Source organism: Rhinolophus sinicus, chromosome 18, assembly GCF_057876585.1.
Source record: "Rhinolophus sinicus isolate RSI-liver-muscle chromosome 18, RSI-T2T, whole genome shotgun sequence".
Taxonomy (NCBI): domain Eukaryota; kingdom Metazoa; phylum Chordata; class Mammalia; order Chiroptera; family Rhinolophidae; genus Rhinolophus; species Rhinolophus sinicus.
In genome coordinates this window covers 27973237-28117415 of record NC_142518.1, presented here as the reverse complement: position 1 = coordinate 28117415, position 144179 = coordinate 27973237, and the positions used below count along the sequence as shown (strand labels likewise).

At 38.7% G+C, this 144179-nt stretch overlaps 1 protein-coding gene and 1 pseudogene across 3 annotated transcripts; both read right to left on the bottom strand.

Moving 5' to 3' along the window:
• Positions 1-24732: 24732 nt before the first annotated feature.
• PRRG1 (proline rich and Gla domain 1) lies at positions 24733-140298 on the bottom strand. 3 transcript variants are annotated; one of them, XM_019718199.3, is made up of 4 exons: positions 140148-140298; positions 89168-89218; positions 58983-59143; positions 24733-28899 (listed from the first exon to the last, which is right to left on the bottom strand). In XM_019718199.3, the coding sequence occupies exons 2-4, from the start codon at positions 89175-89177 to the stop codon at positions 28414-28416; spliced, it is 657 nt and encodes a 218-aa protein (XP_019573758.1). In that variant the 5' UTR covers positions 89178-89218; positions 140148-140298; the 3' UTR covers positions 24733-28413. The 3 variants fall into 3 exon arrangements, with proteins under 3 accessions (XP_019573758.1, XP_019573759.1, XP_019573761.1); XM_019718200.3 differs by lacking the exon at positions 140148-140298 and adding an exon at positions 139955-140088; XM_019718202.3 differs by lacking the exon at positions 140148-140298 and adding an exon at positions 119808-119890.
• LOC141569650 (ferritin heavy chain pseudogene) lies at positions 39614-43135 on the bottom strand (annotated as a pseudogene).
• Positions 140299-144179: the final 3881 nt, after the last annotated feature.

Sequence of the window (144179 nt, the reverse complement as noted above, 5' to 3'; positions counted from 1 at the left end):
CTCTCTCTCTCTCTCTCTCTCTCCTACTAACTACGTTTGTAGTGCACACCCAGCAATAGGATATATGTAAATAATTGGTCATGGCTCAGCTCCAATAAAATTTCATCACAAAACATAGCGAAAATCACATCAAGTTCTTTTGTGGATATCAGCAAAATTATTCTAAAGTTGGTATGGAGAGGAAAAGACAACGAATAACCACCATAATATTAATGGAGAAGAATAAAGTTGGAGAAGAGACACTACCTGACTTCAAGACTGACTGCAAAGCCATAGTAGTGGAGACAGTGTGGTATTTGTGAACACATAGCCCAGTAGTCAATGGAACAAACTCTGAAAACTCAACAATAAGGAAACAAACAGCCTTGTTTTATAAATAGCCCAAAGACTGTAACAGACACTTCAGGAAAGTAGATGCAAATATGCCAAATAAGCACATGAAAAGATGCTCCATATCATATGTCATTGGGGAAATACAAACTAGAACAACAATGAGATACTGCTACATAGCTGTGAGAATGGCCAAAGTTCAGAGCACTGACCACACCTAATGCTGACCAGGATATGGAGCAAAACGATCTCTCATTCATTGCTGGTGGGAGTGCAAATTTGTACAACCAGTCTGGGAGACAATCTAGTGGTTTCTTACAAAAATTAACACACTCTTACCATCTGACCCAGCAGTCGTGTTCCCTGGTATTATCCAAAGCACTTGAAAACTTACGTCTATGAAAAGACCTATGCAGATGTTTATAGAAGCTTCATGCACAATGGACAAACTATGGGAGGAACCAAGATGTCTTTCAGTAGGTAGATGGATAAATCAGTTGTGGTATATCCAGACAATGGAATATTAATGAGCTCGGAAAAGAAAAGAGCTACCAAGTCATGAAAAGACATGGAGGCAACATAAATGTGTATTACTATGTGAAAGAAGCCAATCTGAAAAGGCTATACACACTGTATAAATCCAACCACATGACATTTTGGAAAAGACAAAAATATGGACGCAGTAATCAAAACAGTATGGCATTGGCATAAAAACAAACACATAGATCACTGGAACAGGACAGAGAGCCCAGAATTAATCCCACACATATATAGTCAATTAATTTATAACAAAGGAGCCATGATTATACAGTGGGAAAAGAACAGTTTCTTGAATAAATGATATTGGGAAAACTGGACAGCCACATGCAAAAGAATGAGAATGGACCACTATCTTACACAATATACAAAAATCAACTGAAAGTGGAGTAAAGGTTTAAATGTAGGAGTTGAAACCATAAAACTCCTGGAAGAAAACCTAAGCAGTAAGCTCCCTAACATGGGTCTTGGCAATGGTGTTTTGGATTTGACACCAAAAGCCAAGGAAATAAAAGAAAAATAAACAAGGGGAATACGTCAAACTAAAAAGATCTGCACAGCAAAGGAAACCGTCGACAAAATGAAAAGGTGACCTATTGAATGCGAGGAAATATTTGCAAATCATACAGCTCACAAAGGGTTACTATGCAAAATATATGAAGAACTCAGTTCAATAAGAAAAACAAACAATCCAATTGAAAAAACAGGGGAGGATCTGAATAGGCATTTTTCCAAAGAAGAGGAACAGACGGCCAACAGGAACATGACAAGGTATGCAACGTCAATAATCATCAGGGAAATGCAACTCAAAACCACCATAGGATATTCCCTCACACCTGTTGTCAAAAGGACAGGGAAGAACAAGTGTAGGCCAGGATGTGGAGAAAAGGGAACCCTTGTGTACTGTTGGGGGGAATGTAAATTGGAAAACAGAATGGAGGTTCCTAAAAAATGAAAAATAGAACTACCACAGGCAGTTCATCAAGAGCGAAACCTAACTTAAACTATGGCCTGTGGGTGATTATGATGTACCAATGTAGGTTCAGCAGTTGTAACAAATTGACCACATTGGTACTGGATGTTCACAGTGGCACAGAGTGTGCCTGTGGGTGCAGGAGTTATGAGGGAAATCTCTGTCACTTTCTCTCAGTGTCAGTCAGCACCTAAAACTGCTCTAAAAAATAAAGTGCAACAAAGTTTGAAAAAGCAAAACAACAGATGTGGGCCTGACTTGGCTTGCAAGCCACAGTTTGACAACCCATGTTATAAGACTAACTAGTTAATGATAAAACAAAATGAGAAAGAATCTCTTTGTGTGTGTGTGTGTGTGTGTGTGTGTGTGTGTGTGAGAGAGAGAGAGAGAGAGAGAGAGAGAGAGAGAGAGAGAGAGAGAGAGAGAAAGAGAGAGATTGTGTATTACATCAAATGAGTGATTTCCAAGTCGCTTTGGATACTTGCAAGTTTGATCATTGTTCTCTGAAATAAACGAAGAAAGAGAACAGAAATAGACACATAATATAGAGAACATTTGGATGGTTGCCAGATAGAGGGGTTGGGGGTATAGGTGAAGGGGTGGGGCGATTAGCAAGTACAAATTGGTAGTTACAAAATAGTAATGGGGATGTAAAGTATAGCATAAGGAATATAGTCAATAATTTGGTAACAACTATGTGTTGTGTCAGATGGGAACTAGATTTATTGGGGCGATCACTTTGTAAGTTATATAAATGTCTAATCGCTGTGTAGTTCACCCGAAACTATTATAATATTGTATGTCAAGTGCAATTGAAAAAAAACAATTATTTCAAAAATTGTACTTGTTGAAGTTAGAGTACGTTTTTATGATGTTTCGTTCAGTACTTACGGGGGGGTATGGCCCAGGTATTAAAATAGAGGCATGGGTGTTGTTTTCCAGCACCCCACGTGATTCCAAAGTGCAGCCCTGTTTAACAACCAGAGTGCTAAAGGGTGCTTCTCAAAACTCGCTGTGCATATTCATCACCGGGGGTCTTGTGAAATGTACATCCTGATTCAGTAGGTCTGGGGTGGGGCTTAAGACTATTGTGCTTGTAACCAGCTCTCAGGAGACGCTGAAGCCGCTGGTTCACACAACACTCTTCCAGAGACAGGTTTTATAGTCAGAGAAGCCTAGGTCCTGCCCCCGAGACTGATGTAATTGGCCCGGGTTGTGTCCATACCGAGAAGAGTTTTAAAAGGTCTGCAGCTGCTTCTAATGTACAGCGAAGCTTGAGAATCTCCATGCGAAGTACATAGTGATTTACGGATTGTAATGATTATTTTATCAGTGGCCGAATGCGGTCCCCTCCTCCCATTCCGCCGCACCCTGACTCCTCCCTCTCCTATTCAGGTCCCAACATGCAGATGATGGTGGGATCAGGATTAGCACTTAATCTGTTCACCCTTTCCCACCTCTGAGGAGTCGGATGTAGTTCCTGCTGGAAAGAGGAGGCTTAGGCATTTGGGTTTGGGAAGAAGAAACAAAAAGCGTTCTAGGGGGCGATTTCCAAAAAAAGCTGGTTGAAGCAGAATGGCGCGGGGATTACCAGGGAAACTTGTCACTGGAAAACTCGCCTCTAGTCTGGGGCCTGACTGTGCAGCAGTGGAAACAGTGATCTACACTCCTGGGTCCTGGCAGCACCTGACAACCAAGCAGATATGAAGGATTTCTCCTCCTCAATGGCAGGGTGACAACATGGGTGGAAATGCAAGAGAGACCTCTAGTGGTAAAGAATAGACATGAAATCATCTCCCTGAAGCATAAACCCCACACAGCAATCCGGAGTAGATGATTATGATGATGACATGATGACAATAGATGTCCGCTTAGAAATAATATATGTAGTGTATGTGCCGGGCACAGTTGTCAGCATTTTAAAAATATTAACTCATTTAAATCCTTGGCAACCAAATGGTATTAACAATTGTATTATCCGTATTTTATGTGTGAGGAAACTGAGGCACAGAGACGTTAAATAACATGCAGAAATTCACGCAATTTAGTGAGTGGCTGAACAGGCAATGTGAGGTTCAGCAAACACCACATGAAACTGCCTCTCCAATACAGGAAAAAAGAGGATTGTCAGTCAATTTACAGTTATAAACACATAGAGGTGCTCGCCCTGTGCTTCCTCATATCTGGAGAAGAACAATAATTTATATATCTCAGAGGAAGTCAGAGAGAGGAGTTGTTCTCACTGCAGAGAAAGAGAATGAAAAGGTCAAGTCTGACTAAGAGGACGAAAGGGGCAAGAGCATTTTCTGGAAACTAAGTTAAAGGGACATAACCCTCACTTAAAAGAAAGTATTAAAGTACAATAATGGCAAATGTGAAAAGTAATTACTACTGTGTAGCTAAGCTTGTCTATATATTAGTAAATGTTCAAATCAATATACAAACTTTACACAGACTTAAGCTAGCCATGTGTCGGAGGTAAGTCATGCAAATGTGTAACTTTTTTTTTAATTTTAATTTTTTTTTTTTTTTTTACAGAAGAGTTATTACAGATATGAGGAAGGTTGCCTGGGCAGTCTGCTGAAAACTACTGCAAACTACTTCCGCAAATCTGTAAGTTTTAACTTTTATGTTTGTAACTACACCGGGCAGAGAAGAAACCTGTTGTGACTTTTTTCCCAGGCAGGGACAATCTGGGGGTTTGTCGTGCGGGGCATCCGGCGGGGTCTCTGGTCCTACTCCCCACATAAGAGCGCAGGATGTGGCCAGGCCCAAAAGGAACACCCACAGAGCCACAAGTAGGGATGTCATACCATTATGATCTCACTGGAGGCTGGATTCACATGACGTGCGACCTGCTGCCTGCTTTTCTGTCAACCGACCGACGACTCTCCTCCACTCTCCTCGACTCTGCTCCTCGACTCTCCTCCGTAGCCGCAGCAGTTATATTAGTGGCCAATGGCTCAATAGTTACACCTGACGGCCAACCAGCCACAGCTGATGGCCATCTACCACCCGAGCCAGCACTCCTCCATATGAGGCCGAGAGCCTGGAAACTGCTCTTTGGGGCTCTGTCCCCACAGGGTTTACAGGGGTTCATGTTTCATCAGGTGAAACAGAGTGGACAGTGAGAGAGGCTGTTTTTAAAGGGGAAGAGGAAGAAACAACAAGCACATCTATCATTACCTTAAGAAATCTTTTCAGTTTTTTAACTGAGAAATTATTTCTTTTTTTTTTTTAATTTATTGGGGTGACAATTGTTAGTAAAATTACATAGATTTCAGGTGTACAATTCTGTATTACATCATCTATAAATCCCATTGTGTGTTCACCACCCAGAGTCAGTTCCCTTCCATCACCATATATTTGATCCCCCTTACTCTCATCTCCCACCCCCACCCCCCTCTTTCTACCCATAGCCATGAAGGGAAGGTAATAAGCTAACTCCTCTCCACATCCTGCAAGGAGAAACCAGAGGGCACACAGAGGTTAGGAACAGGCTGATTTCGAGATAAACTCTGAGCAGACACAGCTGGCCATGGTCTGGAATGAGGTCGGGGTCCAGGTGGGGCCAGGAGTCCCCAGGCTGTTCCAACACCTCAACCCATCCTCTAATGTTGGCTGCCCTGGCTTGGGGCTGGCTGGGCCATGCTCTCTCTCTCCACTCTTTCTGATGAGCTTATCCAGTCACGTGACCTCAACGCCCCCTATAGCTGATGTCTCCCATATGTGTATTTCTAAAGGTGACATCCCACTTGAGCTCCAGATTCATTTTTTTCTGGCTACCTGCATGACATTTCCACTTGGACGTCTAATGGGCACCTCAGATTTTACAGGACACACCTCCCCACCCCTCGTGTCCCCTGCATATGTCCCCAGATTAATAAATAGCAACCCCTTCAACCCAGGTGTTCAAGTCAAAACACCAGAACATGCATTACTTTCCTCAAGTTCCCCTACTCACCTCTGGTCCATCAGGAAATCTTGTAGATTCATCCCAACTTCTCTAGAATTTGTCGATGTCTCCTCATTTCTTCAGCCTCCACTCCAGTTCAACCCCCATTGTCTCTCACCTGGACCAGCTGTATTATCTTCTAACTGCTCTTTCAGCTTTCACACACCACTGTCTACATTTTTCAAAGCAGCCAGAATCACTGACTTAACATTCAGGGAGATTTATTCTACTTAATATTCAATATTCAATATCATAATTTTGACCTCCATCCATGATTTTGTATTTTCAGCCCTCTGGTGATAATTTCTCATATTTGTTTTTGTTATTTTTGTACCCTGTTGCTTTATAGCAAGAATTGGTACCGTTGAACTAGAAATCTCACCTACCCGTATTCTAATACACGCCCAGCATTGGTGCCCACAGAAGTCACCCCCACATCTATGGGAAAGCCGTCCCTATCCACAGGTATGTTATCACTGCAGCCCAGGGTGAGCTTGCCGAAGAGGTAGTCTGGCAAGCTGGCTTCCAATGCCTCCAATTTGCTACCTAGAGTTAACTGATAACATTTCAGATAAAGGGAATAACCCCGTTATTTTAATCCCTGCCCAATCCCATTCCCTGCACTCTTCCTCCACAGGCCACCACAGTCGTGATTTCAGACCATTTTTTAATCGATTTACTGTGCACACACTTACAGATACCAGGGCCCCAGACCACCCATCTCAGCCCAACCCCACACACCACCTTGTTTATAATGCAAAGCTTAACTGTGCTTATCTGGGACCCACGCAATATCTTCTCCCTCCATCCACGGAGATCCAGAGCTGCATGTGGATGGGGCATGCGTGGCTGGAGATGTTCCTGGATACTTGTTTTAAACCTGAGACAGTGACAGTTTTGCACACACCAATCACCCGGAGACCTTTATTTATTCAAGAACTGTTAACTTTATTGGAAAAAATGGCAAAACTTGAAGGTAAAGGTTAAATGTTTTGCAAGGGAAATACTGCAATGTGCCTGGTCGGCATGGTGACCAGGGGAAGTCACCCAGTGGCTATGGGGAAGGCAGTCCAAGGTCAGTTCTTGTCACTGTCACGCAGGGTGAGCTTAGCACACAGTTCCTCTGCCAGGCCGGATTCCACGGCTCCCATGTTGCGCAGGTTGGTGATGTGGTCCCCCAGCTCTTTGATGAACTTCATTTGCTGTAACAGGTAGTGACTCTTGAGGAAGTCGCACAGGTTGGCGTCCTTCTCGGTGGCCAGCTGATGCAGGTCGAATAGGCTCTGGTTCACGCTCATCTTCAGGTGAAATAGTTCCTGAAATAGTTGTGTTTGTTCATCAGGACCTTCTCTTTCACTTTTCCTATAACACTTATAACTTTGTGCATTCATATTTAGGATTGAAGGGGTCATTTGTTTCGCCTAGGTAATTAGCATGGATCTCGTCTATTGTGTAATGTCAGTTTTACTATTGGCTTCTCCTCTGAATTGGAGAGTAGTTCATGTCAATTAGAGAGTGGTAGTCTCTCTTTGTGGGTACTTGGCATGGAGCTTGCAGGTTAGCTAGGGACCCTTCCAAATGCTAAAACTTTGGCATTTTTCCGACATTCGAAGACTTCTGTGTATCTCCCTTTAGGTAGATATGTCCTTTTGTTTTGTTTCCCTTCTGTTTTCAGGTCTGCAGTTAACTCAAATCTGTTTTAATATGGGTTCCCTTCCTAAATCTTTGAATGACATAAGGCAAATATCCTTCCTATCACCTGCACCACCAATAGGCACTGGATCTTGGTAAGAACAAAAAAGAAAAATTTACTGTTAAGTCAGTAAGACTCAAATGGTTATTACAGCAGTTAGCCTACCCTGACTAATTACCCAGTCACATGATGTTCTGAGCGACTTCAGGTTATACCCACCAGGTCCCCAAGGCTAGAAAAGCAGATCCAAAATAAGAAAAGTATAGATAGCCAAGTCATCATGCTCCATTTCTTTGCTAAATTCATCAATAATACTTATCAGTCCCGCTCCCTTTCTCTCTCATAGAGAATGAAATGAAAAATCCCTCAAGGACATATGAAGAGCAAGGAATATGTGTTTTCATTTCCCTCGATTGTGGGAAAGAAAATCAGGCTGGTCCTTACGTGCCTGACCTTAAGCCAACAACAGAAGGCACGAGGGGTAGGGGTCATGACTGGCTAACCCCTGAGCCAGTCAGCTATGGTGAGGGAGATGTGGGATGTGTAAAAACAGGGGAGAACCCACAGAAAACACATAATTGGAGTTTGTGTTTGATGTGGGCCAGTTCCCCAGAAAAGTAAGATACTATTCCAGAATTGGTAGTGTGGCTAAGAAGACGGTAGAAGGGATAGTACCATTCGTCTTCCCTATTGGACTGTGAGGTAGACAGAGTGAGTCCCATATCTTTTTGTGCCTCCTACATTGTATAGCATGCTGGGCACTTAGCACTTCCTTCTCTGAGTAGTTCTTCACCTTTGGAAAAAAGTATATAGAGAAAGGAGCAACAAAAGTGGGCTCAGCAAACAAGGGAACAGCCTGTTTGAGACATGTGTGGGGAATGGAAAATGGCTTCAACTCCCAAATCCAGCTGCCAAACGTTCTCGGTCAGAGTTGCCTGGCAGTGTTCTCTGTGAATCTTGGCCACAGTGAGCACTGATTAATAAAGGTGGCCAGGGAGCCAGTCCCACATCTGTCACCAGAAAATAAATGACAGATTTGATGAGTCCTTACTAGGCTAGGTAATTTCCTGTATTATCACTAAGCCTCACAATTCTATGAGGTAGGAATTGTTTTTATCACCTCCCATATGTGGAAACAGAAGTCCAGAACATAAATTTCTTGCCCAAGATGATATGGAACCTAAATTGAAGTCAAACCTGGCTCTTAACTAGACCCCTAGTCACCTCAGTTACCTCTTTATTAAACTGGTGTACAAACAGAACACTGGGTCGTGTAATTTCTTGAGGCCTCCCCCAGCTTCAAGTCATATGAGAACAAGAGGCGCAGACACAGCAGCAAATAGCTGTTAGGATTGTATAGCAACACGGTAACCCCTTCACTCCCCCATCCAGCTTTCTTGGCATAGTCCTCAACTTTGGCAAGGCCAAGCTTATGCTACTCAACTACACAGAACGGTCTCTCCTTGCTCAGTTTCTATTAGGAAATGAATTTCAGTAAATTTTTAAAAATCGCAAAGGGCCACAGTTTGAGATCGAACAAAACTTTTCCTCAGCAGACTGCCAAATCTCTGAGCATGAATGGGATGAGCGAGTGTAGGTTTTGTGTCACTCCTGTGATGAGTTGCCTAAACCTCCAGTTGGGTTGTTCTTCATTTACATTTTGCTGTTCTGTGTTACAAGCTCTGCCCATGGGGCTGAGCCAAGAGTGCTGTCCTTGACTAGAGAGGTGCCCTAGGCTGGGTGGAATGCTGAGGCCCTACAGTGAGCTGCACTGGGTACAGTAGTAGCACTGCCATTGATGAAGAACACCAACTGCCCTTCCATCTCAGACAGTTGGTCCCAATGGGTCCCCAAGTAGCCAGAGTAGGAGGAAGCAGGGGCACCACTATCAATTCCATAAGGCTTTTGGGCCAGGGGTTGAGCATGGGGGAAGCTACATCTTCCTGTAATTTGGAAAGGCATTTGATGTCAAGTTTAAACCTCTCTTGAATGGACCCTTTCCATTTTACCAAGGAGGCATCAATGGCTATCAAAGTAACTCAGGACATTATAGGAACTTGTGTACAGAGTAGTACTGGCTGGGGGGGCAGTTAAGGCCTCAGCTTCTAAAAGATCCCAATAGGATCTCAAAAGCTGGCACTCAAGGGGAGTGTATTGGGCTGCCACTGGGAGTAGGGACTTAGTCCAAAACCCTGTAGGACGTCAGGTACTCGTGTTTGGTCCAGACTCCAGGAGGCATAGTTATGTGTGGCCAAGGACTAGACTCGGAATGTGGAGCCAGAGGGGACTAAAGGTAAGGATTGTTGGACTGCCTGCCGGGCAGCTTCCAAAGGGTGGCAGACTTAGAGTGATCGCATATATAGGGTGAAGAATTAGTGAGAAGTGAGTGGTGTGTTGCCTCCAAAATATTAAAAGACCTAGTACGTGTTGTGCCTGTCTGAGTGTAGTGGGTAGTTTAATGGTGAGCAACTGTTGGGGGAATTTCTCAGCATTTAGAAGACCAGATGATGCCCAGAAACTTGACAGATGAGGCTGGGTCTTGGATCTTGTGAAGGGCAATTGCTCAGCTCCTTGGTGTAAGTAGTCTTTGAAGGTTTGTAAATCTGCCCTTACTGCTTCTTCAGAGGGACCATTCAGCATCATGTCATGCATAAAATGTCAAAAATGGCACCTTTTCAATTGTAAAGTATTTAAATTCTGGCGGCAGAGGTCATGTGCAATTGCAAGATTGTTTAAATATCCCATAGGGAGCTCCATACATGTATACTGAGCTCCTTGCAAAGTGAAAACAAGTTGGGCCTGGGATTCTTCCGGGATGGGAACAGAATAGAACATATTAGCTAGGTCAGTGACTGTGAAGGACACTCCTTGGGCCCACAGTATCTCCTCAATCAGTCCTAATATTACGAATTGGAACCTTATTCAGGAGAACCTGAGTGGTGAGTTTTCAATAGTCAATGGTGAAGCATCATTCATTGCTGGCTGGCTTACATACCGGCCAAATGGGGTATGGAAAGGGGAGATAGTGGGCTTAATGACTCCCGTTTCAAGCATGTCTTTAATGACAGGTCAAAGGCCTTCAGTGCCCTGTTTAAGTCAGTACTGGGGAGTGTTTATCATCTTAACCAGGGGAGGAGAGTCACTGGCGTCCATGTGGTGAGTCCCACCAAGAAAGCCAAAAATTTGGGCTTCTTCCATGTGGCATAGCATCGTGTCAGTGCAACCCTGCCTATAATAAGGAAAGAAAGAGCCAGGGGTGCCACCACAAGAGAAAGCCATTTGAGGTGAAAGGTACCCATAGTTACATCTGAATGGGTTTGTATACCTTTGATTGTTTTACTGGCAATGCCCTTTAGGTAGAAGGGCTCCCATTTCAGGAATTTAGAGGGATTGCTTGGAATGACAATGATTTGGATACTGATGTCTGATGGGGTAAAAAAGGACTGTGCATTTTTATTGTCCCAATGAATGAGCAGAGTAGTGTAGGCATGATTGTCCCAGGAGGTGGGACAAGCCCCAGGTAACTGCCAGTTTCCTAGGGTAGGGGCTTAGTTGGTTGCCAGTCTTGGGGGTCAGGGAAAGGGGCAGAAGGAGTAGTGGGGACTAGCTCGGGCAGGAGGGGTGAGAGGGCAGCTGTGTGGAAAGAGGATGGACTGCAGAAGGGGGCTGTATCTGGGAGACGCTAGTTTCAGGGCCTAGAGTTAAGAGACTGCCTATCCAGAGATTAAGTGGCCAAGAACCCCGGTATTTCACAACTACCAGTAGAAGTTTGCTTGTGTATTCCCATATGGGGCAAAATTAGATTGGGGTTTATTGGGGAATGATTGGGGAACCTTTTCTTTGAGAGAAATGTGTTCAAGGGAGAGCTAGGGCAGCAGGAGTGCAAGGGCATGAGTCTGAAGTATCTGGGTGTTTGGGTGGGAATCTCCTCCATGTCTAGCAACCATGTCAATGCCTTCCCGTGCCTTTGGATGGCTTTGGCATTCCCAATACAATGTAGTAGCAATGCCCTGAAATTAGAGGGAGCATCCTATAAAAAGAATTCTCTGGACTCAAAGTCAAATGGGGCCTCTTCAGTGTTGGAAATAAAAAGGGGTCATTTGGGTCACTATGGTCACGGAAATGATAGACACATTGGACCAGGCCAATTTTGCACAGCATGAGATGGGCCTCATATTAATATTTTCCAATTACTGTGAGCCTCAGTGGTGATCACTCTGATGGAAGGATGAGCACAGTGCCAGGCAATAAATATCCACATGAGGAAGACCCTGGTGTGAGGATCAGTGGTTCCAGGGGCCTTTGCCATCCTTTCTCCCTCTTCCTCCTCACTAGGTGCCTCGATAGCCCCATCAGCTTTTTCCTTGCTGACAGGGATGCCTCGTGAGATGCACTTCTTGGTTCTGTCCCATTCAGGGGAAAGCTGAGGGGGCCCAGGATCTGTGGTATCTCAGAGGAAATGAGCTTATAGCTCGGATGGAATTTAAGGTCTTTAGAGATATTGGCCAAGTAGCACATTTTGGCAGTGGTGGGTACCAGTTCAGAGCCTGTCCCACAAACCCACAATAGCCATTTAGCTCCCCTCTCTCCTTCCTGGCACACAAAATCTTTAAGAAAGATTTGAATTTCAGTTAAGGTATAGTTTCTGATCTTTTCCATTTCCTGATTTTATCCCGTTACCTTAACCTTATGTGTTGTTACTGGAAAACTTTGTGGATGATGTCACCATGAGACTTTTTCGTAGGTGGCCGCTTTCCTTTCCAGGGAGTCCCAATCAACCTCTTTGGGATTGGGATCTGCATCCACTAGCATGATGCACACAAGGTCTTTGGGAAAAGCCCAACACCTGTGGAGCATAATACTGGTGTATTGGCATGTTGGGATGCTGGGGCACCAAGCAATGCACTGGAAGCTTCCATAGGCTTTTGCACTTATCAAGGAGCTGGAATAACTGCAGAATTCTTAGGAGGCACTGGCACCAGATGTTAAGGACATCAGTATTTTTAGCAACATTGCACCAGGGATTGGGCCCATGGTATCCCCTTGGGTCAGGGGACAAATAGTGACAGCAGCAAGTGAAGTGGTGACACAGACCATAGGCCTCTTCTGTGAAATGGCACCTTTTCATGGTGCTATTAGTTTTCTGTTGCAAGGCTATTTCTCTCATCTGGGTTAGGACGCTTAGTCTAGGCACAACCCACTGACTCAGTGGTCACAGGAGGAAATCTCTTGTCCTCTTTACCTACGGGAGTATCCTCACATCGTGCCTTTAACCCAGAGCCTCTCCTTGAGTGGTGACAATAGCCTTGAGATCCAGTCTACCCTCCTTAGCTTTTATTAGGCTCGAGGTGGGGAGGACCTTCACATACATTAATCATCAAGTGAGGCCTTACTTGATGTAAGCAGTCTAATCATTTTGTTAGACCATATGACCTTGATCATGCTGCTCGGGAAAGACTGTTGAATTACTATGGCAGCAGTGATATTTTGGGATGATAGCACAGGCAAAACACAACAGAGGCAATATGTGAAAGCACATAGCAGCGCGACAGACCTCCAGCAAGTGGTGTGCCCTTCCAACATGGGGTTAACCACCTGAGTTAGTCAGTTAATAAGTCAGTTGCAGCTAAAATGCATTCCCTTTGCTTAACTGCAAGGGCAATCATGCAATCCTGCCAACTATGCCAATTGTTTTGTATCAGTATCAGCCTATCGATAGTGATGCTATTGGCTAGAAATGCCTGGGGACACTCACCTGGCCTGAGGCAAGCCCTCACAGATATTTCCCGTTTCAGAGCCAGTGTTGTAGCTGGACCAGCCCTTGTGGTTCTTATGATTACAAGATGCACCTCAGCAACAACCATCAGGGGACTTTGGGAAAACAAACAAACAAATTCATTACTCACAAATCCTGGAGGATACATGGTATGCTGGACACACACAGACATACATACACACACACACACACACACACACACACTCACACACACACAAGGAGAAGGAGAAAAAGAGAGAAAGGGAGAGGGCAGACTGGGGTTCTGTCTTTTTTGGGGTCTCGGGTTTTTGCAAATTCACTCTTTATAGGTGAATTTAAAAGATAAGAGTGGGAATTAAAACTTGGAAAGGGTAAAATAAGTAGTCAAACAATCAGTTATCTAAGTTAACTGGACATCTCTAAAACAAAGGAAACTTGAGGGGTGGGACAGCCTGGCTCTTTACCTAGTCAGGTAGCTGGCAATGTATCTATTTAAGATAGCTTTCTTTGAAGTAGATGCTACATCTTACAAGCACTGACAATAAGGTTCACAAACTTGTTGCAACGATGTAGCTAACCTTTTTTGTTATCAGAGGGATTATTCATTATGAATTTGTACCAACTGGACAAACAATTAACCAAGTTTACTATTTGGAAGTGCTGAAAAGGCTGCATGAAAAAGTCAGACTACCTGAACTTTTTGCCAACAATTCATGGCTCTTGCATCACGACAATGTACCAGCTCATACAGCACTGTCTGTGAGGGAGTTTTCAGCCAGTAAACAAATAACTGTATTGGAACACCCTCCCTACTCACCTGATCTGGCCCCCAGTGACTTCTTTCTTTACCCAAAGATAAAGGAAATATTGAAAGGAAGACATTTTGATGACATTCAGGACATCAAGGGTAATACTATGACAGCTCTGATGGCCATTCCAGAAAAAGAGTTCCAAAATTGCTTTGAAGGGTGGACTAGGCACTGGCGTCGGTGCATAGCTTCCCAAAGGGAGTACTTCGAAGGTGACCATAGTGATATTCAGCTGTGAGGTATGTAGCGCTTTTTCTAGGACGCGTTCGCAAACTTAATTGTCGGACCTCAATATCCTGTAGGGCAGAGATTATCACAAAAATGGTTGAGGGAACAAATGGGGTCCTTCAAATGCCTAAGTGTCCTATATGATTTTTTTCCAGTTTTGTTGAGATAAAATTGACATATAGCACTGTATACATTTAGGGTATACAACATCATCAGTTGACTTACATATATTGTGAAATGATTACCGCAGTAAATTAGTTAAAAAAAAAAAAAAAGAGAAAGAAAAAAAATGTTTTTCCCTGTGATGAGAACTCTTAGAATTTATTTTCTTAACAACTTCACATATATCATAGAGCAGTAACTGTAGTCATCATATTGTACATTACATCCCTACTACTTTTTTATAACTGGAATTTTGTACCTTTTAATTACCTTCATCCAATTCCCCCTTCCCCTACATTCCTCCTCTGGTAACCACAAATGTGACCTCTTTTTCTGTAAGTTTTTTTAGATTCCATATATAAGAAAGATCATAATGTATTTTGTTTTTCTCTGTTTGATTTATTTCACTTAGTATAATGTTCTCTAGGACCACCCATGTTGTCACAAATTGCAGGATTTTCTCCATTTTATGGCTAAATAATATTCCATTGTATATATACATACCACAAATTCTTTATCCATTTGTCTATTGAGGGGAACTTAGGTTGTTTCTGTGACTTGACTATTGTAAATAATGTTGCTACGAACATGGGGGTGTGGATATCTTTATTATTTTCATTTCCTTCAGATATATTCCCAGAAGTAGAATTGCTAGATCATATAGTAGTTCTATTTTTAATTTTTAGAGGACCCTCCATACTGTTTTCCATACTGGCTGTACCAATTTACAACCCCACCAATAGTGCACAAAGATTCACTTTTCTCCACATCCTCGCCAATACTTGTTATCTCTTGTCTTTTTAATAATAGCCATTCTGACTGGTGTGAGGTGATATGGTAGTTTAGATTTACATTTCTCTAATAATTAGTGATGTCGAAAATCTTTTCATGTACTTGTTGGCCATTCATATGTCTTTTTTTGAAAAATGTTCAGGTCCTTTGTTAATTTTAAATTGGATTATTATTATTATTATTATTGCTATTGAGTTGTATGAATTCTTTATATATTTTGAATGTAAACCCCTTATCAGATACATGATTTGCAAATATTTTTCCTCATCCCATAGGTTGCCTTTTCATTTTGTTCATTGTTTCTATGGCTGTGAAGAAGCTTTTTAGTTTGATGTAATCCCACTTGTTTATTTTTTATTTTGTCGTTAGTTCTTTAGGTGTCATAACAACAAAAAAATCATTGCCAAGTCCCTTGGTAAGAAGCTTTTTCTTATGAAAAAATTGTTTTTTTTCTTTTAGTATTTTTATGGTTTGCAGGCTTTCATTTTAAGTCTTTTATCCATTTCCAATTAATTTTTGTGAGTGGTATAAGATAGGAGTCTAATTTCATTCTTTTGCATATCCAATTTTTCCAGCACAAATTACTGAAGGGACTATCTTTTCTCCACTGACTATTCTTGACTTCATGTCAAATATTAGCTGGTTATATATATTTGAATTTATTTCTGGGCTTTTGATTCTGTTCCATTGATCTATGTGTCTGTTTTTATGCCAGTACCATACTGTTTTGATTACTATAGCTTACAATATACTTTGAAATCAGAAAGTGTGATGCCTCCTGCTTTGTCCTTTCTCAGGACTGCTTTGGCTATTTGGGGTCTTTTGTGGTTCCACACAAATTTTAGGACTGTTTTCTTCTATTTCTGTAAAAAAAAAAAGCCATTGGAATCTTGATAGGGATTGCATTGAATCTATAGATGGCTTTGGGTAGCATGGACATTTTAACAATATTAATTTTTCCAATCCATAAACACATGAAACCTTTCCATTTATTTGTTTCTTCAATTTCTTTCATCAGTGTATTATAGTTTTCAGTTTAGAGATCTTTCACCTGCTTGGTTCAATTTATTCCTATTTTATTATTTTTATGCTATTGTAAATGAGATTATTTTCTTTATTTTATTTTCAGATAATTTCTTGTTAGTGTATAGAAATACCTCTGTATTTTTGTATGTTAATTTTATATCTTGCAAATTTACTGAAATATTTTATTAGATCGAACAGTTTTTTGGTGGAATCTTTAGGATTTTTCTGTATATCAAATCATGTCATCCACAAAGAGACAATTTTACTTCTTTTCTAATTCTGATGCCTCTTATTTCTTCTCCTCCTCCTCCTTTATTTTCTTTCTTTTTTTTTTTTTTTTTTTGGCCTGATTGCACTACTAGGACTTCCAGTATTCTCTTGCATAGGAGTAGTGAGAATGGTCATTCTGGTCTTGTTCCTGATCTTAGAGGAAAGCTTTCCACCTTTCACCATTGAGTATGATGTTAGCTGTGGGTTTGTCACATATAGCCTTTATTATAGAGGTAATTTTTTTCTATACCTAATTTAAGAGTTTGTTGATGTTTTTTAAATCATGAATAGATGTTGGTTTTGTCAAATGCTTTTTCTGTGTCTATTGAGATGCTCATATGATTGTTCTTTCATTCTATTAATATGATGTATCATATTGAGTGATTTGTATATGTTGAAACATCTTTGCATCCCAGGAATGAATCACACTTGATCATGGTGAATGATCTCTTTAATGTGCTGCTGAATACTATTTGCTAGTATTTTACTGAGAATTTTGCATATGAATTTATCACAGATATCGGCCTGTAATTTACTTTTCTGGTAGTGACCTTCTGGCTTTGGTATCAGGGTAATGCTGGCCTCGTTAAAATGAATTTGGGAGTGTTCCCTCCTCTTTGATTTTTTTGGAAAAGTTTGAGAAATACTGGTGATAATTCTTCCTTATATATTTGCTAAAGTTCAACTGTGAAGCCATATGATCCTGGGCTTTCCTTCTTTGGGAGATTCTTGTTCAATCTCCTTACTAGTAATTGGTCTGTTCAGATTTTTTCTTCCTGATTAAGTCATAGTAGGTTTTATATTTCCAAGAATATTTCCTTTTCTTATAGGTTGTCCAGTTTGTTAGTATAAAATTGTTCATAGTAGCCTCTTATGATCCTTTGTATTTTTGAGGTATCAGTAATAATGTTCCCTTTTTCATTTATAACTTTGTTGATTTGGGTCCATTCTGTTTTTACCTTGGTTAGTTTAGCTAAAGGTTTATAAATTTTGTTTTTCAAAGAAACAACTCTTATTTTGGTTAATCATTTGTATTATTTTCCTGTTATTCAATTTCACTTATTTCTCCAATAATCTTTATTATTTCCTTCCTTTTGCTAAGTTTGGGTGCAGTTTTTCTTCTTTTTCTAGTTCCTTAAGGTAGAGCAGGTTGTTTATTTTATTTCTTTTTTCTTATTTTATTACTGTTTTTTAAAATTTTTATTAAATTTATTGGAATGACATTGGTTAGTAAAATTATGTAGGTTTCAAGTGTACAATTCTATAATACATCATCTATATATTGCATTGTATATTCACCACTCAAAGTCAATTCTCCTATCACCATATATTTGACCCCCTTTATCCTCATCTACCACCCCCTTCCCCCCTTTCCCTCTGGTAACTACTAAACTGTTGTCTGTGTCTATGAGTTTTTGTTTGTCTTGTTAGTTTGCTGCTTTCAGTTTTGAGTGAAATCATATGGTTCTCGACTTTTTCTGACTTATTTTGCTTAGCATGATATTCTCAAGATCCATCCATGTTGTCGCAAATGGCAGTATTTCATCATTTTTTTATGGTCGAGTAATATTGCATTGTATATATATATCACATATTATTTATCCAATCATCTATCAAAGGAAACTTTGGTTGTTTCCATATCTTGACCATCATGAATAATGCTATAATGAACATAGGGGTACATACATCTTTACAGATAAATGTTTTTAGAATTTTTTGGTAGATACCCAGAAGAGGGATTGCTGGGTTGTATCATAATTTTATTCTTAATTTTTTTAGGAACCTCCATACTGTTTTCCATAGTGACTGTACCAATTTACATTCCCACCAGCAGTGTATGAGGGTCTCTTTTTTCTCCACAACCTCTCCAATGCTTGTTATGACTTGTCTCGTTGATGACAGCCATTCTAACAGGTGTGAGGTGATATCTCATTGTGGTTTTGATTTGCATTTCTCTAATAGCTAGTGAAGTTGAGCATCTTTTTACATATCTGTTGGCTGTTTGTATGTCTTCTTGGCAGAAGTGTCTGTTCAGGTCCTCTGCTCATTTTTCAATTGGATTATTGGTTTTCTTGTTGAATTGTATGACTTCTTTACATATTTTGGATATTAGCCCCTTATCAGAGGTGTTGTTTGCCAGTATCTTCTCCCATTCAGTTGGTTGCCTTTTTGTTTTGTTGATGGTTTCTTTTGCTGTGCAGAAGCTTTTTAGTTGGATATAGTCCCATTCATTTATTTTTGCTTTTACTTCCCTTGCCTTTGAGGTCAAATTCATAAAATCCTCTCTAAACCCAAGGTCCATAAGTTTAGTACCTATGCTTTCTTCTATGCAATTTATTGTTTCAGGTCTTATATTTAGGTCTTTGATTCATTTTAAGTTAATTTTGGTATATGGTGACAGCAGTGTAGTTTCATTCTTTTTCACATGGCTTTCCAATTTTCCCAGCACCACTTATTGAAGAGGCTTTCTTTTCTCCACTGTACGTTTTTGGCTCCTTTGTCAAAAATTGTCAACCCATATAGACGTGGCTTTATTTTTGGGTTCTCAATTATATTTCATTGGTCTCTGTGTCTGTTTTTCTGCCAATACCATGCTGTTTTGATTATTGTCTCTTTGTAGTATAATTTGAAGTTAGGGAGTGTGATACCTCCAGCTTTGTTCTTTTTCCTCAGGATTGCTTTGGCTATTTGGGGTCTTTTGTGATTCAATACAAATGTGATTATTTTTTCCCTATTTCTTTCAAAAATGCCATTGGAAGTTTGATGGGGATTGCATTAAATCTGTATATTGCTTTGTGTAATATAGCCATTTTAGCTATGTTGATTCTTGCAATTCATGAACACAGAATATCTTTCCGTTTCTTTGTGTCTTCTGCAGTTTATTATAATGGTGTCTTGTAGTTTTAATGTAGTTTTTAGTCCTTCACATCCTTTGTTAAGTTTATTCCTAGGTTTTTTTTCTTCTTCTTGCAATTGCAAAAGGAATTGTTCTTTTATTTCTTTTTCTGAAATTTCATTGTTAGTATATAGGAATGCAATGGATTTTTGTACATTGATTTTTGTATTCCATAACTTTATTGTATTTATTTATTTATGGAGTCTTTAGGGTTTTCTATATAAAAAATCATGTTATCTGCAAAGTGACAATTTGACTTCTTCATTCCCAATTTAGATGGCTTTTATTTCTTACTTCTTTTTTTAAATTAAAGTTTATTGGGGTGACAATGGTTTGTAAAGTTACATAGTTTTCAGGTGTGCAATTCTGTAATACATCATCTATATATCATATTGTGTGTTCACCACCCAGAATCAGTTCTCCTTCCATCACCATATATTTGATCTGGATGCCTTTTATTTCTTTCTCTTGCCTGACTGCTCTGGCTAAAACTTCCAATACAATGTTGAATAACAGTGATGAGAGGGGGAATTCTTGTCTTGTTCCTGACCTTAGAGAATAGCTTTCAATTTTTCACCATTGAGTATGATATTAGTTGAAGGTTCGTTACATATGGCCTTTATTTTGTTGAGGTACTTTTCTTCTATACACATTTCATTAAGTATTTTAACAATAAATGGATGTTGTATCTTGTTAAATGCTTTTCCTGCCTCTATTGATATGACCATATGATAGCTACCCATTATTTTATTTATGTGGTGTATCACATTGATCAATTTGCGTATGTTGAACCAGCCTTGCACCCCTGGAATGAATCCCATTTGATTGTGATGGATATTGTTTTTAAAGTATTATTGTATTCGATTTGCTAGTATTTTGTTTAGGATTTTTGCATCTGTATTCATCAGAGATATTGGTCTGCAGTTTTCTCTTTTTTTGTGTTGCCTTTACCAGGTTTTGGTATCACAGTAATGTTGGCCTTACAAAATGAGTTAGAGAGTATTGCCTCTTATTCAGTTTTTTGGACAAGTTTGAGAAGGACAGGATTTAAATCATCTTTGAATGTTTGGTAGAATTCACTAGTGAAGCCAAAAAAAAGTTTTCATCCCGCTTTCATTTCTGAAGGACAACTTTGATGGGTATAGATTTCTTGGCTGAATTTTTTCTTTCAATAGTTTGATATATCATCCCATTCTCTCCTGGCTTGAAACATTTCTGTTGAGAAACCTGCCCATGTTCTTATGGGGAATCCCTTGTATGTAATTTCTCTCTTTTCTCTTGCTGCTTTCAAAATTATTTCTTTATCTTTGACTTTTGACAATTTAATTATAACGTGTCTTGTTGTAGCCCGATTCAAATTCAACCTATTTGGGATTCTTTGGACCTCATGGATCTGGATATCTATCAATTTCTCTCCTCTAGTTTGGGAAGTTTTCAGCCATTAGTGCTTTAAATATACTTTCTGTCCCCTTGTCTTTCTCTTATCCTTTTGGAATTCCCATAATGCAGATACTGTTTCTTATGGTTGTGTCCCATATGTCCTGTAGGTTTTATTTACTGTTTTTCATTCTTTTTTCTTTTTTTGTCCTCTGACTGAGTAATTTCAAATGTCCTCTCTTCTAGGTCATTTATTTTTTCTTCTGCTTTTGAAGATCTCTTGAATTTTTCAGTTCAGTCACTGTATTTTTCAGCTCTATTTCTGTTTTTTAATTGTTTCTATTTCTTTGTTGAACTTCTCATTTTGTTCATGCATTGTTTTCCTAATTTCGTTGTCTGTGTGTCCTTATAATTCACTAATCATTTATAAAAGGATTTTCTGAATTATTTGTCTGACAGTTCATAAATCTCCATTTCTTTAGGATCAGTTATTGGAACTTTATTAGTGTCATTAGGTGGTGCCATATTTACCTGCTTTTTCATGATCCTTCATTCCTTATGTTAGTGTGTGTGCATTTGAGTAAGTGGTGTCCTCTTCCAGACTTTATTGGTTTTGCTTTGGCAGAGACAGTTCTTCACTAGTCAGCTCAGTTTGGGGTTCTGGATGTGTCTGCTGGTAATGTCCTTGGGCAGGTGGGGCTTGCTATCAGGGTCTATTTTTAGGTGAGTCCACTACCTGAGATCTGAAGTTGGGGTGTTTGTGCTGCTGGCTGTATACAGGTGAATAGGACTGCTTGCATGGTTCCTTGCTTCAGTGAAGGTTGTAGGATGGGCGATGTGGTTGTTTGGGTTCTCTGATCAAGCTTCCTATATGGTCAGGATTGGGAACTAAACAGTAGGTGTGGCTATTTATTAACATTATAGAATGGCAACTCTAGAAAACAGAGTTTCCTTTCTCGGGGTTTGTTTTTGCCACTTGTTCTGGTTGTTGTTTATTGTTTTTAACGCATTTTTGTAGTCTGTATTCTTTGTCATGTGTGGCCAATGAAGTAATGTTTCTGTTATTACAGTGGTCAGCTAGTGATTTGACAGAATTCTTTAAACTGACTGCACCACCCTCTATACCATCACCAAAACAGTGGTATCCTAGTTTTTGCTGATGGGCTTTGTGTGTTGGGGAAAACCTTTAACTTCCAACCAGAAAATATGCAACTCTACCATTATCTTTACTTCCTATTTACGGGGAACCTGAAAGTCAGAGAAAGCTGAGAGTTTAGAGACTTCTCAGAATTTTTTCGAGCATGAGGCCAGCTCTGGCTATGTGCTTGGCCTTCTCGATTCTTAAGACTTTGTGGGAGCTTTTCAAAGTCCTTATTCTCTTTATTTCCCGGCATTTCTTCCTAAGCTTTTCAATTTGTCTATTATTTACCCCAACTGTTATCCCTTGTCTAGCAGCTAATGCACTTAACTCTTAGTATTTTAGACCCCCTGTAGCTGCCTCCAACTTGGGAGAGTTCCAAGTAAGGCAAAAGAAAGGCAAGCCCTTTGAGCTGGTACTTCAGAAAACCGAAATACAGGGCTAAACAACCAACCTCAATTCTTTGAGAATGAGGTCCACTTTGATTCTTCTACAATACTATTAGAAACCTTTACCTGGAACGTGGGCTGTTGTCTTCCAAGATGCTACTGAGAAGTAAGCAGGGGATACAACCAGGGTAAGTTAAGGTTTTTTTTCTTGCCTGGTTGCTATAAACTTGAATTGCTTTCCAGAGTTCTGATAAAGTTGATTCTGATAGTTTTGCCAGTTTATTTGCTACTTTTGTGGAAGAACATGCCTTGGGAATTCCCTGCTCCACACTATTTTCATTGACATCACTCTATGCTTATTTTAATGTGGTTTATGAGTATATTAAAACCATGTCCTACAAATGCAAAAATATTTGAGCATTGAAAATATAGAAGTATGGTGATGGAGGACATGATATAAACAAAGAATCAGAACTATTAACATTCCATGGTTCTCTCTTCAAACATAATTTTAATAGATAGCATATGTTGGTGGCCAGTATGGTGTACATGTGAGTTAGGCATAATTGAACTAAAAAGAACATTTTCAACCCTAAGCATTCTGTTACTGGAAGATCCTGTAGAATATATATATATATTTTTTTTGGTGGAAAGATGAGGGACTATGAAATTGGACAATAGGAGATGTTATATTACAGTGGTTTTCCAATTATGTTCATCAAATTCTGTTTGCAGAGGTGACTTGGACTAAGAGGGATTGACTTGAAAGGTCACAGATGGTGAGGTTCCAAGCTTCCCACTTCTATAGTCAACAAAACTGTCTGATCTGCTTAATATATTAGAGATCTTTGAAAAATGTTTTGAAAGTAGGTTTCCATTGCTATAAACTTATAAAAACCACAACATAGATTGATATACATGACTGATTGTAAATACCATGGGACTTTGGACAAAAAGAGTCTCTGTGAGCTGGACTGGAATTAGGGTTACACTAAATTAGGTAAGGTTGTCCCAGTTTTAATCTGATTGCAAAATCCCCAGGGACAAGGGCTATAGGAACCAACCATTACTTTCAAATCCCCTTAGTATTGCACACAAGGTAAACACTTTGTAAATATCTATCATCTGAGCTTTGGAAGGAAATAAGGTTAGATAAGCCCACGGGACGAGATTATAGTGAGTTTTGAAGTCTAAAAAATCATACTTGATAAAGTGAATATAGTTATTGAGAACAAAATGTCATCATACCAAGTTTAAGGAAATAGCAAGTGGAAAGAATTGCAGCAGAAAGTCAAGCATTAAGGAAACCAGCCCAAAAGCCATTGATGTTTTGGTCAATTCAATCTTAAAAAAAAAGCTCTCACTTTTAGGCATTTGATATATTTGGGGAAAGGAGGTAAAAGGATTAAACACAATTCTTGCCCTCAAAGAGCTTTAGGAATGTACAAAAGGCTTAGAGAGAATGAAAAGGTGATTTCAAGGAGGGCCAAGAGATAGACGAGCAGCTCTAACCCTTCTAGCTTGAACTTTTCTGAAATACCTTAAGAATTTAGAAAGGAAAAGAGGCAAGTCTATATGGTTACAGCCAAGTATGAAATTTTAAAAATTTAGTTACAATATATGTGAGAATAGTGTTATCTTTAAGAAGTGGGTTATGAGGGAGCCTTCTTGAGGTGCTGGCAATGTCTTCATCTAGGTGATGGGTTTCATGGATGTGTTAATCAATCTGTAATTTACGTAAGTTTTAGAAATTGCTATATATTTTTAAAAGTGCCTTGTTATATTTTGGACAACTCTCTGGGTACTTATGCTTAAAAAGTGGATATTTAGACTTATAATTAATACTTAAAATTCCTCCTTGAATATAAGTAAATAATTTTAAATTTTTTATACCATAAATAAATATCAGGTCATATTTACATTTTCTTGGTTAATGGCATGTCTCATCAGCTTTCAGTTTTTGAGGTAACTACACTTAAGCTTCCCCGTGGCCACAAATGTTTCTATCTTGTGCTTTCCTTTCTCATCTTCTAAATGTCAAATGCAAGCTGTTCTTCTAAGGAGGAAAAAACCAGTTTCTTGGTAGCTGCAGACACTATCCCCAGTTCTTGACAGACTACATTACAGCAGGGAGCTCAGTCAGTCTATCCCTTTGGAGCAAGTGTTCCCATTTTGTATCATACCAGCATCATTCAAAAGTAGTACAGAAATTTCTTTCTTGCTGAGAGTACCCTGGCATTTGCAGCAGATAATTTCTGATTTCTTTATTGAGCAATAGTCTCTAAATTAATAAGAAAAAATATAATTTTACCTTGTTTAAAAAACCACATAATTAATACAAACTTATGCAGCATGCTTATCACCTAACCATAATATAATTAACACATGGTAGAAGAAATCTCGTGGGTTTAAAAATAGCTTTATTTAGCATACCCAAAACATGGAAACATAAGAAAAACCTTACCTAGTATAAACATAAAAATAGTTAAATACCATAATTTAATGTAAACCAAGTGTTTAAAAATGTGAAATATTAAAATACATGCTATTTACACAGAACCAAGTTAAAGCTATCTCCATAGTTATCATGTCAGATCGTCAATCTTGAAGTCATCTTTAACAATGAATTAAACACAGCATCTGTATTTGTACCGGTCAATAGGAAAGGAAGAAATCATTTAATTTACTTTAAACAGACATAATTCATCATGACATTCAAAGTAGGGAGGCAGAAAGTGCCAGTTCTAGGATTCCAGACACAACCACTGCAGGTGGAGGTTTGGAAACCATTCCACTGGAACACCATTAAGCCATTCTTTCATTTAAATGCAAACTGGTCGATTCAATTTAGTTATAGCTTAAAAAAGGTACTAAATATATCTGCAAAAATAAAGCTTTATTAAAAACGATCAAAGTGAATGTAATATCAATCAGGTAAGAAAGGCAAAAACATAAAAAATATATGTTATTCCAGACAAACCCCTTTAATTATAACAAATGTTAAGAAACTCAGTTTATAAAACTAGATGGGGTAGCAAAAGTTTTTAAAAATGTAAAACCCAAACCAGAATCCAACCACACCAAACCAACAAACCTAAGAGAATGCTTCTTGAAGAAAGTGGTATTTTGTTTATCCTGTCATCATGACACGGATGCTGCCAGGAGACCTGTGGCCGACGCCAGTTATCACTACGGGGTAGAGTGTTTTCTTTGACCAACACTCTAAAAAGCTGTAGTCGTTGATCAGTTTAAGCTTTTGGCTTTGTTTTATGGATCACTATTCATTCTTATACTGCAATTCAGGTGTCTCTAAGAGGCAGCAGTAATTCCAACATCAGGAGTTTAAAATATAAAGTTGCAAGAATATATACTTAGTAATAGCACATTCTACTCCTTTGTCTAATCCTGTAATTCTCAAGCTTTTGATCTTCAGACCCCTTTATACTCTTAAAATTTGTTGGGGATCTGGATGCCAAAGAGCTTTTGTTTATGGAGCTGACATCTGTCAGTATTTGCCAGATCAGAAAATAAAACTGAAAATTTAAAAAGTATTTATTCATTTAAAAATTAAGAAGACCATTATATGCTAACATAAATAACATTTTTAAGAAAATAGCTATATTTTCTAAAACAGAAAAGGATCTGTGGGAAGATGGCATTGTTTTACATTTTCAACTCCTTTTTGAGAGAGAGAATTACAGCGAAAAGACAATTCTTTGTAGTATTATGAAAATAGTTTTGATCTCACAGCAGGACTCCCAGGAGTTCATGGGCCACACTTTTGAAAACTGCTGGTTTAATTTAAGGCTTGATATTAATGACCTAAAAAACTCACACAAAAGAAGCCTTAATTTTCATTTAAAAATAAACCAAAATATCCACACATACACAAGTCATTGGATCAAACATTCCCGCTTTCAGTGTTAACTAGAAGCCAACGATCACCATGTACTCATGGCCAAATTCAGAACAATATTGTCATTTATGTTGTGGCCAGGGCCAAGATTTATTCATTTTTAGCCCACGAAAGCTACAAAAGCTATTAACTAAACACACACATCTTAGTTCCCTTTGTAACATCTGCTTAATCCTGTTTGTACTGAGCTGGCTGTTGTCTTTCAGTTGGCACAGCTTTGGTACAGACCAGAGAATGACATGATTTTACTAATAACCCACACACTCATGTTAGGAACATGTTAGCCATGTATGGAGCAGCCTACCCTATTTCTCACTATGTGAAAGCGCTGATAAATGTTAGGGAAACAGAAGGAGAAAATTCTCCCTTAAGTACAATAAGAACAATGGTATGACCTTCCCGTAGATAACTCTTCACATCTTACAAGTTACGTTAGTGCACACCATCTCATTAGATCCTTTGAAGCAGCTGGAGAAGGGCAGGACAAAGAATCTTATCGCTGTTTCAGAGTTGAGGAATTTGAGGGTCAGTTATGGGTCTTTCCCCAGGTACCATGGCAAGCATGTTGCAGAACGGGATTGGAGTTCACGACATCTGACTCCTGGTTCAGGATTCTCCCCAGTATTCCTCCTTCCTTGGGTTCAAGGGCAAGACTGAGGGAGGGATTGGAGGGGATGGAGATGAGGCAGTAGGGTATGACACTTCTGAAATCTGCATTCCGTCTGCCTCATCAACCATTGTATCCAATGCTAAGGAGGCTTGGGAGTGGCAGAGACATTTCCCTGACTGACATAATGAATTTTCCATTGGTGCATACATTATGGAACTTCATAGGAAAACAACTGTGTTTCTTTCTGAGACAGTTTATGTTGTCAGTTCATTCATAGCCTGTTCCCTCTGCGCCAAGGGAAAAGTAAAAATCCTGCAGTTAAAAAAAAAATCTGATGAGAATACAAAAATGAAATAGCAACAATAATGAGATCTGTGTGAAGCTAATATAATTAGATTTATTGTGCACCTGGCACAACACAGACTTTGCAATCTTCCTCCACCAATTGGAGAGCAATATAAAAATCACAGTTTTCACTTAATGGAAAATTGCCTCCTAATCATCTTGATGCAAAGACTTCAATCTATACAAAAACATTAAGAAAATAATTTCAAGAATTTTATTTTAACTAAATTCTTAGGTGCTTGAAGATTCTGTGGTGGTAGGTGAGGGAACAGAGTAAAAGGCCATGGAACAGTGAGAAGAAAATAATTATTGTCACTAATGAGCAAAGGAGAAATCTTTATTCCCTGTCATTAATATATATATATATATATATATATATATATATATATATATATATATATATATATATTTTAGAAATTATTCTGTTGCCAGGAAATCATCTCCACCAAGATGTCAATACAAATAGCACGAGACATTCAAAGATAGTAAGCAAACACTGTTTAATTTTGCTGGGGGGAGGCAGTCAACAACAACAAAAAAATCCCTCCTACAAAACTCGCCAAATGCCACTAATGACCAATGATTTCCTTGCTATATACTATAGGCAAGTTATTGTTTACTGTGCCTTCCCTCTGTCTTTCTGAGACATTTCGAAAATCAAGATGGACTGCATGCATTTTTTTAAGGTAGATAAAGAAAAAGGAGGTAAACAAAAGCCAGTAATAATTAGAAAACATGCTAATTTCATCTTATTTTCAAAATTTAACAGCATGTTGCTATTACACAAAACGTTGGTGCCGTTTTCCCCCCAATTTTGGTGAGTAAGGTTCTCTTGCAGGATATTTAAACAGAAGTTAATGGCTTAAGACAGTTGCACATATGGTGGACTGATGTACACATACATACATATACATATATATACATGAATACATGTGTATACACACACAGACATATATATGTATAGCTCATCATATCACTTGAAGACCTCTTCATGTTTTTCCCTCTTCATGTATTTCCATTAGTAAAAATGAGCAGGGATAATGATTTTATAGTAGGAAACAAAACAAATAAAAATCAAATCAGAAAATGTGAAGTGGTACGCTGTCAGAGTCCAATACAATAAGTCAATACACATTTATGTAGTGGTAAAGTGCTAGAAAGTTCTTTCATTAGTATTTTAAAAACGATTATAGTAAAAAGAAGTCTGCAGTTTCATTTGATGGTGGTGACCACAGGCACCATAGCAATGGCACTGGCTGAGCTGGCGTTGATGATGTCCTCATACTCTGGGGGTGGGTCTAAATGAGGTTCCGTTTCACTCCTCTGAAGGTTCACCTGGCCCGTGGCTTCCTCATAGGTTGGTGGAGGATCGCAGTTGGACAGGCGAGTCGAGACAGAATCGGAGCGCCCAACTACATATTCCAGAAAGCCTGGCGACAATCCACTGCTATCAAACACTTCATCTGGTGGAGGGGGCGGAGTGATAATATTAAGGTGCTGAGGGAAAGGGATGTGGCCTTCAGTCACTGTCTGTCTGCGAGTTTTGTTTCTGAGGAAGCATCTCCAGATTAGGAAAATGACAAGGAGGATAATGAAGAGGCCAAAGATTAACGGAAAGGTAAGGTAAAATTGAAACCAGTCACTTCCTCTGTTACTCTCTCCTTGTTTTGCTTTTGTGTAGGTGTTCCAAAACTCTTTCTGAAAATGAAAGACAAAATACGTTGACGATCAGTATGATCAAAAGATGTGAAATACCACATGAAAAAATGTCTAGGTTCTATTAACATGGACACAAACCCAAAACTAGATTTGTTGGTTTAAATGACCTACAGCCTATATTATCTGTGGCAAGAGATTACATGTAAAATCATGGCCCTCACTCTGGATCCTTCCTAAGATAGTCACAACACAAGTCTTTCTCAAGACTTGGAGTTATTTATATTTTCAGCAATGACATTTTTTCCCCCTTATATAAATTTTTTTATTTTTCAATTACAGCTAACATACAATATATTAGTTTCAGGTGTACAACATAGTGATTAGACATTTATATAACTTATGAAGTGATCACCCCAATAAGTGTAGTACCCACCTGACACCATACATAGTTACTACAATATTATTGACTATATTCCCTATGCTGTATTTTACATCTCCATGACTGTTTGGTAACTACCAATTTGTACTTCTAAACTCCTTCCCCTTTTTCACCCAGCCCCAAACCCCTTCCCCTCTGGCAACCATCAATTTGTTCTCTGTATCTATGAGTTTCTTTTTGTTCATTTATTTTGTTTTTTAGATTCCACATGTAAGTGAAATGATATGGTACTTGTCTTTCTCTGACTTATTTCACTTAGCATAATACCCTTGCCTTGAGGGTATTATGTTGTTGCTGCAAATGGCAATATTTCATCTTTTTTATGGCCAAAAAATATTCCATTGTATATATGTACCACGTCTTCTTTATCCATTCATCCATCAATGGACATTGAGGTTGCTTCCATATCATGGCTATTATAAGCAATGCTGCAATGAATATAGGGGTGCATATATCTTTTAAAATTAGTTTTGGATTTCTTTGGGTAAATATCCAGGAGTGGAATTGCTGGGTCATAAGGTAGTTTTACCCTTAATTTTTTGAAGACTCTCCATACTGTTTTCCATAGTGGCTGCATACAATCCTGCCAACAGTGCATGAGGGCTCCATTTTCTCTGTATCCTCGCCAACACTTGTCATTTCTTATTGTTTTGATGATAGCCATTCTAACGGTGTGAGGTGATATCACATTGTATTTTTAATTTGCATTTCCTAGTAATTGGTGATAACTGAATATCTTTTCACCTGCCTGTTGGCCATCTGTATGTCTTCTTTGTAAAAATGTCTATTCAGATCCTCTGCCCATTTTGTTTTTTTTGTTGTTGCTGTTGAAATGTATGACTTCTTTATATGTTTTGGATATTAACCCCTTATTGGATGTATGATTTGCAAATTATCTTTCCCATTCACTAAGCTGCCTTTTCATTTTACTGATGGTTTCCTTTGCTGTGCAGAAGCTTTTTAATTGGATATAGTCCTATTTATTTTTGCTTTTGTTTCCTTTGCCATTGTAGTCAAATCCACAAAAATATCGCTGAGACCAATGTCAAGAAGCTTACTATGTTTGCTTCTATGTATTTTATGGTTTCCAGTCTTATGTTCAAGTCAACACCATTTACTGAAGAGACTTTGCTTTCTCCATTGTATATTCTTGACTCTTTTGTCATAGATTAAATGACCATATAGGCGTGGGTTTATTTCTGGGTTCTCAATTCTGTTTCATTGATCACTGTGTCTGGTTTCCTGTTAATACCATACTGTTTTTGTTTGTTTGTTTGTTTGTTTGTTTTTTACTATAGCTTTGTAGTATAGTTTGAAATGAGGGAGTGTGAGACCTCTGGCTTTTTGCATTTTTTTAACTCTCAGGATTGCTTTGGCTATTTGAGGTCTTTTATAGTTCCATAATATTTTAGGATGTTTTGATTATATTTCTGTGAAAATGACATTGGGATTTTGATAGGGATTACTTTAGATATAATATGGACATTTTAACAATGTTAATTTTTCCAATCCATGAGTACTGAGTATCTTTGCATTTCTTTGTGTCTTCCTCAATTTCTTTCAACAATGTCTTATGGTTTTCAGTGTACAGATCTTTCACCTCCTTGGTTAAATTTATTTCCTAGGTATTTTATTCTTTTTGATGTAGTTGTAAATGTTAATAGTTGCTTTATATACTTTGGTGCTCCTATGTTAGGTATATACATATTGATAAATGTTATATGTTATTGGATTGTCTGCTTTATTATTATAGAATGTCCATCTTTAGCTCTTGTTACCTTTTGTGGTTGAAGTCTGTTCTGTCTGTTGGCTACCATTTGTTTTGAGTGTCATCTTCTACCTCTTTGTTTTGAGCCTATGTTTGACTTTAGAGCTCAGATGAGTCTCCTGCAGACAGCATATAGTTGGGTCTTGTTTTTTAACCCATCCAGCCACTCTATGACTTTTGATTGGGATAATCAAAAAAATAATATAATATCTGGTATTATATTATATTATTATATTATATTGGACCCGGTATTATAGTAAATAAGACCGGGTCTTATATTATTTTTTTTGCTCCAAAAGATGCATTAGAGCTGATGGTCCAGCTAGGTCTTATTTTCAGGGAAACATGGTATTGCCATTTTATCTTTTGTTTTGTTTGTTCTATATTGTCATTGTTTATTTTCTCTTGTGTTTCTGTCTGCCATTTTAGTTTGGTGATTTTCTATGATTGTTTTTCTCTGTTTCCTCTTTTTTGTCTCTGTTCTACATTTTTGTTTTGTGGTTACCATGTAGTTTGTATAAAATGTCTCACAGATAAAATAGTCCTTTTTCTGCTGATAGCATTTTATCTTCATTTGCCTATATAGGTTCTGTCCTTTTATGTTTTTGTTGGAACAAATTGTTCTTTTTTCTGTTGTGAGTTTGTTAACAAATCGAAGTAGCTATAGTTATTTTTAACGTGTTTTTTTCTTTTAACCTTTATGTTAAACTTTAGTGATTAAATTGTATTCTGAAATGTCTTTGCAATTTTCTGATTCTTTCCATTCCATTACTCAAAGTTTTGTATACTTTTGCTTTTTCATTTCACGTAGAAGAGCTCCTTTCAACATTTCTCGCAGGGCAGGTCTAATAGTAGAGAACTCCCTCAGCTTCTGCTTGTCATAGAAAGCCTTTATTTTTCCTTCATATCTGCAAGATAACTTTGCTGGATATTCTTAGCTGGTGGTTTTTATCTTTTCAATATTTTGAATATGTAACTCCTTTCTCTCCTGGCCTGTAGAGTTTCTGTTGAGAAATCTGCTGATAACCTAATGGGAGTACCTTTGTAGGTGACTTCCCGCCTCCCAGCTGCCTTTAAAATTCTTAAACTTTTTTTTTTAAGGAGGGTGCAGCTCACAGTGGCCCATACAGGGATCGAACTGGCAAACTTGGTGCTACCAGCCTCACGCTCTAACAAACTGAGCTAATCAGCCACCCTTTAAAATTCTTTATTATTGACTTTTGACAATTTTAATATAATGCATCTTGGAGAAGGTCTTTTTGCATTGAAGTAATTAGGTGTTCTGTTAGCTATTATTTCTTTAATTAAGCTCTCTGCTCCCTTCTCTCTCCCTTCTCCTTCTGGGATACCCATTATCCTTATGTTACTTTTCCTAGTGGAGCTGGATAGTTCTTTTAGAGTTTCTTCATATTTTTAGGATCTTAGTTCTCTATCTTCTTCTACCTAAATCATTTCTAGATTTCTGTCTTGGAGCTCACTAATTCTCTCTTCCATACGGTCTGCTCTATTTCCATTGCTTTCTAATTTGTTCTTCATCTGATTTCCTGAGTTCTTCAGCTCCATAACTTCTGTTTGGTTCTTTTTTAGAGTTTCAATCTCTTTGGTAAAGTACTCCTTGTGCTGATTAATTTTATTCCTGAGCTTACTGAACTGTCTTTCTGAATTTTCTAGCAGCTTGTTGCATTTCTTCACGACAACCATTTTGAGTTCTCCATCAGATCGCAAACTTCCAAGACTTTAAATTTAGTTTCTGAAGAATTGGTGATACCATATTACTGTACCTTTTTCATGGTGCTTGATGAATTATTCCTCTTCTGGCATATCTGAAGTAGTGAACACCTTTCTGAGTTGACTCTATATTTCAGAGCTAGCACTTTGCACCCTCCACTGCCTTTGCCATTGGCATCACGGGTGCCTTGCTGTCGGTGTCGCAGGGCTGTGGGTGTCAACACTGTCCCTGGAGCCTCAGGTCTTGGGCACTGCTGTGGTTCCAAGAGCCTCAGGTCATAAGCACAATTGTGGCTGTGGGCACTGGGGGCTTAGGTGCAGCCCCCTGCCCACTGCTGGAACAGCTGAGGTTGCAGGCGCTGCCACCATGGGGTGGTACCTGGGTCGCAGGTGCTGCTACCATTCTTGGAACCTCAGGTCGTAGGTGCTGCTGCTGCTGTACCAGATTCTTGGCTGCAGCCTCCACTGCTGTGTGGGCTGAGGTTGCAGTCACTACCACTGGCATTATCTTAAAAACTGTCACTAAGGTATAGACATGTTGCCAAGAAACAAAATTATGCTGAGTATAGTATCAATTCAACTTATTTTACAATAAGTTGAAAACAGTATAACTGGGGAATGAAGAAGAGAATACGATTTTGTTGGGGGGGGGGGCCTGGATCTTGGGTGCTGCCATGGTTCCTGGAGCCTCTGGCCATAGGCTCTGTCACTTCTGCTCCTCTGGTTCTGCCCTGTCCAAGAGGTCCAATCTGCCCACCTTCAGATGTATGGACCTCTCGGGCATCCTGGTGCGTTATGTAAAGTATCCTATGTTGGGCTATGGATGTTCTACTGGTTGTAATTTAAAGTGGAAAGACAAAGGGAATGACTCACTTCTCCATGATGCTGACATCACTCCAGGGAATAACATTTTTAAGCATGCTTTTACGGAGAACTACCAAGTGCCTCATGTTTACTCAATTTTCTTTCATCTGCAGATGAGGAGTTCCCCTCTCACTTTTTAATCTCTCAGATCTCTATTTCCTTTCCCACCATTTAATCTTATCCACAAAAATGAACAAATATCTGATTCCAAATAATTATATAATGCTAACCTTAGATAAATACATTGAAAAGTGGCTCTTTTATATTATCTATATCACGTTGGGATAATCAAGCATCAATAATGCACATGAAAATGATTTTTTCATGGCTGGCTGGTATAATTCAATTTCTCTGTTTCACATGCTGGAAACAAAAAATTTGCAGACTAAAAGAAAATCAGGTTTTTATTTTGAATGGTTAAAACCAAAGCTTAGACAAAAATGGAATTACAAAACCAGATTTTCACTTTACCTATAGCAACTCAATTAATCCTCAACTCAATTCACACCCAATAATGAAGGTCTAATTCATCCCTACTTACAGATGAGGAAATGGAGGCTCAAAGAGGTTACCTAATAATAAATCCAAGGTCATTTAACACGTAAATGTTGGAGCTGGGATTTCAATCCAAGAGGCCTGGCATCAGAGCAAACAAAAAAGTAATCTGCCTTGATGTATAAGACATTTTGAACGGTTCTGGCTACTTTCCTAGAAAATTCAATCTTCCCGTCATATTAAATATGTAGTCAAAAGTGAGCTGGCTCATTTTATAAATTAAATGTTTTCAATTAAAATAACAGTGATCTGATAGAAAGGTATTTACTGAGAAAGGTACTTACTGACAGATTTCTTTGGGAACTAGACTTATTTTGTTCTCTAGGCCAGAGAATCAGATGAAAATTCACTTGAAATCAAGACTAATATAACTGTCATTCAAAAACATAAACCAAGTTTATGTCTCTAAAAACTAGTTCAATAGTTTTTTTATCTTTTTTTAAAATTTATTGCGGTGACGATTGTTAGTAAAATTACATAGATTTCAGGTGTACAATTCTGTATTACATCATCTATAAATCCCATTGTGTGTTCACCACCCAGAGTCAGTTCTCCTTCCATCACCATATATTTGATCCCCCTTACCCTCATCTCCCACTTTTTTTTTTATCTTACTGAAAGCAGCCAAAAGACACTCAAAGATAATCAAGCCAAATGATTCCAAAACTTGGTAAAGCACTGTTTTAGAAGGAATGAAAATTTGTTTAATGACGAAAAATTTCATTAAAGGGTCTTAGTAGTTTTAGATCAGGCTAAAATTATACAAATAATAAATGTAATCTGAATGTGCCAGAGAGGTCTGAAGCATTTCGGAAGGAAGAACCCCAAGAGGTAGATGTTTCATCACAGTAGGTGAGTTTTAGAACAAAATTCAGTATGTGCAAGATTCCATCAAACAATATTAGTTGCTCTTTCATAAAATAAGTGTTTTTCTGTTTTGAATTTTCTTACTGCCATTTTTTTTATTAGAACTTGAGTGACTCAACACCTGAAGGACTCTACTCATAATTCAGAGCAGAGCTGAGAATGTTTTACAATCTTTGATTAATTAGCTCAGAACCTACCTAGTGAAGCTGGAGAATGGTTAATGTTCCCAGTGAGTATGTGTTACTGAGGAGAACCCAGCAGCATTTCTATCCAGTACTCACATGGCTTCTCCCTTTCCTTGAATAAGTATGAAGGAAAGACTATCAGAGATGAAGGACAAAAACCACAGCCCTAATCCGAAATGTTGCCTGACTGAGAACAAGATGGGGCATTCCAACAAGAGGTTGTCCAAAATTTTGAAAATTCTTTATCAAGATGGATGTTCTGGGGAAAATGGGTGGAGTGACACAAGTCACTTAACATCTTTGTGTTAATTCCTTTGTCCACAGGGTAAGAATATGTGGATATCACTTTGAGAAAATAGATAAAATGTTTGTAAATTACGATACAAAATGTAAGGCATTATCTTGAAAACTGTCACTAGGGTATAGACATGTTACCGAGAAACAAAATAATGCTGAGTATAGCGTCAATTCAACTTATTTTACAATAAGTTGAAAATAGTGTAACTGGGGAATGAAGAAGAGAATATGATTTTGTTGGTGTGTCTTTTTACAAATAATTATGAAGATTATTATTTTGCAAGGTGACGCACAGCTTACATAAAGTAAACCTCTATAATTTAGATATAATTATTTAAAAACTGTTAAGGTTTGGATTCAGCATACTTGATGGGGGATTTGATAGCTGTACTGCTGTATGAGGCAGCAGGAGGAATCTCAAGTCCCAAAATATCCCTTATGACCACTACTAAAAACTGAATGCTAAAAATTCATTCTTTAAGGATTCTGGTATAAGACAGCAACATACAAAGAACCTGAACTTAACTCCTCTCACAGACATACTGAATCTACAGCTACATATGGAACAAATTCCTGTGGAAAAAACCTAAGAAATACCTGAGCAACTCCTATACATTGGGTGAAAACAAACAAACAAAACCAAAAACAACAAAATATTGAAGCAGGTAGGAGAGGCTGACATATGATCTCTCTATAAATCCAACCCCCGGCACAGGGCAGTGACCCATCATCAGGTGGAAACTCAAAACCACGAGCTTCTCCCTGAATAGCAAAGCGTTCAAATCCCATATAAGGAACCCCAACTTTTAAGATCTGCACCTGAGAGATTAGCTCCCAAAAAGTCTAGCTTTGAAAGCCAATGGGGCTCACATCCAGGAGACCCACAGGCTATAGCAAACTAAGAAACGGTTCTTAAATGGTTCATGTGAGCAGACTTGCCTAGCACCAGAAGCTGAAAGGCACCCAGACTTTGCACGAAAAAGGCTTACTTGCATACTTTAAAGCATTGGCCTGAAGCAGGCATTTAATTTAACATCCATATAGGGGCCTACTGAAGACTCTCCAGGAACAGAGACCAGTTGGTGCCATCTTTGCGCCCTTCCTCTGCTTTGCTCCAGGTTGCTGGTACCTCTCAGAAAGGAACTGGTATGTACCCTTTTGTGGCGCCCTGACTTTTGCAGCTGCTACAGGGGAAACCTCTATATCACCTGCTTCTGGTGGCCAGTGGGATTTGCAATGTGGTCCCACGGGGCACTGTATATTTGCATACTTTAAAAAAACTGCTGCATAAGGCTCTGAATTCCAATCAGCCTGAATTTAGGTGCTGACTGACATCTCCTTGAAGACACTGACACATCTCGGGACACTCTCAACTACTAGGAGACAGTCAAAATAAAATAGGCTGCTCGGACAATCACAAAGATTTGACAGAAAACCAAGAGCTAGGGCAGGATTGAATGATAACGTTTATTTCCTACAGGAGGCCACACCTTCAAGACTGGGAGAAGTGGCTGTTTTATCTAATGCACAGATACCAACACAGAGAGTCAAATGAAATGAAGAAACAGGAATATATTACAAATGAAAGAGCAAGATTAAACCTTAGAAAAAGACTCTTATGAAATGGAGACAGATGACTTACCTGATGAAGAGTTCAAAATAATGTTCATAAAGATACCCACTGAGCTTGGGAAGAGAATGGATAAACAAAGTGAGAACTTCAACAAAGAAAATATAAGAAAGTACCAAATAGAAGTCACAGAGCTGAAGAATACAATAACTGCACTGAAAAACATACTAGAGGAGTTCAACAACAGACTAGATGAAACAAAGAAAGGATCAGAAAACTCTCACACAGGGCAGAGTAACTCACCCAATCAGAGCAGCAAAAAGAAAAAAAAAATTGAAAAAAGTGAAGTTAGCCTAAATGACTTATAGGACAATATCAAGCAGAATAACATTTGCATTATAGGAGTCTCAGAAGAAGAGAGAGAGAAAGGGACCTCTTTCTCATAGTAAACCTCTTTCACAGAAAACTTATTTGAAGAAATAATGGCTACCTATGTAACTTTACTAACCATTGTCACCCCAATAAAATTTAATTAAAAAAAAAAGAAATAATGGATGAAATCTTCTCTGACCTGTGGAAGGAAACAGACATCGAGATGCAGAAAGATCAGAGCGTGACAAATAAGATGAACCTGTGGGTAAAAAAAGGGGTTCTATGGAAGGTGACCTCGTAGGGTGATCTGATCATAAATTCCTAACTGGGCAGGTCACGGTGGGTAGTCACACCCAGGCATACAGCTTCTTTAGTAAAAGGCTTATCTTTGCTTTAAGCAAGCCCTGTCCATTGTTTCTGTGCATCTAGGTTAATACACCTTTGAAATGCCCCCCCTTTCAGACCTTTCCATCTAATGCATGACTACCCTTTCAGATGCCCTCCTTCTATAGCTGTGACCACCCTCAGGAGAACATATAATCTTGTTAACTATCCTGTAATCTGATCTCAGCTTTGCTTTCTCCCACCTTCATGTCTCCTTCCTTACATTCCCTCCTTAATTCCAAATGCATAAAAGATGATGCAAATTGCCCTTTGTTGGAAGCATTTTTCTCAGTCTGGTGAGATCTGGCTTCTAGGCATATCCTGTGTTTGGCTCAAATAAATTATTATAAAAATTCTCTACAGGTTTAGATACTCTTACATTGACATGTCCACACTACCCAAAGCGATCTACAGACTCAATGCAATCCCTATTAAAATTCCAAGGACATTTTTCACAGAAATGGAACAAACAATCCTAACATGTGTATGGAACCACAAAAGACTCCAAATAGTAAAAGCAATCTTGAGAAAGAACAACAAAGCTGAGCGTATCATGTTCCCTGATACTACAAAGCTATAGTAATCAAAACAGTATGGCAGTGGCATAAAAACAAACACATACCACAGATCAATGGAGGGATTGAGCCCAGAAACAAACCCATGCATACATGGTCAATTAATTTACAACAAATGAGTCAAGAATATATAGTGGGGAGAGGATGGTCTGTTCAATGACTGATGCTGGATAAACTGGATAGCAACATGTGAAAGAATGAAACTGGATGACTATCTTAAACCATACACAAAAATCAACTCAAAACAGATTAAAAATGTGAATGTATGACCCAAAACCATAAAATTCCTGGAAGAAAACATAGGCAGTCAGCTCCCTAACATGGGTCTTGGCAATGGTGTTTTGGATTTGACACCAAAAGCCAAGGAAACAAAAGCAAAAATAAACAAGTGGGACTACATCAAATAAAAAAGCTCTGCACAGCAAAGGAAACGATCAACAAAATGAAAAGGTGATCTATTGAATGTGAGAAAATATTTGCAAATCATACAGCTGACAAAGGGTTACTATCCAAAATATATGAAGAACTCAGCTCAGTAAGAAAAAGAAACAATCCAATTAAAAAGTGGGCAGAGGATATGAAGAGACATTTTTCCAAAGAAGACATACTGATGGCCAACAGGTACATGAAAAGGTGCTCAGCATCACTAACCATCAGGGAAATGCAACTCAAAACCACAATGAGATACCACGTCACCCTAGTCAAAATGGCTATTATAAAAAAAGACAACGAATATGAAGTGTTGGTAAGGATGGGGAGAAAAGGGAACCCTCGTGCACTGTTGGTGGGAATGAAAATTGGTGCAGCCACTATGGAAAACAGTACAAACATTCCTCAAAAAATTAAGAATAGAACTACTATATGATCCAGCACTCCCTCTTCTGGGTATTTACCTGAAAGGAATAAAAGCAGGATCTCAAAGAGATATCTGCATTACTATGTTCATTTGCAACATTAGTTATAACACAGTAGCCCAAATATGAAAACAAATTAAGTGTCCATCAATGGATGAATGGATAAAAAAGATGTGGTGTATATATAGACAAAACAGTATTATTTCACCACGTGAAAGAAGAAAATCCTGTCTTTTGCAACAACTTAGATGAAACTTGAAGGCATTATGCTAAGTGAAATAAGCAAACAGGGAAAGACAATACTGTATTATATCACTTATATGTGGAATGTAAAAAAGCCAAACTCAAGAAACAGAGCAGAATAGTAGTTACCAGAGGCGGGGGGGGGGGGGGGGAATGGGGAGATGTTGGCCCAAGGGTACAAACTTTGGGGATCTAATGTCCAGCATAGTCATTATCATTAACAATATTGTATTATATACTTGAATGTTGCTGAGAGTAGAGCTTAAATGTTCTTGCCGTCGAAAAGAAATGGTAACTATGTGAGGTGATAGAAGTTTTAGCTAATGCTTTGGTGGCAATCATATATAAGTGTATTGAATCAACATATTGCACACCTTAGAATTATACAATGTTATATCTCAAAAAAATTGTAGAAAAACAAATCAACAGTGACCAAATGAGTTTCATTCCCCCAAAAAATTCCATGTAGGGAAATGTATTAATATAATTCAGAACATTGTTAAGGGAGAAATATATATATGATAATAGTATTTGGATTGTAGTTACTATTTTTGTAAGTATTTCTAGATTATTGTCTCCCCTCTTTACAGAACCCTTTGTTTTCTCCTGGACTTTCTACTGAGTGGTTATTCGTTACCCTAGGAGGTCCGTCTATGACATAATTATTTCTCACAGGGAGCTTCAATCTACTATTATATTCATTATCAAAAATTTGACTTCAGGGGCCGGCCCGGTGGCTCAGGCGGTTGGAGCTCCGTGCTCCTAACTCCAAAGGCTGCTGGTTCGATTCCCACATGGGCCAGTGGGCTCTCAACCACAAGGTTGCCAGTTCAACTCATTGAGTCCAGCAAGGGATGGTGGGCTCCGCCCTCTGCAACTAAGATTGAACATAGCACCTTGAGCTGAGCTGCCTCCCGGATGGCTCAGTTGGTTGGAGGGCATCCTCAACCACAAGGTTGCCAGTTGAATTCCTCGACTCCCGCAAGCTATGGTGGGCTGCGCCCCCTGCAACTAGCAACTGGCAACTGGACCTGGAGTTGAGCTGCACCCTCCACAACTAAGACTGAAAAGACAACAACTTGAAGCACCCTCCACAACTAAGATTGAAAGGACAACAACTTGACTTGGAAAAAAGTCCTGGAAGTACACACTGTTCCCCAATAGTCCTGTTCCTCTTCCCCAATAAAATCTTTAAAAAAAAAAAAATTGACTTCAGAACTGTTACATTTTCAACACTTATATTGAGTATGGATTTCTTTTTATACCAAATTATTGGTAGAAATTGTAAAAAAAAGGCAAACATAAGTAGAGTTTTTATAATTGGAGCATGCATGCCTGGCACTGGTGAGCACGTGCAGTCACACCTGTGTCTATGGAGAAGCCAGCCTAAGGCACAGTTCCCATACTCACTGACAAGGGTGAGCCTGCCAAACAGGTACTCCACTAGGCCAGTTTCCAGGGCTCAAAGCTGTTACTGAGAAACCATAAATATTAACATTTGCATAATTTAAGGAGCTGACGTATTTCAGATAAAGTTTGAAGACTCCATTTATTGTAATCCCTGCCCAATCCCATTTTTCATTTCTTCCCTAGAGGCAAAACCACTGTGATGAATTCTAGACCATGTTTTTTCTATACTTTTATCATACACATGCACCCACAGACACGAGGCCCCCAAATCACCAATCTCACACCACCCCACATAACCACATTGTGTATAAGAGGAAGTAAAGGTTTTTTAAGGACAGCACGCATGTTCTGAATGAGGGACCACAGGAAGCCACGCTCATGTCTATGGGGAAGCCAGCCCACCCTAAGGCTCAGTTTTCCCTTATCACTATTGCCCACAGTGAGCTTGTTAAAGAGATACTCTGCCAAGATGGCTTCCCGGGTTCCCTTCTTGCTATCTTGAATCAACAAATGTTGATATTTACATATTATGATAAACTAAATTTTCAGGTAAAGTTGAACACTCCTTTGTTTTAATCCGTGTCCAATCCCTTTCCCTTCACTTCTTCCCTAGAAGCAACTGCAATCCTGATGCACCCACATTCACCAGGGCCTCACCTCACCCCACCTCCACATACCACTGTGCTTATAAGGGGAAGATTTGTGTTTTCCAGGGTCCCACGCAATACCTTCTCCCTCCATCTACAGAGCCAGAGCTGTATGTGGATGGGGCATGGGTGGCTGGAAAGACTCCTAGATGCTTGTTTTAAAACTCAGAAGGTGAGGGTTTAGCAAAAGAATCAACCAGACACGTTTGTTTATTTAGGAACCAAATAACTTTACTGGAAGAAATGGCAAAATCGGAAGATAAGAATTTAAGTGAACGCTTTTCAAAGGCAATAAATACTGCAATGTGCCTGGTCGGCATTGTAACCAGGGGAAGTCACCTTGTGGCTATGGGGCAAGCAGTACAGACTCAGTTCTTTTTGTCACTGTCACCCAGGGTGAGCTTGTCAAAGAGGTACTCTGCCAGGCCGGATTCCGGGGCTCCCATCTTGCGCAGGTTGGTGATGTTGTCCCCCAGCTCTTTGATGAACTCCACCTGCCCCTGCAGGCAGTGACTGCTCAGGAAGGCGCACAGGTGGGCGTCCTTCATCTCGGTGGCCAGCTGGTGCAGGTCGAGCAGGCTCTGGTTCACGCTCATCTCCAGGTGCAAGGCGCACTCCATGGCCTTCAGGCCGTTCTCCCAGCGGTTGCGGTCAGGCCTGCTGATGTTGCGCAGGCGGAGGCGGCCCCCGCGCTGGGTCTGCAGCTCCATCAGCCTCTCCGCGTGCTCCCTCTCCTGGCTGGACTGCTGCAGGAAGAAGCGGGCGAAGTGCTTCAAGGCCACCTCGTGGCTGCTGAAGTAGGAGGCCATGGACTCATACACGTAGGAGGCGTAGAGCTCCAGCACGATCTGGTTGTTGATGGCGGCCTCGCATTCGGGGTAGTAGCTCTGGCGCACGGATGAGGGCGGCGCGGTCGTCATGGCTGGTGGCACCACTGCAGCGGGTGCCAAGGCCAAGGCAGCTCGGAAGCAGGGGCTGAGGGGTGCAGCGGCAGTAGGGGTGCAGGCAGTGGCAGCGCAGCCTCGGAGCATTCCCAAGATGGTTGACCCGGGCTTTCTCAAGTGGGCTTGGGGGCCTGATGACAGCTTTGAGATGGGACTGGAAATGGGGTCCATAATGGGTAAAGAGGGTGAGGGAGGTTCCAGTGATGGTGGGTGGGCAGGTCCAAGTGCTGTGTTCCAAGTTCCAACTGAGGCTGCATGAGACAGGGCGAACCGCCCAAACACCTGGCATCTATTAAGTTTTTAATTTTGCAATAATATTTTTGTTTTTGAAATACTTTATCGTGTTTCTAATTGATTCCTTCTACTGCAGCCTGTTCTTATTTTTATAATCCCATCATCTGTTAAAATTCAGAATATGAATTTGATTTTTTTTGGTAAAGTTGTTTTCTGTTTCCTGTGTTTTTTAAATTAAATTTATTAGGGTGTCAATAGTAAAATTACATAGATTTCAGGTGTACAATTCTGTATTACATCATCTATAAATCCCATTGTGTGTTCACCATCCAGAGTCAGTTCTCCTTCCATCACCATATATTTGATCCCCTTTACCCTCATCTACCACCCCCCACCCCCTTACCCTCTGGTAACCACTAAATTATTGTCTGTGTCTGAATTTTTTCTTCTTTGTTTGTCTTGTTCCTTTGTTGCTTTCAGTTTTATATCCCTCATAGGAGTGAAGTCATATGGTTCTTGACTTTTTCTGTCTGACGTATTTCACTTAGCATAATAATGTCAATATCCATCCATGTTGTAGCAAATGGCACTATTTCATCTTTTCTTATGGCAGAGTAGTATTCCATTGTGTATATGTACCACACCTTCTTTATCCATTCATCTATCGAAGGACACTTTGTTTCCATGTCTTGGTCACTGTGAATAATGCTGCAATGAGCAACTTTCCAGAAACAGTTCTGTTTGTTCATCATGATATTCTCTTTCACTTTACTCAAGTATTTTGCAAACCTTTGTCCATTAATATTTAGGAGTACAGGGTGCATTTAGTCAACCTAGATAATTAGCATGGATATGATCTACAGTTGTGATGTTCATTTCACTAATATGCGTAGGCTTCTCCTCAGAATATGAGGGTACAGGTAGGAGTGTGTAGGGAAGGCAGAGTGTGTCAATTAAGGAGTGGTGTTCTCCTTTGGGGGTACATGGCATGGTGCTTGCAGGTAGCATAGGGACCCTCCCCACTGCCAAAACAAACATGACATTTCTGCAATGGAAGACTAGTGTTTTCCCTTTTAGGTAGATGTGTCCTCTTGTTTCCCTTTTGTGCAAGTCTACATTTGTCTCAAGCTCATTCCCTGTCTTTGGAGTGTAGTTTGGGAATTTAAAGGGGTCAAATAATACAAGTACTTATTGCCCTCTGTAAGTAGGGGTCCGGGAAGGTCAGAGCAGGGTAGGGTAAAACAAATCTTCTGTTCACAGAGTATCTCTTTAATCTCATAGTTGACCTAGGACCCTCCACGGTGCTGCAATTTTGTTGACTGTTCTTGAAGTTTCTCCAAATGTGCTGGTTTTCTACTGCAGGTGTTTCAAGTTCTCTGAATTAACTAATCTGATAGCATCTTGCTTTTGCCATCTTTGCATAATTCCTTATCATTTCTGGTCTGCTAATGATATCTTTTGTGTGTGTGTGTGTGTGTGTATAAAATATTTTTTGTGTGTTTAGCCACTACCATAATTCAATTATCATTTTGTATTTCTAAAAATGTAAATAATTTTCTGAATAGGTAATATACTCACATGGTTCAAAGCCACACAGCTCTCCTCTTTGTAGGCAACTAGTGTGGTATTACTTGTTATAATCAGGAGAAGAATGAGGAAGAAAAGGAAGAAAGAATATTCAAGAGACAGAAGAGAAGAAATTTTAAAATACAGTTGACCCTGAACATCATAGGTTTGAACTATGTGGGTCTACTTATACACGGATTTTTTCCAATAAATACTGTAAATGTATTTTCTCTTTCTTATGATTTTCTTAATAACATTTTCTCTAGCTTTATTGTAAGAATACAGTATATAATACATATAACACAAAATATGTGTTAATCGGCCGTTTATGTTATCGGTAAGGGTTCTGGCTAACAGTAGGCTATTAGTAAAGTTTTTTGGAAGTCAAAGGTTATATGGGAATTTTCAACTGCATGGGGTTTGGCTCCCCTAACCCCCATGTTTGTCAAGGGTCAACTGTATATTCTTTAGAAGCACATTGTTCTCAAGTGCAAACAGAATATTTACCAAGATGAATAATATTCTGGGCCATAACCAAGTCTCAATACATTTCAAAGGATTCAAATCATACCAGATTAGAAAATGAAAACTATCTCAAATAAAAAATCTAACTATCTTCCTTAACGAACTAAATAAAAAAGAGTGATATACACCCAAATCAAGCAGAAGGCAGGAAATTATAAAGAAAGGAGAATTCAGTGAAATAGAAAAAAAAAAACAAAAAAAACCCAGAAAATAAATAAAACCAAACATAGATTCTTTGAGGTTAAAAATCAGATAACTCTCTAAACAGGCTGATCAAGAAACAAAGAGAGAAGACATAAATTATCCCTATCAATAATGAGAAGGGAATAATATTGCCATAACTAACTTAGACTAATTATGATTCACCTCGAGCAACTGGGTGTATTACATATTACAACTGGGCATATTATTACAAAATTGGGGATCTCTTAGCAAGAAGGGAGTAAAATGGTTTTTAGATCAGTAATCAACAGTGTCTGTAACTCTTCTCTTCATTAGCAACTTAGAATACATTAATTCAAGCAATTACTTTATTTTCTCTCCAAGAATATTGGTGGTAGGGCAACCCATAATCAAACTGCAATAAGCACTGGATTACTAGGATGATGGAAGTAATATAAGAGGTGGTAGAGTGGAGAAAGCAAACAGAATGATGTATGCTGGAACAAAGTATCTTTCTGCAGTAAATTAAGGGATACTAACATCCCTAGTAGATAATTATTTATCTCTGTTTTGTCTACAGTTTGCCCTGAAATTTAGTATTTTAAAATAGAAAACAGCAAAGTGGAATGTAGCAGTTTTAATGGAAAACTAATATAAATTCTAAGTTGATGGAAAAGTATTATTTTTATTAGTTTATCTCATTTTAGTTATTAGTACACACCTGGATCTTTATAATGTAATCTGTCTTTCTAAGTAGTAAGAATGAATCTCTGTAAGATTGAAAAGTTTCATTAACTTTAAATAGAACTAATTCTTTATCATCTCCTCAACCTCTTCAGACAACATAATGAGACCATATCAGTTTATTTGGCTTAAAGACAGCTCCCTTAAAAATGATCTCATCATGAAACCAAATAATTTCAAAATTGTCTAAAAATTCAGGTTGCCCCTTCTCAGGTAACAACAAGAAATCTCAGCCTATCCCTATATTCCTTCCTAATTGGCCCAATTATATTGGAAGTTCTATGAGGTTTTCTTCTCTTCAAGATATCCTGCCTTCTGCTCCAAGTGTGTCAGCTACAAGGTATGATGCTCTCGAGTACTAGATTCAGAATTAAAAGCCAGGAGTTTCAACTCTAGTCAGAAATCTGGCATATCATCAGTCTTTTATCGCACTCACAATGTTGGTCTAAAGATGGAAAGAATATTAACTGCTTTGACTGTCCCAATTGGTGTTGTTCTAAAGCGTTTTAAACAGTAAAAATAAAAATACAGCTGAGAGTAGGTACCAGCCACCAGTTTTTCCATTTCAATCATATCAGGGCTTTCATAAGTATGCTGTGATGTGCCTTTATTAATAGCCTAATAAGAACCAGCATAAGAAGCCTGGAGGTAAATAGTTCCATTGCAAAAACCCTGGCATGACTATCACCCGTTAAATTAGGAGGGAACTGTGTTCAATGCAGAGGGTGGGGAGGGAAAACACTGAAATAGGGTCCCATTTTGGGCTGTACCAATCAGTATCTAGCTATGAGAACATGAGCAAATCGACAATTTCTCTGTCATTTCCTTATTTGTGAAATGAAGAGCTTGACTTATTTGGTTTTTGTGGACCGTATTAGTTATAAAGATGATTAGAGCCTATTCCATCACTCTTTCTTCAACAATGAAATGGAAAGAAAAATCAGCTTTTAGTCTATTCATGATGAGCAATGACTTGTATCAAATATTAGATTTGGGAATGAGATAATATCTTAACATCCAAATAATAATGTATTTTAAATTATGACATTAGTGTGATCCTCTAAAGCAGGGGTGTCCAAACTTTTTTCAACTTTTTTCACCAAGGGCCATATGTGGTAAAATACACAAACAGCCGGGCCACTCACTCGAGGTGAAGTACGTATTGCCTCACCTGGTTTATTTAAGTAAACTAAATATATTTTTGGAATTTGCTGCGGGCCAATTGAAAATGGATTGCGGGCTGCAGTTGGCCCGTGGGCCGCAGTTTGGACACCCCTGCTCTAAAGCATACAATTTAAGAAAAGGCAGAGCCCTCTTCGCTCTGCTGGTTGCTGTATGTGCAGTGGGAGAACAGATCCCCTATTTCAGCTTGACGGTACCCAAGACCTAGGGCGGACAATATATGGCTATTGCAAAGTTCCAATTTCCTTTGCCACTGATTTTATTGTATTTTGGAAGTGGCTAAACTGAATCTTATTTCTATGGTTACTGGTACGCCAACCATGAGAGCCATCCATGCTCAGAAGCCTTGCTCTGGGGGCACGGTACCCTAGCACTGGGGCAAAGAACTAGTGACAGCTCCCAATATTGAAGGAATCAGCAGCAACCCACTGTAACACAAATTGATTTACAGTAGTGGTCCCACCCAGACAGGATTCTCTGAGGAGAGGGCAGGGGTGGTGACTGGTTGCTATATTTTATCAAATATGCCAGTGATTGAATAGCACACTATTTTTTATGCATTAAAAAAGAGGGAAAAAACATTCTTTCAACTAATCCATGGCATATCAGTGATTGCAAACTGTACCTCAATTTCAGAGAAGTTAAAATTGAATTAATGATCCGAGAATTAATGAAATATGGTAATATTTATTTGGTTTTGCCATCCACTTGCCTGAATACATTTATCAAAGTAGCTACTTTTTGTTTTAGTATTCATAATTATTTATACTTTTTGGTAATTTATTTGTGGTCCTGACTAATAGTCTACAGTACTATGTACAATGATAGAAAACATTAATAAAGAAAAATATTGGCATTTTCTGTTGGAGCCTGTGTTATTTTACAACACCCCAGCCTCATCTTAAAATGGATGTTTTCTGACTTTCTTATTTTCCTTTTTTTGGAGGAAGAGGTTTAGTGTATTAGAATAAAGAATGCAATTCCCTGGGTAACAGGTAAACAAACCCCTGTTCTCTGAATTCATAACTAACCTCCTCTTAGCATGCTATGGGAGGCATATGACATCATCTTTCAGATGAAATAACAGAGGCAGTAAACATTTCCCAAGCAAAGTTGCTGATCTAGGGTTCTACTCAAACCCCAACTTGAATATGAAGGTTTTATTCTCCTCAGTCCCACTGACTGACTGCAGCTCACTGTTGGGTAATGTGAACCATTTACAACAATGACGGTACTGCCTATGAAGCAGTCCAGGAGTTCGCAGCGGCAGCATGGCGGCCGATATGGCCACTAGGACCACTGATGCATATGCTAGGTTGGCTGCTCATACTTGCAGAGATTCAAAGTTACCATTTCAACCCCAAGACTTTGAACTACTGAGGGGAGCTCCAAAAAAGCCAGTGGTAGGGTACCTGCAAGAAGACAACACTGCCATTTCATTCCCCGAGTTAACATCCACTTCAGCAGTGGACTGGCTGATATGCGCCACTTCTGCCCCTGTCCCCATAGTAAGGGCAGGGGAGTCATGAGGAAAAGCAATGGGGTCAGCAATGGAACAGACGCTTTCCAAGGATTAAAACAAGGTATGAGAATCTCCCATAGGTTAGATAGATACTGTGGAAAGCTTGAGCCATGTTGCTGCTACTCTGCCCCAGGGGGCTGTTTGCCAGGCAAAGGGCCCCAACAACAAGAAAGTGAGCTGTGCATAGCAGGGTAGGAGCCAGCTGGGGAAGAAGGCACAGGAGGCCAACAGAGTCGTAGCTCCTATTCCTGGAACTGTGCTGTGGGGAGGCTCCTTCTAGGACCCCTTGAGGAACACGGTGCACCTCCCACTCAACATATAAGGAGGCCCACCAAAAAATTAGTGACAGTCAAGAGGGGCCACAAATACTATTTGGTGGTAAGAAAAGGTGAAATAGAACCATTTGTGACAACATGGATGGATCTTGAGATTATAATGCTAAGCGAAATAAGTCAGAAAAACAGAGAACCATATGATTTCACTGATATGTGGTATATAAACCAAAAACCACAGAAGAACAAGACAAACAAATGAGAAACAAAAACTCATAGACACAGACAATAGTTTAGTGGTTACCAGAGGGTAAGGGGGGTGGGGGGTGGGAGATGAGGGTAAAGGGGATAAAATATATGGTGATGGAAGGAGAACTGACTCTGGGTGGTGAACACACAATGGGATTTATAGACGATGTAATACAGAATTGTACACCTGAAATCTATGTAACTTTACTAACAATTGTCACCCCAATAAACTTTAATTAAAAAAAAGAAGGGGCCACAGCAATACCAGTTCAGTTAGAGACATCTATCCCTTCTCTTCCGTTCTCCTCAGACCTCAAGATACCAGAGGGAAGAGAAGTGGGAAAAGATAAGGGTTAAAGAGCAGATCATGCCCCTCTTCTCACTCCTTGATCCTAAGGTCAAGGACCAGCAGGAGCTGGAGGACCGGAGGAGGAAAAGGTAAGCATGAAATAAATCCAACACTGAAGTTTTAAATGGAAGAGAGTGGCTAGGAGTTTCTATGCTCACAGTGCCTAGAAAGGTATGAGATCTGCCTGTCTCTAAGGAACAGAAGTTTAGACTCTTAAACTAGAGTGGCTACACAAGCCAAGGTCTTTTTTAAGCCCATGACTCATCATTTATGTGACTGTAAATTCTGGGGCCATATGGCCATGGAACTTTTGGGATTCCACCAGATCCATTAGAAGAACTCATTCTTGCAAATCAATTCTAATGAGGAGCACTGATGAGTTCTGAAATTCTATATGTGCCCTCAGTGCAATCGTGGGTAAACAGCAGCATATTTGGAGGTTAAACAGAGCATCACTGAAACTAGACATTTCTGTCCAGAATATGCAGAGTTACATTAAAGCTATGGTGTAGATGATTGTACAAGTGACCAAATATGGACCTGTCAGCCCCACCAGTACCCCATCTCTGAGGGCAAGTCTGAAAAAGATCACCTGGCACTGGGAGAGGAAACCGGCTGAGGTAACTTCAGGTCAAGGTTAACAGACAGCTGGCATGGGCAGGAGAGACCCACACTGGAGCCAAGTCCATTGCTTTGGGAATAGACAGCCTGAAACCCTCCAAATTAAGTTACTACCATAACCTGAAAAGAGTAACTGAGACTACATAGGACTTATAATCTACAAAAGAGCCCAACTGCCAGAGAATAAAGTTCACTATTAATTAAAAAATAACATCAACAATATAATCAATAAAAATTTACTAAGTGATCATATAACGGACAAAGTGATGCCTGCTGTAAATGTCAGACCTTCTTCATCTCTCCAGTAGCTCAGAATACCAACTGCACAAAATAATATATTTTGTCCTGTTTAATTTAAGAGATCCCAAAGAAGTAGTGAGGAAGCCTGTGGGAGCCCCAGGAAACCACCCCCATGTGGCTGAAGGGAAACTTCATATTTGACAGCAGGAGCATCTGCGATGGGTCTAGGGAAGGTGTGGGAAGATTTGGATGGACATGCATAGAGTATGGCTGGAAGATGACCACCGTGCTGCCCGTGTTTGCCCCCTATATGTCCATGCCCAGACTCAACTCCCACCTCCCTTCCTTTCTGAATTCCCTCATTTCTCAAAGGGCAAAGTTCTGAATCACTGGCTCCAGTGCCATTTCTAACACCGTCCCACAGTCAAAGAAACAGGACTCTTGGAGGAAATGGCTGACTGTAGGCCTGAGACAAGGAGAATACAAGATGAGCTGGAGCATATTGTAGTAGCAGAAAGTAGGGAAATATTAAAAAAAGAAAGAATGGGAGCATGTCAAAGGGACACAGGAGCCAGCATGAAGGAGCTGTCAATAGCCAAAGCTGAAAACAGTTTGGGCAAAAGAATAAATAATGCAGTATTGGATCACAACCCAAAGCATATGATAAATATGCAAGTCCATAATGATATAAATAAAAGAATAAATAAATAGGTGAGTGCCATCAATGGATCATGAGAGGTTATGTGAAATAAGAGTTTCCCTAACAATGCCGAAGAATTCTGAGTTTCTGCCTGCAAGAGAGATGAGTAATCTCCAGGAAACTAATGGTCAACTCTTGAATACGGGAGACGCTGAGCATCTCTTGGAATCACTATGTCTACCCACAAGTGACTACATGCTACCTCCAGCCATTGGCTCTGAATTCAGAGATTTCCAATGCAGTGTTTGTAACATATCCTAGTATGAAGGGGCACTGCATATCTCTTTATTCAATTTCTCTTTCAACAATTTCTACACAAAACAAATTTAAATGGCAACACTTTGGAATGAGGGAGCGGTATGTATTACCTAAAAAGTAATCTCTGGACTTAGATCTAAAACGCTTTGGATACCACTAACTCAGTTTCTAAAATGCAACCACAACTTGGGAGTAGAGCATGGAGTGCACAGGGAATAGGAGAAAGACTTGGGGTGATGCACCCAGACAGGACAGTCATCCATACCCCCCAAAATACCACCAAATACCAGCAAAGCTTTTTGAGTATTCTAATAAGCGGTTTTAGTTAAGTCCACTTGCTTTACAATCTAACAAAATGTTATCTGCTGATCACCTACATTAAAATCCCACGACTACTCATTAAGGCAGGTTCCCTGGCCCCATGGAGATCTGTGGACCCTGGACTGTACATTTTTAAAAATAATTATTTTTATTTTGGAATAATTAAGATTTACATCAAAGTTGCAAAGATAGTACAGAGAATTCCCTTGTAGCCCTCGCCCAGTATTTTCTAATGTTACACTGGTGTAGTATAGTTATTATAATTAATGAACTAATATTGGTTCATTACCATTAGCAACGAATTTGGATTTCACTAGTTTTCCCACTAATAACCTTTTGTTCCAGAATCTAATCCACCTTGCATTTAATCACCATGTCTCTTTATTTTTTTATTTTTTTAATTAAATTTATTGGGGTGACAATTGTTAGTAAAATTACATAGATTTCAGGTGTACAATTCTGTATTACATCATCTATAAATCCCATTGTGTGTTCATCACCCAGAGTCAGTTCTCCTTCCATCACCATATATTCGATCCCCCTTACCCTCATCTCCCACCCCCGACCCCCCACCCCCCTTACCCTCTGGCAACCACCAAGTCTCTTTAGTGTCCTCTGCTCTGTGACAGTTTCTCAGCCTTTTCTTCTTTTTCATGACCTTGACAGTTTTGAGGAATCAGATAATTTGAAGAGTGTCTCTCAATTTGGATGTCTTGGGTAATTTTCTCATGATCCCACTGGAGTCATGTTATGGGTTTGTGGGGGGGGGGGAGAAGAAAACACAGAAGCGAAGTCCCTTCTCATCACATGATATACACGACCGACGCTGCTGCTCACCACCATCACCAGGTGTAGGCAATGTTTGCCGGTTTTCTCCACTGTAAGGTATTTCCTCCCACTTTCCATACTCTATTCTTTGGAAGCAGATTATTATGTCCAAGCCACATTCATCAGAAGCAGAGAATTAAGCTCTGCCTTCTGGGAAGGGGAGTATTTACATACATAATTTGGAATTCTTGTATAGTGTAGATTTGTTTCTCCTCACCTATTTATTTATATATCCTTTTATTGATATCATTACGGACTTGCATATTTATCGTGTGCTTTGGTTTGTGATCCAATACTACATTATTTATTCTTTTGCCCAAATTGTTTCAGCTTTGGCTACTGACAACTCCTTCAGGCTGGTTCTTGTGTCCCTTTGACATGCTCCCATTCTTTCTTAATACTTCCCTACTTTCTGCTACTACAATATGCTCCAGCTCATCTTGTATTCTCCTTGTCCCAGGCCTACAGTCAGCCATTTCCTCAAAGAGTCCTGCTTCTTTGACTGTGGAATGGTATTAGAAACACAGGTCTGCACACTCAGTGGGATTATGCAGTTTTGGTAAGCAGTCAAGTTGATTCTTATGCACTTTAGAAGTTTGAGGACAGCCATTTTGGAAAGTCAAGCACAAATAAACTAGAAATAATTGGTGAAGAAAATTTCTGAAACAGTTGTTTTAAAAAATTACTACTATTGGGGGCCAGCCTGGTGGCTCAGGCGGTTGGAGCTCCATGCTCCTAACTCCGAAGGCTGCCGGTTCGATTCCCACATGGGCCAGTGGGCTCTCAACCTCAAGGTTGCCCGTTCAACTCCTCGAGTCCTGCAAGGGATGGTGGGCAGTGCCCCCTGCAACTAAGATTGAACACGGCACCTTGAGCTGAGCTGCCGCTGAGCTCCCGATTGGCTCAGTTAGTTGGAGCGCGTCCTCTGAACCACAAGATTGCCAGTTCGACTCCCGCAAGGAATGGTGGGCTGTGCCCCCGCAACTAGCAACAGCAACTGGACCGGGAGCTGAGCTGCGCCCTCCACAACTAAGACTGAAAGGACAACAACTTGAAGCTGAACGGCACCCTCCACCACTAAGATTGAAAGGACAGCAACTTGACTTGGAAAAAAGTCCTGGAAGTACACACCATTCCCCAATAAAGTCCTGTTCCCCTTCCCCAATAAAATCTTTAAAAAAATTACTATTTTCTTCATGTTAGCTCAAGATTAAAAGTTCCAAAATGCAAAGAACCCTCATGGTCCATAGAGAAGAAAAGAGAAAATAATGGTCGAGATAAAAAATTCATCCCTAAATTAAGTGGCCCTAATTCAGCACCTAAAAACTAGAATAAAACATGTTTATTGATGGCCTTCTCTGTGCTGAGCACTAAGGTAAGTGCACACTCCCAAACCTAATGCTGTAAGTATAATCTCCCCTGTAAAAGATATAGAAATTGAGGCCTAGAAAGGTGAAATATTTTACAAGCAATAGTCAGTAGGTGGCAGAGCTGAGACACCAAATCAGGTACTCACATGTGATTCTCCAAGCAGAGGATTTTGCTATGACATTCTGATAATTCCTGCGTATGTGAGTCTGCGTATGTCTGCTGTGTCTACCAGATCTCAAATGTCATGAGGGAGGGTCAGCTTATTCACTGTTGTATGTCCCATGTCTGCTACACAATAGGCACTCAGCAGATAACGTCTGATATCTGACCAAATTTCTACGTGGTGAAAATGAAAACTGCAAAGTACCATATATTTTCTCCCACTGTAGCTATAATTTGACCTGTGTTCCAAATTAGGTAAAACATTATAAGAAAAACCCCACATTACACTGAAAGCAGACTTCTAAATTCACACAGTTCAGATTTGGGGAAGATGAAAAAAATGTATAAGTAAATCTATTCTGAGTGATAAATTTTAGTAAACAAAAAGATAGTTAATAAGTAGTCTAAGAGATGAAAGAAAATCCCCAAAGCCCATCATTTTCTTTACTGGCAGAATTAATCCATCATGAACTTCAAAGATGAAACTGTTGTTCGATGCTTCTGAACACAGAGCAGATCCTTCTCAACATAAAACAAACACTGTTCTGAAATAGTTGTGCTAACATAGATCAAGGATCAGAATGCCATTTCTATTACAATTATTAAACCAAAAGCCCTTGGGCGCATCTTATTGTAAATGGTATGGATTTAATGGGATAAGCAAACTCAGATGATAGACTTTAAACCAAAACCCAACACCAACATAATAAAAATATTTTTAAATTAAGTCCACATCTATCAGCTAACTTGTGAACAAGTTTGAAATCACTTCTTCCTATGAATTAAATGTACTTCGTAATATGTCTATTCATTCATTCATCAAATATATTTATTTAATTCCTATTATGTACCAGCACTGTTTTACATGCTAAGGACCATAGCTATGAACAAAACAGACGAGAAATGGCTGCTGTCATAGAGCTAACAGTTCTGGGGTGGGGGGAGAGCAACAATCAACAAATACAGCAAGCAGATGTCAGGTGGTGATAAGTGCTGGGAAGACAAGGAATTCACAGAAGGGGCAAAGGTTGCAATTTAAGGTAGGATACCTCCTCACTGAGAAAATGCACTGGACCTGAGAGTGGTGAGGGAACTCAGCTATATCCACTGGGAAGAGGAAAGAGCAAGTGTCAAAGCCACGAGGCAGGACACGTGCTGTGTGTCAGGAGCCACAAGCCACAGCAAAGTGAATAGGGGTGGAGTGTCTCAGGAGATGTGGTAAAGAGGTGACTGCAGCTGTGGTGAAGTGTGGGGTGGAGAGGGATGGGGGCCGATAGTGTAGTTCCTTGTGGGTGATTCCGGGCACTTTGGCTTTTACTGAGGGAGATGGGTAGCCATTACAGAAAGGAGACTTGAAAGGATCACTCTAGCCTGCTGTTTTGGGAATCAACTATGAGAAGGGGGCTAAGAAATCATACAGTTGGCAAAGTGATGGTGGCTGGGATGTAAAGTGGTAACAAGTAGAGAGACCAGCAGGTGGCTAGATCCTCAATCTATTTTCATGTTAGAACCAACAGTATTGGCAGATGGGGTGTGGGATACGAAAAAGAGAAGAGTCAGGGATGACAATAGGTTTAGGGCTTAGCAAAGACATCGATAGAGGGAGTTCCTACTTACTGAGATCAGAATCTGCCGTGGTAGGAGCAGATATTTTGGGAAGAGGCCCAAATTTGTCTATGTATAGTTTGAGAACTGCATTCAATTCAAAGAGGTGATGTTGGGTAGGCAGTTAGTCATACAGGCCTGCAGTTCAGGGTAGTCCCCCAGGATATAAATAAATTTGGGGAGTCATTAGCATTTCAAGCCCCTAGACTAGTAAAACTCACTGGGGAATGAGTATAGAGAGCACAGAGAAGAGTTTCAAGAAATGAGATGATTGTTGGAGGGGGATATGGAGTGAAGACTTTTTTTTTCTAGAAGGTGTGTAGGCTAATGAGAATGAGTCTGTAGAGAGGAACAGGTGATGCTGGAGAGCACAGAGAATTGCTTGAGCAATTGCTGAAGGAGTAGTTCTTCTGTTTGTATCAAAGATTGATGAAATGCAGCCTCCTGTCCCTGCGGGCAGGAAAGGATACCTAGAAGCATTGAGATGCGTAAAGGCCCGAGAAGTAAGCATTGAAAACATTGTTCACCTTGAGAGTCAATAATAAAACTAACCCAAACAACAAAAGAGGTCAGTAAGGTAGTAAGATATACAATCAACACGTAAAAGCCAATGGCCTACAAAACACATATGTGACAGTGGATTTGTATTTAGAACATAAAGAACTCTCAGAACTGAATCGTAAAAAGAATCCCACACAATCCAATTAGAAAATGATGAAAAGAGTGGTTGCCAGAGGTGGGGCGGGGGTGGAAGTTGGCAAAATGGATGAGGGGGTCAAAAGGTACAAACTTTCAGTTATGAAATAAGTAAGTCCTGGGGATGTAATGCACAGTATGGTGACTACACTTAACAATACTGCATTGTATATTTGAAAGTTGCTAAGAAAGTAAATCTTAAAAGTTCTTATCACAAGAAAAACACGTAACTGTATGGTGATGGATGTTAACTAAACTTACTGAGGCAATCATTTTGCAATGCATACATATACTGAATCATTATGTTGTACACCTGAAACAAATACAATGTACAGCAATTATATCTCAATTTTAAAAAAATGTAAAAGAAAAAAAATAAGCAAAAGACATGAAGGGAGATTTCACAGAAAAGAATATGTAATTGTACAATAAGCACATGATAAGTTGTTCAACATCGTTAGCCATTAAAGAAATGGAAATTAAAACCACAATATGATATTCCTACATACCTATCAGAATGACTAAAATAAAACACAGTAACACCACCAAGTGCTGGCGAATATGCAGAGAAACTGGATCCCTCAAACACTGCTGGCAGGAATGTAAAATGGTAATTTGTACAATGACAAATTAGATTGTTAGTGTCTTAAAGAACCACTCATATACTTATCATACAACCCAACAATTATATTCCTGGGGAACTTACCCCAGAAAAAAAACTTATGTCGACACAAAAACCTGTATACAAATATTCATAGCAACTTTATTCATAATAGCCCCAAACTGGAAAAAGCCAGATATTCCTCAAGGAGTGAATGGTTCAACAAACTGTACTACATCCATACCATGGAATACTACTCACTAATAAAAAGGAGTGAACTACTGATATATACAACAAGTTTGATGAATCTCAAGAACATTATGCTGAGTGTAAAAAGCCGATATCAAAAGGTTCCATATTGCATGATTCCATTTATATAACTCTTGCAATGACAGAATTACAGAGGTGGGGAACAGATTAGTGACTACCAGAGGTTAGGGATGGTGGCAGGGGAAGGTGGGGTATGAATATTAAGAAAGCATTTTGTGGTAATGAAAGAATTCTACATTTCAATTGTAGTGGTAGTTACAGGAATGCACACAAGTGATAAAATGGCATAGAACTATACACACAGATTGTACCAATGTCAGTTTCCTGGTTTTGATATTGTAGTAAAATTACATAAAATGTAACCAGTTGGGGGAACTGGGTAAAGGCTACAAGGGGCCTCTGTGCATTATCTTTGAAATCTTCTGTTAATTTATCATTATCTCAAAATAAAAAGTATGAAAACACATAATGCAACCTTGAAGGTATAACTTCGACCAGAGGATTTCTTAGAACTCAAATCAAAATATAGTTCTCTAATTAAAAAAAAATTCAATAGCCTAGTACGTAAGTGTTCATAGCAGCTTTATTTGTAATAGCCCCAAATTGGAAACAACCCCAATGTCCATATACATACCATGACACACTACTCAGCAATAAAAACTAATGAACTATTGGTGCATGCAATATGGATACATCTGAACATAGTTTTGCTGAGTGAAAGAAGTCAGACAAAAGAGAGTGCAGAATGTATGAATTCATTTATAGGAAATGCTAGAAAATATAAACTATAGCAACAGAAATTAGATCGATCATTGCCTGGGGTGGGGTGGTGTTTGTGGGGAGAGGTGAGAAGAAGGAATCATGTGGGTCAAGAAGGAACTTTTGGGGATGATAAATTTCTTTACTATCTGATTGTGGTGATGGTTTCATAGGTATATATATATATATATATATACACACACATACACACACACACACGTCAAAACTTACCAAATTGTATACATGAAATATGCATGGTTAATGGTATGTCAATTATAACTCAATAAGGTTTTAAAAAAATCAATAGCTTACACATACACAAATAATAACAACTTAGAATATACCATGGAAAATAACACCCCATTTATAATAGCAACAGAGCAATACTTAAGAACCAACCTAGCAAATGTACAAAAGCTGGAGGTCTTTAATCTTGATCTTTTTCCTCTTACCCCTGGGTCCTTCTCTACCTAACCAGAAATCAAACACCCTTTCTTTAAAACTGCCTCAGGTGCTCCTGAGACGTATTGGAGATGCCTCCAGAACTTCTGACATCCCTTGGTTAGCACCTAGTGTTATTTTCATGGGAATGGATCTTTATATCTTTATGTAATGGCTACCTCTAGTAATATAACAGACAACAGCAGAGCACTTCCACAGAATTTACACCACAGCCTTGTGTGTTTCCCGTCCCTGCTCTCCTTGAATAGCATGCAGACCACAGTAAAGAGAGGTGAAGGGGACCGTTCTGACAGAGTTGGGAGGGGAGTTCAGGTTTTCTTTTCTTTTGTACAAGAAGCCAAACATTTAAAACAGTGTCAGCATCTATTAGCTTCCTCCACATTTTCTGTCTGATTAGGCAGAGTACAGGGATGATGTCATCTACAACTTTCGCAAACAAAGCCTCCTGTAAAACAAATGCTTCCCCTTGTAGGATGATAAATCTCAGCTCTACAGTCCTATGGAAATAGGACCCACAAAGACAGACCAATATTTAGGGACACGAACTTAGCGCTCCTACCCACAGGGTATTCTTTGTTAGATGCCACTTTCAGAGTTCTTCACAAGGGTAATTTTTAATTGCTAGCAATGCATACTATTTGGGAATGCAGATTGCAAACATACATCCAAAAGATAGGCAAATCTGAAAAACTTTTTAAATTGCCAATATACTTATACTTACAGTTTTTTCATCATTTTCAAAAGCTTCTCTTGCTTCTTCAAATGTGCAGACTTCTTCTTTGCATTCACGCTCAATGTTACCCTGTCTTATTTCTTCAAAAAGTCCATTAGCTCTTCGGTAGCGTTTTAATACTGAATTGGCTTTTTCTCCTGTGAGGAAAACTAAAAAGAGATGCAACAATAAGCATACAATTGTAATAAAAAACCATGTGGGAAATTAATATTCAAGATGAAAACTGCTAGATGCTCTTTAGAAAACAAAGCCAACATCCTAAACCTCTCCAGGAAGTAACATTTAACTCCAAACCACCACATCTGCTATCTTCCTCACCATGCGAGTGTGTCCTTTTAGTAGCAGTTGTCCTGGGCAGGGACAGTGACATAATTAACTATGTTATATTCAGCCAACCATGGGTGTTTAAGTATAGTAACACTGATAACCACTACTTATAGCCATTGCTATAAGTGGATACCCCCAGACACTCTGCAGTTAGAGAACAGCAAGCTCATGAAAATCCAGTCTCTGCAGTTTGGGTCTTTGTCCCTTAAACTAAATGCAAATAAAACTCCAATTAACCTAACAATGTAAACCCAGAGGACCTTTACTTGTATGAAATAAAGAGGTGACAAAACAATACCAAGAAATTAAGATAAATTTGGCCATAATTCATTCCAAGGAACACTGATAATAATTTTGTTCTAAAGTCACTTAAGCTAAATATATTGTGATACTTTAATATATTCAACCCCATTTCACTGTCCTTCAGAAAAAGAAACTTCTGCATGATTTACGGAGGAATTTCATATAAATATTCAAAATGCACATTTATGATACCCAATAAAATAAATAAGGCAATTGTTATATGCATAGTTATGGGGAATTATTTTCATTTTTACATATATATTCATTGAAAATTATACTTCAATTGCATTTTTCTTTTTTTATCACATTTATTGCAGTGACATTGGTTAATAAAATTGTATAGGTTTCAAGTGCACAACTGTATAATACATCACCTGCACTCGTATATTGCATTATGTGTTCACCACCCAAAGTCAAATGTTCTGTCACCATATATTTGACCCAGTTTACCCTCTTCTACCTTCCCCTTCCCCTCTTACCCTCTGGTAACCACTAAACTGTTGTCTCTGTCTACGAGTTTCTGTTTGTCTTGTTCGTTCACTGCTTTCAGTTTTATGAGTGAAATCATATGGTTCTCGAGTTTTTCTAACTTATTTTGCCTAGCATGATAATCTCAAGATCCATGCGTTTATCGCAAATGGCAGTATTTCATAATTTCTTATGGCTGAATAATATTCCATTGTGTATACGAGGTCTGACAGTTAAGTTCGTGAACTTGTTGCAATGAAGTTGCTAACCTTTTTGATATCAGAGGGATTATTCATTATGAATTTGTACCAACTGGACAGTTAACCAAGTTTACTATTTGGAAGTGCTGAAAAGGCTGTGTGAAAAAGTTAGACGACCTGAACTTTTCGCCAACAATTCATGGCTCTTGCATCACGACAACGCACTAGCTCACACGGCACTGTCTCTGAGGGAGTTTTTAGCCAGTAAACAAATCACTGCATTAAAACACCCTCCCTACTCACCTGATCTGGCCCCCAATGACTTCTTCCTTTACCCAAAGATAAAGGAAATATTGAAAGGAAGACATTTTGATGACATTCAGGGCATCAAGGGTAATAGGATTATGATGTATGAGGATTTCCTATGGCCATTCTATCTTTTGTTTTCTGGTAGCTCGGTGTCTCCATTCTTTCTTTGCCCTTGTATTTCTGTCTGTTATTTTGGTTTGAGGTATTCAATCATTTTCCCCCCTTTTCCTCTTTTTTTATGTTATGTGTCTCAGTTCTGGATTTTTGTGTGTGTGTGTGGTTACCATTTAGTTTATGCAAAAGGTTTCATATATACAGTAGTCCTTTTTCTTCAGCATGCATTTTTATCTCCATTCCCCTTTGCAAATTCAGACCTTTAACCCCCCCCCCTTTATGTTTTTGTTGTCACAAATTATCCCTATTTATGCTGTCAGTTCATTTTCAAGTTGCAGTAGCTATTACCTTCTTTTCTTTTATGTTTTTACCTCCTTTAACCATTATGTTAAATAATATTTAAGTGTATAGTACCCTATTCTGAATAAGGGTTGCGATTTCCTGTTTCTGTCTGTCTGTTAGTCATTTACTCATAGTTCTGCATCCTTTTGTTTCTTTTGTTTCAGGTAGAATAATCCCCTTCACTATTTCCTGCAATACACACCTTGTGGTGGAAAATTCCCTCAGCTTCTGTATGTCTGGAAAGGTCTTTATTTCTCCTTTATATCTAAAGGATAACTTTGCTGGATATATGAGGTATGATCAAACAATATGGTGAATGCATAAATAAAAAAAATTATTACAGTAAAAGACACGTTACCATTAATCCCCCTCAAAATACTTCCCCATGCTTTGAACACACTTATCTCATCGTTATTGCCACTTTCTGAAGCAGTTCTGGAAGTCCTCTTTCGTGAGTGTCTTTAGTTGTTTTCTTGTGGCTGCCTTGATGTCCTGAATCATTTTGACTTTGAGGAAGAGACAGAAGTTGCATGGTGCCAGATAGGATGAATAAGGTAACTGAGGACACATTGTAATGTTTTTATTTGACAGAAGTTGCCATATACCAGAAGCTATGTGTGACACAGAGCCTTGTCATGATGGAGGATGGTTTATGGCACACTTTTAATTGTATTTATCTATCTATCTATCTATCTATCTATCTATCTATCTATCTATCTATCTATCTATTTATTTTATGGAGGGCACAGCTCACAGAGCCCCATGCACAGATCGAATTGACAATCTTGGTGTTATTAGCACCATGCTCTAACCAACTGAGCTAACCAGCCACCCCATACGTCACACTTTAAAACACACCATCTCTTAACTGTAGCTCACACCCGACTGACTGCACTGAACAAGCTGAAACTTGTCACACACTGTTACTAAGGTTAGATGTGCCACTTCTGGTACTGAAGATCCCTGCCTTTCTGTTGGATGGCACTTGGCAGCAGCATTCACTGTATTTTGTGATCACAATGGAAAGGCTCCATGTCACACATCGCTCCTGGTATGGCAGATTTCTGTCAAATAAAAACATTACGGTGTGTCCTCACCCACCTTATTCACTGGATCTGGCACTGTGCAACTTTTGGCTCTTCCCCAAAGTCAGAATGACCATAAAAGGTAAATGTTTTGAATCAATACAGGATATCAAAGCAGCCACGACAGCACAACTAAAGACACTCACGAAAGAGGACTTCCAGAACTGCTTCAGAAAGTGGCAAGAACGGGGGCGGCCTGACGGCTCAGTTGTTTGGAGTGTGAGCTCTGAACAACAGGGTTGCTGGTTCGATTCCCACATGGGCCAGTGAGTTGTGCCCTCCATAACTAGATTGAAGACAACAAGCTGCTGCTGAGCTACCAGAGGGGTGGCAGGATGGCTCAGTTGGCTAGAGCGTGAGCTCTCAACAACAAGGTTGCCGCTTCAATTCCTGCATGGGATGGTGGGCTGGGCACCCTGCAACCAAGATTGAACTCAGTGACTGGACTTGGAGCTGAGCTGTGCCCTCCACAACTAGACTGAAGGACAACTACCGTGTTTCCCTGAAAATAAGACCTAGCTGGACCATCAGCTCTAATGCGTCTTTTGGAGCAAAAATTAATATAAGTCCCAGTCTTATATTATATTATGTTAGGTAAGACCCGGTCTTATATTATAGTAAACTAAGACCGGGTCTTATATTAATTTTTGCTCCAAAAGACGCATTAGAACTAATGGTCTGGCTAGGTCTTATTTTCGGGGAAACACGGTACTTGGAGCTGATGGGTCCTGGAGAAACACAATATCCCCTAGTAACCCCCTCCCCGCAAAAATAAATAATTTTTAAAAACGTGGCAAGAATGATGGGACAACTGTGTTTGAAAAGAGGGGGCGTATTTTGAGGGGGATTAATGGCAATGTGTCTTTTACTGTAATAATTTAAAAAAATTTGAACAGTCACCATATTTTGTAAATCACATCTCATGCTATTCTTGGCTGGTAATTTCTCTTTTTCAATAATTTTAATATTTGACTGCACCCCCTCCTAGCTTCTAGAGCTTCTGCTGAAAAATCTGATGATAAGCTAATGGGATTTCCATTATAGGTTACCATCTTTTTTCCCCTGGCTGCCTTGAGAATTCTGTCATTAATTTTTGACAGTTTTAATACAATGTACTTTGGAGAAGGACTTTTAGCATTGAAATAATTAGGTGTTCTGTTTGCTTCTTGGATTGAAGATTTAGTTCGTTCCATGGGTTTGGGAAGTACTCGTCAAGTATTTGTTTGAATAGGCTCTCTGTTCCCTTGTCTCTCTCCCTTCTACTTCTGGTATACTCATTAATTCTTATATTGCTCTTTCTAATGGAGTCAGTTTTTGTAGAGTTCTTTCATTTTCTTTTTTACTCTGAAGTATCTCTCTTCTGCCATCTGTGTCATTTCCAGATTTCTATCTTTGATATTATTAATTCTTTCCTCCATCTGGTCAGCTCTATTTCCTATGGTGGCTATTTCATTCTTCATCTTTTATGGAGATCTTCAGTTTCAGAATTTCCATTGGTTCTTTTTAAAAGTTTCAGTCTCTGGTAAAGTATTCCTTTTGTTTCTCAATTTTATTTCTGAGTTCATTAAACTGCCTGAGTTTTCTTGTGTCTCACTGAGGTTTTTCAGAACTGCGATATTGAATTCTCTGTCATTTAAATCACATATTTCCATGTCTTTGTTTATTTTCTGGAGATTTTTCATTTTCTTTTTGGGCTGCCTTGTTACTTTGGTTGTTCATGGATTATTTCTCTCCCTAGGCATTTATGGGAATGAATTCTACTTTTTCTTTTTTTAAGGAGTGATATCTCTTTAGCAGGTTGATAAGAAGAGGTCTTTCCTTTGTTTTCTAGTAGGTGGCTCTGGAGCACAAGAGATTCATTTTCTCTTGCACTGCTCCACCTTCTGGGATCTCTGCTGGGCAGTCAAAATGCCTTATATTCCCCAGGGAGGTGGGTCTCTCCTCTGTTACCAGGTCACCTTGGTCTCAGGGCACCAATCCCATGAGAAAATGTGGTGGGCAATGAGGTTCTAAGCCTGTGAAAATCCCAACGCTGCCCCTGCAGCCAGAGGCAGTGCTGCACTGCCCAAGACGTCCTAGATGCCGTTGCTGGGATCAGCTGTGATGGATGGGGACCGAGTGCATTGGGAGAGTCTGCTTGTGCATTTGTGGCTTTGTTCTCTTCCCAGTAATGGCAACTGACAAACTTCAGCTGCCTCACCCCTGTAGCTCCACCCCTTCACTGGGATTAGCCTAGTGTGTTAGCAAGCGTCTGCCACTCGGGGACTGTCTCTCCAGTTCTAAGGGCTGTAGATGATGTGCTCTGTAACCCGACACTTACTGCTAATTTGTTCTGGGGCCTGCTGTTATCTCTGGGAAGGTGTGGGGAGGTGGCCAGGCTTCCTGGCTTTGTTTTCTGCCTGGCAATGGAGGCTACTAGAACATAGCTGTCGCATTTCTGTGTTCTGTCTCCACACAGATCATTGGATTCAGCCATATCATATGCTGATCGCTCAGGGGCACAGACAGGGCACTTGCAGCCCGATTCCTCCCCTCTCCTGGCGCTGCAGGGAGCTCCTGGCTGCATCTGTGGCACCCATCACTGCTATTTCCCCTTCCCTCCTCCCGTTTGCTCTGATTCGCCCACCTTCAGATGTTACGATGTGTGGATCTCTCAGACATATTTGTGTGTGTATAATCTCTGAATTATAGCTGTTCAACTTGTTGTAACTTCAAGGCGAGAGATCAGGGGGACCTCTCGTGCTGCCATGCTTCCAATTACATTTTTCTAAAAGTATCATGATTGTTTGGAGCGATAAATACAATGATACCAGAAATTAATCTCTGCTAATGCAAAGAAATTAGAAAATTCCCTAATCTTACAGACTTCTGACTAGAAGAAGGCACATTACAGATCCTCCAAGATGTTTTGAAAACATCTATATTTGCAAAGAACATTTTGAAGTAAATGAAAAGCAGTAAATGCTCTTTTTAAAATGGCGACAATAGCAATGAATTTAAGGTTTACCTCATTGTAGAAATGTGTTTTTCACTTTGTAGACAATAATGGATTTATTACTGAGGATTCTTTAAAGTATCCAAATTGATACCAGCTGGATGGCACCTATACTAGGCTGAAAACTGTAGTAGGCCTTCCATAAGTGTTTCCTTCCTTCTGTACCTCAGAAGGGTGACCATCTATAAAAATTAATCATAGAGTGATAAAACATCATTAGAAGAAACCTTATCAAAAAAATTATGGTAAGTGCTATGAAGGAAACTATTGAGTTGGAGAATACCAGTAGAATTTTCTAGCAGTGCTTCTCACAGTTTAGCACCATCAGAATCCCCTAGAGGACTTATTATCCAAAGATGCTGGGCTCAGCTCCCAGAATTTCTGATTCCATATATCTGGGTGGGGCCAAGAAGTTGCATTTCTAATAAGTTCCCAGGTAAGTCTCGTGCTGCTGGTTCCTTTACTACAGTTTGAGAACCACCCAAATGTTAACTTAGAAGACTAGTTCTGAGAAGGCGTTTATGGAATGCTGGGATTAATATATTTAAAAAAGATATTTTACTGTATGACTTTTTAGGGCCCTTAATCTATTTAATGTATATCTATAAATCTCCAGAAAAGGAACATGACACATGCATTTGTCGTATTTATTTGAGGACAGCACCTTTTTTTGAGGGACAGTTCACTGAATTAACAACTAACTAGCCACTGATTTTATTTATGCCCTCTAAAATGACATATGAGTCTCCTCTATATAACAAGGCCAACTGATACATGAAGACAGTAACTGATTTTGCTGGAGGCTTCTCTTTTCCAGGATAAACGTCTAGTTCCTTCATCTGTTGGTCATATGAAATGTATAGGAGTCTCTGCACCATCTTTAGCTCATAAAATACAATGTCCTACACTGAGTGCAATATTCTATGTGTGGTCTCACAAGTGCAAAACTGATCAAGACTGTCTGCTTCTTTGTTTTAAAATACAATAGACATGTTAATGCAGTCTAAGATATCCCTGGCTTTTGGGACAGCTTTCTTTTTTTTTTTTTTTTTTTTTTATTAATTAGTTTCAGGTGCACAAGACAAAGCAAAACTTAGACATTTATCATTTATATCCCTCACACTGTGTGAACCCCCCTCCCCCCATCCACTATCCCTCTGTACGTTCCCAAAACCTCTCACCTTCCCCTTATCCCCACCCCCCCGCCCCTCTAGCAACCCTCTGTTTTTCCCTCCATGTTTCCAAAACTGTTTCTGATTAGTTCATTCACTTATTCTTTTCTTTAGATTCCGCATATAAGTGAGATCATATGGTATTTGTCTTTCTCTTTCTGACTTATTTCACTTAACATAATGTTCTCTAGGTCCATCCATGTTGTTGCAAATGGTAAGATTTCTTTCTTCTTTATGGCTGCGTAATACTCCATTGTATAAATGTACCACAGTTTCTTAATCCAGTCATCTACTGATGGGCATTTCGGTTGTTTCCAGGTCTTGGCTATTGTATATAGTGCTGCAATAAACATAGGAGTGCATAAAGATTTTTGAATTGGAGTTTTGGATTTCTCCGGATAGATACCTAGGAGTGGGATTGCTGGATCATAAGGTAGTTCCATTTTCAGATTTTTGAGATATCTCCAAACTGTTTTCCATAGTGGCTGCACCAATCTGCATTCCCACCAACAGTGCACCAGCGTTCCCTTTTCTCCGCATCCACGCCAGCACTTGTTGTTTGTTGATTTATTGATGATAGCCATCCTGACTGGGGTGAGGTGGTATCTCATTGTGGTTTTTATTTGCATTTCTCTAATGGTTAGTGAGGTTGAACATTTCTTCATATGTCTGTTTGCCATCTGTGGGGACAGCTTTCTTGAAGATAAACCAAACAAGTAATGCTAATGTATTTTTTGGAAGTTATAGTTTATTTTTAAAATTATTTTTTTCAGTTACAGTTGACATTTAATATTATTTTATATTAATGTCAGGTGTACACATGGCCAATAAACATACGAAAAGACGTTCAATGTCACTAATCATCAGAGAAATGCAAATTAAAACCACAATGAGGTATTATTTCACACCTGTCAGAATGGCCATCATCAATAAATCAACAAACAAGTGTCCGCAAGGATGCGGTGAAAAGGGAACCCTCATGCACTGTTGGTGGGCTTGCAAACTGGTTCAGCCACTATGGAAAAACAGTTTAGAGGTTCCTTAAAAATTAAAAATAGAACTACCTTATGACCCAGCAATCCCATTACTGGATATTTATTCAAAGAAATCCAAAACACTAATTTGATAAGATATATGTACCCCTATGTTCATTGTAGCACTATACACAATAGCCAAGATATGGAAACAATCCAAGTACCTGTCAATAGACAGTTGGATAAAAGGGGGGTGGGGGGTGGGAGATGAGGGTAAGGGGGATCAAATATATGGTGATGGAAGGAGAACTGACTCTAGGTGGTGAACACACAATGGGATTTATAGATGATGTAATACAGAATTGCACACCTGAAATCTATGTAATTTTACTAACAATTGTTACCCCAATAAATTAAAAAAAAAGAGATGGTACATATATACAATGGAATATTACTCAGCCATAACAAAGAATGAAATCTTAACAATAATGTATTTTAAGCTTTTAAGAGAAAAAAACTAAATTCTCCCAAGATAAAATAGTTTTCTTATATGCTAGCTACATGGAAAAGGGGGAGTGTCAAGGAATGCAGCTAACTCTTGTAACCAGAAAGCAGGCTAATTCAGAAGGTTAAGCAACTATGAGGTAATGTAACAGGACACAGATCTTCTAATCCCAGCCTAATCAAATTACCAAGAGCATTCCACAAACACCTATTGTATATTTCTCACAATGAGAGGCAAGGTAATATAACAGTGAGGAATGCAGATGGAATAAGCTGGCAAGTTGAATTTATCTCACTTGTCAAATCTGGTCAATTAGAAGATACCACCTGGAGTAAGAATCTGACCAGTAGGGAAGATATTGTTATAGATTAGTTATACCTGCCATATAGTAGGGAACAGGAAGTTGTGGCAGAGTATTTGCCAGTCCTCACCAAAGTAATTTGGAAATCTAATGGATGATAACAGAATTAGGATATTTTCAATGTGGAAACAAAATAAAGGGGAAAGTGGCAGCTTGGATCTATAGGATTAGATCAGACTATCTCTTCCTGAAACACTGGGAAATTTCCATGATGCAAGGGCTTTCCATGTGTTTGGACTTCTAAAATAAAGCAATGATGTTTGAAACTGAAGTTGATCACTTCCCTCTGCCTCCTTCTCATCAAATTGTGTGAGTTAGCCAACAGCTGCCAGGAATCATGTGTATGCCTTCATCAGCGCTTACATGATGTGACAAGTATACAGAATGTAAATGTACTTTGAGAACACATCACTGAGGTGTTATTCAAAACATGTACTTTTCTCATTAAAAAGAGTAAAGACAAACCTAAACTGTTTTCTTTAGATTCAGTTAGGAAACATCCATACTAAAGAAAATATTTAAAATCTCAGACTGATACATAAATATCCAAAACATAAGTATATTTACTCAAAAACATAACTACTTTTACATAATTTCAAAATAAATAGCTGTCACCCATGCTTTCTCTTCAAAACAAAAGAATAAAAATAGATGAAATAAGATGGCTTCTCAAGAAACTCCCCAAATTACTGCCTGAAACCAGAATAGACAATTGTGTCATATATTTTTGAATGCACTGCAGGATACTAAAACTCATATTTTAATGCCAAAAATCTTTAGCCAAGTAAAATCATGCCCATACATTTGCTGAAAAACAGTAGATGATAAGGTCTGAAAATTAACACGCACTTGGAAAAATCTCTAATTATCTAATTTTCTCACATTGGGTCTTATTTCAATAAAGGAGTCACTATTTAAAGTTGCAAATGTTTACATTTTTCTTTTAAGTGAACAAAACTCTTTTTCTTAGGACTTATTTACTAAACACAGGCTATGTACAATGACAACATGACATGTCACAAAGATGAGTAGCAGATGGCCTCTGCCCTCAAGATTCTTCAGTGCAAGAGATAATGAAGATAAAAGAGATACAAAGAGCTCTAAAGCAAGACTGAACATGGTAGATGTTTTTTGAGGTCAAAAGGCAGGCATATTTCTACAGGGTAGGCATGTTTGGGGGTGGGGAAGGGACGTGGAGAAAGACCTCTGAAAAATGTATTTGAGGTGGCTTTTTAAAGATCGGGTCATGCAAAGATGACAAGCAAAGACATTCTTGGAAAACAAATCAGAGAGTGAGGACTTGGAATTGAATAAAACAAGGGTCAAAATGAGGAACAGTGAGCTGGTTAGTAGGGCCGGAATATAAGATTCCAAATAGGAAGAGTAGGAAATGAATCCAGACACAGCTAATAGCCATGTCATGACACTTACTGTTTTGGTTAAAATAGTTAAACTATTTGATAACGTTCAAGATTTTAGACCAATACTTTAGGGAGAATAACCTAGAAAACTGTTATATATAAAACAGATTTGGGGGTAGGATGAGAAGAAAATGGAAGGCAAAAGGCCAGGTAAAAGGCTACTTACAACGGACCAGGTTAATATATGATTATGAAATAAATACACTGACAGCAAAGTTTCTAGTGAGACAGCACTTGAACATCCTTTTCTTATGCAAGAGAAACTACCTTTTGAAATTTGCAGAATACCTCTATTTGTGTTCCCCTTGGAGCAGACATTTTTTTTGTTCTGTAAGAACCATTTGATTTCCCCTAATAGTTGTGCAGAGGTAGAATAACTGAACACCTACTGTTCTGGGAAGAGGACATAGCCAGATGGTTTTTGGCTTAGCAAGGAACTAGCACCTTGATTCCCAAAGTGAATACCAAAGCCCCCCAGGTGCTGCAGCACATTCATAAAGAATGAGCAGGATATTTTACATTTTTGAAGGAAATATAGTGATACTAAATATCTGTTGGGCACCACACAAACTACTAGCTTAAGGTAGCTCACACTGTAAAAGAAAAACAGCAAAATGGAAGTGGATACTGTCAAGAGAGCAACGTAAAATGGAGCCGGGAGGCCTTTGGCAAGCTGAGCTAACTCACTGCCTTTTCCATGTGAAACTAAACTTTTAAACTGCGCTAAACCAAACAGCTACATCCTGATACTGTTCCTGGAACTGGCCTTGCATCAATGATCTCTCTATAAAAAAATAAATTTTTCACTTAGCAATAGACATAAGCAATTAATCACGTATAGCACTGTGTTAGTCTGCTTGCCAGCACCAATCAAGCCTTTTCAAACCAACTCATGTAATCCTTTCAAAAGCCTCCATTTTTTTGTCTTTATAAACTGTCTTTTTCTTTCCTCTTTGGCACACAGTTGGCATTTCTACCCCAAATCTGTGTCTCCCGGATTGCAATTCCTAAAAAAGATCCCCCAATAAAGCTTTTGTTTGCCTTGAAGTTCTTGGTCAAAATTCATTGACAACAGTTTTATTAGATAATTCTACATTCATTTCCTTTGTGAAGCTGGATTTTGGGCTGTGATAAAAAAAAGTGCTGTGTGAAAAATCAATGTGGAATAGGAAATGGAGGTAGTATCCTCCTGTATCTACTATCCTCCACTACCCAATCTGAAGCCAAGGTCTGAGAAGCTGTGCAGTGCCCAACAAGCACATATATCCCATTAGTAAATAACTGCAGGGCTACTTAAGATTTAAATAAAAACATTGTTTTCTTTCAATTTATGTATATTATTTTTCAAATGGCTACTAAGCTGTCAGGATATAAATATTTATTAAGTTGTTTGGACCTAACTACTTAATACATAGAACTATTAAGTATTTCTTTCATTCTACGGCTGCTACGAAAATCACTGTGACAACTAAAGGCACTGTAAACTCAGAAAATTTGGGAACCTTTGACCTAGAGATACTGGAGACAGATGGAGTCTTGCCATTCTCTCCAAAATCCATTTGGTACACCAAGCTTGAATGGGCTGGGAAGTTCCTTCTGCGAGAAAGGAGACCAAGATCCCTTTTGAAAGTTCAAAGTTACTGAAACTTGCCAGATGGATTATTGCTGTCCTGATAAGAGTTACAAATAGCTGGGACATTGGGAAATCAGCTATGATATACTGTATTATGGAGTGAGCACAGCTGAGTGAAATGCTGGGTAGAAAGGTGCTCAGCTGGGGCAAACTGCCTCAGTTATTGTAGTGATTCCCTGGAACCCGAAAGCCTGGTTTGGGTGCCCTGCTTTTGATGTGAGACTATATACCAGCAACAGTGGCAAGAACATCAAAAGCAAGAGAGAATAGGGACTTTCTACACGTGAACATAGTACTCCACTATGTTTTCTTTAATGCAAGAGTCAGGGCCTATTCCTCTAGACCTAACAGAGTTCTGGAATTTCTCACAGGAACAGGGTGGGTCACGGAAGGAAAACAAACATTCTTGCATCACCAAGGGACGTGGTTGTTTAATTTGAGTAACGAATGGGATCTTAATTGTATCCCAAGCTTGTTAAGTGGTACACATCAGCTACACATTTCAAAACTAAGAAAAAGAGTTGTTAGAGCAAATAGCTATGTGAGGCAAGCAAAAATCCTAAGCTTCACTTCTTCACCTGTAAAACTGTAGTAACAGTCCCAAACTCATAATTATAAATGAGGTCATGTAAATAAAATACTTTGTTCAGGACCTGGCAAAGAATGCATGCTCAATAAATGGTAGTATGACTTGTTGTCACTGTCATGGCTACAGTTCTTCCGTGAAAGGGAAAATGCGATTTACCAAGCTGATAATAAAAATGCCCTTAGAAAACATAAAATACATGAGTAAGGAGAGGGTTAATTGGCAGCGAGTCTGTATGCTTCACTCCAAGGATGCCAGGCAGTTTGGTCCACTTGGTTAAGTTTGAGATGAAATGTACTAGAGCTTTATAAAGTGCTCTTTAAAGTCTCAAACTCCCGTGGAGGTACTCGGTACTAGCTTGTTTACACTGCTTTGAAAATGTACAGACTGAGGTTTGCATCTGCTTTAATTGCATATGCAGCCTATTTTCAGCTACCTGACCAGTGGGGTATCAAAGATTCTCAGTGAACATGGCCGTGGCTTCCCTGAAACCAAGGTTATCTTGCACATAACCTTGGTGGTTCACAATTAGAAGACAAAGTGTGTCCTGTGTGACTAAAAATGGCCTTAGGAGCCATCTTTCTCCTGTTGCATTGTACCTTTAGCCATTATTAAAGCCTTATGAGAGTCTCATATGTCCTTTCAATTATCTAATGTTGCGTAGTGGCTACAATACACTTTGATGATTCATAAACATTTGAGGGAATATCATGAGATTTTAAAATTTCAGAAATTCTTCAGAAAGTAAATTAAGGCCTATTTCTGGTTCTTATTTATAAGAACCTGATATTTGTAACAAACTCATAAGGAAGCATCCTTTACTGTAACTTATATGCTTACTTTTATTAGCTTCAATTTTGGTCAAATGTATGTTGATAGCCTATCATTATTAGAATTTTAACAAGAGACCACAAAGAAGTTCTTAATAATAGAGTAAGAAATGAAAATTACATATATGACAGATATATATGTTTAAAGAAGCATGAATAGCTACAACAAAATACACTAAATAATTATTTTCTATTGGCTTTTAGGTTATTTGATAGTTCAACGTTTTACAATAATCATTCTGGATATCAATGATAGTAATACATCACTATGCAGAAGTCACTCAAATAAATCCCATCTCAGGAACTTATTAGGTTGGTGCAAAAGTAATTGCGGTTTAAAAGGTTAAAAATTGGGGCCGGCCCGGTGGCTCAGGTGGTTAGAGCTCCATGCTCCTAACTCCGAAGGCTGCCGGTTCGATTCCCACATGGGCCAGTGGGCTCTCAACTACAAGGTTGCCAGTTCAATTCCTTGAGTCCCGCAAGGGATGGTGGGCTGTGCCCCCTGCAACTAGCAACAGCAACGGCAACTGGACCTGGAGCTGAGCTGCGCCCTCCACAACTAAGACTGAAAGGACAACAACTTGACTTGGAAAAAAGAAAGTCCTGGAAGTACACACTGCTCCCCAATAAAGTCCTGTTCCCCTTCTCCAATAAAATCTTAAAAAAAAAAAAAAAAGTTAAAAATTGGGGGGAAAAAACCGCAATTACTTTTGCACCAACGTAACAGAAACAAACAAGAGATGGCCAAAGTCACGCATTATAACTTATCTTGTGCTTTTACCTACAGAGGAGCCCCAGCTACCTTAGACTAATCGGGGATCAATTTATTCAACCTTCATCCACAAGACTGGCTGTGAGACTCCAAAGCCTCAGTGCACATTGTTGCTGAAAAGCAAAAAGGGCAGGAGTAGGCTGAACTAGATCAACACATTGACAATAACAAGAAGCGAAAGCTCATTTAATATGCAGGCAAGGGAAAAAAGAGACAGGCCCTTCCAGAGTTATTTAGAGAAGGCTCTAACCACCCTCACACTAAAACCTCCTGAAGTTGTAGGCATCAAGGATTATGTTTAAAATGGGGAATCTGAGCCACCAAGAAAGGACGATATGATGTTCAGGATATTGTTTAGGAAGGCAGTACATTATATGATTTTACAACTATTTCCATAAAATAGAGTTTTTAAAAAGCTTTTAAACACCTATTAAAAAGGTGAACATCAGCAATCTGCAAAATGTATTTATTCAAATGGAAAGTGTGTTCCTAGACATTACTGTGTAAATGTTGGTGTACCAGACGGAATCTTTAACGAACGAGTCCACGTGCTAACCAGGAAGCTATTTTTCCCTTCAAATAGAAATCTCTAATATCCTGTTCAGTTGTGAATTTTTCATAAAGACTACAGAACATGGGAAGCTATCCCCTTATCTGAGCCTTCTGTTTGTCACGTGAAAACTGCCTTTTGAGACTATCTTGGTGAAGTCTAAGAAAGCCAACATCTGTTCACCACTGTCACCATCCCTGACTGAGACAAATGAAAGCACACGAGAAGAGAACAGTGTGGCATGGCAAAAAGGTCCTGACTTTGGAGTCAGAGTATGCAGGTTCCTGTTCCAGCTGTGGCACTACACTGGCTGCATGAGTCTGCATTTGTTGCTTAATTTATCTGGGCCTGTGTCCTAAATTGTGAAGCTAAGGGGTTGTATATGATTGCTTAGGTCCTTTCAATTATAACTGTGAAGAGTTTTGTAACTGGAAACATGTTTGTTCAGTGGGAGTATTGTATCATATCCAAATCCTTTGGGAGTGTGAACACACTATTTTCCAGCCAAGCAACCAACATCCCCCAAACAACAACAAACAATAAGTAAACAAATAAGCAAGAAGAGAAAATCAACAAGGCACCCTCCCCACCCAACCGTGTGCTCGGATTTACATTTAAAAAAACCTTATGAAGTGTCACACTCATAATTTCTTGTTTTCTTGCTTCTAAGCCATTTTGATACTACTATTTTGATACTATTACTTACTCAGTTGTGCATACATACAATGCCTTCAGTATTTTTTTCTGCTGAAGTAGGTACTAAATAGTTTGTTTTTTAAATCACAGACTGATGGAAATAACTTTCCTTGGAAAAACAAAGTCTCAAATTTTAGTGACATTTCACTTAGTAAAAAACAAAATCATACAAACTAAAATGATACTATTTGGATCATCCTCCTATTACTTAGGAAGGTAGAAAAAACAGATTATTTCTCAATGGTATTTCACCACGACAACCTATTTGTGGAAATGAAAGGTTAATTTTTTTGACAGCACGTAGATTTATAATTCAGAATTTATTGTATGGTGGTGCTCACGTACCCGATCAGGTTGTCACAAACTTGCAGCTTAGTTAGAATGGCATGTAGTATATGTGTCCACAGCAATAGGGAGCTGAAATCCAGTCAAGAACTTAGATATTTAAAAAATAATTTGAAGTTACAGTATTGAGCTAGTGTCAGTGAGTAGTCACAGGGTTTGGGAGAAGAAATAATTGTTATTAATAGCTTTCATATCCTGAACCTGCTTCTTATTGACAATGTGGTAGTTATGATCACTCCCTAAGACTTTAAAAAAAGACATCCTTATGCTACCGGAGGTATGCAATGAAATGCCAGATGGTAACAGGCAGGTTTCCGGGAATAAATGTGGAGAAAAGGCCAGAAATGGATTTCTATAAGAGAGAAGACAAAGAGGTAATGCACATCTATAAAGTCAATATTCTTTAAAAACAAAACAAATATGGTTCCCTCCAGAGTGAGTCTTACTAAGTCAATATGGTTTGCTTAAAAGCCAAATTTTGGATTGCATATTCAGATGTCTCTTGTCTAATGATTTTATGCTTCATAAAGAACGAGATACAGAGAAATGGTCTAATAGTTTCTCCCACAAATTGTCTTTGAAGAAGTCTTACAACTTAGAATTCCTTCTTATCAAAAAGTATGCTTTATGAAATAGGAGATGACAGCAATCAAGCTACTACCAGTGACAACAATTGATTTAAATGTATGGTACTCTAACACATGATATTTATGGACTGGGGTTGTGTCTTACCCACAAGAAACAAATAATTCAGAATTTGTTGTATGGTGGTGCATTAGAAAAATCGTCTAATTTGCACAAAATTAAGCATACAATCAGGTGGAACCATGAAAATAGGAGAATTTCAAATATGGGTATTTCTGTCACTAGTACCTCAATTATATCAGCAAGAAGGTCATTAGTCTCAGTGTTGACAGTTGTTACAACCATAAAACTTTCTTTATAGTTTATGGGCCCTAGCTACACTGATTACAGTTCTGTCTGGAAATAACTATAACTAATAATCACTATTTAACGGGAAAAAGGCAGGTGAATAGAAATCACCAACTATGAAATACAGTTTTAAATACATAACTGTGTTATAGTGAATGCTTTACAAGTTGTCAACACACAGCGTGATATTATCTATATTATAGCTAAATTAGCTGTGATCTAGACCCTAGGAGTAGATAAATGTCCTGATAGAACACATACTATATATAATCAAAAGGCCACATTCCCGAGGTGGCTATTCTATTCAGACAGCCTTCAAAGATAGCATTCAGCTTTCTCTCCTGCCCACAACAGCAGAGCATAATAGATTTAAGAAATGGAGTCTCACTGACAAATTAGTGACTTTGTTAATTAACACATGAATTTCAGAAATGACTATTCATCGGTGAAATCAATGTTGTCTATACGGGAACTTGCTCTAGAAATGATGGCAGAATTCAAACTTTTGCTTGCTCTGTCTGAAGGGGAGGTGCTATTCACCAGAAGTACCTCGTTTTCCTCTCTTCCTTCCTGGTGGCTCCTAAGACCCCTATAGAAATCCTAGGACATCACTGAACACACTGGAAATCACTGAACCACTTCAATCCCTTCATTTTACTAACGAGAAAACTGATTGCAGAGGTTATCTGCCTTAGCCAAGGATATAGCTGCTTTATTATAGGACCAGACTACACCTTGGTTTCCAGAACCATGTAATATCCTCCTTTAGACTCAAATTACTTCTTTGAAAAACAATGTAATATGTGAATTCCAGCTTATCTCTAAAGATTTCCTTTCCTTTATTCTAAATCAGTGGTTCTCAACCTTGGGCAATCTTGTGCCCCAGGGAACATTTGGCAGTATTCCAAATGTTTGGCCAGATACATTTTTGGTTGTCACAACTTGGAGGGGTGGGTGCCAGTGGCATCTGGTGGGGAGAGACCAAGGATGCTGCTAAACATCTTACAGTGCACGGGACAATCCCCACAACAAAGAATTACCTGGTCCAAAATGGCAATACTCACTCCCAGGTATATAGCCCTAAGAATTGAAAACAGGTATTTAAACAAAAACTTGCACATCAATGATCATAGCAGCACTATTTATGATAGCCAAAGGGTGGAAACAACTCAAACGTCTAGAAACTGATACACGGATAATCAAAATGTGGTATAGGCATACCAGGGGATATTTTTGAGCTATACAAAGGAATAAGGTACTAACACAACATGGATAAACTTAAAAAAACATTATGCTAAATGAATAAAGGCAGACACAAAAGGTCGCATATTGCATTCTTTCATTTCAGTGAATATTCAGAATAGGTAAATGCGTAGAGACAAAAAGCAGACTACAGGTTGTCAGGGCCTGGGGAGAGGGAGGAATAGCGACTGACTGCTTAATGGATACGGGGTCTCCTCTGGAGGGGATGAAAATGTTTTGGAACTAGATGGCTGCATAACACTGTGAATTGTACGCTTCAAATGCCTCTGAATTGTATGCTTTAACATGGTCAATTCTATGTTATGTGAATTTTGCCTCAATTGAAAAAAATGTCAAGGTGTTGAGGTTGAGAAAACATTCTAAACGTATGTACCAAAGGTTATTTTTCTCTTAAATAGATAAGTCAGAGAGAATTGCACCAAAGACAAAAAGCATCAAGCCCTATAATGAGTTAAAAAAAAAAGTAGCCTGACCATTAAAGAGTTAGCTCAGTTGTTTTTTTTTTAATTGTTGTTGTTGTTTTTTTTCCTGGTGAGAAAGACTTGCCAGGAAAAAATAATGGCTGATGTCAGCCCCAAGCAGATTTGTATTACTGTTATAAAATTAGGAAGCTAAGGATTTATGATAAATTGGTGACATCATCTAAACTGCAGAGGCATGAATATGCTACTGTAATAAAGAGACTCTCAGATTTAATATAGGCCAGAAAATGAAATAATTGATCGTCTTTAAATGTGTGCCTACACTTGAACTATAAAGCAGGGAGCTGTCAAATAAAATTAGGCAATACATTATGAGATAGTCACTTTACAAAGCTTGTCAGTGTGAATATTCATTCCCCATTTGAAAATATGGAGCTGTATGTTCAGAGTTTAAGTTTAGGATTGGCCTTAACTGAACAGTAGCTTGGCCGTGAATCAAAGAGCTTAGAGATTTACTGTGGTAGCTATAAACCATTTTTCCTTCCACGAAGTCTTGATAAGTGACGGGACATGTTTGGGTTCCTTGGGCTAAAGGAAACAGGGACCCAAAGGAATTATGCTGCTACGTTGTCATAAAAAACAACGACTGTACCTGGCAGCACTGCCACTGTTTCTCTATAGCATGGCACTATGTTCACACATACAAGAACACCAAGGGCATGTTACCATTAAGTATGGAAAAAGGAGATGGAAACTGACTTTTCAGATTAAGATTTGATAGACCTGGGATTTTCTTCTAGGCTAGGTAAAAGCTATTTCTGAAGACTAAATACTGGAAGAGGAGAAATAGAAAAAATGCTAAAGTATCTTTATACTTTTATTTTAACTATTCTCCACAAATAAGACCTGTCTGCTGGCTATCATTCAGCTATTCCAGATAGTTTTCTATCTAACAAAGTAAAATGAATACTTTTGAAGACTCATGGTGAAATTTTATTCCTATTTTGTAAAAAGGGAGTAGGAGCATCATGTGGTTAGCTATTATCGAGACAGCATGATGAATTTTTTCCAGAAGCTCTGTTCCTAAAGTACACAGTGAAATTAGCCATCAATAACTGCATATTAGGCTAATAAATACCATCAATTGCTGCTATAGCACTTAGAACATGCAATAAGAGAAGTGTGTTCTGACATAGGAAAAAATTCAGATGGAAAACAGCTATGTTTTAAAAATCAAATTCTATTCGAACATTGTAACAAAACAATAACCCCAAAAGTTTTCAGCAAGAAAACTCCCAAGAAATTGCTTTGTGGATTACTGCAATTTTTGTCATTTTGTCATGAATATACCATTTGCTCAGGGGCAAGGGGAGATGAAAAGGTAGTATAAAGTTTTAATTTCCATCTGAAGATGATTAAAGATAAAAACTCAAGTATTACATGTGTAATATTTTGTGGGCCTATACATACTTGTACACATTTGTAAAATCCTCACATTCTCTTTTTGTAAAAACGTTAATTCTCTACTAAATCTTACATGTAATTTTATTTATGCTGCTCTTTTTTTTGTAACAGCATCTCCCCTTGTTGTCTCGTACTATTCTGGTGTTCCATGATGTATTATATATATCCTTTGTGTTAAGAAAAACCATAAAGATAGAAATCTGTCGATCAAGAAGAGTGACTTTCACCAAATAAGTGGCGTCTTAGGCCCCTTACTTTAGGTACTTCCCAGTGTGGGTTGTAGACAGCAAGCTTCTGAGTTGAACTATCTTACTACCTCCCTTGGTGACCGCCAATGAGTACTGCTGCCTTTGCAGCCATTGATCCCCACTGCTCAGAGGATTTTGATATTTGAGGAGCTCCACTATCTGATACACATGTGTTTTAGCTGTCATGACAAATGGTGAACACAGCCATTTCTCTTTGCCCTTCTATCCCGTCCCCTATGCTGTGAAAAATATATGAACATCATCATAAATCTTAGAAAATATTTTCTTCCACTCCTGTCACAGCAACAGATAGCTCCCAGGACTTTTTATTTTTGTTGTTGGTTTGTTTTTTTAAGGAGGGCGCAGCTCACTGTGGCCTATGCGGGGATCGAACCGGCAACCTTGGTGTTATCAGCACCATGCTCTAACCAACTGAGCTAACTGGCCACCCTGGCTCCCAACTATTTCATTGACTTTTATACACTGCTGATGACTAGGGTATTAAGACCATGGTTTATTGAAAAATAAAAGCTAGACAGGATGTCATCAAAATGGGGGAGTGAGGTGAGCCTCTGTAAAGCTCCCCTAGAATTTACAACTAATCGAACAACAATCACTCCACAAAGGACTCCCTGCACAGCAGACAGGCAAGACGAAAAGGCCCACTACTGAATACACCTAAAGGTGGGCGAATCGCACGAGCGGGGGAGGAGGGAAGGGAGAAGTGCGGAGACGGGGCCACATGGACGCAGGATGCAGACCTAGCTCAGGGCTCCGAGCTCGCTGCACCCCGGAACTATCGCAGCTGCAGGACAGGGAAGAACTCGGACTGTTAGGGCTCCACTTATGGCCCACAGGGCTGAGGGGATAGCATATAACACGGCTGAACCCAACGCACATGGCAGAGAGCTCGGAGAAAAGACTGAGGGAAGAAGGCTGAAGACGGTGGTTCAAGCCCTCACTGCCGAGCAGAGAACGGAAGCCTTAGGTACTGAGACTAGCCGCCCCCTCCCACCCCTCCCAGAGCTCGTCCTGCCCCCACCTACCCGGTGCTAGAAGCGGAACAGTAGCAGTGTCAGATCAAAAGAACAGAATATTTGCTGTTCTGAGAACTGTGGACCGCAGATGCATATTCGCATATTCGCAGCCCAACTAGTTCCAGCAAAGGGGAGGGAGCTGTGGAAGCAGGACCGGCTGTGGTGGTGGTCACCACCATTGCTCTGGGCCACCTCTCACAACTCACCCCACCGCTGGCACCACCTATCTGGGCGGATCCCTGCAGGAGTAAACAGAACTGCTGAAACATACGGGCTCTGAATCTGGTGCAGGAAGAGCTTTGAAACTTCAAAAGCTCTCTGCACACCCACAGGGACACTGCGCCCTGTGACTCAGGTGAACTATTAACAGAGAAGCCCGTCTCCCAGGGAATCCCCCCATTGTGTGAGAAGGTGGAATAGTGCAGAGAAAACATAGCACTACCGTGTGGGAGAGAGAAAAAAGGCTGCAGTCAGAGAGAAAATCAAACATTCTACTAACAAGTACTGGAAAACAAAAGAAAGACCTCTTCCTATCAACCTGTTGCAGAAGCCACTCCTGGAGATGTCGAGGAAGAGAAAAAATAAATCAGTAATTGCCATGAATAACCAAGGCAACAAGACAGCTCAGAAAGAAAGTGAAAAGTCTCCAGAAAAGGAACTTAAAGATATGGAAATATGTGACTTAAATGACAGAGAATTTAACACATTGTTTGTGGGAAACGAGTAAACTCGTCATATCGCCTCTAGTTGGAACCGGCAAAAATTTTGCAAAGTAAATAAATAGAGACCTCTTTTTAAACTAAAACACTGAAAGTTTCATAGAAAAATATCAAATAGATCGAAAGATACAAATATTTTATGGAAAATCTAATTTTGGAGAGAAAATGACAAAAAAAGCCCCGCGTTACGACGCGATTTGGCGGGAAAATGCCCGCTTACAAAGTGTTAAGATAGCAATTCTGAAGAAACTCAACGAGATGCGAGAAAACACAGAAAGGCAGTTTAATGAACTCAGAAACACAATCAAAGAACAACATGAGCATTTTACGAAAGAGACTGAAATTTTAAAAAAGAACCAAATAGAATTTCTGGAGATTAAGAACTCAATAGAAGAAATTAAGAATGAAATAACCAGCTTAGGTAGTAGAGTTGACCAGATGGAGGGAAGAATCAGTGACATCGAAGATAGAAACCTGGAAATTACATGGACGGAAGAAGACAGAGACTTGAGACTTAAAAGAAATGAAAGAACTCTACAAGAACTTTCTGACTCCATCAGAAAGAGCAATATAAGAATAATGGGCATACCAGAAGGAGAAGAAAGAGAGAAGGGAACAGAGAATATATTCAAACAAATTGTTGATGAGAACTTCCCAAACTTGTGGAAAGAACTGGATCTTCAAATCCAAGAAGCAAATAGAACACCTAATTACCTCAATCCTAACAGGCCTTCTCCAAGGCACATTGTATTGAAGCTATCTAAAATCAACGACAAAGAAAGAATCCTCAAGGCAGCCAGGGGAAAGAAGACGGTAACCTACAAAGGAAAGCCCATTAGATTATCATCAGATTTTTCAGCAGAAACTCTACAAGCCAGGAGGGAGTGGAACCAAATATTCAAACTATTGAAAGAGAGAAATTATGAGCCAAGAATAATATATCCGGCAAAGATATGCTTTAGATATGAAGTAGGAATAAAGACCTTTCCAGACATACAGAAGCTGAGGGAATTTTCTAATACACGACCTGCACTACAAGAAATACTAAAGGAAGCTATTCAACCACCAACAACAGGGAAAATTTGTGGCAACCAAAATATAAAAAAGGGGAGAGTAAAGGCCTGAACCGGAATATAGGAATGGAGAAAGTAAGTGTGCTGAAGAAAATGGAATACTCTAAATATCAAACTTTCTTTTACATAAACTTAAGGGTAACCACTCAAAAAAAAAATCCAGAACTGAAATATATACTGTAATAAAAGAAGAAACAGAGGGAAACATCATATAATACCACCACACAGAAATAATAGACAACAACAAAAAGGCAAAGAATCAATGGAGACACAGCCTTACCAGAAAACTAAAGATGGAATGACAGGAAATCCTCACATATCAATAATCACCCTAAATGTAAATGGACCGAACCCACCAATAAAAAGGCACAGAGTAGCAGATTGGATCAAAAAACTAAACCCAACCATATGCTGTCTCCAGGAGACACATCTCAGCTACAAGGACAAACATAGACTCAAAGTGAAAGGGTGGAAATTGACACTCCAAGCAAATCGTGCCCAGAGAAAATCAGATGTAGCCATAATGATATCAGATGAAACAGACTTCAGGGTGCAAAAGATAACAAGACATAAAGATGGACATTTCATAATGGTGAAGGGGACTATACAACAAGAAGACATAACACTCATCAATATTTATGCCCCCAATCAGGGAGCACCGAAATATACCAAGCAACTACTAACAGAACTAAAGGGAGAAGTTGACGAAAACACAATTATACTAGGGGACTTAAATACATAATTGACAGCTATGGATAGATCATCCAAACAGAAAATAAATAACGAAATAGTAGCCCTAAATGACACATTAGATAAAATGGACATAATTGACATATATAGAGCACTTCATCGTAAAACATCAGACCATACATTCCTTTCTAGTGTACATAGAACATTCTCAAGGATAGACCATATACTGGGACATAAAATCAGCCTCAGCAAATTTAAGAAGATTGAAATCATACCAAGCATATTCTCTGATCACAAGGCTTTGAAATTGGATATCGGCTGCAAAAAGAAAGCAGGAAAAAACACAAACACATGGAGATCAAACAACATACTTTTAAAGAACGACTGGGTCAAAGAAGAAATTAGAGGAGAGATCAAAAGATACATAGAAACAAATGACAACGAAAATACATCCTACCAAAATTTTTGGGATGCAGCGAAAGCAGTTTTAAGAGGGAAATTTATATCATTACAGGCCTATCTCAAGAAACAAGAAAAATCCCAAATAAATAACTTCATGTTACATCGTAAGAACAAGACAAAGAACAAGTGAAAACCAAGGTCAGCAGAAGAAAGGAAATAACAAAAATCAGAGCAGAACTAAATGAAATAGTGAACAAAAAGACAATAGAAAAAATTAATGTGACAAAGAGCTGGTTCTTTGAAAAGATTAACAAAATTGACAAACCCTTGGCTAGACTCACTAAGATAAAAAGAGAGAAGACACTAATTAACAAAATCAGAAATGAAAAAGGGGAAGTAATCACAGACACCTCAGAAATACAAAGGATCATCCAAGAATACTATGAAGGACTATATGCTACCAAATTCAATAACCTAGAAGAAATGGACAAGTTCTTAGAAACATATAGCCTTCCAAGGCTAAACCATGAAGAACTGGAAAATCTAAACAGACCGATCACTAGTAACGAAATTGAATCAGTCATCCAAAACCTTCCCAAAAGCAAATGTCCGGGACCAGATGGCTTCACTAGTGAATTCTACCAAACCTTCAAAGAGGATCTAATACCAATCCTGCTCAAACTCTTCCAAAAAATTGAAGAAGAGATAGCACATCTCAACTCATTTTATGAGGCCAACATTATCCTGATACCAAAACCTGGTAAGGACAATACAAAAAAAGAAAACTACAGACCAATATCTCTGATGAATACAGATGCAAAAATCCTAAATAAAATTCTAGCAAATTGAATACAATAAATGCATTAAAAGGATTATTCATCACGACCAAGTGGGGTTCATCCCCGGGGCACTAGGATGGTTCAACACCCGCAAATCCATCAATATGATACATCACATAAACAAAATAAAGGACAAAAATCATATGATTGTATCAATTGATGCAGAAAAAGCATTTGACAAGATACAACATCCATTTATGATTAAAACACTTAATAAAATGGGTATGGAAAGGAAAATACCTTAACATAATAAAGGCCATATATGACAAGCCCTCTGCTAATCTCATAATTAACGGTGAAAAACTGAAGCCCTTTGCTTTACGTTCAGGGACACAACAGGGCTGTCCCCTATCACCTCTGCTTTTCAACATAGTGTCAGAAGTCCTTGCCAGAGCAATCAGGCAAGAGAAAGAAATAAAAGGCATCCAAATTGGGAATGAAGAAGCTAAATTATCACCCTTTGCAGATGACATGATGTTATATATAGAAAACCCTAAAGATTCCACCAAAAGCTATTAGAAACAATCAACGAATACAGTAAAGTTGCTGGCTACAAAATCAACGTACAAAAGTGCATCGCATTCCTATATACTAACAATGAAATCTCAGAAAGAGAAATACAAAAAACAATACCTTCTGCAATCGCAGCAAAAAGAATAAAGTACCTAGGAATAAACTTAACCAAGGAGGTGAAAGACCTATATGCTGAAAAGTATAAGACATTTTTGAAAGAAACTGAAGAAGACACAAAGAAATGGAAAGACATTCCGTGCTCATGGATTGGAAGAATCAACATAGTTAAAATATCCATATTACCCAAAGCAATACACAGATTTAATGCAATCCCCATCAAAATCCCAATGGCATTTTTTAAAGAAATAGAACAAAAAAATCATCAGATTTGTTTGGAACCACAAAAGACCCCGAATAGCCAAAGCAATCCTAAGAAAAAAGAACAATGCTGGAGGTATCACACTCCCTAACTTCAGCTTGTACTGCAGGGCTACAATAATCAAAACATCATGGTATTGGCAGAAAAACAGACACATAGACCAATGGAATAGAATTGAGAACCCAGAAATAAAACCACATAAATATGGACAGATAATTTTTGACAAAGAAGCTAAAAACATACAATGGAGCAAAGACAGCCTCTTCAAAAAATGGTGCTGGGAGAATTGGATAACCACGTGCAAAAGAATGAAACTGGACTGCTGTCACCATGTACCAAAATTAATTCAAAATGGATGAAAGACTTAAGCATAAGACCTGACACAATAACTGCATAGAAGAAAACATAGGTACTAAACTTATGGACCTTGGGTTCAAAGAGCATTTTATGAATTTGACTCCAAAGGCAATGGAAGTAAAAGATAAAATCAACGAATGGGACTATATGAAACTTAAAAGCTTCTGCACAGCAAAAGAAACCATTGACAAAATAAACAGGCAACCAACTGAATGGGAGAAGATTTTTGCAAACAGTGCCTCCGATAAGGGGCTAATATCCAAAATATACAAGGAACTCATGCAACTCAACAACAAAAAAACCAAACAACCCAATTGAAAAACGGGCAGAGGACCTGAAGAGACATTTCTCCAAAGAGGACATACAAATGGCAAATAGACATATGAAAAATTGCTCAACATCACTAATCACCAGAGAAATGCAAATCAAAACCACAATGAGATATCACCTCACCCCAGTCAGAATGGCGATCATCAACAAGACAAATAGTAACAAATGTTGGAGAGGCTGTGGAGAAAAAGGAACCCTCATACACTGTTGGTGGGAATGCAGACTGGTGCAGCCGTTATGGAAGGCAGTGTGGAGGTTCCTCAAAAAATTACGAATAGAATTGCCATATGACCCAGCAATCCCTCCCCTGGGTACCTACCCAAAACATCTGAAAACATTTATCCATAAAGACACATGTGCTCCAATGTTCACTGCAGCTTTGTTTACGGTGGCCAAGACATGGAAACAACCAAAATGTCCTTCGATAGATGAATGGATAAAGAAGTTGTGGTATATATACACAATGGAATACTGTTCGGCGGTAAGAAAAGATGATATAGGATCATTTGTGACAACATGGATGGATCTTGAGAGTGTAATGCTGAGTGAAATAAGTCAGACAGAAAAAGCAGAGAACTGTATGATTTCACTGATATGTGGTATATAAACCAAAAACAACAAAAGAACAAGACAAACAAATGAGAAACAAAAACTCATAGACACAGACAATAGTTTAGTGGTTACCAGAGGGTAAGGGGGGTGGGAGATGAGGGTAAGGGGGATCAAATATATGGTGATGGAAGGAGAACTGACTCTGGGTGGTGAACACACAATGGGATTTATAGATGATGTAATACAGAATTGTACACCTGAAATCTATGTAATGTTACTAACAATTGTCACCCCAATAAATTTTAAAAAAAGCTAGATATGACATAATTAGGCCTAGGTTTGCATTTTTGCTCTCCATTTACAGGTTGTGGACTTTAGATAAGACTTTCACAACTTTCCGTTTTATAATACACAAATTAAAGATAATAACTCCTATTTACATCACAGGCTTGTCTGACAACTCAAATAAAATAATGTAGGGGAAATATCTGTGAGTTATGAAGTGCTCTACAGATGCTTGTTAATATCAAAATAATTACATATTCTTAAGTGTCCTACATAAACACTAAGCCCTAGCTCAGAACTCATATGTAGTAAATGGGATTTCCATGCCACAAACAATGAACACTGGTGGTGGCCTAATAAGAAATTAAATATACAAGTCTGTCCTCATCCCACCTCCACCATTTTTTAAGACTTTGTTCATAAATTTTTTTCATGTGACATAAATAAAAGAATACTTCATTTAACACATATTTATAATTTCTTCATATAATATCAAAGAATACCAAGAGAAATTCAACTCAATTTTAATTTCAATGTTTCACCTATACTGTAAGGTTTTCCAGCTGTGTTCTTTGTTTTCATGGCTCCTTAATGAATGAGGCTCAGTGCCATGTCTTTGTGATATTTTCCTCTGTTGCCCCTTTGTATGACACATTGAGCTATGTTTGTGAGAAGCTTTGCCAAATCCAGTAAAAACTTCATTGTACATTGCCAGAAAAGAAAAAAATGAGCTCACAGTAGCATCTTTTCTTTTTTCACTCACAATGTCAGCAATGAACAAGAGTAATCAGGCAAACTATGTAAAGCGTGGAGAGTAAAGGATAAAGACTTTGAGATTCAGGATGTTAAGGAGGCTTTTAAAGTGCTCAACACAAACAGTTGACCACTTTACAAGCTTCCATGTGTTTATAAAAGTAGCATTTTTTGAAGCACTTCCCTTATCCCATATCCAGGCTGGAAACATGCCCATCTTGCAGATTACATTACCAGGCCCTGTCCTTTAGCAAGCCCTCTATTAATTGCCTGACCATTTAAACAAAACCTTGCTGAGGTCCCTCTGAAAGTCAGTACCTAATGATCTTGCTAACGACCTGATGATCATTCTGAAAAGGAAGAGAGGAAACAAGAAGCAATGTCTGGTCCTGTCTTGGTGCAGCTCTCTTCTCCATATGGCCATGATGAAATCCAACAAGCAGAACATTTCTCCAAATCCACCAGAAACTTGAGATTAGGTGAGGACCAAGCCACGATGAGTTATTCTGGAAGCTTCTGTTGACAACTGACTTGCGGTTAGGACATGGCATGGACTAGTCCCAAAACTTGGACAAGATGTTTAAAATTTATTCATTTAAAATTTCTCAACTATCAGAGATTGGTATCTTTTGTGAAGGTTGGGAAAGAATCAGAATCCCTGGGGCTAGTCAATCTCCAAGGGAAGCTCTGGAGAAAACAGGCAAAGTCTGACTCAACAAGGTTCAGGAAGACATTTTCTATGATTGATCCATTATCCTTGGGGCTGCCTACCAGGGCCCACACTAAGATGGGGCAAACAAAGTGCCTAGAGCATATACATAAGGAGGCACTCTCTGTTACTTGCACAACCCTAGTCCCAGCCCCGCTGATCAAATAACTTCATTTTAACTGTTAAAAGACTGAAGCAATGAAGATATACTTATTCAATATGGACAGCAATGAGCAGATACAACTGCTCTCTTCCATTATACTTAGGAGTTCTCAACACACTTTTCACATGCATTATCACATTATGCCAACCACAGCTTCCTGAGGCGAGAAGTGCAGAATATATTAATCCCACCTCAGATATGCATAAACACGTATAGGGGAGCTCTAGGATTTGATCAAGGTTGTAGAGGTAGAAGTTGAATTCAGGCCTCTGACTCTCTACAGTACTCTTCTCTCTATACCACGTGACACCAAGTCTCCCTGTGAGGTCCTTTACAGCATCTAATTTTATGGTCCACACTGATTAGGATTATTTATGAAGCCATTAGTGGTTGGTTAATATTAACTTAACAATGAAATGATGTTAAATTTGTCTATTACCCACTAACTATAAATAGCCTTATGAGAAAGGAAAAATAAAAGAAATTTTAATGGTTTTTGATGCTAGGCTTTAACATTTTAGGGGAAATCGAAAGCATTTACAAATCAACCTCATGGATGAATTTTTTTAATGCTGTCATTTGTTGCACAGTAGAATCATGTTTTTTGTTTATGCTATTATCAACAAGGCTTAGAAACCACTGGAAGCATATGGGTAACTTTGCTAAGAGTTGTAAAGAAACTGGGATTAGGGCAGGTCTGTATACCGTATTAGGTTGGTGCAAAAGTAATTGTGGTTTTTACAATTATTTTTAACCTTTCAAACTGCAATTACTTTTGCACCCACCTCATAGTATCAAGTTTGAGCCTTCTCTCCTTATACTGGGAGATGTCCAGAAAAGAGTAGCAGTAAATAAAAAGACCCTTGCCAGTAAGCAACATGTAGTCTGTTGGTCTTTCTCTGCACAGACCTGCTTCAGACAAAAACGTTCTAACATTAACCAGAAATACAATATAGGTGTGCACAAAGAAACCCTTTGAGTTACAAATCTAATTTCCCGGATATAATGGATTAATATGGAGAGTCAAATTATTTAAAAGCAAAGAGAAACTTACTCCTTCCCATGTTTGCTTGTGGTCTCCGGCAGGTCCCTAGACAGTGATTCCCTGTAAAAATACAGCAGATACACACAGTCAGTCACAGAGGCTGAGTCACTACATCAGATAAGTTCCACTGAAGCTGATCAGGTCCACATGAGCATTTCTTGTCAGTGCATTCCAATCTTACCCCCTTACATAAATATTTTCTCCATTGCAAACAGATATCTAACCTCAGAGAACAGAAACAGTATTCTGGAAGCATGAGCTCTACGTAAACTTACTCTAACCTTGTTTATCTAGCAGTAGTTTCTGCTCTTGCCAAAAAAAATCATCAAATTGGTCCCATGTGTATCTCTTAGGAGAAAGCAGTGATATCAATAAAAAAAAACGGTGGACAAAAACTCCAAAAGGCCCAATTTTAATAACCAGGCTAGCATGTTATTAGTTTGCCTATCACTGACTTCTCCTCAATGTCATTCTGTGACAAATCCATACCCTTTATAGTGTAACATTTCCCTGAATGGTGTCAAACAGCAGTACCCCTAATTAAAGTAGCCCATAGAGTTATTCCCAATAAACAGTATGAATCAACAACCATGAACTACTGACAATGGAAACTTTGGAGGAAAAAACCCCCATAATGCAAATGCAGGAATGCATGGAGGAGAGGCAAGTCTGTTTTTAAAAGACGAAAATACATCCACAGAAGCTAATTCATACCATACTGCTTCATTTTCTTACAGGGTTCAATCATGGAATCACCACAGATTTATTGTTCACCTGCCACATTCCCAATGCGGAGCTAAGCACCAGAGAGGCAAAATTATAAGAAATAATGTATCAGTCCATTAAAGAATGTATAACCTATTTAAAGCTAAGCACATACAGGAGAGTTATGTCATCAAGATGGCCACATAGATCATTCTGGATTTCAGTCCCTCTCACAGGAAGATCAACTATCCACAGAACAAACACCATTGTGAAAATCCCACCCTAGAAGGGTAAGAGGACTACACACACTCTGAAACATCACCCCTTCTCCACACTGACAGTGCCAAACCGAGAGGGCCCCTTGGGCCTATAGTTTCTACAGTAGGAAAACAAAGGCCCAAGGTGGACATTCAGCTCCCCAAGCTGGGGGACGCTTCCTAGGAGGCCCACTCAGGTCTTGCTTCATGGAGGTCACTGGAGGCCTCTGCAGGGCTTTGATGGAGAAGGGAGGTGGGGCTCACAGCAAACAGTGCTCAGTCAGGTCTTGGCACAGGGCATTTCTGCTTGCAGCAGTGCCTGAGCAGAGCTCCCAGCCAGCTGCTCTGGCCATCTGCAGAGCTGAGCCACTGGCTCCTCTGGCTAGGGAGCTCAATTGGCAGTTCTGCCTGATTTGGATCCCTAGTCAGTGGGCCATATGGGCAGTGGAGCCTGTTTTACCAAACAGAAAGGGAAGAAAATTCCCAGCCCTGCCCGTGTTGAGCATAGCCTCCAGTCCCACCCACCCAGGAGGCCCAGCGAGAGAACTAGAGCAGCCGTGGAGCCCAATCCCATACCCCTGCTTGGTCAGGGAGACAAGTCAGCCACCCCCCTCAACTGTTAAGCATAGCATGGGGCCCAGCATAACCAGGGAGTCTGAACAGTGACCCTGGGCAACACAGGAGCCCAGCCTATGGTACCGGGAGAGGCAGAGCCCAGCCTACAATCCCACCCAGCCAGACAGCCCAGCCTACAACCCTAATAAGCAGAGGAAGTCAGCCTATGGCCCTGCCCAATTGCTGAACACAGCCTGCAGCCTTGCCTAGACAGGAAGTCCAGCCAGTAACCCAGCCCAATCACGGAGCATAGCCTATGGCCCCACATGAGACGAAAGACCAGCCAGTGACCTTGCCTGCCAGTTGAGCACAGCCAGTGGCTTAGGTGATCACGAAGACTGACATGCAGCCCCGCTCAACTCCAGGGCACAGTCTGTGGCCCTGCCTGATCCCAAAGCACAGCTTGAGGCCATGTCAGACTACTAACCCTTGCCTGCAGCCCCATCTAAACAGAGTCTGGGCAGTGGCACCATCTGGTTGTGGAGCAGTCTGAGATCCCACACAACCAGGGGTAAGTACAGAGCATACCCCATAGCCCTGCTCAATTACGGAGTTGAACTAGTGGTACCATCCTGCCAGGGAACACAGCCTGAGACTTTACCCAACCAGAGTGATCAGCTAGTGGCCCCATCTGACTTGCAGAGCACAATCAATAGTCCCACCCAAAAAATATTATTACTTAGTGGTCCTGCTTGAACATGGAACCCAGCCAACAGGCCACCCCACTGCAGAGCCCAGCCAGAGGCATCCCCCCAACCTCAGAGCATGGGCAGTGGCCTCACCCAACTACAAATCCCAAGCACCAGCCCTGCCTGCCCATGAAGGCTGCCAAATACCTGTCCAGTACCCCCAAGCTGTAGTGACTGGTGAAGGTCTTTCCCTGATGGAGTGAACGTGCAAAGTTTGAATGAGGAGGCCACTTAAATCAATGCAGATACCAACGCAAGGAATCAAGGATCACAAAGAAACAGGTAAATGTGACACTACCAAAACAAATTAATAAAATTCCAATAACTGACCCTAAAGAAATGGAGATCTATGAACTATCTGAAAAGGAATTCAATGCATGAACAAAATGAGAAGTTCAACAAAGAAATAGAAACCATAACAGAAAAAAGAAATGTTACAGCTGAAGAGTACAATGACTGAAGAATTCAATGGAACAAAATGCCAATGGTAAGTGCTTATCTACCAATAATTAGCTTAAATGTAAATGGATTAAATTTTCCAATCAAAAGAAACAGAATGGGGGTGGCTGGATGGCTTAGTTGGTTAGAGCGTGAGCTCTTAACAACAGGGTTGCTGGTTCGATTCTCACATGGGCCAGTGAACTGCACCCTCCACAAATACATTGAAGACAACGAGCTGCCACTGAGCTGCGCGAGCTCTTAACAACAAGGTTGCCGATTCAATTCCTGCATGGGATGGTAAGCTGCTCCCCCTGCAACTAAGATTGAAATCGGCAACTGGACTTGGAGCTGAGCTGCGCCCTCCACAACTAGACTGCAGGACAACGACTTGACTTGGAGCTGATGGGCCCTGGAAAACCACACTGTTCCTCAATTAAAAAATTAAAAACAAAACAAAAAAAACAGAATGGGTGAATGGATTAAAAACAAACAAGAAAACCAAGATTCCCAACCATATACTGCCTACAAGAGACTCACTTTAGCTTTAGGGATACATATAGAATGAAGTAAAGGGATAGAAACAGATATTCCAAGCAAATGGTAACCAAAAAAAAAAAAAAAAAAGGAATAGTAATAATGACATCAGACAAGATAGACTTTAAGCTAAAAATCGTCAAAAGAGACAAAGAAGTTTATCATACAATGAAAAGGGGTCAATTCATCAAGAATATAAAGCAAATACTACCACAACTAAAAGGAGAAGTAAATAGCAATACAATAATCCTTGGGGACTTTAATACCCTACTCTCAACAATGAATAGGTCATTCAGACAGACTTTCAATACTGAATAGATCATCCAGACAGAGAATCAATCAGGAAATAGTGGATTTAAACAATACTATAGACCAAATGGACCAAACAGACATATGAGGTCAAACAATTAAGTTTGTGAACTCATTCTAGAAAAAGTGCTACATACCTCACTGCTAAATATCACTATGGTCACCTTTGAGGTACTCCCCTTGGGAAGCTATGCACCAATGCCAGCGCCTAGTCCACCCTTCAAAGCAAGTTTGGAACTCTTTTTCTGGAATGGCCATCAGAGCTGTTGTCCTACTACCCTTGATGTCCTGAATGTCATCAAAATGTCTTCCTTTCAGTATTTCCTTTATCTTCGGGTAAAGAAAGAAGTCATTGGGGGCCAGATCAGGTGAGTACAGTGATTTGTTTACTGGCTAAAAACTCCCTCACAGACAGTGCTGTGTGAGCTGGTGCATTGTTGTGATGCAAGAGTCATGAATTGTTGGCGAAAAGTTCAGGTCGTCTAACTTTTTCACGCAGCCTTTTCAGCACTTCCAAATAGTAAACTTGGTTAACTGTTTGTCTAGTTGGTACAAATTAACAATGAATAATCCCTCTGATATTAAAAAAGGTTAGCAATATCATTGCAACAAATTCGTGAATTTAATTGTCAGACCTTGTACAACCCACCAAGATTGAATAAAGAAATAGAAAATCTGAACAGACCAGTAACACATAGGGGTATTAAATCAGTAATAAAAAACCTTCCAACAAAGAAAAGCTCAGGACCAGATGCTTTCCCTGGTAAATTCTACCAAACATTTAAAGAAACCATCCTTATCAAACTCTTACCAAAAATGGAAGAGGAAGGAACACTTTGAAACTCATTTTCTGAGGCCAGCATTACCCTGATACAAAAGCCAGTTAAGGACACTACAAGAAAACTACAGGCCAATATCCCTGATGAATATAGATGCAAAAATTTGTAACAAAATACTAGGAAAACAAATTCAACAAGACATATACAATATAATAAAGGCCATATAACTGAAGCCCACAGCTAACATACTCAATGATGAAAGGTTGAATGCTTTCCCTCTAAGATTGGGAACAAGGTAAGGGTGCCCACACTCACCACTCCTACTCAACATAATAGTGGAAGTTCTAGCCAGAGCAATCAGGAAAAGAAATAAAAGCCATCTAACCTGCAAAGGAAGAAGTTCCCTATTTGCAGATGACAAGATTTTATATATAGAAAATCCTAAAGACTCCACCAAAAAAACTGAATAAAAGAATTCAGTAAAGTTGCAGAATACAAAATCAACATACAAGAATCAGTTGTGTTTCTACACACTAACAATGAATAACCTGAAAAAGAAATAGACAATTCCATTTATAATACCATCAAAAAAAAATACTTAGGAAAAAAATTTAAGGAGGTGAATGATTTATATACTGAAAACTGTAAGACACTGATGAAAGAAATTGAAGGAGACACAAATAAATGGAAAGATACCCCATGTTCATGGATTGGAAGAATATTGTTAAAATGTGCATACAACCCAAAGCCATCTATACAGTCAATGCAATCACTATCAGGATTCCAATGGCAATTTTTACAGAAATAGAAAAAAAAATCCTAAAATTTGTATGGAACAACAAAAGAAAGACCCCGAATACCTAACACAATCCTGAGACAAAGCAAAGCTAGAGGTATCATACTTCCTGATTTCAAACTATATTACAAAGTTATAGTAATCAAAATAGTATGGTACTGGCACAAAAACTGACAAATAAACCAAAGGAACAGAATCCAGAACCCAGAAATAAATCTATGCACATAATGTCAACTAATATTTGACAAGGAAGGCAAGAAAACCCAATAGGGAAGAGATAGTTTCTTCAATAAATGATGTTGGGAAAACTAGATATTCACAGTAAAAGAATGAACCTGGACCCCTACCTTATACTACTGACAAAAATGAACTTGAAATGGATTAAAGACTTAAATGTAAGACCTGAAACCATAAAACTCCTAGAAGAAAACAAAGGAAAAAGCTTCTTGACATTGGTCTTGGCAATTATTTTTGGAAATGATACCAAAAACACAAGAAACAAAAGCACAAATAAATAAGTGGGACTACATCAAACTAAAAGCTCTGCACAGTAAAAGATGACCAACAAAATGAAAAGGCAACCGAAGGAATGAGAGACTATATTTGCAAACCATATATCTGATAAGGGGTTAATATCCAAAATATACAATGAACTTATACAACTCGATAGCAAAAAACCCAAATAACTAAATTTAAAAGTGGGGGATGGTGGAAGAGGGTAAAGGGGGTCAACTAAATATATGGTGATGAAAAGAGAACTGACTCCGGGTGGTGAGCACACGATGTGATATACAGGTGATGTATTATAGAATTGTACACCTGAAACTTATGTAATTTTACTAACCATTACCACCCTAATAAATTTAATTAAGAAAAAAAACCAAAAAAGCAGGAGAAACTTTGAAACATAAAAGGGCAATGGACCTGAGTAGACATTTTTCAAAAGAAGACATACAAATGGCCAACAGGTACATGAAAAGGTGCTTAACATCACCTGATCTGCATCAGGGAAATGCAAAGCACAACCATAATGATATATTACCTCATACCTGTTAGGATGTCTATTATAAAAATGACAGACAACAAATGCTAGCGAGGATGTGGCGAAAAGGGGAACCTTTGCACTCTGTTGGTGGGAATGTAACCCGCTATAGCCACCACAGAAAACACTACGGAAGTTTCTCAAGAAATTGAAAACACAGAACTACCATATGATCTAGCAAGTCCACTTTGGGGTATATATCTAAAGGAAATAAAATCACTATCTGGAAGAGATTTCTGTACTACCATGTTCATTGCAGCATTATTTGACTATTGTCAAGACAAGGAAACACTTAAATATCTACTGATAGATGAATGGATTAAAAAATGTGATATATATGTGTATACACATCTATACATACCCACACAATAGACTATTATTCAGCCATAAAAAATGACAGTTCTGCCATCTGTGACAACATGGATGACCCTTGAGGGCGTTATGCTAAGTGAAGTTAAGTCAGACATTGAAAGACAAATACTGTATGATCTCACATGTAGAATCCAAAAAACAAACTCATAGAGACTAAACTCGTGGTTGCCAGCAGTGGTGGGAATGGGCAAAATAGGTCAAAAGATCCAAACTTCCAGTTTTAAGATGAAGAAGTTCTCAGGATATAATGTGCAGCATGGTGACTACAGTTATCAATAGTGTCTATTTGAAAGATGCTAAGCAAGTAGATCTGAAAAGTTCTCAACATACACATACAAAATTCTAACTATATGAGGTGAAGATCTGTTATCTAACCTTATTGCAGCAGTCATTTCACAATATATACTTGCATCAAATCATTATGTTCTATTTTATATACCTTAAACTTACACAATGTTACATGTGAATTATATTTTAATAAAGTTGGCAAAAAGAGAAGCACATATGAAAGTCAATCAGGGAATAAATATGAGACTAAGAACTGATAACTAGTTGTGTGACAATAGAAAATCATTTTTTATCTCAAATTACTTGCAAAAGGAGGGGGATGATCTCAATGAGTGTTTCCCAAATTGACATCCAGCAGGATGTTAAAGGTGTATTAATTAAAACCAGGGCTCTGATCAAATAAATGTAAGAAATGCTGTCTTAAAGTTAAACAGGTATCTCCATTAGAAGAGTTTTCAGAGCCTTAAAAATGCTAATTAGCAATGAGCCAAAAGTATAGTCTCTCAATGTATTTGACTACATAATCCTTTTTGTGAGTAATCAATATTTCTCAGGAGTCCTATTAACTGAAGCTCAGTTTGGCAAAACTGGACAAGCTAACTGCCGAAACCTCTTGAGCTCTGAAATTTCATTATTTTCTAACAAGGTATTAATTGTATGGAACAAAGTTAACATAAAGTGAATCAAGAAAGAAGTGAAGGGGGCTGGATTCTCAGAGCATTTTGGAGCCAAAAGGAACTTTAGAAATCATCTAATGATTTCTCATCACCCCACCTTTTATTTAAAGCAGCAGACCACTCTCAAATCTCACGCAGAACACCAGTACACAAAATGGGTTAGGGCTGAATTCTTCAGGTGGATTTGAGGTGGAGAGTTATAGTCCCACCCACTGGGAAGCAGAGTTTGAAATCCAGTAGGGACCCCTGACCCTTCAGATGAAGCTTTTCTGGGAAAGCTTTATGAAAGAGCTGGAAGACTCATACATATTCGTCTTTCACTGTTCCTAAGTGTCATCACAATTTTAACTAACCCACCTAAGTCAGATAAATAAAATAGGCAGTATGTAAAGAGAAGTATAAAATCTTTCTCACCCCAGGAAAATTCATAAGAAAGTTAATGTACTAAAGTATAATCCCTTTATAAGTGAGAAGCCATGAAAGAGTTAAACAAGGGAGGTCATGGCTAAATCTGGATTTTAAGGATATTCTCGCGGCAGTAGGGAAAAGAATTTGACTGGTGAGAGAGAGTACAATGATATCAGTGATGCAAGTAAATCTGGTAGGACATCTCGCATTTTGTTTTTTTATTTTTAATCAAGTCTTTTTGAAAAGAATCAAGCCATTCTCAGTTGTGTCAGGGAACCACAAAGGAAAGGGTTGTCAGGTATGGGCCAAAATTTTCAAAAAGGACTTGTCTCTTCAGCGGTCAACATGGTGGAGAGAACAAGCAGCTCTCTTCCAGGGGAAGATGAAATGGAGGAGGCAAAAATCAATATTATCTGTCAGCTGCGTCACCCAGTATTCCAGTAGTAAACTTCCAAAGATCAGAATCTTGTTTTAAAGAAGACAACTTTCTTAGAGACATGGGGTTCACAGCATACCGCCCATATCACCCCCAAACCCTGAATTCCCCACTTCCAGGTTACCTCCCCGCTTGCTCTTTCCATTCTGATCCTTTGTTGCTCTATTCTCTCTTTTTTGCTCAGCTGGTGTGTGTGTGTGTGTGTGTGTGTGTGTGTGTGTGTGTGTCTGTGTATGTGTATGTGTTTTCATTCTAGTTAAGAAAAGATTTTTATCAAAAAATAGCTAACATACAATATTATATTAGTTTTAGGAGTATGCAACAGTTATTCAAAATTTGCATACCTAAAGTCCAGCAACCATCTGACACAGTACCACGTTATCACACACAGTGGGAATATTGACTATATTCCCTATGCTGTACATTACATCCCCCATGACTTACGTGTTTTATACCTGGAAATTTGAATCTCATTCCCCTTCACCTTCCCCTCACTTTTTAAATTTTTCAATTACAGCTGAAATTCAATATTATTTTATATTAGTTTCAGGTGTACAGCATAGTGGTTAGACATTTATACAATTTAAGAAGTAATCCCCATGACTAGTCTAGTACCCACCTGGCACTATACATATTTAATACCATATTATTGACTATATTTCCTATGCTTTACTTTACATCCCTGTGACTATTTTGTAACTACCAATTTGTACTTCTGAATCCCTTCACCTTTTCACCCTATCCTCCAACCCCTCTCCCATCTATCACCCCAATAAATCTAGTACATATCTGACACCATACATAGTTATTATTAGAATATTATTGACTACATTCCTTATGCTATATCCTACATCCCCATGACTACTTTGTAACAAGCAATTTGTACTTTTTTTTAAAAGTTTATTGGGGTGACAATTGTTAGTCAAGTTATATATATTTCAGGTATACAATTCTGTAATACATCATCTATAAATCCCATTGTGTGTTCACCACCCAGAGTCAGTTCTCTTTCCATCACCATATATTTGATCCCATTTACCCTCATCTACCACCCCACAACCCCCTTACCCTCTGGTAGCCACTAAACTATTGTCTGTGTCTATGAGTTTTTGTTTCTCATTTGTTTGCCTTGTTCTTTTGTTGGTTTTGGTTTATATACCACATATCAGTGAAATCATATGGTTCTCTGCTTTTTCTGTCTGACTTATTTCACTTAGCATCATACTCTCAAGATCAATTTGTTGTCACAAATGGTCTTATTTCATCTTTTCTTACCGCCGAATAGTATTCCATTGTGTATATATACCACAACTTCTTTATCCATTCATCTATCGAAGGACATTTTGGTTGTTTCCATGTCTTGGCCACCGTAAACAAAGCTGCAATGAACATTGGAGCACATGTGTCTTTATGGATAAATGTTTTCAGATTTTTTGGGTAGATACCCAGGAGAGGGATTGCTGGGTCATATGGCAATTCTATTCGTAATTCTTTGAGGCACCTCCACACTGCCTTCCATAACGGCTGCACCAGTCTGCATTCCCACCAACAGTGTGTGAGGGTTCCTTTTTCTCCACAGCCTCTCCAACACTTGTTACTATTTGTCTTGTTGATGATAGCCATTCTGCAATTTGTACTTCTTAATCCCTTTCCCTTTTTTACCCATTCCCAATGTCTCTCCCCCAGCCCCGTCTGGTAACCATCAAAATGTTCTCAGTATCTATGAGTTTGTTTATGCTTTGTTTATTTTGTTCTTTAGATTCCACATACAGTGTTTCCCAGAAAACAAGACCTAGCCAGACAATCAGCTCTAATGCATCTCTCAGAGCAAAAATTAATATAAGACCTGGTCTTCTTTCACTATAAGACCCGATCTTTAATATAATATAATGTAATGTAATATGATATGTAATATAATACCGGGTCTTATATGAATTTTTGCTCCAAAAGATGCATTACAGCTGACTGTCCATCTAGGTCTATTTTTGGGGAAACAGGATATAAGCGAAATCACATTGCATCTGTCTTTCACTCTCTGACATATTTCTTTCAGCACAATACTCTCCAGGTCCATCCATGCCATCCCTGATGTCAAGAACCCATTCCCTTTCCTGGCCGAGAAATATTCCATTGTATGTAATGTACCACCTCCTCTTTATCCATTCATCCATTGACAGACACCCAGGCTGCCTCCACATCTTGGCCATTGTAAATAATGCTGCAATGAACACATGGCTGCACACATCGCCTCGAAGTAGCATTTTGGGTTTCTTTGGATAAATACCCAGAAGTGGAATTACTGGATCCTTCTTTGTCTCTTGTTATAGCCTGTGTTTTAAAGCCTATTTTATCTGGTATAAGTATTGCTACCCCAGCCTTTTTTTTGTTTTTTCATTTCCATTTCCATGAAGCGTCTTTTCCCCATCCCTTTACTTTCAGTCTGTGTATGTCTTTTGATCTGAAGTGAGTCTCTTATAGGCAGCATATGTAAGGGTCTTGTTTCACTGCTCTGGATTTATCCAGCCTAGCATTAAACACTCTCTACAACCAGGTTCTACCTTCCGTTTAACAGTTATATAGCACATTCTACTCAAACAGGACTCTACTCATCCTTTAAACATGTTTTACTGTTGCAACTCTAAGCCTCTGCTCTTTTTCTCTGCATTAATCTACATCTGCTAAAATTCCATTCACCCTTCAATATCAGTAGTGAAGCTTTCCTTATTACCCGAACAGGAAGTAACCGCTTTTTCCTTTGAACTTTCATACGTGGAACTTAAGTGCTATCCCCATACAGACGTGCATACTTTATAGTATCTCTCACTGCCCAGTTCTCAGAGGGTAAATAATTTGCCTTCCACATTTGTGTCTAGTTTGTGCAGGGCACTATAACATTCCTAATGAGGGTTCTAGTGGCCTCCACAAACCAGAATTAGGGGAAGCTCTCACACAAAATGTGTTCAGGCATACGATGCTTGCCTATGTTTCCTTTAGTATAGATCAGTGCATCAAACTCCCGTCATTTACCTATCACCTTAATCAATTTTATCATTTTTGCTAAATGGCTCTGTCTATAGTTACTTAATGTTTCTTTATGTTTTTCAATTTCAGTATCTACTTTAGCCTTGTCCTATAAAATAGTATACGAAAGCATGTGTTTGGTACGCTATTAATATATTTTTCTAATGCATATAAAATGCATAACTATTAAAGTCCTAAAATGTTTTCAAGGTTCCCTCCAGTTGTTTTGCATATCACAAGAAGTATACTTTGTGGAACACTGTTTATTCCTGTCTTCAGTCAATTCAAAACACTTGGTGAGTGTCTTTTTAGTTGCCAGCCACTGTTCTATTCTTTAGGAACACTTGTTCTCAACTGGGGGCTATTTTTTTCCCGAGGGGACATTTGGCAATGTCTAGAGATATCTTTGTTTGTCACAACTGGCGAGGGATGCTAGTAGCATCTAGTAGGTTTGGGCTAGGGATACTGCTGAACATTCTATAATGCACAGAACAGACCCCCACAACAAACAATTATCCACTCCAAAATGTCGACAGTGTCAAGGTTGAGAAACCCTGCTTTAGAGAAATAGTGGCGTACAAGAGAGACAAATTATCTGCTTTTTTGGAGCTTACAATCCAGTAACAGAATGGTACAGATGATGCTCTCTTTCATAATATTCAAGTAAGATTCACCAGTATACAGTTTTCAGGATTTCTTCTCTGTGGATTTCTTACATGTGGAAGGCATGTTGGCACTGGGCAAATTTCGCAGTATTATGGCCTCTTAAATAACGGCAGGTATACATACTCTGACATGAGTTCCACCAACAGGTCACAGTACGGGCTTTGCCATCAACATAGCAGGGTTTGAGGCCTGCCCTGTCATTACTATCTGACCTTGGGAAGTTATTTAAACTCTTTAAGCCTCAGTTTCTCCATCCATAATAGGGTTATCAATGGTAGCCTTAATTTCACAGGCTTCAAAGGAGAATTAAATGAGAATAGTGAGAACAGTTCTTGATAATAATAAATGCACAACAAGGACTTACAAGGATATCAAATATTTTCTTTTCCCAAAATGTCTTGCTTCAATCTAGTTCTGGAGGTTTAAGGTTTAGTTTCTAGTTGGTCCATCTGGTTCAATACATTAAGTGTAACTATTACTACTTAAGACAAAAGTAGTATAATGTATATTTTTGTGAGCTGAATTTTTGAAAATAAAATTTGATTTTAAACTTTTAGCTTCAGCTGCATGTACTATTTAAGTTTGAAATGTGTGCTGTCAGTTCTGTAAGAGCTTCTTTCCCCATTTTTGATGTCCCTGACATGCACTTGCCTAGCCTTCCAGTGACAATTATAGCCTGGAGACTCCTAATCCTGGTAATGATTCTTCTTCCAGTAATTCTCTGAGATTCGATTATATCTAGCTCCTTATTAGTTTTGAAACACTGCAGGCTACATTTTAATTTGTAGAGAAGCACTTCAATGTTGGCTTTATTTTTCAGCCACACGGCTCTCTCATGGCTGGTTAGGTAGGTCAATCACTTCACTATCCTCCACTCTGCTCATACTGTTACAGTAATTTGCCGGCCCTTAGTCTCTTGCTCTTCTCTTCCCCAAGTCCCTTCTCCGTTTTAAGGGTAAGAGGGCCTCAGGGCCCTGTGGCACACTCTAGAGATGAGATGGAGTCCATTCTTTCTTCAATGGGTGTCTCTTAAAGCCCTAGCTCTCTTCAGTTGCCTAAGGACACTTATGTAAAAGATGGGTTTATTTCACGAGGTTTCTGAGTGCCTCCTCTTTGCACCGTCTCTTCTACATCCTTCAAATAATATTCACCTGTTCTATGTTGTATGTCTACAACAATTAGGCACTTTCACATACATCATTTTATCAGTGCTTGTAACAGTCTTACGAGGTCGGCACAATAATACCTACCGATAAATGATAAAACTAAATTTCAGAGAAATTGACTTATTCATGTTCACATAACTAGTAAGGACATCCCAGGATTGTTGTTTTTAACTTATCAACATATTCCCATCAAAAGTGCTCATGTCATAACTGTAACATCAAAATACCTTCACAGACACACCTGTGTAACTGACATCCAGATGAAGATTCAGAACACATTCCAGGATTTTAACCTAGTGTTTGTGACGCCAAGTCCAGTTCTCTTCCAGTCACGTATGTAGTCATTCAACAAATATTTACTTACTGCTCCATTTCAGTAATTTTGCTAAGCCCTGGGGGTTTGATGGTGAATAAGACAGATGTGATCCCTGCCCTAATAGAGCTTAGAAACTATAGGGGAGTCATAATTTTTAAAATTATACATAAAGGATCTTAAGGTATTAGAGGGAAATAAAGAAGTTCAGTATGGCTTCAGTAAGGCAAGAAAGAGAAACGAGAGGTTGGAGACAGACAAATGGTCAAATCCTACAAGGATTTCTTGGGGGGAAAGTTTCGATTTTATTCTAAATGTATTGGGAAACCATTAAACAATACCCCTGCATTCATAAAACAACTTATTCCCAAAGAGCTTGCTTAATTCTTCAATTACTCTAACTTTTAGGTACTTAGGATGTACCATTCACTTTGCTAGGCCCATTAACCTCAATGTATAAACATAATAACTGAAAGAGAGGCTTGAGAAATACATATCTCAGCGTAGAAATATTATGTACTAATATTATAAAAGAAATGACAAAACCATATGATACCAAATATTTTTTAAAATCAATACATGTATATGTAAATATAAATATTTATAGATGCTACAGATGCTGTTCCGCCCAGTGATCTATACAAGGCAGCAGCAGCATACACAGCGCTGTCATATGAATTCCTTAGATACTCAACTTTTAGAATGTGGAGAGTCAAGTTAAACAAGTTATGCAAAAGAAGAAAGTACATTTTGTTTCAATGTGTTGTCCAGTTATGCTCAGATTTGGGTGAAGTAATATGTAGCAGATTCAGCACAGTCATCTTTTCAATTAAAAAAATATATACCATTCAAACACACATTGTGTTTCTACTACTGTGTTTCCCCGAAAATAAGACTGGGTCTTATATTAATTTTTGCTCCAAAAGACGCATGAGGGCTTATGTTCAAGGGATGTCATCCTGAAACATCATGCTAGGGCTTATTTTCCAGTTAGGTCTTATTTTTGGGGAAACAGGGTATATACCTAGGTGCTGGGGATATAGCAGTATACAAAAGAGACAAGAGTCCCTGTCCTCATGAAAGTTACAATCTAGATGAAAAGAAATAATTAACCAGTGCTTATTTATTTAAACAAGCAAAATATCTAGCATGGTAAATCGTGATAAATAGCAGTACATACCAAGGAGAAAAAAATTAAGACAGGAAAGGACAGGAATTATTTAAATGATGATTGTTTAAGACAAGCACTTTAAAAAAAAATACTTGTCTTTTAGTAGTTCATCAAGGACACATCTGTTGGTGTATATCAGGAGTTAGCAAACTTTTTCTACAAAGGGCCAGAGAGTAAATATTTTAAGCTTTGTGGGCAATATGGTCACAACCAATCAACTCTGCTGTTGTAGCACAAAAGCAGCCACTGAAATGAATTTGTATGTGGCTACATTCTAATAAAGCTTTGTTTATGGATACTGAAATTGGAATTTTACATAGTTTTCATTTGTCACAACATTTTCTTTTAAAAATGTTCAGCCATTTAAAAATGTAAAAATCATTCTCAGTTCGTAGGCTATATAATAACAGGCAGTAAGACATTATTTGCCAACCCCTGGAATACTCAGTGAAATGGCTTACTGAATTTTCATTAATCAACAAGTCAAAAGAAATGTAAGTAAGCCTAGGATAAATATTAGTGAAACATAGAGATCCAGCACTATCAATAACAGCAGTTAGAAAATTCTCTAATAACTTTAAAGTTAGAGATATTAATTTTATATGATAGTGGGGCTTACAGTTCAAGTACACAATAAAATATTAAAGATAATGGTGTAACTATCTAAATAAATCATGCTAAAACTATAGAAGTATTTCAGTGAATAAAAACTAAGCCATTGCAAACTATATCAAATAATCTAGATGCTTATAAAATCACTTGATGAAGTCACTATATTCCCTAACAGAAACACTTTATTTCACCCAGTTAGGTTTCAATTATCACTTCTATCCCAATAAAACACTAAGCTATATACCTGGCCTTGACCTTTCCTCTAACTTCCGCAATTCCAAATGCCTTAGAGAAATCTACACCTTGATATTGTGTCACCACCTGAAGCATCATGAATCTAAAACCAAATATTTTCTTCATTACATATATAAAGTAGCTTCCCCTCTAAATTCCATAATTATTGCTAATGATATCTTCATTATTTCATTCAACCCAAGTGTTGTGGGATATTTTTAAAAATTTAAAGTTTTGTTTCTCCCAAAGAATTCACTTTTTTTGCCTTCTTTCTTTACTCCTTACCTACCACTTCCCCTCAAAGTAGCTAAGCCATTCCATGAGCATTACTTCAAACGAAAGATAAGCTTGGCTCAAAGAGAAAAAAAAAAAAGTTTTCCTAACTTTGTGTTCCAAGGTGCTTGGGGAGAAAACAAAAGGTCTTTTAGCAGAGACATTATGATGGAAGAAAATAATGAGAGCAAGGATCCCCCCTTCAATCCCATCCACTCCTTCCCTCTCTCAGGCTAGAAAGGCTCCCTGGGTTAAAGGGAGGAGAGAAGTCAGTGGGGCCTAGCATAGAAGGGCCAGAGCTGAAGGAACCAAACACATTCAAAACGATGGGCCATTTTTAGTGAGGGGCATTGCTCGAATGCCCAGAAATCCCTTAGAAGTGGATTTAGCATGAACAGCCCTTAAGAGCAAGCATATGGGCAGAACCTTTCCTGGTGGTGCGTGGTGAGGGCTCCTCATGGACAGCAGTCATCCCCGTGCTGATGACCTCCCTGCTACTACAAGGATGCCTATCCATGCCTCAGGCTTTATTCAGTCCCCATCCAATTTGCCCCAGGTAGGAAACCCTCTTTGCAGCTTCCTTGCACTGAAGAACAACAGGGCCCCAGACACTCCATGGGGCTGATGGTGATGAAGGCAAGCCCTGTACTTGGAATTAGCACGATGAGGGAGGATAGGTACTAGTAGCTACTAGCCTGATTTCTTACACCATAGATGAGTGCTGTATGTTTTTTGATCTTCATATAAATGGATTCAAAGTGCATACTCTTGGGGTTCGCTTCTGTCGCTCAACTTTGTTCGTGAACTTCATCTATATTGTCGCATGTGGATGTGGTGTATTCATTCTCACTGACTCTATATTAGATACATATCCCTATTTATTTATTCATTCCACCACTCATGGACATTTGGGTTGTTTCCAGGTTAGGGATAGTAAAACACATGCCAATTACATGGGTTTAAAACAGAGGCAGCATCTTCAGCTCAAGCTAACATAACCCATCAGTAAAACCTACTCACTCCTCCCAGTCTTTCAATAGTCACCACTACAAAATCTAATCATGTTTCTTCAAGTTGATAAACTTCCCAAGGACAGGCAATATCTCAATTCTTTGGATCTTTCATAGGATATACACTTAATACGTATTCAAGGAATAGCTTTTTTACATGTATAATCACTACTATCAAAGTGGTCACTAATGACTTTTAACATAGAAATGCAAGTGGCATTCTAACATCTTGACTTATAAGGTCTTGGAATTTTTTAAAGCATCCTATTTTGGGTATCTCTCAGCATATGAAAAGTCCCTAAGATATTACCTAGGTAATAAAGAACCTAGCCTTCAAAACGTATCTTTCCTCACGGTTCGCAAGGAGCTCAGCGGAAAGTGATACAGAAGTAGGAGTAAAAGGAAGAGGTTAAGTGTTCGTAGGATATTTGAACACGGGGCCCTATCAACTCATAGCTGTACTATCATCAGGAGAGACTGAGAGCCGAGGCTTTTAGCATAACAGGCCAGGAGAATTAACACATTGTTTGTGGGAAACGAGTCAACTCGTCATATCGCCTCTAGTTGGAACCGGCAAAAATTTTGCAAAGTAAATAAATAGAGACCTCTTTTTAAACTAAAACACTGAAAGTTTCATAGAAAAATATCAAACAGATCGAAAGATATGAATATTTTACGGAAAGTCTAATTTTGGCGAGAAAATGTCAAAAAAGCCCCGCGTTACGACGCGATTTGGGGGGAAAATGCCCGCTTACAAAGTGAAAACACAGTGCTTTGTTATCAGACTATGTATATTAATTCCTTTACACTTTGTAATTTTATGAGTTAGGTATAGGACTATTATTAGTGCTAGAGGCACAGATAAGGAATTTGATACAGAATAGTTAAGCAATTTGTCCAAGGTCCTACAGTTTGTAAAGTGGCAGAGCTAAGATTTTAACCCAGGCAATCTGGCTTGCATATTCTGACTTGGGGCGGGGGTGGGGGGGAGAGGGCTGTTCTTCTTCCAAATGTGGGAGAGTTCTAGAATTTAAACAAAAAATTAGATTGAGCTATCTGTGAGCATACGTAAGTATGGATTTTGAAGGCATTTTATATGTATAAATAAAGCTTTTCAGCCATTTAAAAGGATGAGAGGAGGATTATTATAAAGGAACAGGAGGAAACTTTTTGGAATGATATTATCTTGATCGTGATGACAATTTCATGGGTGTATACACACATAAAAACCTATCCAATTGTACACTTTAAATATGTGTATGCATGTCAATTGTATGTCGATTACACCTCAATAAAGCTATATGCAAAAAGGATGATAAAGATCTATAAATGAGCCAATCATAAAAAAAAGGATGCCGACAATGTAAGTGGAGAAAAAATTATGACAATATGCTTGATATAATTTGCTAAATACATATATACACACGTAAACACACAAATGTAATCTGTGGGTTTTTTGTTTTGTTTTAGCCTGTGGTAATACAAGGAGCTTTCACTGAGGTGTCTGTCAACAGGCCCAGCTGACATCTGGATAGCAAACTCATGAGAGACCTTGAGCCAAAAACACCCAGCTTAGCTGCTCCTGGATTGCTGACTCTCTGAAACTGTGTGAGATAATAAATGTTTATTATTTTAAGCTGCTTGGTTTGGGGTAATTTGTTATGTAGCACTTATTACTCTTTTATACGAAGTATTAAAATATAGCATATATACAGAAAAGTGGACAAATCCTAAGTATATACCTTACAGAATTTTCATAAAGTGGGCACACCCATGATCAGTAGCCAGATCAGGACACCAAACAGAACACTACCAGCACCCCGGAAGCCCCCCTTGTGGCCCCGTCCAGTTACTACCACTCAAAAAGGATAGCCAGTAGCTTGATTTCTTACATAATGGATGAATTTTATGTGATTTTGAACTTCACATAAGTGGAATCACAGTGTATACTCTTGGATCTAGCTTCTTTTGCTCAACATCATGTTTGTAAGATTCATCCATATTGTTGCATGTGGTTATAGTTCATTCTCACTGTCGATTCCACGTTAGGTATATATGCTTGTTAATGTATTCATTTTATCATTGATGGACATTGGGGTTGTTTCAAGTTTAAGTTTATTATAAACAGTGCTGTGAACATGCTTGTACATGTCTTTTTATGAAACTATGTACCTATTTCTGTTGTGTATGTGCCTAGAAGTGGAATTATTGGGTCATAGGCATGCCTATATTCAGCTCTACTCATTACTTGATAAACAGATTTCCAATGTGGTTGCACCACACACCATCTGAGCAGCAGTAGAGTGGAGTTCCAGTTGCTCCACATCCTTGCATTCTCTTGGTATTGACTTCTTCATCTTTGCTATTCTGGTGGGTGGTAGTGGTATCACATTGTATATTTTCCTCATGAGTAATGACGTTGAACACCTTTTTGTATGTTAATCAGCCATTAGGACATCTTTTGTGAAGTGCCTGTTTCAAATATTTTGTTCACTTAAGAAAAGATTACTTGTAAGGTAAGTAAAATGCCGTGATAACTTTCTAAACTAATGGGTTCTCTGTGATACTGTGAAAGCAAGTGCCTTCGAGCAGCAGTCCACAGTCATCAAAAATAAAAAGATAGAACTAACAGCAGGAATATGGTTAGACGCCTCTTCTAAATCTAGAACTGCTTTGAGAAGATAAACAAGGAAAACAGGCAGAAGGAACCCGCATCGTAGGAATGAGACAAGAAGGGAGAGGCCATTATGAAGATGATGCATGTGGGTAGGATTTGCATCGTTTTGGTGAATGGTACGTACAAAACACACAGGATGTAGCTCAAGAATCATGTTAGTCATAATCACTGTCCAGAAAAGCTTTTCTGAGAAAAACAAGAACACAGATCAGATGGGCTTTAACCCTATTATATCGTGCTATATAAATCAGGGCAGTTCAGTGCCAGTAGGAATAACAGTAAATATTCTGCAAATGAAAAAGTATATCACTGATAAGTGTGGTCACATTACATCACACTTCTCAAGAGAGGAAAATCAGTAATTTATATATACCCTAGAATAGCCAATAAATATATACTCACCTTCCTTTAACCTCACAAGCCTACATTAAGCTTTATTTTTTTTACTTTTATGAGTTACCAGAATGTACTACAGCATTAGCTACTTATTTTTAGTTTACTGATTAAATTTTAATAAGACTCTTCAGATAGCAGAACAATCTGTTAAAGAAAGTTAATACTGCTGGACAAGATCAATGCATAATGGATACCATGTGTGAGTGAAAAAGTAGAAGAAAAAACAAATGTGGCTTTGGTTGTATTATCTTAGGTATACCATAGCACAGAATTTTAGCCCCAAATGTAACAACCTGGTATTTTAAACGTAATCATATAAGAAGCAAGTTCAGGTAGTATAATATTTTTAATTAAATGAAGTCCGATATACTGAATAACTTTAAGAGCTCAATGTTTACAAGTCTACCAGGAAAAAACAGGTTCTCACATTTTTAATACTCCCATTGCCCTACTGTACACGCACATCATAAAAAATGGCATTGAGAAATCATCACAAATAGTACATGGAACAAATCTGATACACCTCTCAGGCTTTAGAAGGAAGAGTTCTATGACATGTAATAATGTTGCATCAGTACCTAACAAAGCATATCACTGAGTGAACCTGTTTCAAGGATATTATATTAAAGCTACTAGGAGAACCAAAATGTAATGGTCTGACACAGACAATTAAAATATTAACCTCAATTCTAAAGAAGGTACATTTTGCAGGATGAAGTTCTTAAATAAACAAAATTTATATCTTCTAAAAAAACTATTTCTGTGTAAAGGTCCATTTCCTATAAGTATCACTCAAATTTTTTAAAGGAAATTTGTCTCAAGAACGAAATGCTAAGTGAAATAAGTCAGACTGAAAAAGTCGAGAACCACATGATTCCACTCATATGTGGGATATAAAACTGAAAGCAACAAATAAGATAAACAAGCAAAAATTCGTAGACACAGAGAATAGTTCAGTGGTGACCAGAGGGGAAGGGGGAAGGGGGAGGTACAAGAGGGTAAAGGGGATCAAATATATGGTGATTGAAGGAGAACTGACTCTGGGTGATGAACGCATGATGGGATTTATAGATGATGTATTACAGAACTGTACACTTGATTATATAATTTTACTAATCAATGTTACCCCAATAAATTAAAAATTATAAATAAAAAAATGCAAACACAAAAATGAACAAAGTTAAGGTGATAATGCTACACAGATCACATTGTATAAAAGCATCAGTATAGATTTGTTTGTAAGGTAAAATAAAAAGGCCCATGCAGAAACATGTTTTTTTCCTTTCCAAACTAATATCTTCTAAGAAGAGTCCAGACAAAAGTCATAAGGATGGATTCCTAGGAGAAGCTATTACACTGATGTTGTTGGGCAACACTGACCACATAGGTTAAAAAAAAAAAAATCTGAAAACAGAGAACGCTAGGCTTGCACTGTCTGTTGCTATTGTTTTTAAACTCTACTGATCAACATAACTGAACTGGAGAACTATGAATGCTCAGACAAAAAGCAGATGAGAAAGAAACCAAGGTCCTGGAGAGTCCAGAAACCAGAACATGAGTTTAATCACATTTGACTAGGAATCGCCCATCCCCAAAGGGAGATTTAATTTCATAATTATGTCCTATTTTGTTTAATGCTGGCAGGGATCATGTATATATTGCTTGATGCTATACCCTACTACTCATCACTATACTCGACACATTCTAGACATGCACAATTTCCTGAACAGAAATTTCTTGAATACTGTATTTTAACAAGTTGAGCTCATATGATATTCCATTTTTTTCAAACCTTTTTCATTAATACATTGTAATAATCTTCCTAGGAAATTGAATATTTCATAAACATTTTTCGATTGTTTTTTATTTTTACTTTTCAATTACAGTTGACATTCAATATTATTTTATATTAGTTTCAGGTGTACAGCATAGTGGTTAGACATTTATATAATTTACAAAGTGATACCCCTAATTAGTCTAATACCTACCTGACACTATACATAGTTATTACAGTATTATAAACATGATTCTTAATGGCTGAATTATATTCATATACCATAATTTAACTATTCTCTAAATATTCAATCATTCAAAAATAAACATTGTTACATCCATATAATAAAAAATATGTAGTCATTAAATCATAATTGGTATCATAATTTTATTTTTTTAGTGTCATAAATAATGTAGCAGTATATCTTTTTAAATATAAATTATTATTCTCATGTCTGATTATTTCCTTGGAACAGATAAATGGGAGGCATGAATTTAGACATCTAGAGATACAGCATTCTTATCCTTTGGGGAAAACAAGTATATATTACTGGGAAAATTAGAGGAGGTTAGCAGCTCTTCACACATGTGTAAATTAACTTAATCAGATTGCTTCTTAATACCTCGCTGAAATAGATGACAAAAACTGGAGTTTTCCTATGGTAAAGAAGGTATAGTTACAAGAAGCGGAGTACAGCATTAGGAATAGAGACAGTGGAAATGTAATGGCTCTGTGCGATGTCAGAGGGCTAGTGGATGGGGGGAGGGGGGTTCACACAGTGTGAGGGATACAAATGATAAACGTCTAAGTATTACTTTGCTTTGTGCACCTGAAACTAATAATATATATATGTGTGTGTATATATATATGTGTGTGTGTGTGTGTGTGTGTGTGTATACACATATACATATATACACATATACACACACACACACACACACACACACATATATATACATATAAAAGAAGAGAGGGTATGGCAGTGAAAGAGATGGATCATATAAGGTGGGTGGTGGGTGTGGGAGAATTGATCCTGACCAGGAACCAGGCTAGTCCTTCATTCTGTTACTTCATCAGCTGTGAGACATTTCTGAGACTGTTCCTTTCCTCTCCTACAAAAGGCTGAAAACAACAGGCTTGGACAAACATGAGAGTAAAGGGCCGAGATATAACTTGTGCACACCTTGAGGGATTCATTGGAGGGATTATCATACGCATATGATCACTTGTTGCTTTACCTCTCATGCTGTCTTATCTAAAATTTCAACTGTTATAGATTTCTGGACATCACCATATTATACTTATAAGTAGGCCAATGACAACATAGCACAGAAGCAATGTACCCTACATTTGTAATAATATATTTAGAAACTGACCCACTAAAAAGGTTTCTTTCCTAAAACTGCTTAGATACAGTCGAAAACACACCAGGCCCAGTGCAATGCCTGTGCCAAAGGAAACTCACTGCACCCGCCTCATCCAAACAAATATCCTCATGGCCACTCTATAAACAAAACTTAAAAGATCTGACTCACTCTGCGGGCCCTGCTCCAAAAAAGAGAAGCAGCCCTGAAAGAAATGCTGATAAGCAACCCCATAGACCAAGAGAATTTAGAATATTATTCCATTCTAAATAATTAAGGGTGAGGGACTCTAGTTCATCTGGGGGAGCCTTGGCCCCCTAAGAATTACTACTCCCCAGAAGTACATTGTGGAAAGCTTGCCAAGTTGGTTTACCAAATCAGTATAGTTCTGGGATCAATCAGCCAAAACAAAAGAGGATGTTTATTGTGATATAGTGATACCTAAAAAGTAACCTCAAAACCTTATACTGGAGGCCAACTGTCTGGGGACAAAACACTAAAGATTCTGCTACTTGGGTGGAAATAGTCCATTTTTCTGGACTATTGTCACTGCAGTACTCAATTTTCAAGTGGGTTCAAATTTCTGTATAAATCCTTTTTTCCCCCTAATACACAACTATTTATCAGAGTTGAGGTGAGAGAGAAGAGGGTACAGAAGATTTTATTCTATTACCCCAGCGCTGCATCAAGAGGGATCTTTACAGCATTTTACTTTATCTGCACATTAGGAACCCTGTGAGTTCAGTAAGGTGAATAATATACTTGTCAAAGCTTGGTTTGGTTACAGAGTGGCTACTTAGTAGAACCTGTAGCACATTCCAGGTCTAATTCTTACTCTAATGCTATCCCCACTAGAGTACGAACCAAGAATGTCCCACATTCTTAATTTCATATTTCCCACAGTGGATTTTCTAATATGAAAATGCCAGTTTTTGCAACTCGCAATTAAAAGCAATAAATACAACTGCATGCAAACTTGAATCAGAGGTCCTAAAACAAGGTTGAAATTCTAGGTTGTATTCTGGCCCCATTTATTTGCTTTTCCACTCCAACAAGAATCCTACAAATGAAGTCAAGCTAGCTCTCTACAAATGCTATATATTTTCCCAAGACTTTGTTCACACCATTTCCCTTAATTTAAATATGATGTCCCTTCCTTTTGGCTTCTTTGAATCCGAATGCCATTGTTAATGACGGTATAATCCCCTGCCTCCTTAGAAATATATCTCTATCAGCCCTGCAGGACATAATCTCTGGGTCCTTTGCATTTCTATAGCATTCAAATGTGTAGTACTCATTTGTCAAATATTACTCTCTCTTGTTTGCTTACCAATTTTCTAACTGAGTGTGTATTGTCTCTCTCTGACTGCAAGCTTCTTGAGCGATGAGGCCATCACTTGGCCTTTCTACACTGGATAGCATCCAGCACTCAGCTGACACAGAGAAAATACTCAATAACTGATGGCTCCGATACCAAGTTCCCTGAACAGCCTGAACAAACCAGCTGCCTACCTCACTGTCTTTCTTTCAATATAAACCAAACCAATCTTTTCATTTCCCATTTTACACTTTAACTTTCTTTTTTAACTTTAACTGTCCATAACACCAAACCAAATGACATGTTTTAACATTGGACTGACTACAGATTCTTGCATGACATGTATGGGGAATATTTTCTATTTGTCAAACTGATATATTCTGAAGGCAGACAACTTGGAACACGCATAAATGTTCATTGCTGCTTCATAATCCATTATATAAATGTTTATCATTTATTTAACAGTTTTTATTGGCATTCAATTTCTTTATTATAAATAATGTTGATAAATGTACCTACCTACATTTTAATGTACATCTCATTATTTTCTGATTAAATTTCTAGGGTGATTGATATATATTGCTAACTTGCCCTCTAGAAAGTTTGAAGCAATTTCATTTCACCACCAGTGTACAAAAGTGCTTGTCTACAGAGAGTGGTTGCCTTGGGTTGGTTTTAGGGGGTTTGACAGTGATAGAAGAAGAGAAGAAGAAAGTGAACCAGATTAGGAAGGGTTAGATCTTTTAAAAAGTGGACATTCCTGAAATCTATGTAACTTTACTAACAATTGTCACCCCAATAAACTTTAATAAAAAAAAAGGGGACATAGACATTTTTATTATATTGGCCTCACTACTTTTTGGTATGCCTAATCTTTTACAATTTAATAACAAACTTTTAAAGACTGCATATTCCCCATACTCATCAGCAAATATGAGCATTTTGTTTTTCAAATTTGTGAATTCAATAGATAGTTTACAATTCTTTGATCACAAGTCAGGTTGAATAGATAATATATGATGCATGGTATGAGCTCACTATATTCCTTCTCTTGTGAACCTACAGCTTTTGGTTAAAATATTGTGCTCTCTCCTCTTTATGGGTGTGTGCACTCTGTTTTTAACTGCATAAAGAACAGTTTTTCTTTCTACCGAAAAGCACTACCCTCTAAATAAGATCTTTATATGTGTGGCCCTTATTTGATCTCTTCCTTCTTATACAGTATGTAGCCCTCAAAGGAAGAAGTTTCTCCACTACCTAACTGGATATAAATTTCCTAAAAGCAATGAAAACATAGAGAGGCATACAGAAAAGTTCCTGCCTTTCCTAGAACAATTAAATGGAAGGCCTGTGGAGGAAAGCTTGATCTCTGAGGAATGGGATTTGTCTAATAGATATGAACTGCAGGGTGTCCCTGTTGCTGTGGTAAGCACAAGGGAATTTATGGCTAAAAACAAATGCTCTCTATTCAGATAAAGAAAGAGACATTAAAATTCACAACTATCTATCTATAGTCATGGGATGTAAAGTACAGCATAGGGAATATAGTCACTGGAATTGTAATAGCTATATACGATGTCAGAGGGGTAACAGACTCAGGGCGGGGGGTTATCGCTTTGTGAGGGGTATAAATGTCTAATCATTATCTTGTTTACTACACCTGAAACTAATATAATAAAAAAGGAAAAGAGAAGAAAATTCACAACTATCTAGAGAAAACAGGAAGGAGGTTCCTAAGAAAGCAATAGAGAATCAGAGCAGGGAGCAGCAGTAAAGATTAGAGGGTCCTAAGGGTCCCCAGCCGCCCTCAGCTTCAATCCAATCAGCTTAAAGAAGAGGATACCCAGGAACTCTTTGTTGATAAGGAAATTAAATAAACTCACACTACAAATACAGAGACCCATCATGTGCTGTAGCACCTCTCTCTAGCAAATGCAATTCACAAAAGGAGGGAGGAATTGCATGCTGAAGGACATCTAGAAATCACAGAACCCTAGGAAGCAGAAAGATGATTCATGGAGTCCATCACTTACAGAGTTAAATTGTTTCCATACTGCAGGGGCCAAGTTCCTGGAACCACATTCTCTTGTACTACCGCTGATTTCTATCTGACCATATCCTACATCTTAAAAATGGCCAAAGTAAGTTTAATCTGAAACCATGAGCCAGACCACACTTTTAAAATAGATACAAAGAATCTGAAGAAATAGCAAAGAAACGTATTTTTGTCCTTGAGACTTAAGATGGTAAGCCTATTGCTAAAATATGTTCAATGTGGGACATAATTAATTGGACATGTGCTAGGACATTTTTGAGGGAGACCTCAATCATGAACATGACATTGTAGACTACCTACATAAAGGCCATCCACAATACCTTTGCTTCCTGCCTTTTTGTAGTAGAAGGGCTGGAAAAGTTCTCAGACTCCCTTGCAACTACGGGTGGCCATGTGACCCAGTTCTAGCCAATGTGTGATGTAAGGGGAAAGTCTTTATCAAGGACACACTTCTGGTAAACCCTTCCGCCATTTTCCCTCTTTCTTCCTGTGTGGAATACAGATGCAAGGTGTGCAGTATGGCCATCATACCCTCATGAGAAAGAGAACCACATGCTAAGCTTGGTCAATTGGAAAAACTGAAAAATATGTGTCCTTGAAGACATCCACCCTGAATTGCCTACCTCCAAACTAACTTTATGAGATAACTACATACTTGTCTAAGCCTCTATTAATTGTATTTCCCATTACTTGCAGCCAAACTCATTCCTAATAAGGTACCAGGAATAGACAGACAAATAATACCATTTCCCCGAAAATAAGACCTAGCCAGACAATCAGCTCTAATGCGTCTTTTGGAGCAAAAATTAATATAAGACCCAGTCTTATACCATATCACATCATATCATATCATATCATATCATATCATATCATATCATACCATACCATATTATATTATATAAGACCTGGTTTTATATCATAGTAAAACAAGACCAGATCTTATACTAATTTTTGCTCCAAAAGACGCATTACAGTTGACTGTCCGGCTAGGTCTTATTTTCAGGGAAACACGGTAATTGAGCTCTCAACTGTGGTAAAAAGAGGCAGATACACATAAAAATGCAGTAAAAATGTCACAGATGCTATAAAAGAAGTAAAGGATACATTAAAGGAAGAGTGGTTAGGTGAGTTGCACCCAGAAAAGATATGAAGTCTTCCTAGACAAGGCAACACTTGAGAGTCTAGAAATATGAAGACGTGTTTGCCACGAGCAGTAGGGAAAGAATATCCTGCCTTGCCCTCTGTCCAACATGGCTATCTCTATTCCCATGCTAAAACAAGAAACCTAGGGCATGGCAATACGATGTAATTCCCATCCTTCCAACAAAAATGTATAAGGATTAACCACAGCCAAGCATTGCGCCAGGATTCAATGATTACTCAAATGACATAAAACCTCCCCTCATGTTGCTTACATTATAATGGAAACTTTCAAGGCTATCTCAATAAAACAAGTAGTCACAACTCAGTGGCTGCATAACCGTATCTTAGATATGCTGCTGTATTTGGCCTCTCAGAAGTCTGATTTTCCAAGTCTTCCAAACTAAAACCTACTCTTGTTCCATATCCCGTAGGAATTGTCTCCCTTCTAGAGTAAAGGGAAAGACATCATGTTGTCATTTGTGATCCTTAAAAATCTCAGTGCAATTACAAACCTGGCAAAGGTCCCAGGAGATCAAATCGTTCTATTTTGTAACTCACAGCTTCAAAGCCTCCAGGGACAATCAGGATCCAAGTACTTAAGAAAATTACCTCACCATCTAATCAGCAGCTTGAAACTGCTTCTGAAAGGTCTAGCTGCAGCTTTAGCTACCAAGAAAGTCAATCTTAGGGAAGGCCCCTCCCATATACCAACTTAGTTACTAATTTGAAGAGAAAATTCTCTTTGAAAAAAGATTTCACTCAATTTCACGTAGGATTTTAACACCGCATGTCGCTTACTCTGAAACAGACTTCCTCTATGTCCTTTTTATAACACAGACACTGAGAAACATGAAAAAAATACCTTGAAAATACAGTTCCTAAGCTCCCATTCAATTGAAGCATTCATCTACCTCAGAGATATGAGAGTAATGAATGTGGTCTGGTATAGAACCAAAAGGAATGCAAATGGGTGCTCAGAAGAATCATACAAATTTGTTAAATTATAAATGAATCTTTCAGAATCATCTGGAAAAAAACTGAATCCTGCTGGCAACATGCATGAATATCCATAAAAACATTCTTTAGCCTTACTTTACCTTGTTATTCTGGTCCATGATTGTTTTCACATTTTTAGTGTGCAATCATGCAATTAAGGCCTCAACAAAGCAGCTTCAGGGCACTGGATTTCAACCCAGGTTACCTGAGTAAGAAAGAGGGGACATACAGGGGGATTTGCAGCTATGAGTCACTTGAGCTAACAGCAAGAAGTCCTAAGCCGGTCCACAGCACTAAGTAAATGCAGACCTAGAGCAGAGAACTGAAGGAAGTTTCTGAATTATGATGCTGAATACTTGGATTACTCTCAGCAAAACAATTCCACACTATATCGCCTTTATAATAATCACACTGACAAGTCAGTACCAAATCTTTAACTTCAGGGATAGACCAGCATGGCTGCTGTGATCTCATTCCCATTTGATAGTGACTAGCACCTACACTACAGCCTGTGATTTACTGTGATGATATCAAGACCCCATGTAACCTCTTAGATGTGAATTAACAAGAGGGTGATGAACCAAAAGTATTGTGAGTTGTATTTAGATGAATTTTACACTTTGTGTGTAGACATACTCTCCAGAACACTTTAACCTTGATATTAGGGGAACTTTCTTTGCTATTCTATAGCCTAAATTCCTTGATGATTTCTATAAACCTCCTAATTACTATATATATATACTTAAGGTGTTCAAGTTAATAATCTCATTTACTTTGGCTATTGTATGAGGTAGAAAATACAAAATGAACTTTAACTACCTAGCTCACTATTCCCTACGTCCTTCAACAAATGAATTGGACAGAAGTAGGAAATAACCATTACAGGGATTCCCCCCAAACAATTCATTTATACAGCACTATATAAAAAGTATATATGGGCAAATTAAGCTTTTATTTAAAATGGCTTAAAATGTATTAGCTGTGGATCTATTTGGTTGGTGCAAAAGTAATTGCAGTTTAAAAGGTTAAAAATTGCAAAACCACAATAACTTTAGCACCAGCCTAATACATGAGTACAAGAAGAAAAATACACAAACATTTTTCTTTAATCATCTTATTTCTGAGATAATCAAAATGTTCACTATTAGCTAATTTATTAATAGTGAGTAATTTATTATGGTGAATCCATAATTAATAGTTTCAAATATTTACTAAATACCTATGACAGGCATTGTACTAAGTAAAGCAGAATCTAGCATCTGGCTCAAAACAGTCATAACTAGGTTTTAAAAAAATCTCCAGGCTTTGTGAAGAGTTATTCTATCTTTAACACAACTTGGTGTGGTGGGATCATATAGGCTGCCCATAGCCCCCAAAGGATTCTGCTTATCACTAACATGTCCCCCTCCTCTATTCCCATTTGTATGGAAAACAAGAGGCCAGGACATCACAAGATTCTATCTTATTAACATTCACTAAAAACACATGGTGTTGATTTCTAAAAGGTTACTCAGTAATTTTATTTTTGATTTAATGGAAATATTCCTCAAACCTTTCTATTTCTGGGTATGATAAACACAGAACCTATAGGACCTTCTCCCTCCTCTGCACACATACACACAGAAAACAACTATAAAATCTGAGTATAATAGAAAGAGAAATTAAATTAAGGTACTGGGCAGTAAACAAAAGCATACAGACTCTCAGAGGGAACTCAAAATTGGTAGAAGGAATAGAGACAGGGAGCTACACAGATAAGTTTTCATGACCATGGCTTTAACCCTGGGGCTAAGTGCAGCATTTGTGGTGAACAACAGCTAGTGGAGAGGGGGCCCACATGGGGAAAAAAAAAACATTATTCTGGCCTAGGGAACCAAAAAATGGAGTTGGTGAAATGCTGAAGGAAGAGGGGGAATCACAGAAGGAAGACAGCTGGAGAGAGAATTCCCAAACTCTGTCTACCCACATCTCTATGTGAACCCTGAACCACGATGGTAAAGAATAAATGAAAAGCAAAAGAACAAATTCTGAATTGAGACTAGAGCTGCAACCCAGAAGGTGTTGGTGAGTGAAGAGAAGCAGACAGACACCGGTAGAGAGTGTGCACTTACTCAGAGAAGGTGAGATGGTGTGCCTTTTAGTCCAGGACTAGATGCAGTCCAAGTGCTTACAGCACAAAATATCAAAAATCCAGTCATTCAGGCCTGGAAAACCAGATACAAAGAATTCAGGAAATCGTGAGAATTGAAGAGAAAGAGCCAAAGAGAAGATGCCTGAGCACAGATTAGCCACAATGACTAAACTCTGAACAATGCTTGCACAGACTAGACTCTTAGCAACTCATCCAAAAACAACAGATCTGAACAAAGACAAGAGCTACTGCACAAGAAAGAGTTAGCTGTTCAAACCCAGCCAAGAAAACTAGCTGTGAAAACAAAGGAAATAATGCTTATTGGATAAAAATAACAGTTCAAAATCTCAATTCAACCTTTATAATATTCAAAGTATACTCCCAAAGTGCCCAGCATAGAAAGACTCCGATAAGGGGTTAATATCCAAAATACACAAGGAACTCATGAAACTCAACGACAAAAAAACAAACAATCCAATTAAAAAATGGGCAGAGGACTTGAAGAGACATTTCTCCAAAGAGGACATACAAATGGCCAATAGACATATGAAAAAATGTTCAACGTCACTAATCATCAGAGAAATGCAAATAAAAACCACAATGAGATATCACCTCACCCCAGTCAGAATGGCTATCATCAACAAGACAAATAGTAACAAGTGTTGGAGAGGCTGTGGAGAAAAAGGAACCCTCATACACTGTTGGTGGAAATGCAGACTGGTGCAGCCGTTATGGAAGGCGGTGTGGAGGTTCCTCAAAAAATTACGAATAGAATTGCCATATGACCCAGCAATCCCTCTCCTGGGTATCTACCCAAAAAATCTGAAAACATTTATCCATAAAGACACGTGTGCTCCAATGTTCATTGCAGCTTTGTTTGCGGTGGCCAAGACATGGAAACAACCAAAATGTCCTTCGATAGATGATTGGATAAAGAAGTTGTGGTATATATACACAATGGAATACTATTCGGCGGTAAGAAAAGATGATATAGGAACATTTGTGACAACATGGATGGATCTTGAGATTATAATCCTAAGCGAAATAAGTCAGACAGAAAGAGTAGAGAACCATATGATTTCACTGATGTGTGGTATATAAAACTGAAAACAACAAAAGAACAAGAAAACAAATGAAGAAACAAAACTCATAGACACAGACAGTAGTTTAGTGGTTACCAGAGGGTAAAGGGGGTCAAATATATGGTGATGGAAGGAGAACTGACTCTAGGTGGTGAGCACACAAAGTGATATATAGATGATGTATTACAGAATTGTACACCTGAAATCTATGTAACTTTACTATCAATTGTCACCCCAATAAACTTTAATTAAAAAAGAAAAGAAAAAAGGTGAATGAACTGAAAATCAACAAATCTTCCTAGATCCAGCAGAGGACTGAGTTCACAGGGCAAACCATTGCCCCCCAAATTGTAGAGATGACAGGTGGCTACAGAAAATCCAAATTACCAAAGCAGAAGCCCAGGAACAGAAAACTCCAGAACCAGTACCAGGGTATGAAAACCTAAAGTGTAGTTGATCGCAGGAGGCTCAGTGTGGACAAGTTTGAGAGTTAAAATTTCCAGGGGAGACCCATCTTAGGGGGACCTTCACACTTTTGTGACTTTTATCTCCAGAAGCCCTACCAGATCTCAGTGAAGATCAAAGAAAATTCCCTTAGGCTTTCCGCAGGAAGAGGGGAAAAGTAGCCATTTTGTAATATACCCAGAACATTCTCTTCTTCACAATGCCTGCCCTCAAAAGAAACTATTTACCAGAGCCTAACCAACCTTGGGAAGTGAAATACCCAAATACCCAGTTGGCTCTAAACCCCTCTAGCCTTCTGGGTGAGGTAAATACCCAGTTCCAGCCACCCAGTTAGCCTAAGGGGGAAAAAACCAAAACAAACTGAGAAGCAGTTGTGAAGGTCACAGCCCATGGGCACAGGATCACAGAGACCCAATATTAGGATTATAGAATACTTCCTCTCGCCCACACCTTACCACCACACCAATAGGACTCATGTATAGTAACAGGGGGATACAACTAAAAGAACTGCACATCTCAGACCTTAGTTAAGAAGAAATCCCTAGGAGAACCCAAAGACAACAGGGGAGTCAAAAACAAAGACACTAGAGGAAATTTTATCCTCAAGGCCTATCTTATTTACTTCAATTTATTTTACCCAGTATATCATGTCCAGTTTTCCACAAAAGTATCAAGGCATAATAAAACAAAACAAACAAAAAACCCCAGTGATGAGACAGAGAGAGCATTTAGAACCAGACTCAATATGGCAGAGATGTTAGAATGATCAATTCATGAAAACCTCAGTAGAGAAACTGGAAGTCTCATCAGAGAAACAGAAACAATAAAATGAAAATTTTAGAATGAAAAAATATAATTTCTGGAAAAAAAAAGTCACTATATTACCTTAACATCCAAATGGACAAGACAGAGGACTGAGTTAGTGAACTTAAAGATAGATCAATAGAAATTGCAGAAGGTGAAGAATAGAGAGAAAAATTGAAACAAAATGAACAGAAGCTCAGGGACCTGTTAGGTGATATTAAACAGTCATAAAGAAGTGTAATTAGAAGAGCAGATGAAGAGGAGAAAGAGAAAATATTTGAAGAAATAATGGATGAAAATTTCTCAAAATTCATGAAAGAGAAATTCATAGATACAAGATACTAAATAAATAAAAAGCAGAATAAACACAGAGAAGCCCAGCCAAAGTACATAATAAACCACTGTAAGCTAAAGATAAAGAGCAAATCTTGAAACCAACAAGAAAAATGACATATCACAGTCAAGGGAACAATGATCTAATGATTAGCTTCTCATCGGAAACCATGGAGTACAGAAAGACGAACAACATCTTTAAGGCCTTGAAGAAAAAAGAAATGTTAACCCAGAATTCTATAGCTAGCAAAAATATCACTGAAGAATGAAAACAAAGATATTTTCAGATAAAAGAGAATTAAAACCATTAGTCACTGGCAGACCTGCTCTATAAGAAGTACATTTGCTGGCAGCAGACTTACACTGTAAGAAATGCTAGAACTTATTCAGATGGAAGAGAAATGACACCAGATGGAACTGGAATACTCGGCATATGAATGAAAAGCATCAGAAATGGTAAATGGCTGAGTATATGCAAAAGACTATTTTTTCTTGTTTCTGAGGCAGGATAAGTAGCCTAAGAAATTGACCACTCCCTCCAGGCTACAACATGAGGCACCTCACTGGTTATACAAGTAACAAGTGACTATATCTGGCACCTGCAGCTGGAGAAAAACAAGAACCAGTTTCATCCAGCAAGGCTAATCCCTATGACCAGGACCTGAACTTTACCTAATTTTAATGTCATTATAATCTCATTTACATTGCGATTAGTACGACTCCCATCATGCAGCTAACTCCATGATAATTCTGGAAGAGCCAAATAAGGAAGAGTGGGAAACTGAGGATCCCACCTACTGGGAGGAAACTGACAAGTCAGGTCAATGGGACCTCATCAGCTTCAGGCCCCTGGAGGTAGAAATACCCATGGTCAGGACTCCTTCAGGAATGCTCATTCTCTGAGTTTGCCCACACTTCCCTCTCACGTGTGTACTTTCATTTCAATAAACTCCCTGTACTTTCCTGCATCTGTCTCACTCTTGAATTCTTTCTTCTGCACAGACAAGAACTTGATCATTGCTGCTCTGGGTTGAGTCCTCTCTTGGACATCCCCATGGGCCTCTGGTGACATCTCCTCTAAATTACTTTATAAACTAATAATCGTTTAAAACCAAAATAATAACAGTATCTTGTGGTGTGTGTGTACATATAACTATAACAAAAAGGACAGAAGTGTGGGCCTATAAGTTTGTAAGATTTCCATGTTTTACTTGAAGTAGTACATTATTAACTGACGTACTAAATAGTACATTATTAACTAATTAAGTGGACTGTGAAAAGTTATGTTTATATATTGTTACCCCCTTGGTCTGCCACTATAAAAGTAATATGGATTAAAAAAGTAGAAGAAATAGATAAAATAATAGAAAAAATAGAATAGAATTATAAAAACATATTCAAATACTCTAAAAACAAGGCTGGAAAATAAAAGAGAGGGAGGAAAAACAGAGATGTGTAGAAAATAAAAAATAAAACCTTAGGCCTAAGCCCAATCACGTCAATAATTACATGAAAGATTATTGGACTAAACACTCCAGTTACGAAGTAGAGATTGTCAGAAGGCAAAAACAAAATAAACACACACACATGTATACAATGTTTACAAGACACTCATTTTCAATATGAATACAGATGAGTTACAAGTGAACAGATGAAAAATATATACTTTGCAAAGAGTAAACAAAAGGCTGGTATGGCCGTTAATATTACAAGACAAACTTCAAAACCAAATGCATTACCAGAGATAAAAGAGGACTCTTCATAATGTAAAAGGGTCAATTCAATAGGAAGGCATCATCCCAAATGTGTATGTACCCCAAAACAGAGTTTCAAAATATATGAAACAAGAATTGACAGAATTGTAAGGAGAAATAAATAATTCTTCAACCATAGTTGGGGACTTCAATGCTCAGCAATGGACTGTACTGGGGGAAAAAAAATCAGCAAAGACAGAAAGAAGATCTGAACATTATCAGCCACTTTACCTAATTGTTGTTTATAGAAAAATATACCCAATAATGGCCGAATATACATTCTTTTCAGGTTTACATGGCATACTTTGCAGGAGAGACCATATGTAGAATATAAAATAAGTCTCAATAATCTTTTAAGATAAAAGGAAATCACACAGAGTATGCTCTCTGACCAAAATAAAATTAAATTAGAATACGGTTTTAGGGCACATAGGATCACTGTCAGTTTGATTCACCAGAAGGACTCAACAGTAGGTTAATATTTATCACAGCAAAGGGTACAGAGAAAAAGCAGCAGGAAAAAGATATGCATTGGGTAGAATTCAGACAGGTCAGACACAGGCTTCTTATACATGCTTTCTCTCTCGTAACAAAATACAGAAATATGTACAACATATATCTGCCCAGGGAAGAGCACAAAGAGCATTTGAATCTCAGTGTTCATGGCTCATATGGAAGGCTGGTCATGTAGGCATATCCTGCTATGGTAACTGAAACTCAGGACCCCAACAATGAAACCAAGTACACATAATCAATCTGGATGTTTGTACAAAGCAATTCTGACAAATGGGTACATCATGGTCTATTGCTCCTGGTGTACAAAATAAAATCAACCATTAACATTAAATCATCCAAAGGGCCACATTCCCAGGGGTTGTCCAAGAGTCAATCATGTTTCCGGGTTCCCTTAGAGACACGAAGGAGTTAGCAACCAGACCTGCTGTGTTAACATTTTCCTCACAGATACCAATATAGAAATCAGGAAAACCATACATATTTGGAAAGTAAACAGTAAAACTCAGTAATCATTGGATCAAAAAATAAATTACAGGAGAAATGAGACAATAGTTGAACTAAATGGTAATGAAAATACAACATTAAAATCTGTGAAATGTAGTTAAAGTAGTGCTTAGAGTGAAATGTATACCCTTACATGTCTATGTTAAAAAAGATCATAATACAAAATCAACAAGTAGAAAAAATTTCAAAAATATGTAAGTAGAAATTACTCTCCATGTTGTCTTCTATTTTTCCCAGATTTAATACCAGAATAGGAATATTTTATGGATGCTTGTATGGTGAAACATTTATTTCCTTGGGAACCAAAACGCCATACACCAATGCTACCACAGGATCTATGAGCAGAAGGCAACCACCTCCTGAGCAGCAATGCGTCATTTAAAGTACACCATTCTGAGGAGGCCCAAACACTGTGATTTTGCTTTGTTTCCTACCACACTTAGGGGTGTGTGTGTGTTTGGGGGAGAATGGGGAGCTTCAGAATTTGCGGGAGCCTTCTCGTTGTATACATAAGACTTTCTAAGAAGCAGGTTTTAGCATATTCCTTGGCCTGCAAAGGTGAGAAAAAGATAATTCCAATAGAAAGTCCTGGCTTCTGTCCCCCTGCAAATTGGGGTCCCATTCTTCCCAGAGACAAACACAGGTCCCAAGAGTATCCCACGGTTCAGCTGAGTGTTTGGCCAGTGGAAGCTCCACTGTGTCACATAGTCAAACATTCCCAAAGCAGCCACACAGTGGCTCACAGGGCCACAAGTCTTATGACTGCAGCTGTTTGGTTGGCTTATCATACTTCCATAGTTTCGGCTGGTAAGGAGACAGTCAGCTCACATGGATTTGAACAGTGTATTACTTACGTAGACAGCAAAAGCAAAATCAGCATGGTGTCAGCGCACTGAGTCTCTAGTCCCACACATGACATCAAATAGGAGTGACGGGAGAACAGATAGTCCAAGGGACGTGGCATGGTGCTGTCAGGAGCACTTCAAACTAAACCCAAGCATTTTTACGGACTTTCACAGATACCTGCCGTTATACCCCACGAGGTACCAGGCAGAGAGTCCTGCGCTCAACTTAAACTACAATACGGGGAGACATGGCCTTATGGCAGTTTCCCACAAGGTATGGGATAAGAAACTGTGTCATGGCAGCTCTTCACCAGTCCACTTATCTCCCCTTGCTCCAGGAGGAATCACAGGGCATTTTGCCAAGACTTGAGTCAAACTACGGTCAAGCATTGCCCCTGGGGCCTGGATGAAAGCGTGCAAGGTTGCCAGATGCTGTACAGAGAAGCTTTTCCATAATATGCTGAACTTATCTGCTTCTCTGGAAACCAGAAGTACTAGAATGATATTCCATGCCAAGATTTCTGAAGCACTTACTAAAAGGGGACACTGACTATTCCAGCAGGGCCCTGAATTAGGTAAAAGAAAGTGATGGTGGAGTAGGGTGAGTGTCAAGTTTTTAACAGAATATCCTCTGTCATCTACCCATACAGGCTAATGGAATTAACCACTCCAAATACAGGCACCCTTGAAGCAGGAGGCCTATTTGTGGGAAGTATGTTTAGCGTACAATGAAGGACGTGCTGTACCAGCTACAGGATGTCTGTAACCACTCACCTTTGGTCCTACAGAAGGATACTCTCAGGGTCTGGTAACACCCCCTGGAATTAAGGCTCCTGCTTCTAGTCACACAGAGTAAGGTCAGGTCAAAGGCTCTGGTTCTAAAACAACTGTAATCAGAAACATCTACCCCAGACAATACTAGAAGCTTGAGCTGTAAACAAACCCGTATCAGAGCTCTCTGAGACAGTGTGCCTTAGCCCTGGCTGGACAGACAATGAGTGATCGCACAGCAACTAAGATTTTCCTATGTCGAAATGGAAGCTAGAAGCGCACTAACTTTTGGTTTGCTTAATAGAATCAATAGCTTCCATCAATACTACATAAGGAGTTATATTAGACATTATTAAATAAAAAAATTAAAATAATGAAATACGAGTTATAAATTTCTCTTTCATATCCCTAAATGTACAAGAGGAACGCTTAAATTTCTTTGCCAGCATTATACAGAAACATCTGACTTAATGAAGGATGTTTGAAGATAAGTCATACACTGCTTTAGACAAATAGGTCCCACCCAGTGTGTGATGAAGGAAAAAAGAAGAAAAAAACCACATGTCATTGTAGTAATGTAACAGGAAAGAACGTAACACTATTAGTTGAAGTCTAGTAACTACAGCACAAAAAGGGGAAAGCATGGACAGTCCTAGAGAAGTAGGTAAGAGTTAACTACACAGCCCTCTGTGAGTACTGGACTGGAAGTAACAAGAAAAATAACTCACAATACACCTTATTATCGTTACGAAAGAAATGGACAATGGGGGAAGGTATCCATACAAACTTTGAGAGAGTTCTGTAGATGGAAAACCGCAATGAAAATTCAAAATAACAAAATTATTTTCACTAATTAAGGGCTATAGACAGACACTGGGATAGCCAAACCTATAATGCAGTGTAAACTCTCAATGTAATTTACTAAGCCATAGGATTATTATAGCCAATTAAATGTTAGATGAAAAGCAATAAAATTTGAATCCCAGGACTTGTATTTTAGGAAAACTTTGGAATGAGACTTGTTATAAATGATAATCAGAGTGTATTCTCTCCTATGTTCTGCTTGAGAAAAGGAGGTAATGAGAAAGAGGCCTCCTTCTCTCTCTTGCCATCCCTGCTTGCATCAGTAAGGAGGAGCAGAAAGCCAACTGGCACTGAAAAGGAAGGAAAGATAAAAATCTTCTTTGGGGGGGGTGTGATGCAGCCTACTGTTAGCCCCTTCATTTAGGGGCCTTAACTCTAGGACAAGCACTATGAATTCTCCAACGAAGTGGCAAAGAGAACCCCGTGTGGTTACATTAGTGCTTATACTTAGGCTGCTTTTTTATCCAAAGGTCTTCATTCTGAATACAGAGCTCCCTTCCCCTTTAAAACTATGGGACACGAAGAAGCAGCAACGGATATATTTGTTGGGTAATAGGCAGGGAGAGAAGTTCTGTTTAAGACATTTTAGTTTAAGGTAGATAGTCTTTTATACGACCCTGGATCTTCAAGGAAAAAATATGACTGGGTAGAGCTATGGGAATTGTCCGTGTGCAGAATGAAACTGAAGTCATGGGAATGGATGGCATTATCCAGGGAAAGGGCAGAAGTCAAGGAAAGATTTTTAGGGAGTAAATGACTAAGAGGTCCAGTAAGATGAAGTAAGTAAAGGAGGACTTCTTCTGGTAGAAGAGTTCATTGTATAATATTAATTACTCGATGGGGGACCCAAAAGAAAAGGCATCTATTAAAAATCTACCTTTTCTTCACCACAACAGTAGGTCTATGACTCAGATATTTGTATGTATCATCATGTGTGAATAGTACAGTGGCTAACCTAATGAATTCAATATTTGAATGGATAATCTCATCAATTCAACAAATATTTTTTTGAGAACCTACCATATGCCTGCCATTTTGTTAAGAACAGGGAGATTACGCTTTCTAACTAATTCATATGGTTATCCTCTCATTTATTCATTCGTTCAACATTTATTAAGCACTTAATGCTTACTAGACCATGTTTGATGCTTGAAATATACACATAATAAGTGTTCAATATATATTTTCTCTTCCTAAACACAGAGTTTCACTGTGTGTTTACTGTGTAAAACTGAGAATGGGAAGAGGCCACCCAAAAGCATGCTTCATGCAATGGGGCCTCCTGCTAAAAGTTCCAAGATTTCGTGTCAGAGAGACACAGATTAGAATTCCAGTTCTACCACATGCCCCAAACTGACCTCTCTGAACTGCAGTGTTCTCCCTATAAAGTGGGGATGTTATATACCGTACAGGGTAAAAAATTAAGGAAAGAAAAATATCTGGTACAACATAGAAGGGCTATTGTCATTGCTGTGTTATTAAGGAAGATAATCCATGCGTTGCAGTTGCTTGATAGGTGGGAAGAAAAAATAACTTGGGCAATCTTCTGACTCATGCACTCACTACACTCCTGTGAAGGGCAGATCTACCGAGAGTGGGTTTGAGTTTCTGAGAAAAAAACAAAACCCCATTCTACACAGAATTTGCCCCAGTTCTCTTCCTGGTGTTCAGAGGGCCCCTGTATCTTCTTCCTCTTACCAGCCCTGTTGAAGTAGACTGAAATCCACCCACTCTAGTGGCAAGAAGTCTAGGACTACTCAGTATCCTGATTCCTGGTGCTGGAAACCAAGTAGATAAAGACAATGTAGATGCTTTGACCCCTGACTAATGAGGCTGAGAATCTGGCAGAAAGCTATTGTAGCCCCACTCAAATGGTTAAGAACTGAAACGCAAACGAGGAACTCAAAAAAAGTAGACTCCAACTCAGAAAGGTTAGGCATATACAACCTTTGAGAAAGTGAATAGTTGGGTCTACAGAGGTAGTTGGGGCTTTCTAGAAGCACTTTGAAGGGTGGTGCTGGTAAGCTGGAGGCTTTTAGTATTTGTAGGTGGGCAGATCTGGCTTAAGGACTGGTAATTAATGACAAGGGAGACTAGTAAAAAGGACATGGTTATGATGTTAGGAAAGAAGTAGTAAACCCTAACCTAGGACAATAGCAGTGGGAATGGACTATTCAAAACTTTGTAAAGGTTAATTCTATAAACCTGGTGAACATTCACAGTTTAGAGAAAGAAATATAAAGTAAATGCTAATAATAAATATTAATGTCTACATTTGCATTTTAAAGAAACTGTAAAATTCAAAGAATATACTGATTTTTGCAATATAGCTCATATTAATGCAACAGAAACATTTGTATTTTCAGAATGACTGCTTATGAGCCTAAAGAAATTGTTTTTTACTTCTATATGTAATAATATTTTCTTGACAAATCCTAGGGAAAAATGAGTGAGATACTGAAGTACGATAAAATTACACAAGAAAGTAAATATATCCTTGCCAAAATCATTATTCTGATCCCATGAGTAATACTAACACCGAGAAAAAAAAAACTAGGAATATATTCCATTAACTTTTTTTTTTTGCAGTGACAGCAAATTTTAAAACTAGTCATATGTTTCAAACTTTGCCAGCTTTCTCCCTGAAGCAAACATGTCAGAAAGGATTACTGTGGCAAGTTAGTCATATGGATTTTTTCTTTTTTTGCAAAATTGGAATGCGTAACTTTAGAAACCAAACCACAAAGAACAGGCACACTGGAGACAGACTGGAGCAGATACACGGAACATACAGTGCTTTGAATAATAAGGCTTTCTTTGTCAGTCAAAAAGGAGGAGTTTGGTTACCTTGGACTCCAGAAAATAACACGTCTTCTAAAGATGCAGTTTTAGAAGAAGAGAAAAAAATAGAACACAAGGAACTTAGTCCAGGTCAGAAATGTAAAATACAACAGATTTTCCTAAAGAAATCCTAGGTTCTAAATTCTGAGACACTGAAAAATGTACTTAAGAAGTTCAAATCCTTATTTATATTCTGGCCCATTTAACTGCCCAGCCTATCAAGAAGAAAACGAGTACTACCAAAAAAGTCATCATCAGTATGTGAATGACCTTGAAAATAAGTATATCACTTATCATCACCCAATAATGGAGAAAGTAAAGCAACCATTGAGCATTTTTAAGAGTTCTGATTATCCCTGCTTTGTGGCACTTCATTTCACTCTCACTTCATTGTGCTCAATATCATTCTTGAGAAGTAGTTTTCTACTTTACAAAGGGTAAAGCTAGTACACACACCCTTTACACAGCAAAGGTGTTCAATAAATGCTGAATTAAAGCTTGACATGTCTCGTATAAAGGCATTTCCTTAGGAGACTCTAAAAGTCAGCTTGCACTGACAATACTATTTCTATGGTCCCCAAGGTTTTCAGGATAACCAAATCACTGTGTTATTTGTGGGAAAGGTGTTGCAATACTAAGAGGTTGTCTTATAAGCCCTATAAATAGGGGAAAAAATCTAAACAAAACACTGTAGCTATTATTTCCTGTCAGAAGCTCTAAAAGAAAGCCTTATATCTTGTCTGCTACTCCCATACATATCCAAGTGAGCACACACATGCACCAATGTGTCCTTCTTAATCTTGCCGTACCTAAAAATTACCTGTACAGAATAGAGTTGACAAAACCTTACCTACAACTAAAGATGCAATGTGCAAACTTTTACTGGACTATGTTGCTAATACATTAGTCAAATACTATCTTTAACTTACTATATTGATGGCAATAGCCATTGTAAACGTGAAATAACTTGTTTCCTCCAATTCTGGAAAATAATATTGACAGACAATTAAAGGACGGTTTTCCAAATTTTTCCTCATCCAGGAGAAAACCTAGATAGTAAATTCCCAACTATTCAAAGCATATTAAGCAGTTGAAAATGGAACAAACGAATGCCTTATGATTACTCCAAGTATTATCTATGGAAAAGAAACATCAGCATCACATGGGAGCTTGCTAGAAAGGCAGAATCTCAGGCTCCACCGCACACCTCCTACATCAGAATCTGCATTTAAACAACATCCCTAGGGGATGCATGTGCACATCAATTTTTAGGAAGCGTCAAACGAATGGATTTATCCCACAACTGTAATGACAAGCAAAAGAAGTATGTATATATGGATGATCCCATTTATATGAAGTTCCAAACAGGCAAAAACATTTAGGGCCAGTTAGGTGGTAAAGTCTCAAGAAAAGAAAAGGGGGACTTAAGGTTCCAATCTAGTGTGTAAGGAGCTTAGAAGTTGCAATTCTCTCCTAACAACAAGAAAAAAGGTGACCAAACTTAAAAAACAACTCTTCCTAAATCTATCAGCGATATGAGGACACAGGGTAAACTCTGGCCCCCCAAACTGGAGACAGACAGGCAGATACAGAGAATCACAAACTTCACCAAGCAGAAGACCAGGAGCAGAAACCTCAGAGGGAACCAGTGCCAAGGCAGGAACACCTGAACTGTAATTGATTAGTTGCAGGCACAGTATAGACAAGTCAGAAAGTTAAACTCTTAAAGTGGACTCAATCAGTGTGTGTGGGGGGTCACACTTTTGTGAGATTTACCTTCAGGAGCTGGACCTGGTTCTCACATTAAATACTGAAGAAAAATCCCCTTGGGCTTCTGACCGCGGGAGGGGGAAATGAACCATTTTGAAATATGCCAGAGCATTCCACCAGAGCATTCCGTTCTTCTTAATAAGGGCTGCCCTCAGGAGAACCTATTGTACCAGAGCCTAACAAATTAGGGTTTTATCATAGCCTAACCTACCCGGGAGAAATAAAATATACAACTCCAGTGCCCTCTAGCTATCCTGTACCACTTAGAGGGGGGAAAAAACTGAGAGGCACTGGTAAACTTCACAGTCCAGGGGCACAGGTTCACCAAACACTGAGACCAAATCACAGGACTAAAGAATGCTTCCCCTACCTGCACATCTTACCACAACATTATTAAAGACCTATTTACTGCAGTTCCTTTTATTCAGTACATTGTGTTCACTATTCAACAAAAAATTGCAAGACTACAAAAAGGCAAAAAACAACAACAACAAAAAAACCCAAAAAAACAACAACAAACCACCACACACACACTTTGAAGAGCCTGAACAAACATCAAAACCAGAGTCAGATATGACAGGAATGTTGAAATTATCACATCAGGAATCTTTAAATACCAGGATTAGTATGCTACGGGCTTTAATGGAAAAAGTAAACAACATGGAAGAACAGATGGATAATATAGGCAGAGGGATAAAACATCTAAGAAAGAATCAATCAGAAATACTACCAATTAAACATACTGTAACAGAAATAAAAATGCCTTTCAGGGGATCATGAGAAGACTGGACATGGATGAGGAAAGAATCTCTAAGCCTGAAGATATACTAGAAACTTCTAAAACTGAAAAGAGAAAACTGAATATCCATGGACTATAGGACAACTACAAAAGCTGTAAGATATATGTAATGAAAATACCAGAAAGAAGAAATAGAGATAGGAAGAGAAGCGATATTTGAAGCAATAATGGCTGAGAATTTTCCCAATAAATGTCAGAAACCAAATCACAGATCCAGGAAGCTCAGAGAAGGGAAACAGAATAAATGCTAAACAAACAAACAAACTACAAGGTGTGATCAACAAACACAGTGAATGTTTCAATAAAAAAAATTATTACAGTAAAAGACACATTGCCATTAATCCCCCTCAAAATACTCCCCCTTGCTTCAAACACACGTATCCCACTGTTCTTGCCACTTTCTGAAGCAGTTCTGGAAGTCCTCTTTAATGAGTGTCTTTAGTTGTGCTGTCCTGGCTTCCTTGATGTCCTGAATCATTTTTACTTTGGGGAAGAGCCAGAAGTCACAAGGTGCCAGATGAGGTGAATAAGGTAGATGAGGACACACTATAATGTTTTTATTTGACAGAAATTGCTGTACCTGAAGCAACGTGTGACAAGGAGCCTTTCCGTTGTGATAGCAAAATACGGTGAATGCTGCTGCCAAGTGCCATCCAACAGAAAGGGATCTTCAATAGGGGAAGCGGAACATTGAACCTTAGTAACAGTGTGTGACAAGTTTCAAATTGTTCAGTGCATTCAGTCGGGTGTGAGCTACGGTTGAGAGAAGGTATGTTTTAAGGTGTGCCATAAATCATCGTCCCTCATGACAACACTCCATGTCATACATCGTTTCAGGTATACAGCAATTTCTGTCAAATAAAAACATTACAGTGTGTCCTCATCTATTTTATTCACTGTATCTGGCACCTTGCGACTTCTGGCTCTTCCCCAAAGCCAAAATGATTCAGGACATTGAGGCAGCCACGACAGCACAATTAAAGACACTCATGAAAGAGGACTTCCAGAACTGCTTCAGAAAGTAGCAAGAATAATGGGATAAGTGTGTTTGAAGCAAGGGGGATTAATGGCAATGTGTCTTTTACTGTAATAATTTTTATTCAAACATTCACTGTATTTTTTGATCACACCTCGTACTTCTAGGCATATCATAGCTAATCTGTAGAAAATCAAAGATTAAAAAAATCTTTAAAGAAACCAGAGTGAAAGCGAACACCTTACCTATAGAGAAATAAAGATAAGAATTACAGCCAACTTCTCTTCAGAAACCACACAAGCAAGACGGGACTGAAGTGAAATATTTATAGTGTTGAGAGAAAAAAAATCTACCAACCGAGAATTTTGTACCCTGAGAAATTATCTTTCAAACAGGAAGGAGAAATAAAGACTTTCACACACACACACACACACACACACACACACACACACAAATGAGGAAAATTTTTTTCCAATAAATCTGCTAGCAAGATATGTTAAAAGAAGTTCTTCAAAGAGAAGGAAAATAATATAGGTAAGAAACTTGGATCTACATAAAAGGAAGTACATTGAAGAATGAATAACTAAAGGTAAAATTAAAAAACTTTTATTTTACTTATTCTTACTTGATCTAAAATATGTTTGTTCAAAATAACAAAAACATATTTAACTATGTGTACACACACACACACACACATATAATATGCTTAAATATAAGTGAAATGAATGACAATGATACAAGGAATGGGAGGGAGGTATTTGCAATATTTTGTTATTATGAGGTACTTGCATTACCTATGAAGTGGGACAGTATTATTTGAAAGTGGAACTTGATTAGTTGGAAATGTATATTTTGCAAACACTAGAGAAATCATTAAAAAAAGTAAAAAAAAAGCATAATTGTATGCTAAGAAATGAGAGAAAATAGAACCATATAAAATGCTCAATTAAAACCACAGAAGGCAGAAAAAGTGTGGAAGACAAAAACAGGAACAAAGAACAAGGGCAATAAATGGAAAACAGTAAACAAATATGGTAGATATTAATCCAGCAATATCAATAATCCTTTTCATGTCAATGGTCTATATTCATCAATTAAAAGACAGAGACTGTCTGAGTGGGTGAAAAACAAAACCCAATTACATGTTATCTACAAGAAAATGATTTTAAATATAGACACATATAGATTAAAAGTAAAGGGATGGAGAAAGATCTACCATGCTAATCAAAAGAAAGCAAGAATGGCTACATTAATATTAGACAGAGCAGACTTCAGGGCAAGGAAATTGATCAGGGATAAAGAGGATCATTATGTAATGATACAGGGGTCGATTCTCCAAGAAGACATAATCCTTAATGTGTATTCAGCTAACAACAAAGTGTTAAAATATATGAGGCAAGAACTGATAGAACTGCAGGGAAAAATAGATGAACCCCTTATTATAGCTGCAGACTACAGCATCCCTCTAACAGAAATGGACAGATTTGGCGGCATAAATTCAGTAAGTACACAGCTGAACTCAACAGCACCATCAATTGGATATAACTGATATCTATAGACTACTTCATCCAACAAGAGTAGAATTCACATTTTTCTCTACCTCAATGGAATACTCACAAAGACCACATTTTGGGACATAAACTACACCTTAGCAAATGAAAAAATAAAATAGAAATCATGTAATGTCTGCTCTCAGACCACAATGGAATTAAACTAGAACTCAATAACAGTAAGATAACTGGAAAATCCCAAAATACATGGCAATTAAACAACTCACTTTTAAAATAACAGGAGTCAAAGAACTCTCAAGAGAAATTTAAAACTATTTTGAACTAAATGAAAATACAACTTATCAAATGCTGATGGACGCAGTGAAAGCAGTGCTAAGAGGGAAATGTATAGCGTTGAATGCATATATTAGAAAAGAAGAAAGATCTAAAATCAACAATCTAAGCTTCCACCTTAGAAAACCAGAAAAAGACAAGCAAATTTAATTCAACATAATCAAAAGAAAAAAAATATACAAATTAGAGCAGATATCAATGAAATTGAAAATGAGAAATCAATAGAGAAAAATCAACAAAACCAAAAGCTGATTCTTTGAAAAGATCTATAAAATCGATAAACTTCTAGTCAGGCTAAGAAAAAAAGAGCGAAGACCTGAATTCGTTTTTCTCTGCTTCCACTTCCTGACCACGATTGCGCAAATAAGTGGTTCTTAACTAGGGTGCCCATCAAAATCTCCTAGAATTTTTTCATGCTCAGGTTCCACACTCTGAAATTCTGGTTTGATGGGTTTACATTGGGAGGAGGGACACTAAATATAAGCATGTTGGTGAAAACAGCTCCTTAAGAGAGTCTAATGCATACCCCAGATTAAGAACAACTATCTCAAATACCTGTCATATTTTTCTGGTGATGATAATGACAATATGCCACCAACTGAAGTATATAATTAAATAAACCCTCTGCACCTGACACACACCAAAAACAAAAAGGTTCCTGGTCACCAAATCCAACTGTATTCTCTTAGACCCATCCTTTCCAAACTGTACATGATACATGATAAAACCAACTTTATGCATAGTCGTCTCTTAACTTTGATAACTTTTTGGTCTTTTGGTCTCCCCTCCCTTTCTCTCTGCCAACTTGTCTGAATGCCATCTAGATCAGTGCCACTCAGTGTGACCTGAGGGCAAGCAGCATCATTATCATTTAGAATTTTGTTAGAAATGAAAATCCTCAGGCCCCATCTGACATCAGAAACTCTGGGGGTGGGACCCAGAAATCTGCGAAGTCTTGTGATTATTGTGCACACTGATGTTTGAAAACCGTGGTGCTAAGCCACCCATTGAAGATATAGGAGAGGAATCTACAAATACAGGACTGGAGCTCCACCAGGGTAGTTGATGTCAATACATCCACATTTTGAAGTTCATTGCTACTGAAATTGTTTCTCATCAGAAACAGCAATTACAAATAAAACTAGTTACTATTTTTAGGGCAATTTATATGTGCTAGATATTATGGTACGCTGTTAATATACCTGATCTCACTTATCAGATAAGTATTATAATTGTCATATTACAGATGAGGAAACTGACATTTAGAGAAAGAAGTCTAATATGTTGCCTCCAAAGGCATGCCCTTGACTACCATATTATTGTTTCTTGCATAGATTTAGTGGGAAAGAAAGTCTTGGACAGACCCTAAGAAGAGGACTCAGTGGAAATAACTGAGGTTGACTGGTCAAAGAATTCGAAGAAATATGGGAAGGAAGTCTAAGTGAGGAAAATTTTAAGAAGGAAGCTATAATCAGTGGTTTGGATTTTGGGATTTTGTTTTTCAGTAAGTGAGTCTAAAGACCAAAGAGAATGTAGAACTTTTTTTTGAAAAAGTGCTTTAACATTTAGGTGGAGAGGGGACAAATGAAGTGAGGGGGGAAAAACAGAAGTTACTAATACTTATCTGTTTTGTAGGCACAGACACCTGGACTAATTTTTAAACTAACCTATCAATTCCATTTACGTATAAACCCAGTGATCATTTGTTTATAATATTCTCTCCAATGGGTAAATCCTTTCAGGGAGTGAAATCTAGGTGTGGGAATGATGAGCTTGAGTGCTAAGGAGCAAGAGGAAGATAATTCTTGTTAAGAGCCAAAGGTGATTGGAAGGCCAGTGATCCTGGTGGAGTTCAGAGAAATGTTCAAACACAGGCTGGCAAAAATAGGCCAGGCCTACCAAAGGCACTATAACATGAAGAGACCCATTAGCCATTAGCTCAAACCACCTTAAGATTTAGAAAGACTATAATACAACTGATTAGTCTCTATAATTGGTCTAATAGATTACAGTTTCTTTAGTTATACTAGCCTTCAGAGGATACTGTCTGCCCAGCTTAATTCACTTTTAAATTCCTTAATTCCAACAGCACCCTACGTGTGTCTTTCTACAAATGATCACTCTGTTTCACGTTACCTTTTCACTAGTTTCAATATGAGAAGTTTACCTTTTTTTAAAATTTGGTCTTTTTCTGATGCTTATTTTGCCTATCTCTGCAAACTTTTGCACCTTTTTTAGAAGGATAAACCACAAACTAATACATGGGAACATATTTTCATACTTATTTCTTATCTACACTCCAAAGAGTGTTATTCAAATATTAAATATAATTTCAGCATTCTGAATTTCTTCTATTATCCCATGAACTTTACATGATACATCTTTCTAACAGCACTTGTTAACCTCTAATTTTAGGTGCATTTATTAGGCAGTTACTACATACCTAGAAACTCTAGGTATTGGTGTAACAGAGAAGACTGAGGTTCTAGTAGCAAGTGAGAAATAAGGCCAGAAGTATCAGTTTAACAGAAATGGGTGTGATCAATTCATTCTAGGGAGTTGGCAAATTTTCCCAAGAAGTGAATTTGGCTGAGTCTGAAAGGGTGAATAGGAGTTCATTAGCCACTGGAAAGGGGGAAAGGCATCCGTGACACCTCCTTCTCTAAATTTGGTAATGTTGGAGGCATTTAATGTAAAATAACAGGAAAAGAAAGAGCAACATGACAATAACACAAGAAGAAATCCTGTTCACTTCATGCACGGGTTGGAGAGGAATTGTGCCTTTAAATATATTTCAGATCTGAAAGTAAATGTTTATAAAATGGGATTCACAATCAAGGGAAACGGGTGGAGGAGGAGGAAGTTCAATTTTTGTTGTATTAACTTAAACAAATGAGTAAAAATATCAACATCCATGCTTGAGAACATATATTACTTTTCATAAAGATCCTAAGTTGTTGAAAATGAAAGCCTTGGAGCCTTATCCAATGTTACAGTATTTGCTCTAGTGTTTTATATTACCAGTATCATTTTTAAGGGTTCTAAAATGGGTCTGCCCAAGAATTTGGCAGCGCGCGCACACACACACACACACACATCTACTCTTGACTGAAACAATCAACAGCACCCTAATCAACTTTTCACTTATCCTGACTTGTGCGCCTTCACATCCTGGCTTTATTTATACCAAGGCTAGCTATCACACGGCATTAATTTAGCTCTAAGTTTTGAAACTCCACCTCTTCACCCTTTCGTTCCATTATTTCCTCTTAAATACCATTAGTTTCGCATTTCTCCTGAAGGAACACTTAAATACATCAAACAGACCAATTACAAAACCAACGGCTGCAGCCAGAGTCTGAACACACACACTCTAATTTCATATCATATCCCTTTCAAGGCTGTTCCTACCACTGATCAAAAAAACTAAGAGAGGAAGGTTGTTCCCTTCCTTTCACTTCCCCCAGGCCTGGCCCCCCTCCCGCCCCGTTCCCCCGCCCCCGGGGCCGCACCGCGATCTCGTACGACACCCCCTCCACCGACCCGCCCCCGCTGTCACCCGCCACTGTCTAGAAAACAGTCCTAGCCTTTGTTAAAATGTCGCTGAGCACAATGGACCAGAAGACGGACACATTCTCTGGGGCCGGGTGAAGGAAGGTCACAAGAACGCCACGCTCTCCTTGGCACTAGCCTCGGGAGACAGCCCACGTCCCCGAAATCCCCTCACCCGCCACAAGAAACGTTCCTGGCAACTCTATACTCAAGAGACGGTAGCGCGGGGGAAGGGATGGCCCGGGACGCCGCTCAGGGGCACCAAGCGGAAGATACTGAACTTGAAGCTGGGACACCCTCCAGCGACCTAGGCGATCCAAGCCTGAGTACAGACGCCAGACTCTTGGAGCCCTTTCCTTCAATTTTTCGTCTTACATATACCCTCACCCGCTCCCGCCACCACGCACTCAGCTCTCCACGCGGCGGGGCCGGACACCCTCAGGCAGCGCGGCCAACACCGCTGCCGCTCCTCTGGCCGGTTTCCTTTTACGGGACCGAAGGCTCCCGGGGCAGTCACCCGCACACACCCCGAGCCCTTCCCGGACGCAAGGCTGGAACCTAGCTCCTCAGCTGCGAGCCCCGCTTGGCCACCTCACTCACCCAGCGCCCGGCGCCGCTATTCCTCTCCCTGCGAGCCGCCAGCCGCGCCTGCGCTCCCCCACCTCCGCCAAGCCGAGTCGGAGCCTGGAGCGGAGAGCGTTTGGGCAGGGCTGTGGGAAGTGGAGGGGCCCGGGCGGGGCCAGGAGAGGAGGGGCGGGGCCATGATGGGTGAGAAACGGGGGGGCGGGGCCTCCGCCGCCTAAGTCCGGAAGACCAAGAACTCGGAGCGACAGGCTGGCCAGTTCCACTCTTGAGGTCTGTTTATAACACTGGCGGAGAAGTCGTCGAGGCTGCTTGGTGCACCCCTACACTCACCCTCGGGAAAGCCCGCTTGGCCCCGCCAAGCTAACCAGCCCCCGGGGCCACCATGCCTTTCCCTGGAGCCACCCTGGATCCTCGGCAGCCTTTCAGTCTTCTGCAGGCCTATCTCCCCACACTCACCCGCCCACCCCACATTTCTCCTTATCGCGCGCAGCCGTCAGCCCTCCAGAGGTGAGGGGTTTGTGCAGGGCATCCCACTTAACCTATTTGCTGTGTGGGAGCCCAGAACGTGACCGGTGCCCACAGTTACAACTCAGCCCTTTCGCTGAGAACAAACTCTATTGCTGCTGTTTCTAGATTCTTAGTAACAACAATTTGCTTTTTTTCTTAAAAAGATTCTTGTACAAACGTATCAAATATCTTGAGAAGAAGAACACAGGTTGTCAAATAAAACCCATCTTTGACCCTGCTTTTTAGGCCACCTTAGAATTTGAGCCTTGTAAAAATCCCTCTGAGAAACAGAATATTCAGTCAGTGTTGTTGTGTGGACTTTGCCCTAATGGTCTCTGGTTTTCTGGCATTTAGCATTTTAAGAAGCCAAACTTGATTATTATTCCATGCTGCATGCGTGCTTAGTTTTAAATTCTGTGATTTTCTATTTAGAATCTGGTCAGCTGTGGGATCTCACATACCTTCAGATCAGCTATTAAAAGAAACACCTGAGTGAATCCAAAGTGATTTGGCCTGTGGGCCTGAAATGATTTATTCCAAATTATTTTTCCTTTCTTCTTCTTTTTACTTTACTTATGATGGAATCGAGAAACATTTGGCTTATTAAGAATAAAAGAGTTGTGACAGAGCTACAGCAATAGTCCTTCCCAGCAACTTTTTTGACTGTGACAGGAGCATTTTTGGGAAGAGCCTGGTAATCACCCTTAGAGAGCTTAATATCATGAAATTCTTCCCATTAACTTTTTTGGTTCTTCCATTTGTATGTTTTATAAACCAGACATTCTTCAACTCATTTCTATTTTACATTTGTCAAATAAGCATAGGGGGATTGTAGTGAGGACATTGCAAGAGGGTATGTATATTGGTAAATGTAGACACAGACTCTGGAGGATGATGAATCTGTCAGTACCAGGATGTAGGATCTTGTCCTATTCATTTCATTAATAAAATGTTTCAGATACAGAAGATGCTTAAAAAAAAAACCCCACTGGGTTAATAAAGGTAATTTTTGCATTCATAATAAATGTGTATATGTTTGTTAACTTTCATTTGATTACTGGGTTTATTTCATGTTTGAGTTTGTCAGGATATTTTGTTTGAAGTGACTGAAAGTAAATTGAAGTGGCTTAAGCAAAAAAAGAAAGTTATTGTGTAACCCAAGTTGCAAAAGGCTAAATCTATGATTGGCCTTAGGAATAAATGGAAGCAGTAACTGGAATGCTTCAAATTCCAGGTTAGGCTCTCAACCCTGTCTCTCTCAGACAGGGTCATTCTTTCAGAACCTCTGAAAGTCATGTTCTGTAGGCTTAGAACCATGGCCTCTGACGAACTGTGTGTGTGGGCTTATACCTACCAAGTTGTTACCAGATGGAATGTGCCTCTCTTCCCTCAGTTCTGATTTCTACAACACCAGATAAAGAGCACAGTTGGGTGAGATTGAGTAACATAAACATTCTTGGAGAGAAAGTGCATGTATGATATAAGAATGATAGCCCTTGTGGAACCACATACATGTTGGAAGAAAAAAATGAAGAGAAAATTCTAAATGAAAACAGAGGGTAGGGGGATATGCTTTTTAGAAAAGTGCTGGACAAAAAAAAAAAATGTTTGACATGGAGCAGCTGTATTTAAAGAATACAGCCTTGGAATTATCTTTTATTTCTCTCTCTCTTATTCAAGTATTAACCAGTCTTCTTAATAATGTCTCTGTAATGGTTTTCTGTGGCTGCTGTAAAAAAAAAATTACCACAAACTTAATGGCTTAACACAATACAAATTTATTATAGCTCTAGAGGTCAAAAGTCTGAAAGGGTCATACTGGGCTAAAGTCAAGGTGTCAGCAGAGTTGAGTTCCTTTATGGAGGCTCTAAAGGAGAATCCTTTTTCTTGACTATTTCACATTCTAGACACCATCCACTTTCCTTGGTTCATTGCCCCCTTCCATCTTCAAAGCCAGTAATGACATTCACTCTAACAGTGACAATTGTGCCTACCTCTACTACATTTAGGGACCCTTGTGATTACATTAGGCCCATCCAGATAATACAAAATAATCTTATTTTAAGGTCAGCTGATTAGCAACCTCAATTCTATCTGTAGCTTTAATTCCTTTGCCATGTAATATAATATGTTCATAGGTTCTAGGTATTAGCACACAGACATTGGGCTAGGGGGCATTATTATCCCTACCTCAGTCTTTATTTTCATAAAAACAACAGAGTGTAAGGCATTGATTCCCAAACTGGAGCACTTGTAAAAAATACTGACTGATGTCTAGAAACTACCCCAATATATTATTTAATTGGCCTGGAGTCCATTGGCCATGCAAACACACACACACACACACACACACACACACACGCGCGTGCGCGCGCGTGCGCGCGCGCGCGCGCGCGCGATTAGATCAGGATGGAGAATCTCACTATGCTGGGCCCATCAGAGAATTTCCCTGGAGATTTAGAATGCGGAGGGGGAATTGGTAACACTGGGTGTCAGGACCTATAACATATCAACTCAGAAGCTATGACATCAGGAGAAGAATAACAAGTCTGGAGGATATGGAAGAGAGAGGAGACAGAAAGAGAAAAGAGGTAGACAAAGTAGAGCTAAACCTAAATCTTCAATTGCTATCTGCCACCTGGTTACAGTAGCATTTTTACCCTAGGCTTCTATGAGGTACCACTGCATTCTTAATAAGTCTCTTATTTTACTGAAGCTAGCTCAAATGGTTTTCTCTTGCACAAACCCCAAAATGTTTTAATTAATACATAACGTGAACTTAATTTCCCCCTAATTACTTTTTTACAATATGCCTTAAGAAATAAAGCCAAGTTTAAGAACCAGACTGTCAGAGTTGGTATTCCAAATATCCACTTCACTGGCACCCCATTTCCATGGTATCCCATGTTATTTCACTCCTTTTTCCTCTTAGTAGTTACTCAAAGGCCCAGAGGGGGTCTCACAACTTACCTTAGCCTAATCCTCATTCAATAGTCCGGTCTCCCTAAGGAATACCAGTTGGGGTTAGATCCAGTTCTCTGTTTGACTGATACCAAGGAACTATTAATGACCTGCAAATCAAATCTCTAGTCATCATCCTTCTCCTAATCTTTAGATCTATAGTTGCAACTGACTAATGGATCATTCCTCCTCAATTTATAACAAACGAAATTCATTTTTTCCTTGAAATTGTACCTTTCCTCCTGCATTTTCTTTCCCTCCTAATGAAATCATTAAGCACCCCATGACAGATTAGAACTGGTAAGTCACTCATGACCTCTTCCTTTCAGTCCTCAGTTGTTCATTAATTCTACCTCATACATGTCTCTCATAATAATTCCTCTCTCCTGCCTTACTTCAGATTCATTATCAATCACCTGACCTATAACATGGTCTCCCAACCAGTTTCCTTGTCTTCAGTTTCTCCCAATTCCAATCTACCCTTCTCAATTCTGCCAGCTATATTTATAAACACAAACATGATCAAGCCACTGTACTTCTTAAAAACATTTCAGGACTCCAACCCACTTTAACATAAAA

What these genes read in the sequence shown, in the direction of transcription:
- PRRG1 (XM_019718199.3), bottom strand. An exon ending in TTGAAAATGATGAAAAAACT is followed by an intron (nt 28,900 to 58,982) that starts GTAAGTATAAGT and finishes TTTCATTTTCAG; the next exon opens with AAAGAGTTTTGGAACACCTA.